General features: G+C 35.9%; 11 protein-coding genes, 1 long non-coding RNA gene and 2 pseudogenes across 20 annotated transcripts; 3 read left to right on the forward strand and 11 right to left on the reverse strand.

Moving 5' to 3' along the window:
• Window positions 1-3119: 3119 nt before the first annotated feature.
• On the forward strand, window positions 3120-4987 carry LOC147549991 (chlorophyll a-b binding protein CP29.2, chloroplastic-like). The gene is made up of 2 exons (XM_086668850.1): window positions 3120-3696; window positions 4461-4987. The coding sequence occupies exons 1-2, from the start codon at window positions 3190-3192 to the stop codon at window positions 4821-4823; spliced, it is 870 nt and encodes a 289-aa protein (XP_086524976.1). The 5' UTR covers window positions 3120-3189; the 3' UTR covers window positions 4824-4987.
• A 1334-nt stretch (window positions 4988-6321) lies between these two features.
• On the forward strand, window positions 6322-9289 carry LOC147549992 (Yippee family putative zinc-binding protein). The gene is made up of 5 exons (XM_086668851.1): window positions 6322-6600; window positions 7586-7629; window positions 8027-8135; window positions 8278-8333; window positions 8885-9289. Exons 1-5 carry the CDS (start codon window positions 6505-6507, stop codon window positions 8961-8963), a joined length of 384 nt encoding a protein of 127 aa, XP_086524977.1. The 5' UTR covers window positions 6322-6504; the 3' UTR covers window positions 8964-9289.
• A 2390-nt stretch (window positions 9290-11679) lies between these two features.
• On the forward strand, window positions 11680-16202 carry LOC147549993 (uncharacterized). The gene is made up of 5 exons (XM_086668849.1): window positions 11680-11915; window positions 12575-12686; window positions 13404-13518; window positions 13851-14963; window positions 15541-16202. The coding sequence occupies exons 1-5, from the start codon at window positions 11723-11725 to the stop codon at window positions 15805-15807; spliced, it is 1800 nt and encodes a 599-aa protein (XP_086524975.1). The 5' UTR covers window positions 11680-11722; the 3' UTR covers window positions 15808-16202.
• An 8000-nt stretch (window positions 16203-24202) lies between these two features.
• LOC147549994 (cold-responsive protein kinase 1-like) lies at window positions 24203-32880 on the reverse strand. 2 transcript variants are annotated; one of them, XM_086668853.1, is made up of 8 exons: window positions 30375-32880; window positions 28940-29062; window positions 28626-28732; window positions 28039-28148; window positions 27675-27885; window positions 26976-27213; window positions 26636-26786; window positions 24203-24683 (listed from the first exon to the last, which is right to left on the reverse strand). In XM_086668853.1, the coding sequence occupies exons 3-8, from the start codon at window positions 28696-28698 to the stop codon at window positions 24381-24383; spliced, it is 1086 nt and encodes a 361-aa protein (XP_086524979.1). In that variant the 5' UTR covers window positions 28699-28732; window positions 28940-29062; window positions 30375-32880; the 3' UTR covers window positions 24203-24380. The 2 variants fall into 2 exon arrangements, with proteins under 2 accessions (XP_086524979.1, XP_086524980.1); XM_086668854.1 differs by having other exon boundaries at window positions 28940-29032; window positions 30391-32825.
• Window positions 30193-32745, reverse strand: OTP81 (Tetratricopeptide repeat (TPR)-like superfamily protein). Its single transcript, XM_086668852.1, has one exon. It carries the CDS (start codon window positions 32743-32745, stop codon window positions 30496-30498), a length of 2250 nt encoding a protein of 749 aa, XP_086524978.1. The 3' UTR covers window positions 30193-30495.
• A 16410-nt stretch (window positions 32881-49290) lies between the features above and the next one.
• On the reverse strand, window positions 49291-50092 carry LOC147549996 (Pleckstrin homology (PH) domain superfamily protein). The gene has a single exon (XM_086670743.1). It carries the CDS (start codon window positions 49976-49978, stop codon window positions 49541-49543), a length of 438 nt encoding a protein of 145 aa, XP_086526869.1. The 5' UTR covers window positions 49979-50092; the 3' UTR covers window positions 49291-49540.
• Window positions 50093-51600: 1508 nt separating this feature from the next.
• Window positions 51601-57482, reverse strand: ASA1 (anthranilate synthase alpha subunit 1). The gene is made up of 11 exons (XM_086668855.1): window positions 56964-57482; window positions 56690-56874; window positions 56404-56593; window positions 55435-55586; window positions 54943-55058; window positions 54581-54827; window positions 54406-54462; window positions 53952-54104; window positions 53249-53329; window positions 52894-52980; window positions 51601-52194 (listed from the first exon to the last, which is right to left on the reverse strand). The coding sequence occupies exons 1-11, from the start codon at window positions 57136-57138 to the stop codon at window positions 51871-51873; spliced, it is 1767 nt and encodes a 588-aa protein (XP_086524981.1). The 5' UTR covers window positions 57139-57482; the 3' UTR covers window positions 51601-51870.
• Window positions 57483-58419: 937 nt separating this feature from the next.
• EGY2 (ethylene-dependent gravitropism-deficient and yellow-green-like 2) lies at window positions 58420-63915 on the reverse strand. The gene is made up of 13 exons (XM_086668856.1): window positions 63404-63915; window positions 63225-63306; window positions 62778-62876; window positions 62585-62677; window positions 62417-62467; window positions 62171-62275; window positions 61815-61889; window positions 61622-61727; window positions 61330-61423; window positions 60396-60549; window positions 59642-59849; window positions 59332-59492; window positions 58420-58831 (listed from the first exon to the last, which is right to left on the reverse strand). Exons 1-13 carry the CDS (start codon window positions 63556-63558, stop codon window positions 58583-58585), a joined length of 1632 nt encoding a protein of 543 aa, XP_086524982.1. The 5' UTR covers window positions 63559-63915; the 3' UTR covers window positions 58420-58582.
• Window positions 63916-88687: 24772 nt separating this feature from the next.
• Window positions 88688-91906, reverse strand: LOC147549999 (pentatricopeptide repeat-containing protein At2g46050, mitochondrial-like). Its single transcript, XM_086668408.1, has 2 exons — window positions 91333-91906; window positions 88688-88788 (listed from the first exon to the last, which is right to left on the reverse strand). The coding sequence occupies exons 1-2, from the start codon at window positions 91904-91906 to the stop codon at window positions 88688-88690; spliced, it is 675 nt and encodes a 224-aa protein (XP_086524534.1).
• Window positions 91907-93292: 1386 nt separating this feature from the next.
• Window positions 93293-95725, reverse strand: LOC147550000 (uncharacterized; annotated as a pseudogene).
• Window positions 95726-97486: 1761 nt separating this feature from the next.
• Window positions 97487-102628, reverse strand: LOC147550001 (tubulin-folding cofactor C pseudogene; annotated as a pseudogene). Of its 4 annotated transcripts, none has more exons than XR_015237522.1 (3): window positions 102031-102628; window positions 100713-101940; window positions 97487-99276 (listed from the first exon to the last, which is right to left on the reverse strand). The product of XR_015237522.1 is annotated as a tubulin-folding cofactor C pseudogene, transcript variant X1 (transcript). The 4 variants fall into 4 exon arrangements; XR_015237523.1 differs by having other exon boundaries at window positions 97487-98829; window positions 101856-101940; window positions 102031-102224; XR_015237525.1 differs by having other exon boundaries at window positions 97487-98829; window positions 101856-101940; window positions 102015-102138.
• A 1830-nt stretch (window positions 102629-104458) lies between these two features.
• On the reverse strand, window positions 104459-109534 carry LOC147550002 (auxin transporter-like protein 2). 3 transcript variants are annotated; one of them, XM_086668858.1, is made up of 9 exons: window positions 108752-109534; window positions 108301-108513; window positions 108026-108211; window positions 107815-107927; window positions 107503-107686; window positions 106767-106864; window positions 106058-106265; window positions 105710-105967; window positions 104459-105093 (listed from the first exon to the last, which is right to left on the reverse strand). In XM_086668858.1, the coding sequence occupies exons 2-9, from the start codon at window positions 108475-108477 to the stop codon at window positions 104866-104868; spliced, it is 1452 nt and encodes a 483-aa protein (XP_086524984.1). In that variant the 5' UTR covers window positions 108478-108513; window positions 108752-109534; the 3' UTR covers window positions 104459-104865. The 3 variants fall into 3 exon arrangements, with proteins under 3 accessions (XP_086524984.1, XP_086524985.1, XP_086524986.1); XM_086668859.1 differs by having other exon boundaries at window positions 108696-109188; XM_086668860.1 differs by lacking the exon at window positions 108752-109534 and adding an exon at window positions 108673-108749 and having other exon boundaries at window positions 108301-108619.
• A 12017-nt stretch (window positions 109535-121551) lies between these two features.
• Window positions 121552-127190, reverse strand: SYP31 (syntaxin of plants 31). Its single transcript, XM_086670338.1, has 6 exons — window positions 126673-127190; window positions 125235-125485; window positions 125005-125150; window positions 123603-123641; window positions 122577-122774; window positions 121552-121937 (listed from the first exon to the last, which is right to left on the reverse strand). Exons 1-6 carry the CDS (start codon window positions 126875-126877, stop codon window positions 121778-121780), a joined length of 999 nt encoding a protein of 332 aa, XP_086526464.1. The 5' UTR covers window positions 126878-127190; the 3' UTR covers window positions 121552-121777.
• Window positions 127191-135247: 8057 nt separating this feature from the next.
• LOC147550004 (uncharacterized) lies at window positions 135248-138965 on the reverse strand. Of its 2 annotated transcripts, XR_015237526.1 has the most exons (7): window positions 138777-138965; window positions 138656-138692; window positions 138473-138567; window positions 138097-138218; window positions 137414-137626; window positions 135373-137284; window positions 135248-135320 (listed from the first exon to the last, which is right to left on the reverse strand). It is a non-coding gene; the product is annotated as an uncharacterized LOC147550004 (long non-coding RNA). The 2 variants fall into 2 exon arrangements; XR_015237527.1 differs by lacking the exon at window positions 135248-135320 and having other exon boundaries at window positions 135359-137284; window positions 138336-138567; window positions 138777-138946.
• Window positions 138966-143664: the final 4699 nt, after the last annotated feature.

A 143664-nucleotide genomic window follows, 5' to 3' on the forward strand; every position in this document is an offset into this window, starting at 1 on the left:
TTATTCAGATTGAAGAGAAAACCAAATCAAAGTTTATAGTTTATTAAGTTTATTCAGTTATTTTACCGTTCTTCCTTTACTTTATTTATCGTTTTTATATTTCCGCTGCGTCTACATCAAGTGGTATTCAGAGCCATCAAAATTCTGGATTTTTTTTTCGTGAAGGTTAGTTTTTATACCAATGGATTCTTCGTCTTATAGTGATGAAAGTTTTTTTGAAGAAAGATCGAATTGCGAGGAAGATGATTTATCTTACCAAGAAATTTATTTCAATGATCGACAAGAAGATAACTTCTCCTACTATGAGGCAGAAAATTTCGATGAGTCGAATATGGATGATTTTGGATACGAATGGAAATATTCAACACATAACTATGAAGACAAAATTCCAATTGAAGAAAATCATCATAACCAAAAGAAGCATTCGACATGTTCGTATGATTGGGAACCCGAAGACGAATGGGGCTATTCAAAACATAACAATGAAAACAAAATTCAAATTGAAGAAAATCATCAAAAGAAGAATTCGACATATTCGTATGATTGGGAACCCGGAGACGAACCAAGTAAGTCATATTTTTTTTTCCTTCCCCTCCATCTTCCTATGGCTCCATAGAACAACCAAATCATAACAAGTCTTTTGGAAATCCCTTGCCGACGCCACCATCGTATTCCACTTATTATTTTACACCAAGCCAAAACCCTGAATCCTCGCTAAACCCTAGCACCATCCATCACCCATCTTTCCCCAACCAAAGCCTAAACGAAACTTCTCCAAACCGAAGCATATTCGGCCACCCTTTACCACCCTACCAAACCCTAGCCGAAGCAACACCAAGCCCTAGAGAAACCGTCCAACAGAACCTACCCACTCAAACCCTAGCATATCAACACTTCTTTGCCCATTACCCTCACCTGCCCGTCCACAACAGTAACTCAACGACCCCATACCCACACACCACCAACCACCTTGCATACCCTACCCATCCGGCTGCAAATACCCGTCCCTATCAACCTAACCAACATTCCCCTTGGCCCATTCCGGAACCAAGATACACCCCATCTTTTACCCACGTCCCTTATGAAGCCCGACATTACCCTACCACCACTACCTACTCGGCTGAACCCATCAACTACACAACAAACACACCTTGCACCTCTCTAAATCGCAACCCTACCCTATTACACGGAGACCTCGTCTACAATCAACACCCAAACCCATCCAACTCCTTCCTAGACCAAACCACGAAACAAAATTCTTACCGTGATCCTTATCAATCCCTTGACCATGAAACAACACCAAACCGAATCCACCTAAACCACTCACATGAACCGTTTACTCCAACCCTTGAATTGAACTTTCCATCACCACATTCATATCAACATAACCTATCAATAACCAACCCAACATCAAACCTAGAATCTTACCTTTCCACCACAACCGAAACCATCCACCAACCAACTACGCCACCACCTAAACTAGCCAATTTCAAGAGGAATAAGATGGAACTATCTTCCACGCAAGTGTTTGACAAAAACATAATAGAGGAAAGTCATAATCTGAATTTAACGAAGGAAGCTGAGGAAGAAATACTTGTTACACAATCACCATGGATACAAGATGTCTCTACAAGTTATGGGATTTCAAATGGAGTTCTCTCTTCTTATATCATTGGCGTATGTAACTTTGTTGATTATGCTACTCGACTATTTTCGTGTGCCAATTATCAAGGTAACTACATTTGGAAACCCGGAGAATTGAGTATTTGTTTTCTAGAAGTTTTACAATGTGTTTCAAAGGACATGCCTCTAAGTCACGAGAGATCTCGACAATTCATTGTTGCACTGAAGGATATTTGGAGACCAGGAGATTTATTCTTTTCTGTTGATTCTGTTATTCGATTACTTTCTTGTGATAATTATCAAAGCAACTACATCGGGGGAAAAGGACATATATTATTTCAAATTCTGAAAGTTTTAAGAGGAGTTGTCCTTCGATCATCTCCATTTGTTGATCCTTACCTCTTACGAAACAAAGTACGAAATCAAGTCCTACAATATTTACCCGACATGTCTTCAAGAAAAGAGAGATCCCAACGATTACATTTTGCATCTCTCAGGATTTTCACTTTATTCCAGGCACACCCTTATATGTTCTTTATTGTGGTTCCTATGCACAACTCAAGGGAGGCCTCTTTTGCTCAATCCAAGCTTGGGTCACTATTGCCGATTGAAGAAGGTTCTACAGAATTGAACACCATCCAAAAGTCGGTTCGGGACGAACCTTCTGGGGAACAGGGTGCTGATGCAGGCGCATAAACATGTGGGCCCACGTCCACGCGTGCCCACATCCTATTCGGCCATAATAGTAGTTTTTATTAGTATAGGATTAGGAAGTTACTTTAATTTGATATTTCTTTATTTTGAAGTTTCTATGTTTTGAGTATTTTATTATTTTAGGAATCCTAGTTTGAGTCTATCTAGGAATGTTTGTTATCCTATAAAAGGAGGTCTAGTCTATTTTATTATTCAGATTGAAGAGAAAACCAAATCAAAGTTTATAGTTTATTAAGTTTATTCAGTTATTTTACCGTTCTTCCTTTACTTTATTTATCGTTTTTATATTTCCGCTGCGTCTACATCAAATTTGGTTCGAGGTTTGGATTGACTCAGGTCAAATTTAATAGATTTTGTTTTTGTCTGATCGGAATGTTTATTTCGCTTCAACGATTAATTCAAGTTAATTTCAGACCTATTTCATTCAGATGACTCACTTCAGACATACCAACAAGAACTAACCATTGAAAGAAAACTCCAAACTCAAAAATATTCTCACAATTTCCCTTCATCTCCTTGGCGAGTCACAGTATCTTCACATGGCAATCGGGTACCAAAGAAAAAATCCAACAAACCAGAACCACAAAAACAAATGGTGCCACATATACAAACCACACAAAATTTCACCAGATAAGGCAAAGATAAGGCCTAGACTTTTACAACCATTAGATGGATATGCTTATCAAATCCAATGGTCATTAACAACCACAATGGATAAACCAATTAGCCTCACAAAATTCCTAGCAAAATATAACCCAACTTAATTCTCCACCTTTCTCTTCAACCATTCATTCATCAAAAACCACCACCACCACCATCATCTTCCTAGAGCACATTATACTTATAGTTACCATGGCCGCCACCACCACCGCCACTGCTGCCGCCACTTCATCTTTCTTAGGAACTCGTCTACACGACGTTCAGTCTAACTCAGGCAGATTTCAAGCTCGGTTTGGTTTTGGAACTAAGAAATCACCCCCAAAGAAAGTCAAGTCCCCACCCACTTCAGATCGTCCACTTTGGTTCCCAGGTGCGAAAGCACCAGAGTGGCTAGACGGTTCACTAGTTGGTGACTATGGGTTTGACCCATTCGGTTTGGGAAAACCAGCTGAGTATTTACAATACGATTTTGATGGTTTGGATCAGAATTTGGCTAAGAATTTAGCTGGTGATGTTATTGGAACCAGATTCGAGACTTCAGAAGTGAAATCAACTCCATTTCAACCCTATGGTGAGGTGTTTGGGTTGCAACGATTCCGTGAGTGTGAACTGATCCATGGTAGGTGGGCTATGCTCGCTACACTCGGTGCACTCGCTGTTGAGTCACTCACTGGTGTCACATGGCAAGATGCTGGAAAGGTATATTTTCGGTTTTATATATACTAAGTCTATAAGTCAACTCGTTAGCGGTTAGTCCATATAAGAAATCACCTAGTGGGTTTGCATTGTGATTTATGCTAAAACTTTTGGAAGTAAACCGATTCATAAATCTAACTCCTAAGTCCTAACATCAAACTTTCAAAAATTTACATGGACGAATGAGATGGTGTGTAATATAGTTTCACATGTAGTTTCGCCTCCTATATGACATTTCTTGGTACTTAAATGTATATTGAGACTCTAAAATTGTCCCGTCCAACTATGTTTGAGACCAGATGGGTCTACGTATGGGATCCGTTGGATTTCAAATTTACAGAAGAGTACTAAGGTAGTGTTTACTTTATTTCTGTAAGCCCGATATAGAATTTAATTCAAAGTCAGTCGGAGTTTAGAATATTTATTTTTGCTTACTCATTTGAATGAATGATAGGTTGATTTTATACGAGTTATATTCAAATGAAAGAAAAAACATCTAAGATACATAAAGTATGGGCCAAATCACAATCTCATAGACCCTTTGAAGGTTCCAACTCACACATGAGTGAACTCGAACTAGTCAAGCATGGGTCGAGTGACTCGTGAGTAACTCTGTCATGTGTTGTTCTGATGGGCCTCTTTTTGGATGGGCCCTACTCAAAGGCCCTGCTTGCCGGCCTGAAAATAATTGAATTCTTGTTTGTGTAATTTTTTTTTTTCTTGTTGAAAGTTTTGTAACTTGAATTAGTGATATTTTTCTCTTTTAGGTGGAACTAGTTGATGGATCTTCCTACTTGGGCCTTCCACTGCCCTTCTCCATCACTACATTAATATGGATCGAGGTGCTCATAATCGGGTACATCGAGTTCCAGAGGAACGCCGAGCTCGACCCAGAGTTAAGAATTTACCCAGGAGGAAAATTCTTCGATCCCCTCGGATTGGCTGCTGATCCTGAGAAGAAGGCCACCCTTCAACTTGCTGAGATCAAGCACGCAAGACTTGCCATGGTTGCTTTCTTGGGTTTTGCTGTTCAAGCTGCTGCTACTGGCAAAGGCCCATTAAACAACTGGGCTACCCACTTGAGTGACCCTCTTCACACAACAATCATTGACACCTTCTCCTCATCTTAAGTTTTACATTTCTCTCTCTTATTTCATCCATGTGTTGCACATTTTGATTTCTCTATCATGTAAAATACTACTACAATATTTGAAATGGTTAGACCTAATTTTATTTCCTAAGTATATATGTTATCTTTGGTGTTGAATTATAAAAGCTAAGGTTCACCAAGAAATTAGATTTATCTCCTCTATCATAGATTAAAATAATAAACATAACATCTGTTTTTGTTTGAGATGTATGTCCAAAAATTGCAATATTTGATTCAATAATGTCATCTATCCATAGTACACAACTTTTTTCATAAACGGGTGTACTGAAATGTAAAAGTAGACAAGTGAGGAATATAATGAAAGACATTTTTACAGACTCGAACTTCATTACAACCAGACTCACTTTGTATTTGCATGTCATAAATTCGCAAGTTAACTCGTAATAGTGAAGAAAGTGAAACAAAAACAACCTTGAGGGGTTATAGTGGGCAAAAAACAAAGAAACATTAACCATTTAATCATAGAAGGAGACAATGAAATTTTGACGCATCATCTTTAAGGTCAAAATGTTGAATTTAATAAAATTCAAGAGATTAAATTATAGTTTACGTCTATTTACTTTCATTTTATTCCTCGCAATTGTAATACTTTAGTAGACACCCTAGCTAAATGGGCAAGAAAAGAACATATAGATAAACTCAATTACTGTATCTTCTTTGACCACTAATCTTGTAATAATATGTTGTCTTAGTTTCAATGGAGTTTAATTTTAACAAAAAAAGTTATATTGTAAAAATCGTGTACAATCAACTCTGAGCGTTCATAAACAAGTAAGCTTTATTTATTTTTTTGGTGAGACCGGGGCATCTTGACGTCAAGTTCTTTTGATTTTATTTAAGAAAAAAAGTCATAAATTGCAATTTAGGTTTCTTGAAGGTGATTCATTGATGCCAACCGAGAGGTAAGGGATCAAAATTCTACAAAACTAATTTGTCATCAAGTTGAGTTGAAAACATCTTAACCCTCATACGTACGTATTATCTTGTAAAACGGTATAAGCAAGTATGTAACATGATATAGAGAATAAGGAACCGAACAATGGATTATAGGTGCCAATCTAGTCGAACTACCAGACCAGGTAGTGTATAACAGAATCCATTCTGATTTTTTGTCAAGTTGTACTGCATGGTTTATTAATTTTTAAAGGTTAATTAAATGTTATCAGTAAGATAAAATGAATATAGTTATAAGAGAAGAATAAAACGGGTATGCGACATGAAGTTTCACCGACAAAACATCGGTGGGAACCATGGCATAATGATACAAGAGGAAGGGGAGAGTGAAAGAACAATAATAAGATTAGGGTCATCTTAGTATTTTTAAGTGAAAAAAAAAAAGAGTATCCCATAATTTTCAACTAAAAGAGGACTTATCACCAATTGGACATTAATGGGGAGGTCTACCGCGAATTTCTTGTAAATAGTATATAAAAGCCATTAAAATCTCCTTATGTTTTGTAATAACGCTTTCTGCCCTTCTGGTAAGAAATCTTTAATCAATTTTCTCTCTCTTCTTTCTCTCTCTCTCTCTTTTTCCTTTGTTGTACTATCGTGTAAGTATAACCTATTGAGCTGATGGTAATTTTTGTGTTTTCAATTTTGGGGAAACGAAGGAAGGGGAGTGAAATTTCTTTGAGAAAATGGGTAGGATTTTTATGATCGATTTGGAAGGAAGTATCTATAGCTGCAAGCACTGTCATACCCATTTTTCTGTTTCAGACGATATTGTTTCTAAGGTTTGGTTTCTTCATATTGTGTTTAATTTTACTGGTTTATTTAGTTATTTGATACCTTAAAAATTGAAAGAATACCCAATTTGATACTTCAATCTTTCTGTCTTGGGTTGTTCTTGATTTAGGCATTTTACAGTCATTTCCCTTTTGAATTTAGTTGATGATCATATGATGTTCTTTATCTTGGTTGCCTATCTCAGGGTTTAATTTGTGATTCAACTCAATCATAGGGGCTTGACTTTGTAAGGATCCAAGTCTTATCAGATATTGATATTTTAGCATTTTTCATACCTAGACCCAAACCCACCAGACAGAGAGGGTTTCTTTCTTGGCGAAGACGGAGCCCATCCAAAAGGCTTCAGCACTTACTAAACTTCAGTTCGCACCTACAACCCAGGCTCCAGACGCTCTCCGTGGCGAAGTCGGACTATTTCCTCCCCCGCCCACGGAGATGAGTCGCCCTTGTCCTTGATAAAACCTTTGACGACCCAAGCGTTAGCAGTTATCGATGTTGTCCTCGTTTTAGACACCCAAGCCCAAGCCAATGGGTACAGTGTTTTGTTTTTTGTCGGAGGCAGTTTCACTTTCATATAACAAAGTAATGGCTAAATCTTGGTCAATTGAAGGCCGGTTGCACTTATAATCTTTTTGGGTGCTTATAATTTGACCTCTATAAAAACCGAGTGATGCCATTATTCCTGGGTAATGCTACTTGTACTAAAAAAAATATTTGCTACAGAGCTTCGCCTAATGTCGTGAGACTTTTTCCTTTATTAGAGATTCAAACTCATTGAGATTCGAGTCTAAAAAGTGAACATTAATACGAAAGAGTCCTATATTGTTGAATCAAACTCCAAGTAGTTTTCTCTTACAAGTATCATTACTCGTACTTACTTCTTCTATGTAACATGGACGTTGCACTTTAGAGAGCTTTTCTCGCGCCGACAAGCTAACATTGACTCCCTTCTTTTGCTTTTATGGTTTTCAGTCATTCCATTGCCGATATGGGAAAGCTTACCTGTTTTCTAAAGTGTAAGTATTTTTCTATTAAATTATACCTTTTAAATGGACAATAAAACCATTAAGTTGGTGCTTGGTCTAGTTCTACGGATGTTATATTACAGCTCCTGCTTTGTTTTGGACCTTTCAAACTATTGACAAAAGTTAGTGCAGGTTTTCCAATTTATTGTTTTCGGTTGAAAGACATATCATCACAATAGCACATAAAAATGTAAGAAGAAAATTCAAATATTCCTGGCACACCAATCACGATTAAGTTCTCCTCCTGAGACTGAGATTACATATTTGTCTTCACCCATCATCACCTAGAAAATTGTTTCATAGTTCATAACTTCATATCTTCCGAGCCTCATAACATATTTGCTAATTTTGTGTCTCAACTAATTAACTTACATTTTTTTTCTGACAGTGTGAATGTTACAGTGGGTGAGAAAGAAGACCGTATGATGACTACGGGTATGCACACTGTTCGTGACATATTTTGTGTTGGATGTGGCTCAGCTGTAGGATGGAAATATGTAAGTTCAGAAGTTCTTTTTTTTCTTAAAACTTTTATGGTTGCCAATTTTCCGGAAACGATTTGTTCTTAGAAATGATGGTTTAAAACTATTAACAATATCATTCCTTTGAGTTTTATTATGTTCTTTTTTGGTCCGTCAGGAAGCTGCTGAGGAGAAGATCCAGAGATACAAAGAAGGGAAGTTCATCCTCGAGAGGTTGGTATATAGCTACTTATCAATATCCAATTTTGGCTGTATTTAATACGATTAAATTGCCGGAACTTGATTACATAGAGGCTAGTGTTGCAAAACTTCACTTATTATTACATAAACTCAAACAACTCTTACGTTCAACAACAATGGCTAAAGCAAGCAGTTGGCAGCTCAAGACGAGGCTGTTTGGTTGCTTTCTCACACAACCCATGGTTCGAGTCCGCCACATGGAAACTGGAGACTTTACGAGACTATTAACTTAAGAGTGTTCAGATAAGCGAGGACAAACAACTGGGTCATCGGGAAAAAAATAAAAATAATTTCTTACTCCTTATCTGCAAAATTTGCACGGTTTCTACAAACGGGATTTCAGACTTATACACACAAGTGACAGGACACGAGATATCAGACTTTCTGAAATAACGTATCAGTACCCTATTAGTTTTGTTTAATATCAGAGATAATTGCAATGAAGTAAACAAATGGTGAACTCGTTGAAGTTGAAACTAACCCTTTTTGTACAATATCGGACTTCTTGTTCTCCTTGTGAACAGGTTTAAGGTGTTGGGTCCAAGCGGGAGCTATGATTATTGGAGCAACACCACTGACTCTCAAAGTGATGGAGACGATTAACTACTAACATTTTTCTGCTTGAAAAATGTTACATTTCTGATACCTGCTCAAATTGTATATTCTCTACCTTGATGGTAAAGTTTTTTCTTTAGCTTTATCTAGATATGATTCTATAGACATTTTACTTCATAGCAGCTCATGAACTGCAACTGTAATTTCCATTTTCCCTATGGGTAGTCATGTTTCTTGGGGAAATGTAGGAACAATACAGTTCCAACATGAGTTCCAAATTCAGATTTATGAAGAGATTTTACGATTAAGAACTTAACCGCAAATAGTTGATGTTGTAAGTGTAACCTGAGCCAATGCAGTATTCGTCATTTCAACTTGGAGTTATTTGGTTTATAATAGTAATTCTGATGACTATCGACTAGCCAACCACCTCAACTAATTCAAATAACCGAGTGAACAATGACAGAACTAGCATCTGATTGATTTAGACTCGTTCTAAATAAACATGTTAATCTAGTGCTCGAATCAAATTGCTCCTTTCTGACATGATTAGAGCGGAAATATTTGAAGCAAACTGGATTTCCGACGAATGTAGTAGTATACCAATAAGCTAATCTGTTTCTATTTAATCGAATTCACAAAATTCAAGAATATGTTTTACAGATCTAAAGAGCTTTTCTACATATCATGATATGACTAAGGAAATTTGGGACTGACACTTTAACTTAAATGGCTTGCTCATATCTGAACTAGGGCAAAGAGGGCATTTGTTCAAGACTCGATTTCACCTCTACTCTCACTTGGGAATTCCTTATTTTGTTTCGATTTATAACTATAGGTATTTTGTACAGATCGTCTCGTAACAACTCAACTTATCAAGAAAACTAAAGAACTATAGAAATTATCTCAACAGAAGAAGAAACATAAATTTGTCAGTCATATGAATTCTTATCAGTATTAAGACAACTTATGGTGTGTTTGGATGGCGGAATCATGAATCTGCGGATTCATGAGTCCTTGGGATTCATGATTCCACGGATTCATGAATCCAAGTAATATATTTTGGCTTGTTTGGCAACTAAGAATCCTATGATTTATTATTCTTTGAGTATTTTTAAACGTCTTTAGAAAAAATATGATTTTTGAAAAAAATAATGATTTTGAAAAAAATAATGATTTTGTAGAAGAAACATTTTTTTGTTGACTTTAAGTGTGAAATTTAAGTTCATTAATCCAAAATCATAGCAAATCCTAAGGGGTAGGGAGGATTTTGGTCCAATACAAATTTTGGAATTAAGAATCCTTAGGATTCAAGAGTCTTAGGATTCTTGGTAGCCAAACAGACCAAGGATTCATGATTCCTACCACATTCCACTTTTGATAGGAATCCTACTTAAGATTCCTGCAACCAAACACACCATTAATTTTAACTCGTACTTCTTCTTATCTTGAAATCAGTTGTCTTCAACCTCTACTTTTGAAGAACCAATAAGTCTAGACGACAGAGTAGTTACAATAATTGTTGCTTCACTAATAGATTTTAGAGATGAAATCACTTTTTTATTTTTTTCCATCATATTGTTTCATTCCCATTCTCTTCACTCCTATAGTCCTATGTCTTATATAAGATAACTATAGTCTACAAGATGACTATGGTCAACTCTTACTACTACCATTTTTGTTGAAACACTCCATGTTGGAATCAATTGAACTAGTACCCCTATATGACCCTAAAAGTTTGAAAGGTTCAAAAAGCAAATATGAACCGATCTTGTCCCCATTCTCCTCCTCCTCTTAAGAGCAAGTCCAATGGGGAGCGGTCCCGGGCCCTTAATTCAAATTAAGGGCTCGGGACACCCCATCCTCCCCATTAGAGTGGAACTGGTCCCGGGCGGAGGGCTGAGGGAAATAAGGGTCGGCCCCTTATTAGGGGCCGGCCCTTAGCTCCCCAAGGGACCGTTGGGGCTCTCCAACGGTCACATTGGGGAGCAAATCCCACCGTTTGATCACATGCAACGGTGGGATTATTTTTTTTTGTAAAAACAAAATAAAAATAACTCATTAATTTAAAAACTTAAAAATTCATTAAAAAACTTAAAAAAATTTAAACTTAAAAATAATCCAACACATTATTTAAAAACTTAAAAATTCATTAAAATTTAAGGGCCGGGACCGCTCCACCATGGAGCTGATTTTGAGGGTCTGAGCCCGGGCCCTTAAATTTGAATGAAAAGGTGAATTAAGGGCCCTGGGACCGCTCCCCATTGGACTTGCTCTAAGGCCCCGTTTGGTTCCTTCCACTCAAAATTATCTTTTTATTTCACCACTCTCTCTTCCCTAACTAATCATTTCCTCTCTCTAATTCTTCTTCATAACTAAATAACTCTCTCTCTCTCTCTCTCTAAGACAATGACGGTGGATTCAAGCTAAAGATTTCCATTTTGAAATCAAACGCCGTCATAACAGAAGTAGCAGATAAGAATTAGGTTTTCAGTTGAAGATCACTTGCCTTATTAACTTCTTCTTATTAGATTATTCCATTCTTGTAAATGAAGCAACAAATGTCACTCCCATTCTCTCAAAATCATTTTCACTGTACCTAAATCTTTTCACCTCTACCCTAGATCTGGAGATTTTTGTTTTTCAAGTTAGGTTTTAGTGTCCCTAGTGAGAGAGTGAAGATTTGAAGATTTGAAGATTTGACCTCAAAATCTTTTCACCTAAATGTTTTTCACCTCAAAATCATTTTCACTGTACCAAAATCTTTTTATTTTGGTGTAATTTAGTGAGAGAGTGAAGATTTGAAGATGAATCGTAGTTTTAGGGCACCGGATTCACAAATGCAGGCAGCAAGGAGACAACAAGGGAGAAACCAAATTGGAAATGTGACGAAAGAGAAGGAAGAAGAACTTGCTTTGTTTCTTGAGATGAGGAAACGTGAGAAAGAAAAGAGTAATCAGCTTCTTATTCATAACTCTGAAGAATTTGATGCTCCATTAGGTATTTTACTTTAGTCTTTTTGACATTTTTAGTATCTTGTTAGTTGTTTTTTAACACTCACTGAAAAAAAAAAAAATATTATTTTGAGGATTTTGGCTCTGGGTGTTCATCCAGAATCTATTCATTAGATTTGAAATAATTTGAGTTGATTATATTTTGATATAAAGTTCAACAAACCCTTATACCAATCAATTCTTGTAGTTGAAAACCTGACCAGTTAGATCTTTCTTGTACCCATAATCAAATGGAAAATTGATTTCTTCAAATATTAATGTGTCAATTTTTTGAAGTACCCTTTTTATGTATGTGTGGTCCAAAGTCCAGAGTGATCATCATAGTCAAGTTTCAACTTCACTTTTTGTATTTTGAAGAGTGTAGTCGAAGTAGGTTCTCTAAATTTCTAAATTTGTTGATTTTAAGTTCTTAATAATGTTAGCCTCTTGATGAACACTGACTGGATAGTTCAAGTGAAGTGTGAGTTTTGGGATAGATTCCTGTCATAAATCGAACCAAAATTTTCCTTATCAATCTCTTTAACTTATCTACAAATCGACGTTTTCTTAGAGCTCAATGTCGTGCTAGCTTTGGCGGGTATATTTATCTTTGTTGTCTGTATGGTTGTTTTCTCTTTTTAGCTCACTGATAGTTCGTTGTTGCAGTATCTAAACCAGGCACTTCTCCCATATTCAAGATTGTGCCTTCTGTTCCTGCACGGAAGACATCTACCGATGATTTCTTGAACTCTGAAAACGATAAAAATGATTATGACTGGTAATGCAAAATCATTTCTTTGAATTGTAATGTTATTTCAATGGTAGTTTGCTCATTTATACTGAAAGGGACTTTTTCAACATTGATTATGAGCAAAGTAGTCTACATGTTATATTCTGATATATAACCATCTTCCTTTTGTTATATGCTGACTTTGCTGCTAATTCAAATTTTGCAAACATCCCTTAGTACTGGTACATAATCATAGCCAAGTAGGGTTTCGATTTTAATGCTGAATACTACATTAGTGGACATTTGCTCAGTGTTCCTTCTCCTGACTCAGTTAATCATTTGATAAAAATCATGTTGAAGATTGGTCCATCGTGAGAACTTGTTGTAAAACTTGAGGGTACAAAATTTACTAAATACATTTTGCATCTAGTTCCCAGTAGAACAAGTAAATAAAGCTAACTCCTTGACTATCATACACACACCCAATTGGAATTTAAAAAATTATAGGACATTCTCTTAGATCTTATGCTACATCTTGATAGCGAGACAGATGATGTATATAAGAAAAATTAATGGTTATTTGATCTGAACTTTGCTGTTTAGAGGGCTTATGTTGTTCGAATGTTAGATAGTATTCTGTTATTACGGGGACATCAATGCATTTGAAATTGTATTTTGATTTCATGCATAAGTGTCATACTAGATATGAACCAGATGGGTACTCTTTTATCATTAATTTTTATTGATGTTCTCCTCTTTCTGCAGGCTTCTAACACCACCTGGCACTCCTCTGTTTCCTTCTCTAGAAATGGAATCACAAAAAAGTGTTATGAGCCAAATTGGAACTCCTGCAGGTCATCCTGCTGCTCCAAAGTCAAGGGTAGGGTATCCAAATCATTTGAGCTTTTGGTATTTATTATCATAAAAGATACTCTAAATGATGTTGATCTTCCAGGTGGTAGTAGTAGAATACTAGAATGGGCTCATATTCTCATAATACAAACACGAGAGAACTTGTGCAAATCTAACCTTACTGTAACAACCTAAAATACATTTTTCATGTCGCTGCACCTGTTACAATTCAATTGCTAGATTGCATCTTTACCACTTACTATTTGGAGAAGTTGTAGTGCCTTAAAATGTGATTTGATGAAGTGAGAAATAGCTTGAAATGCACTATAAACTGATTGGGAATACTCTGATGCTTTGCAGTTAGCCAATTCCCCTGCCGAGTTTGCTTCAAGGAGCAACTCAGTATCTAGCCCACCAACTTTGGCTCCTGGATTGAACTCTTCAAATGCAGAAGTACGGCGACCTTCATCATCAGGAGGACGAAGTACAACTAGTTCTAGGCCTGCAACTCCAACCGGACGTCCCACATTACCTTCCATGTCTAAGCAACCTTCAAGATCTTCTAGGCCTTCCACACCAACTTCACGGGCAACCTTACCTTCTTCTAAGCCCGTAGCTGCTGCTGCTGCAAGATCTTCAACTCCCACTGGACGATCTTCAATCACTTCTGCACGATCTTCAATCACTTCTGCACGATCTTCAACCCCTTCTGCACGATCTTCAACGCCTTCCGCACGATCTTCAACCCCTTCTGCCCGATCTTCAACCTCTTCAGCCCGATCTTCAACCCCTTCTGCACGATCTTCAACTACTTCTGCAAGATCTTCCACACCTACAGCCAGATCCACTGTACCAGCATCCAAATCCACGTCAAGGGCAGCAACACCGACTCGAAGATCATCAACCCCATCAACTGTATCAAGTCTGTCAGGCCCCACTCGGTCTTCTTCTGAGATTAAGTCAACTCCCACAACAATGAAAAACCCACCATCATGTGGTAGTTCACCCACAATAAAATCCAAACCATGGAAACCCTCAGATATGCCTGGGTTTTCACTAGATGCTCCCCCAAATTTACGGACATCAATGCCTGCAAGACCAGTTTCTGCCTCAAGGGGTAGGCCTGGAGCTCCTGATGCAAGATCCTCTGCCGAGAATGGTAATGGAAAACCGAGGCGGCAATCATGCTCTCCATCTAGAGGAAGGACTCCAAATGGCAATATTTATAACAGGAGTTCTGTTCCTGCATCTAGCAGAGCATATTCTCACGTCAGTGACGATGTGAACCCTGTTCTAATGGGAACTCAGATGGTTGAAAGAGTTGTAAACATGCGAAAGCTGGCACCTCCAAGACAAGATGACCAAAGATCTGCCATTAATAACTCCACAGGAAAATCATCTTCATCCCTGGATACATCCGGCTTTGGAAGAACACTATCTAAAAAATCCTTAGACATGGCGATGAGACATATGGTACGTATCACTTCTCTACTCTTGTACTTTATTTTTAATTTTATAATACTTCATAATAGCTAATTTGGTAGAACACAAGGATGGCTACTAGTATGGAGATCATCAATGTCATACAACATGACAGTCTGTAGTAGGATAGATGTTGAATAACAAAAGAAAACATAAGAGAACTAAAGAGTTGACTGAAAGAGAATGTGTTGTACTATTGCTAGGGTAATAATTACGTTGGAAACAATTACAACTGATGGGCCATTATATATATGACCTAGAAATAATTCTCATAGAACGTATGTCAAACATACCCGCATTTTTGGGATTAGGGTTTCCCAATATGATGATTTTAGATTAAAAAATAGCTGAAGCACTTGTTGCTTTCTATATGTTGGTTATCTGGTATGCTACAATTGTGTTTTGTAAGATGAATCAGAATTGGTTGTTAATCTTTCTACCTGCACGAGTTTCTGTTTTTGTTTCTTCTGCTCTAGTCAATTGTTCGATACGTTCCCTTCTCTTCCCTAGATATTTCAGCTGCTCCCAAATATGTCAAATATTTATCTACAGACTTATTCTTGAGCAGGATATAAGGCGAACAATTCCAGGGAGCTTACGTCCATTAATGACAAATATTCCAGCTTCCTCTATGTATAGTGTAAGATCAGGACCAACAAGAAGCAGGCCTGTGAGTGTTTCCGATTCTCCTATTGCCACGAGCAGTAATGCTAGTTCTGAGCAAAGCATCAATAACAACACCACCACATGTTTGGACGTGTACGAATTAGCAGACATTGATATTGGCAATGACAGGGAAGGTAGATCTTCTCCATTAAGCCAGAGTGGGAGGTGAAGAAAGACATGCTTCAAAGTCACTCTCATGTATAGTGAATACTACTCTTTGTACTATTAGCGAAAGCAGTCGGGTACACTTTCTCTGTGGTGCCTTTCTGCAGGTTTATCGATTATATTGAGGTACATGTACAACTGTCTCTCTCTTCTCTCTATACTATATAAGTATATATAACTTTTGTAAGGATTATGAGAGTTTGGTTTTCTACTGAAAACCTAAAATAGAAAATTTCAGGTGTTTCACCATTCCTGTATTTTGGTTCAGTGAGATATAGAAACAACTTTTACATTCTAATGATCCTGAATAGCAGATTTGGTGATTCTGGTGTATAACCTTTGAGATACTTCACTGATATTTTAATATACTGAAATGTGCTCGATCGTTGTTCTTAGTTATCCTGATTACCTATTAATCATTTGCTGTTGGTTTTATAGTCAATTTAATTTAGTTATACTTGTGTAATTAAAGCAAATTTAAATCCCTTTTAACAAAATTCCACTACTTAGTGGACCTGTCTGTCTTCTTCTTCCTGCCTATCCATCCCCATGTGATAGGACTCCAGGAGCCCTCTCACCAGTCTCATCATCACCATAATACTCTGGGGGATAAGTAGTTTCCTGGATTCTGGTGAAAATGGGTCCAATTTGTAGATTCTTTTCAATGTTTTCTGCAGAGATCAGAAAGGAAGGAATCAACTGTACTTTACAACTAACAAAGGTAGTGGGATGCCAGTAAAAGTTGAATAGGATTCCTCTTACAATGCTTGAGCAGTTAAGATGACCTCAAAAGACACTCCTTAGAACCCTTTTTTTTAATTGTCAGTGAAGTGTAGCATACATTTTGAAGCTTTGGTTTAACAAAAGTCATATAGAGATCCATGTGGCCTCATCTCAGCCGTTTGATTGCACATACTCATTTGTGGATTTGCATTTTTATTGTCTTCGAGATTACAAAATTGCCGACCTGCAGTTCGGCAATGGGACTGCGATTGGCTCGTTGTTTATGGATATTTGAGCATCTCCAATACAAAAATTGCCACAAAAGCCTGTATATGTATATACCATGTTGTCAACAGTTGGTAGCCCAAGTGGTTCAAAGGTGTTGACATAAACTCCAGGAACCCCTGGAGGTCCCAGGTTCAAATCCCAGAAAAGTGGAATCTTTGGTTATTTGAATTGGGATTTGATGAGCCAAGAAAGTCAAAAAGAGTGACAAAGAAGAACCCAAAGTATTTTAGTTATAACTGATTTCGTATTCAAAGTTCAAAGTAGAATAAGTCAAGAAGTGGGTAGTTATATTCAAGTAGTAGTCTTTTAGTGTATCCTGAAATCTTGGGATATGACCTAAGAAGTAGGGAGTAGTTACTAGTTGTTTTCTTTCTATTTAAACTTATGTACTGGCTACGTAGAAGGGGATTCGAAAAATTGAAATCAAATAGTGGTTGATTTTAGCCCTAAGTAGAATACTGTTTCTTTTATCCATCTTTATTTCTTCTGTTCTGATTGGGACCTAACATTGGTACCAGAGCTTTATTCAATGACAACTAACAAGGAAAGAATTGAAAGTTTGGAGGCTGGATTTGGAGGACTCCAAGACAACTTCAGCCGAATGGAACTTGGTATTGCTGACAAGCTAAACCAAATGGAAGCTGCTATTAGTAAACTTTCAGAAAATTTGTTATTTCATAAAGAGATGTCCAGCAGCAACAACAATAATCGAACTGCTCGTACTCACTCTAATAAAGAAGACACACGAGACAACTACGAAGGAGGGCGACCAACGTATTCCTCGAAAACAGCTAAGTTGGAGTTTCCACGATTCTCTGGAGATGACCCAACAGAATGGTTTTCGAAAGTGGAACAATTTTTTAAATATCAAGGCACTAATGAAACACAAAAGGTGGGATTAGCCTCCTTTCACCTTGAAGGTGAGGCTAACCAATGGTGGCAATGGTTAAGAAAGGTTTTTGAAGAAGAAGGTAAGCAAGTGACCTGGGCTAATTTCCAGGAAGAGCTATGGGCGAGGTTTGGTCCTACTGAATGTGAAAACTTTGATGAAGCCCTCTCAAGAGTTAGACAATGCGGCTCTTTACGGGACTATCAAAAAGAATTTGAACGATTGGGTAATCGGGTTCATGGATGGACGCCAAAGGCTCTTGTAGGGACTTTCATGGGAGGCCTAAAGCCTGAGATAGCAGATGGCATCAGGATGTTCAGACCCAATTCTTTAAAAGAAGCAATCAGCCTTGCACGAATGCGAGATGAACAGCTTACACGAAATCGGAAAGTTATGCGCACCCCTAATGTGGCTGAGTTCAACTCCTCTACAAAATCCAAAGCACCAACACCGATGAAGCGACTCACATGGGATGAGATGCAAAAGAGAAGGGCACAAGGGTTGTGCTTTAATTGTGATGAAAATTTTACACCTGGTCATAAATGTCGTGGGCCACATCTTCTATTATTAGAAGGTAACCTTCATGATTCGGTGGAAGGAGAAAATGAAGAAATTCAACCTGAAATATCCCTACATGCAATCTCAGGTTGGACATCTTACAAGACCATGCGGGTGATGGCGAAAATCAAACAACGTGAAATGGTTGTCTTAATCGATAGTGGATCCACTCACAACTTCATTAGTGCCAAGTTAGCTAATTTGTTGCAACTACCAGTCATCCCTACGAAACCTGTTGATGTTAAGGTGGCAAATGGGGGACGACTAAAGTGTCAAGGGAGGTTTGAAAATGTCCACGTCCTGCTACAAGGTATTCCTTTCAATCTTACTCTTTATGCCTTGCCATTAGTTGGATTGGATATGGTGTTAGGTATACATTGGTTGGAGCGATTGGGGACAGTGGCGTGTAACTGGAAGGAGTTGACCATGGAATTCCAGTGGAACAATCAAAAGCATATATTGCGAGGCATTGATTCAAAAGCAATACAACCAGCAACAGTGCAGGCCATTTCCAAGGAGTTTCGACAAGGTAACTCCATGTTTGCCATTTGTATCCAGAAAAATGTTGATCAAACACCATTAGAAGTTCATTCGGAAATGAAAGAACTACTACATAAGTTTGAGGATTTGTTTCAAGAACCGACACAACTCCCGCCCACCAGAGAGGTAGAACATCACATTAACTTGAAGGAGGGAACGGAGCCTGTCAATGTACGACCATACAGGTATGCCTACTTCCAAAAGGCTGAAATAGAAAAGCAGGTTCAGGACATGCTTAAATTGGGTTTCATTCGATCCAGCACTAGTCCTTATTCATCTCCTGTCTTGTTGGTGAAAAAGAAAGACGGTTCATGGCGTTTTTGCACAGACTATAGAGCCCTCAATGCTGTAACAATCAGAGATCGATTCCCGATTCCTACCATCGACGACATGTTAGATGACCTCCATGGAGCAACCTACTTCACCAAACTTGATTTACGGGCAGGATATCATCAAGTTAGAGTCCATCACACTGATATTCATAAAACAGCGTTTCGCACTCATAATGGCCATTATGAATATTTAGTAATGCCTTTTGGTCTTTCTAATGCTCCGTCTACTTTTCAAGCGATTATGAACTCCATATTTCGGCCTTATCTTCGAAAGTTTATACTAGTTTTCTTTGACGATATCCTAATTTATAGTCCTAATTGGACCATTCATCTTGAACATGTGAAGAAGGCTTTCGAAATATTAAGGCATCATAAATTTTATATCAAAGCCAGCAAATGTGCTTTTGGACAGCAAGAACTTGAATACTTGGGTCATATAATAACTCCAAATGGAGTTAAAGTGGATCAATCGAAAATTCAGACCATGTTATCATGGCCTCGACCCACTAATATATCTGGACTGCGTGGATTTTTAGGCTTGACAGGTTATTATCGGAAATTTGTTCGCAATTACGGCATCATAGCACGTCCTCTTACTAATCTTTTGAAGAAGGGGAAGTATGGATGGTCAGAGGAGGCTGAAAAGGCATTTTTGGAACTCAAAAATGCTATGACCAGTACCTCTACTTTAGCCATGCCAAATTTTAACGAACCTTTCACCATCGAATCAGATGCTTCGGGAGAAGGCATTGGAGCTGTTTTATCTCAACAAGGGAGACCCGTTGCCTTCATGAGTCGAGCCTTGGGAGTCACAAAACGATCTTGGTCCATATATGCTAAAGAAATGCTTGCAATTATCAAAGCCATCCAAACATGGAGACCATATTTGCTGGGTCGCAAATTCTACATTCAAACTGACCAACGCAGCCTCAAGTTCTTGTTGGAACAACGAATAATAACACCAGAGCAACAAGGTTGGGTGTCTAAATTGCTCGGCTATGATTATGAAATCACATACAAACCAGGTCGTGAAAATAATGCTGCTGATGCACTATCGCGATTGCCAGGTAGTCTGATCCTCGATTCTTTATTTGTCTCTCGACCTCAGATTTGGGAGGAAATTAAAGCGGAAGCTCATGATAATCCTTATATGAAGAAAATCAGTAAAATGGCTACTGAAAACCCTGGAGACCCTTATTCATGGCGTAATGGATTAGTTTTTTACAGAAATCGAGTGGTGGTACCCCCTAATTCTAGCATTATACAACAACTCTTGCGGGAATACCACGACTCACCAATGGGTGGCCATTCAGGCGTACTTCGAACGTATAAGAGACTTGCTCAGCAATTCTTTTGGCCTTCCATGCATCAAGAAGTGAAGAACTACGTTACTTCATGCGACGTATGTCAGAGATCTAAGGCTGAAACATTGTCACCAGCTGGACTGTTACAACCTTTGCCAATCCCTTGTCAAGTTTGGGATGACATAACTATGGATTTCATAGAAGGTCTGCCCCCTTCACAAGGCAAAAATACAATTCTTGTGGTTGTTGATCGATTAAGTAAATCAGCTCATTTCTTGGCATTATCTCATCCATACACTGCAAAGATAGTAGCGGAGAAATTTATCAAAGGAGTGGTCAAGCTTCACGGTCTGCCTCGTTCTATAATCAGTGACCGAGATCCGGTATTTATTAGTCATTTTTGGCGGGAATTCTTTAAATTGTCAGGCACTCAACTAAAAATGAGCTCTGCCTATCACCCGCAGACTGACGGACAATCAGAAGTGGTTAACCGTTGTATTGAGCAATATCTTCGCTGTTTTGTGTCCCAACAACCTCGGAAATGGCATTCTTTCTTGGCTTGGGCAGAGTTTTGGTACAATACAACGTTTCATGCTTCAACGGGAATGACTCCCTTCCAAGCTCTTTATGGAAGACCACCACCAACCATTCCTTACTACAATGAAGGATTCAGTCCCGTACATGAAGTAGATCAGAGTTTGACTGCTCGTGATGCCTTGCTTCGACAACTCAAGGATCATTTACACACAGCAAATAATCGAATGAAGCAACAGGCTGATTGCAAGAGAAGAGACATAGATTACCAGGTGGGTGATTGGGTATTCTTAAAACTCCATCCTTATCGACAACAATCAGTGTTCAAAAGAGCCTATCAGAAACTTGCAAGTTTTTTTTATGGGCCATACCAGATTACAGAAAAAATTGGAGTTGTAGCTTATAAACTTAGACTACCAGAAGGGTCTCGAATTCATCCAGTTTTTCATGTCTCACTTCTCAAACGAAAAATTGGGCAGCACGTCGCACCAAGTACATCATTACCACCCATTGCTGAAGATGGTGAGGTTACTTTAGAACCTGAGGCAATTCTAGATAGTCGTTGGATCAAACAAGGCTCCAAGTTTCACGAAGAAAGCTTGATCAAGTGGAAGGGCCTACCAAAAGAGGATGCAACTTGGGAAAGCTCACAAGACATCAGGGACAGATTCATAAATTTGAACCTTGAGGACAAGGTTCCAACTAATGGGGAAGGTATTGATGAGCCAAGAAAGTCAAAAAGAGTGACAAAGAAGAACCCAAAGTATTTTAGTTATTACTGATTTCGTATTCAAAGTTCAAAGTAGAATAAGTCAAGAAGTGGGTAGTTATATTCAAGTAGTAGTCTTTTAGTGTATCCTGAAATCTTGGGATATGACCTAAGAAGTAGGGAGTAGTTACTAGTTGTTTTCTTTCTATTTAAACTTATGTACTGGCTACGTAGAAGGGGATTCGAAAAATTAAAATCAAATAGTGGTTGATTCTAGCCCTAAGTAGAATACTGTTTCTTTTATCCATCTTTATTTCTTCTGTTCTGATTGGGACCTAACAGGATTATGTAGATATTAATAAAGTTGTTGGGTTTCAGGTCAATTGTCTTTTTGGGCTATAGGCTATATTGTCTTGTTAATGTTTGAGTGGGCAGTTATCGAGCTTATCACATCTATGATAATGCCAAATATCACGATGTACGTAGATCGTAGTCGTCTTCCAAAAAAAAAAAAATGTACATACCATGTTAGATGAAAACTAAAAATGTTGTTTAGGGATATTTGAGCATCTCCACTGCAAAACAGTAGGAGCCACCTAGAATTTTTTTTATTTCCCTTCTACAAAAAACTATTTTTAATACAAAATTCAATTTTGATTTTAAGATGATGTGGCTTATTAATTCGAAGATGTCTCAAGAAGAAATTCAATACTTGAGATTTTTTTTCAGTGTCTCAATTATCTATTTAAGTATTAAGAACAAAACTGCCCATCTAGAAAATGACACCTAAGTTATTTTGGAATTTTTTGAGTATTGCATTGTACATGTCTTTTTAATTGAGTTTCTCAATAGTGGTCATTTAGGAAAAAGAATTTCAATTGTGATTTTTTTTTTTGAGAAATCGACTACAATATACCTTAGTCATTACAAAACATTATTGATACATCATCAAGATGTGATAAGAAAAACCCAACAACATAGAGTCTAAAGCCCGACAAACTTATTATTTATACCTTTAATAACCCAAATTCAATAACTATGAATTCCACCCCTTTTGAGAATCGAACTTGTGACTTATCGGGTTTTAGAATTTATGTCAACACTATCAACCACTTAAACAACCAAGTGTTGACATTTCAACTAAGACTTGATATGTAAACTAATCGATTTTTTTTTTTTTTGAGTTTTGCATTAGAGATGCTCTAACTTGAAGAAAAAGTGTGCCAAAAATAAATAGGTTTTGAGGTTGCGACTTTTTGTGCTAAATAGTATTTACAACGTTTTTTTGTTGCAAGTACCATTATATTAATAAGTAACAGTACTATTACTATACAATTGCGACAACATACGAAGAACACTTTGAAAATTTTTGTACTTCTGTTATTACGCGCCCATTTGGCAAGATTGTCGGTGGAGCATTGCATTTTCTCAGAATGTGGGTGAATTTGATGTTGTGAAACTGATGCATCAGAGTGATTTTCCAAATGTGTGTTGTAGACTGTCACTGGATTGTCATTCTAGCATCTCGGAGATGGGGGGGGGGGGGGGGGGGGGGAGGTCCTCAAGGTTACTTTGTAGATTGTAAAAAAAAGTTCTCTAGGGAATCCTTGTTTCTTTGTAATCTAAGTCTTTTCTCCTTCTTTCTTCTCCCCCTCCTCGTTTTTCTTCGCTGGAGAACGCCAGGGTTTCGATGTAAATATCCTTTTGTGAAGATATCTCTGAAGCAAAGCTCGCACAAAGTAACAAAAAGTAATTCTATAAAGAATTGAGTAGAGATTCAGGTTACCGAATTGATGATTTTATTGGAGTCAACCCTCCTTCTAGCGCCAATTGTTGATGTCAAAAAACCTCAGTCGGTTATTAGTCTAGAGAAAACTCATCTATCTCATCTGTTCCATAACTTTTAGTCAAACTTTTTGTTCTTCCCTCTCCATCACTTCTCTTGCTTATCTTCCCCAAATCTCCAACCCCTACTACCCTTATTTCTCTAAAATCAGCAACAAAGTTAGAGAGATAAAGAGGGAAACAACATTCTGAACCCTAGAAATCATCAAACAAAATCTCTTGAAGCTCTTAATACATCTTCCATGTGACGTCCAAAATAAGTTTCTTCATCCATTCATCTTCCCCGAGAAAGGTAAACACATTCTAACCCTAGAAATCATTTAGTTTTAAGTCTTAAAACATTTTTTTCATAACTTCTAAACATATTAGATTTGTTCTACATGTTTTTATGGTTTAGTGATTAGAAGAATACAAAGCTTTAGAGAAGAAGATAAAGAAAAGAAGCAACATTTGAAAGGAGTTTAAGGTTTAGATCCTAGAAAGATTTTGTTTAAGTTTATAAAAGTTTATTTAAATTCTTTTGTGGGATCTTATAAAAGTTTAATTTTTTAATTCTAAGATTGGAAGGCCTATTGCAACAAACAGAAATAAAAAAGTCAATCTTAGTTGACCAATTTTGTAGAAAAATTTTTTTATTTCCCAAAACTGCGGCAAAAGGAGTAAAATGTGCAAAATAAAGCTGAAAATGTCAGTTTATTTTTATTGCTAGACACATTGAATTTACATTTATACTGACTCTTTCTTTCTCACACGAACATGTAGTAGTGAAAAATCGTACAATTAAGCACTTATTACAAGGAGAATGCTAGAAATTACCCAATGCTTCCATATACCGAATACCATGAACCTCAATTCTCACCTAGGTTGCAGCTCTCTCTTGCTAATATGGGGTGAGGAGCTCTGTAGAGAACTACCACTTACTGAGTCGTGGGTAATATTGCTCTTGTGAAATCCAGGCCGGATAAGCTGCATTTCAGGGAGGACCAAATCTTTTGTGAGCATCTCCACAACTTGCTTGAAGGATGGTCTCTGGCTCGGTGCTGCTTGCGTGCAAAAGATTGCTACGTTAATGAAACGTAGTACTTCGTTCTCAGGGTACTCTACTAGTTCTGGGTCGACAATGTCCAAGAGCCTATCTTCTTCACGAAGTTTCCATGTCTGTAATAACACCCGAGCAATATTCAATTAAACGATAAATTTTGGTCTTTTATGAGTGTAAAACAAAAATACCTAAGCAAACACAATGACTCAGTTGGGGAAGTAAACAATACCAACGATACCAGGTATTCTACTCTCCCTTGCGTACCGCCCGATTCCCCCTTTTTAGGTGTTCGCGATTCCGTACTCTAAATTGGGCATATTGGAGTTATTAGTCTTAATCAATCCAAATCTTTTGAAAAATCTTAAAGTTTCACTAGTTGACTACAAGATTCTTTTAAGCGTTAATTCCGTTTTGGTCTTCAATTTGTGACCAACTGGCAGCTTTGATCCCGTAAGTCTTCTATAGTTTGTTTTGGTCCAAACAGTCAATTTTGTCTAATTTTTTCAAAACATACCCTTCTCACATTATTGAATTTTGATATTCTTTTTAATTATTTATCCACCTCATCCTTTTTTCTCTCGTCCACATCACCCTCTCACCACATCATCAAACCCTACACCTCATCTCTTCTTCTTCAGAGTCGCCGCGCGACAACCTTCTCCGACGACCTACAACAACAAAAATTTCTTCTTCTCCCACCACCACCAACACCTTCCATTTCTCCTCGCTTTTATCTCTCTCTAGGTTCCCTTTCTCCAGCACCCAGCGAAAGGGAACCTTCATCTTCACAAAGGAGCTCAAGCGAAACTCCTTCGTGAAGGGTCTCCAAATCTGGAAACCCTTATCCTTCACAAAAGGTTTCCAAATTTGGACGTTCTGCATGAAGAAGGATTTCTGATCAAGAAACCTTCTAGAGAGTTTGAGAGAACTCCTTCGTGACAACGACAAAGGTTCCCCTTTGTAGGGTTTTTGCCGGCAAAGAGGAACCGAGAGAGGAAAAAAAAAAGAGAAGCGAGGAGAGAGAAAGAAGGTGTTGGTGGTGGTGAGAGTAAAGAAGAAAGTTTTTTTTAGGGTTGCCGGAGAAGGTTTCCAACCAGTGACCTCTTGCCGGCAATCGTGAAGATGAAGAAGAGGTAAGGGAAAGGGTTTGATGATGTGGAGTGAGACGCTGATGTGGAAGGAAAAAGGATGTCATAAATTAAAAAATCAAAATCACATGCCAGAAAGGTAGTTTTTGGGGAAAAAATTGGGTTTTGGAAGCCAAAACGAACTGCCAGACACTTCTGGGGGCCAATTGATCACAGATTAAGGGCCAACAGGGTATTAACCTTATTTGATTAAGTTGTTAAGATTTTAAGTTTCAAGAAGATGTCTGAGAGTAGATATATCTATTATATATGCATCATAAGGAGGTTACATTATTTAAGAAATTAGTCCAAAATGTCCCGCGATAAAAAAGAGTGTACCGAAGAGGTATACCCCAGTGTACCCGAAACTCACATAGTAGTGAATCGCGTACCGGTACTCATACCACGTACCGGAGTGATCCGCGTACCTGGTAACATTGAATAATAGTACACGAACATAACATGAAAATTGTAAGCATGAAAAGGTTTTCCAACTCTTAAATTAGTAAGTCCGAACCAATGGGCAGTTAATGCACAAACCTTAGATATTATATTCATACCCTTTTTCGAAGTTGAGATGTTCTTTCATGCTCCCTTACTTGTAGGATTCTTTGAGCTTAAAAGGTCAAGGCTTAAAAGGTCAAGGGTTCGAGACACACCTAACCATTCAAAAAAAAGACAGATGATGCGTGCTGCTAGACCCATCATGTGTCAGCCTAGCTCTGATACTATTTCCAATTAGTGGCCATCCTACTCAACCAATTGGCAATGAGTGGAAATGCTTAGATTATTCTAGGTCTTGAGAGTTCGTTTTGTTTACGTGGACTATTTTCTCAACAACCTCTTGCAGATATGAAATGGTATTTGAAATTTTGAACTGCCATGGTTTATTTAATCAAATCTTCATTTCACGATAATAAGAGAATGAGTCAGAAATATACCCAATCCACAAGAAGCATCATATTCATTCCCCACGCTGATGAACTACTGCTTCTGCCACTGATAATTTCAAGCAGAAGGACTCCAAAACTATAGATATCGACCTTTTTCGTCAACTGTCCTAGTAAGGCATACTCAGGTGCCAAATAACCACTGCATATAAATGACAACAAGAAAATATGAAATATAGTCCAAACAAAGATATGTAAGAAAACATAACAAAGATGTAAAGATCACTTTATTATGGAACAAGTTGCCTCACTCCATGCCAATATTTTATGAGCTTGATTTTGTTAAATAAAAGCAATTAGTTAAGAAACTCTACTTAGAAGTTCTACTCACATTGTTCCTGCAACGCGGGTGCTAATGTGAGTGACATTGTCTGGAAAAAGTTTTGCCAGCCCAAAGTCTCCGATTTTTGGATTTAGGTCTCCATCTAGGAGTATATTGCTAGCCTTAATATCTCGGTGTACAATATATGGTTCAGTTTCCTCGTGAAGAAATGTAAGTCCTCGAGCAATACCAATGGATATATCGACTCTTTTAGGCCAATCTAGAGGGATTCTTTTACTCTTTGGACCTGAAATAGTTTATCATTATAAACGATTATCTTGGATTCTTCATTGGTTAGGAGAGGAATTAATTCAAGAATGAAAAATGAGAAGTCTACTATGTAAAATTACCTAATTGTCTAAATTTTTATGCTTTTCCATCTCTTAAGTCCTCAGCAAGACTGTTATTCTAGTTGGTTAAAGGTATGGCTTCCCTACGAGGGGGTTGCAATACTCTGATCCCATCGTACTGTCCCAAGCCATGTCCTACAACAATGGAGATTATGTACAAGTCCTCGTGACAATGTGATAACTGAGTCAGAGGGTTGCACCTTGGGGATACTCAGTTCATGCCCGAAGGCCTGAATTAATCCCTCAAAGGGAGTGCACTACAGTTGGAACTCACTTGCCAAAACTTTTAGATAGTTGCTACCATGTTTTTATACTAGAGCGTAGTTTTCACATAAAAATCCACATAATCGAAACTTACCAAATAAAAAGCTTGCTAGGTTATTGTTCTCCAGATACTCGTACACCAGCATCCGTTGGCTTCCTCCTATACAACATCCAATAAGTTGAACAAGATTTGGATGTCTAACACTTGATATCGTGTCAATTTCAGCCAAAAACTCGCGTGTTCCCTGTGCAGATTCGGCAGATAGACACTTAACCGCAACATAGGTCTGATCTCTTAACATCCCCTGAGACAAAAAAATACAAAGCCAGAGAAATTTCAAAACAATAATTAACTGTCCCTCGTTCTCTTTACTTCAAGGGTCATGCTCGTAAGTGAACTCTATATATGACAATAATGAACTCATTATGTAACAACAAATAAGTGCTCACAGACTTACTCTGTATACGATTCCGAAGCCACCCACTCCCAGTTTGTTCGATGGGTGAAAGTTTCTGGTTGCAGACCTCAACATGTTATAAGAAAATAGCCTTATATCTGTCTTAATCACTAACCACACATTAACATATAAGCTCATCAGTACATAACCGAGTTAAATTGCATTCACGTAACCGAAAAACAAGAATGGGAAGGCAACGAAACAAAAATACATGAAAATTTATCTCCGAGGAAAAGAATGATGTTTAGAGGTAGTAGATTGTTATTTCTTAATACTACCAGCACTTGCACAAACACAATTTTTCGGTTTCTAGTTATGGGACCTACCCATGTTAGTCCATTATTTTGGTAATTAATATGCAGTATTTCAATCTATTTTCCCACATAAATAACCAAAACTTCATCCATGAAGAGATGTCTAATAAATAAGCATAGCATAGTTTCTCTGTTTTCTAAAGTAGGGCACGCTAAGTTGGAATTCCTACCAATATTGGCATCAGTTGAGTTACTTAAACCTTCTTTCTGTTACTTCGCAAGAAATTAGCTATCCATATATCTATAAACAAGCCAGCCATTTAAATTACTTACCTTCTGTAGGATCCAAAGAGTTGACATTTTCCCTTGTACTCCCTCTAGACACCGGGAAACAACAGAGCTTCATTGATAACTCTTAACAAAACCCAACAATGTCTTTCCTGTTTAACATTTAGCCACCAAAACTCACCATTAAAATGTATTGAAGTCAAGTGAATAAAATATAAACAAGAAATTGAACAATATAAGAAGCAAATCAATCCAAAACACGAAGAAAATCTTAAACATTATCTGAGGTACAAGTAGATTACTAAGTGAATAGGATGAAAAGCATCTAAAGAAAAAGTTATTTTAGGAAATGAACTTACTGGTAGTTGAATAGAATGAAAAACCCAATAATATCTTAGAATGGCAAGGAAATGGGTCCTGATCAGCCTTGAGGAACCTGAAAAGATGGTTCTCTGTTTCCCCACCAGTACAGAAATAAAACCCTGATGATAAGTTGAATAGAGAAGACTTAAGTTAGAGAAGTTGGGTTAAGGTAGTTATAGTGTCCCCTCTCATCTTCTTAAATCAGAAACTTGTAGGTCAGCTGCTGTGCTTTCTCTCTCCAAAAGTATCTTTTTTTGGGTAGTGAGGTCAATGGCTGGCGGCTAAAAAGCGCGGGTAATAGGAGATAGAAAGACTAACGACCATTGAAATGGCACACCACCTGAAATGCAGTTGACTTGATTCCTTCCACACAAAATCCAACTCATATTCCTTTCCTTTTCTTAAGGTTTTCTTTCAGTTTTATTTATTCCCTTCATTTTGTTTTTTCTGTTTTCTCATTTTATTTAACAAATACTAAGATTTATCTGAGGATTTTTTATTGTTATATAAAATAACTTTGGAATATTTCTGACGTAGTCAACTAGATCAGGAAAATATTTAATCAATTAGCAGCCAATGTTTCTAAATGACTAATTTCTAGGAAGGGGCATGTTCTATCAGGAACTTGACTAACTCACAGAATATTTTTGACGTTTTCAGCGAGCAATTACATAATTCTCGAATTTATCAGAATTAGTTTAATGGGAAAGTACTCATCGCAGACACGGTTTAAACACGAAAGTTGTCAATGACGATTAAGTGATGAATTCAAAGAGTTCGAAATTAGTGGAATGAGGTGGTTAGGGGAGGAGAAAAGGTGAGCGAGGTTGTGGGGAAATCCCCACTTCATACTTTTATAGATATACTAGGTATAACCCGTTTTTATGGCACGATTAATTTTGTCAATCGCATTCTGCTGGTGAGAATTGAATTGAAGGATTGAAATATTAGTGAACCATAAAAATATAAACTTACATAAATGAAATGTTGCTCTTCATTTTATTTTAACTGTCGTCTCCTATTAGATCCGATTTAACTTTAGATAGAGGGTGCGACTCTTGGGAGAGGAAGGACATGATGGAGGACTTCTCTACTCTGTCATTGAGATTTATCTCCAGAAATTTGAGTAAGATATTAATTGTGTACAGAAAATTATGGTTGAGAGATGCAACAATGTTTTTATTTCTAACTCTAAATTTATGACTGGGACAAAACAACTAATAACTGCGATTAGAGAAGTTACGACTAGAAAAAAAAAGTTGTGTTCTATTACATAGATATACTTGAAATGCTAAAAACAAGAATCATACAACAAAATTGCTTCTTATGTCATGTTTCATCTACATCTTGAAGAATAAATATGTCTCTGATATACATACAAAAAAGTTACCTAATTAAGGAAAACAGTACTTGAGGGAGAGAATAAGGAACCTGAGAAGGATGCAACCAATAAATGAAGTAGAAGACATCCCAGCAGCGCAAAGGACATAATTCCCAAGGAAAGGAGTAAATTCCTACCAAATCCCTTCAAGAATAAACAACCCATTCCTTATTACCAATAATCCAAACAAGAGCAGTGGCCACCTTTGAAATGGTGAAAACGATATCTATCTCTTAGCATTATATCTCGATTATAAAGCCTTGAGATAAGCTTAGCAACAGAGTGACAATCCCCGCAGACCCGGAGATTCTTCACAACCCGTATTGCTGTTGACGGGCTTGTACTAATAAGCCCGTAAGCTATCGCTAACTTCTCGCTGTGAAGATATAGTGCGTGTTCTTTCACATCCTCTTCTTCTATATCCTGGAGTAGATTAGACTTTTTTGTCACATACCCAGTTGATTTCAATCTTGAAGCTATCTCATCCAACTTTGAATAGATCTTTTTCGATAGAGGGTGAGAGTTATCACCGACAAGAAACTCATGAACGATGCCATCAACTTCAATCAAGCTACAACCAGGTTCTTTCTTGATGCCATTATCTCTCATAAGCTTCCTTAACTGTGAAACTTCATCCCATTTCCCAGACTTCGCGTATACATTAGATAAAAGCACATAAGCTCCATGATTCCTAGGTTCCAACTCCAGGAGACGACTACATGCTTGTTCCGCTAAACTAACATTCCCATGAGTCTTGCATGCACCAAGCAATGCGCCCCAGACAGAAGCCCCTGGAACGATTGGCATTTTCTCGATCAATTCCATGGCTTCTTCTAAGAAACCAGCACGACCGAGGATATCAACCATACACGCGTAATGCTTCACCTGTGGCGAAATTCCATATATTGGAAGCATTTGGTTGAAATAAAGTCTACCTTCCTCAACTAATCCGGCATGGCTGCAAGCACATAGGACATTAGTGAAAGTAACTTCATTGGGCTTAAGCTCCGCTTCTTGCATCTTCAAGAAAAGATCGATCGCATCTCTACCGCGTCCATGCATTGCCAACCCACCAATCATGGCACTCCATACGTAAACATCTTTCCTATCTGCAAATCGAAACACCTCAAACGCCTTATCTAGATCTCCGCACTTGGAATACATATCAATGAGTGAAGTAGTGAGATGACAGTTTAACTTGAGTCCTTGCTTTTTTATGTAAACATGGATCCATCCACCTAAATCTATTGCGCCTAGTTGAGCACAAGCTGAGAGAGTGCTTACAAGAGTAATTTGATCAGGTTTCGCTTTCTTGCTTAGTTGCAACTCATGAAAGATAGCTAATGCTGGTTTTGGTTGCCCACTCTGTTCATAAGCTGAGATGAGGGAATTCCAAGCTGCGATATCTTGGCTTGGCATCTCATTGAAAAGACACCGTGCAGCATCAAATTCCCCAAAACTCGCACACCCTACTAGCATAGTAGTCCATGAGACCGAGTCTTTTTCAGGCATCTTCTTAAAAATTCTCTTGGCTTCTTCAAGAGTACCACATTTCATATACATATCAAGTAAGGCATTGTCCAAAATCAAGCTATCTTCTATCTCATTTTTCTCAATATAAGAGTGAACCCATTTCCCGAATGCCAAGTTCGACTTCTTTGAACAAGCTGAAAGAACACTAATCATAGTCACATCATTTGGTTTCATGTTCTCCCTCACCATTTCTCTAAACAACTCTAATGCCTCATCAGGAAAGTTAGCCTGAGAAAAAGCAGTAATCATAGAATTCCAAGAAACAACATCTCTTTCAGGAATTTTCATGAACAATTTATAAGCCTGATTTATATCCCCACATGAAGCATAAAAATGGATCAGAGAATTCAAGATATAAACATCAGAATCAAGTGAAGCTTTAACTGCCATTCCATGGAACACTTGACCTTCTCGTAAACCAGAGATTTCGGAAGCTGCCTTAATCAAGAAAGGGAAAGTGAACTTATTAGGAGGATCAGGGCATTCATGAAGCATTTGGGTAAACATAAGAATGCTTTGGGTAGGATTATCACTTGAAGAATAAGCGCGAATAAGAGTGTTCCATGTATAAATATTTGGGTGGGGAATTTGATCGAACACTTTCTGGGTATAATCAAGATTAAGTGAAAACGAAGATAATGTACAAATTGTAATGAGTCTGCTTGCAGAATAAGAGTCGAAGAAGAGACCAATGCGAAGCATTTGAGCGTGGATTTGTTTCAATTGAATTGTGTTTGAACATTGATCGATTAGAGTAAGTATAGGGTGGTCGGAAGAGTATCGATTCTGATCGTTTAATCGGGAAATGGGTTTTCTGATAAACTTCTGATTCTTTCTTGTGAAATTAGGGTTTGGGAGAGAAACTATTTGGGGAACGAGGGTTGCCATGAATTTGTATTTTTTTCTCCAAGTGACCGTTTAGTAGCGGTTAAACAGGAAAATAGTCTTGACCCTTCACACTTCTCTTTAAAAACGCGGGAAAGCGGTTTGAGGTACAGTTAAAGTTACCCTCCCAGCCAAAATGTGATGACTTTTTTTTCAAAAGAAAACATATAGTATTACTAAACAAGAGTCTTTTTTTTTTTTGTTAAATATACTAAACAAGAGTCTTATTATTATTTTATTTTTTGATGAACAGAGTCTTACTCTTTTTTTTTTTTTTTGAATAAGAGTCTATTTTGCTAATTTGTCAATTTGATGCCTTGAAGACGGATGTACGAAAAGGTGATTTCTAGAAATTGCAGAATGAATCTAATGATTTTTTTTATATGGTCTTTTGACTGCCACCGAATCGACGTTTTTGCATTGTGCATGTGACAAATAAGGCTTTGATTGTCACTTTCTATATGGATATATTTTAGGTCCTTTTTCAACTGCCCATTTGATACCACATAAAATTGCATTGATTTCACTTTCTTGTGCGTTTCAAACTCTTAGCGTCGTCATTGTTTTTGATTCAATGAACTGCGCTTGGTAATCACGAAAAATACAACTGACCTTGTCAGATTGTCGATATCTTTAAAATATGCATCAACATTCAATTTAATATATGAGTTACCAAGGGATTCCATTTGCATATATTTGATGATGTTTGGAGTAAATATTGATCGCCTTAGGATGGGTAAACCAAAATTTGATTTACAACCTGCACAGGAGAAGTAATGGATTGTTGGAAACATTGGTCACAGTGGGCTTTCTAAATAAACCAAAAGTATGATGGCATAAACATTTGCTTAGTTAAGATTATTCTTATTCTGTGTATCATTCCAAGAGGCCATCCAATCTTTTATAGATATATTATCATCAGATCAGATGTTAAAATAAAGCCAGATAGTTCAAGCAAATGAGCAGTGTAAAAGAGGATGATTTATCATTTCTATGTTGTCACAGTAAGTACATTTAACTTCAACAAAAAAAAAAAGTAAGTGCATTTAAAGACATTACCAATATATATGTCAATTTGGTTTCTTATTGGAAGACAGCCAGAACAACATTTTCATATAATTAATTTTGTTCTCGAGATAGTTTTAATTTTCCAAATAAAATACCAATTTACTTCAGCGCAATGATTATTGCCACGCTCTGCTAGTGATTGCGTGTACATAGAGGATAGAGCCAATAGAGTAATTACCTGAATTGGTGAGGGACTAACGAATGGTAATAGACCGGATGGTATAATGGACATTTCCATCCAAGATATTAGTAATAATAGTCATTCTATTGGTTATTACTTATAAGCTGAGAAACTTAAGTGAGACTAAAATTATTGGGGTTATTTGTTGGAGGTGGATAATTAGGATCCAATTGTCATTCAAGATATTAATCTAGGATCTCGAATGTATCCCCCATATAGACATGGTTTTTATTCTATCACTAGCTTTTGACATTAGATGTCAAGTTATCCGCATAAAACCCTAGTAGAAGAGGTCATAAGCCAACACTTAGACCTTCACTGTAAATGATCTTTGATGTTTTTTTAAACATTAAAGCACTGGACTTGTGATCTTTGTGGGATTTTAATCTTTGTCTTCTATGATGAAAAAATTGCGTTTTTTCTCAGTTTGGGAAGGAACGGTTCTTCATTTTGTTATTTTTTTTTTCTTTTCTTTAGTGCAGAGACACACTGAAGATGGTGAAGAAGACCAAGATTCAGGCTCACCAATCAGAGCTAAATCCTGAACCCCGTCAAGGTTTGTGGCTTCTTTATCTCTCTACACTACTGTTTCCTTCATGCTAGACCAAATTTTTTGGTAACTTATTGATCTAAGATTTTGTTTGCAGCAAATTGAAGTTCATCCTCTCCAATTAAGACACGGGGTCCTGCAATAAGTCAATCCACCTCGTAGTTGTGGGAAAATTGTTGTAAGGGTTTCTTTTGTTGGTCAAAAACCGCCTCAAATCAGTACCATTTGATATATGATGTTCTTGATTGACCATTTCAACAGTGATCTTGCCTTTTTATACAGTGATCTTGCCTTTTTATAGATTTAAAAAAATACTGTAGTTCACATTGAACTCATTCTTTATGCCATATAATTGGTATGACAACCATTTCTTACCTGCCCTTAATGATTATTATTCCTTGTCCTATAGTTTCTCTTTGTAGGATTATCATTCTTTCTCCAAAGGGGTGAGAATTAGACGTTTCTATTTGAGTTCGAATAATTTTTTTTTGTGATCTTTTAGGTGTTTGAACTCACTCTCAAAGATTTACAGGATGAGCATCCTGAGAGCAGTTGTAGTATTGTTATTGAAGAGTTTTTTAATCCAATGTGATTGATGTTTAATATAGTGTATATTGAGAAACAGAGGTGATGGTATGCCCGTCCAAGTATCTCGCTCGGGATTCCGCCGGGATATTTGTCGGGCATACCATCATTTTTTATTGCAGAAACAGAGGTGATGGTCTGCCCAACAAGTATTCCGGACGAAACCCTAAACCCGTCCGGGGTGCTTGGACGGGCACGATCTAGTTAGTCATATGGTTAATGTGGGTTAGTGATAGGCCTAAAATAGGTCTATTCCCGCAAGTATACGGGGTCAAGTTATAGTAAGTTAGTAAATTCGTGAATCGTCCCAAGGAATAGGTAGGTAACTTCGGATATTGAAGGCGAGTTTGACCCAATAATAGAGATGTCAATAACTACTTAGACTAAAACACACACACACACCACTTCATAAATTTGATGATTGATTTGTAAGAAATAAGAAAACAAATAAAACTAATAAAACTATCTAAGAGAGAGGTGAGAAGATATCTAAGGTTATAAAATCCTCCGCATAATTTCACTTTATAAAACAAGCACTTAATCACTTAAATCTCTTTTGTATTTACTCGGGATCCAATATAATGAACTATTTGGATTCCGGGTGATGTTATAGATAAAATAATTTTATAATTACTAATTCTAATTGTCTTCCTTATAGAGATTCGGATTGCTTAACTATTATTCATCATCTAAAAAGCATACTCCATCTAACAACTTAACGAAAGTATGAAATATCTAATTATGAGGCATGAGTAATGGAAAGAAAATCCAATCCATATAGATAAACAATCAATAGACATTAAAGCACATCAAAGGATTTAATTAATCAAGAACAAGTATTACAAAGATCCAAAATGGGTTTCATTCACACCCTTAGATTGCTAAGTTAACTATACATGAAATCTAGAGTAACATTCATTGACATTGTAAAATAAATGAAAATACTAAGAAATTAATGGAAAGAAATCACCAAGAATGTTCAAATTCCATATTCCCATGTATCTCCATTTTATCCAAGATTTGCTCCATTTGTGCTCAAGAATTTTACTCCAAGAAATCCAAGTAATAGCTATTTTATTGCACCCAAATAAGAAAAAGAAAGAGAAGGAAGAAATTAGATGTAGAAAGAAGTTAGAAAGAAGAGATGAAAGGGGATAAAGATGATAGAAGAATATGGAAGAAAGAAGGAGATGACTATTAATGGAAGAATAATAGTGTGGTAGAGAGGAAGTAGTAGTAGTAGAGAAAGATGGAAAAAGAATGGAAAAAATGAATTTGGTAGAGAAAATAGGTTGGAGAAAGAAATAGGTAAGAGGGGATGTAAGAGGAGGTTGAGAGGACTTTCAAGTCTAAATTTTAATGGAGGAGCAAGTGCATTTAAATAGAGTTAGGATTTTTGTTGAGGTTAAAATGGTAGAAGGTTGGAAATGGAGGGCTACTTTGAGAATTTTAGGGGCTTAAAATATAAAAAACCCTAAATTACACAAGTATGGTCGGCTGGTTTATTAAAGGAGGGATGAAGGAGACACATGTCAGCGTGTTAAAGCTCCTAGGGTTTGTGCTGGGAAACGGACGCTAGAGTGCTTCTCGGCCGAGCAATTATTAGTACGGCAGCAAACATGGACCGTGAGATGAAGGAGCTGGCGGGACATCGGCGGTTGGATGCTAGACACGTGCTCAGTTGTTGGAATTCCTTGGGCGGAATCAACGAAATCCGTTAGATCAAAGAAACACGGAAGGAAGTGGCTGAGATTAAAACGCGGGATTGGGACCACCAAACTTAGCTGCAACGAGTTCTACCGGATCATTCCTATAGAGTTCACTTCGATGCTAAGCGAAAATACGGGGATTGGATGATCCGGCCTCCTAAGCGCGCCAAGTGTCTTCCTTTATACCGCGCGCCAGAACCATGCCCGAAGGTGTCCCACCATTCAACATCTTTTGACTCAACTTTGACCTTGATTTATTCCTTCGTCCGGACTCCGATTTGACTTCCGTTTTCTCCTACGGACTCGTCTCGACCTCTACTTTTCAACCACGCACTGACCTTGGCCAAATTACCAGAATGTCCTTGACTCCAAATGACCAAAATACCCTTCATGCATCTTTTCCTCATTTTTAACCGATTTTCACATCTAACTCTGCAAAAGATACCTAATCAAGAAAACCAACGTCTTTATTATAATAAAGACTCGAAACCGACTAACTTGGCTAAATTAAACGACTTAGATGGGACATTTTCATGACCCATCAGTTAGACTTAATTTTGTTTAGTTGATCATTACTTTGCTACATTGGCCTTCCATATTTGAGATATCTTTAGTACTTATAAAACCATGTGAGTGTTACTTGTAATAAGAAAGTAGAAGGTTACTCTGTAGTTCTTTTTCTTTTTTGAAAAGGTCACTCTATAGTTGAGCCATCTTTTGTATTCAAATGGGTCAAAAAAATAATTGTTGAATTTCTTCTCTAGAATATTAGTTGAAGGAAGAGAATTTTATGTTCTAATAAGAATTTGCGCTAAGATCCTTGGTCTAATGGAATATTAAATTGATCATTTTTTTTTATATCTGCTTAAATAAATATTGTAAAACCTTGATTTCAGTAGTCCTTTGCTTGACCTATTCCCAAAAAAAGTCATTTGCTTGACCTATTTCATTCATACTGAAGCGAGGCAGGGACCCTTCTCTAATTAACCCAACCTATTTAATGAAATTTTTTTCATCAGTATAAATACGTAACCTGCCTTTGTATTTCTCTTTCTCGCTCTCGATCACAATTCTTCTATTGGTTTGGCCTCGCTCTTGGATTTTTGTGAGTCTTCTCTTTGCTTAGGGTTTTGTAAAATTGCATGATCTTGCTCATTTTGTTGTTAATAATTTCATTAGGATTCATTATATAGTTTTCATTGATGTTCTTGCTCATTTTATTATAAATTTTTTCATAGGGCTTCGAATTCTTGCACTCATTGACCTTCTCTCCAAACGATCCAGTAAGTACTATTAATGATTTCTTGTATTTTTCCCTCTCTGTCTCTCTCTTTGTCTCTCTTTTTCTCGCTTCGTCATATAGCTTTTACTAACCTTCTTGCCCGTTTTTTTATTAATATATACATAGGGCTCATCTTATTTCCCTCATTCATTTTCTTCTTCATAAAGAAGAGAATCATAAACGATCCAGAAAGTTTTGTTAATGAATTCTTAGAACTCCAGTAAGTTTATATTAAGTTTCAGAATACTTCTTTTAAATCTTTATTCCAACTTTTTAATATTTTTTCATTTGTCTTGTTAGAACACTATATTTAATATTTTATCAACTAAATTTTATTAACTACATTTTATTAACTGTATTTTATTAAATATATTTATTAAATATATTTAATATTTTTAGATTTATTATTTAAAATTTTTAAGTTTGCATTATATTTAATATTTTTCATTTCATTTAACTTTTAGGTTTAATTTATCTCTCAAGAACACTTTATACAACAAGTTCTCCTTAATTTATTGATTTCTTAGTTTTTAATAGTTAAAATCTTAGTTCCTCATAATTAACTATCATACATCTTAATTGCAAACACTACGAGATTCTTTTTTTTTTCAGGAATGTTGTTAGCTCATTACCCATCATTGGTGAGGGGAATGGCATGAGCCCAAATTAAAGCATTTTTTAGTACGGAATATTTGACAAGCATGAACGAACTGTTAGATGGCAGACAATGAATTTGACCATTCTTGTTTCGACCAGTGTGTATAGCAGGTGAACTTCTTTTTCAACGCATCATTTTGTCCATTGAATTATTATACAAATAAAAGTCGACATGTAATAAAAGTTAATAAAAAAAGACAATAAGCTTGATGGTTAAAAGTTAATAAATAAGACAAGAAATTAATAAATAGGACTGAGTCTTTGATATTGAAATAAAATCTTTGAAAGGTGAGGATGAAGATAAGAAGCTTCATGGTTAAAAAAAGTTATAAATAAAAGTCGACATGTAATAAAAGTTAATAAATAAAAGGTAATCAAGTGTTAAATAATACAAAATTAAAAAACAATATCTTATATATAAATAGCTTAAAAAATTATATCTAACTAAAATAATCAATGTCTAACCAAAATTTTAAGAATAAAATAATATTTACTTTTGTTACCAAACAATAAAAGTAAATATTAAACTAATCTTACTGGATCGAAAAAAAAAGATTTAAAAGACAATATCTTACTGAAGTAAGTTAATCTTAGTTTGAGATCTAAACTAATCTTTAAATTATATTATTTATTTTTTAATATAGGCAACTTCTAGAAAAATCGAAAAAAAAACTTAGACCTAAAAAAACTAACAAAGAAAAGGTAATTAGATTTATAAATTATAAAAATAACTATAAAACACAGTTAAGTCCTAAGAAACCAAAAATTAAAAATAATAATACATAAAATTAAAAATAATTTAAAAAGATTGGTACCTAGACATTTGTTCTTGTTCTCAATTTTGATTTTATCTTTCTTACCATCTTGAACCTTAATCAATTAATGTATCAATCAAGAATTTAGGATTACAATATTATGGTTTTTATTAATGTTATCAAGAATTGAGGGTTTTTTGTATGTTATTGTTGTAAGTATTATATTGACCTAGTTTTGATGATTATTGTTGTAAATATTATATTGAGCTAGTGCAAAACATAACCCAACATATCAATTGAAAGGTGTTGAGGTGAAAGGTGGGCTCTCCATTGCTATGGTAGACGCCATGTGCGTCCAGTTCTTCCTTCGATTTTGGTATTCCAGCCTTCGCCTGCTCGCGGTTCTGACTGCATTGCGTTGCTTGTTAAGTTTCATGTCTTTATCCTCACCTTTCAAGGATTTTGCTTCAGTATGACTCATACTTGAAACAAAGTAAAACCACTTTAGTGAACGGTTATCATTACATCTATATAACAAATGACATAGGTTTTTGTGTCATGTCGTAACTTTCATTTATAAATCTGGGTCGTCCAATTCTTTTCTGTAAATCACAACCCTTCTTTTTAACGAGTTTTTAAAGGATAAATGTGAAAAAGTGAGAATAACTACCCACTCCCTATAAACTCTCTAACTATTTTTCTCTCTTTCCTCTTTTCTCCCTTCAAACAACTAAATATAATCTTTGTTATTATTTTTAATAAATTTTGTTACTTCAATATTTGTATAAGACCAAAATATTCGATAATTTTGAATAACATAATATAGAAATTTCCGTGCCCTACGGGCACGGGCTATACCCTAGTTATATAATAATACTGTTAACAAAATGATGCCTTAGAAAGAAGTTTTACCTGCTACACAGTGGTAGTAGACAAAAATTGAAAGGTGTTGAAGTAGTAGTATTGTGACCAGAACTTTAATTCGATGTTTGTCATGATGAGTTACATGTTTCCTTGCTTAGTTGCCCTTTTATATTACATACTTGTTAGAAGATTTAATTTTTAGTATGGATTCTATATTGTAACAAGAACTTTAATTCGGTATTTGTCATGATCAATTACATGCAGGGGCGGCCCAAGGTTGGATTGGGCCTAAAGCAAACGCACAATTGGAGACCCCTTTTATTAACTTAAAACCCATGTCATCCAAATTTGCGAGAGCACATTTATTAATTAGTTACACATTTTTATTGTTAAACCGTTTTTTTAATGTTAAATTGTTAAACAGTACGTAAAAGTGAAAGCGAGCAACTTTCCAATCCACCTAACTTTTAGGCATTCCTACAAACACTTAAAATTTAAGTTATTCCACATGAAATATTCACCATAATGGTAGTATAAAGATTTGTTAGTTCTTACCTCGAATGTCCACCTTGATTGGTAATTCTTACCTCGAATCCACCTTGGCCTTGTCCATATTTAGTTAGAGGAATCTAAAGATAAGTTATTATTTCAAGAGAATGAAGAAAAGAAACGTTTGCATGTGAAAGAGTGATTAGGGAGAGAGATAGGTAGGATTGTAGGAAGAAGGAAGGTGAATTTATTATGAATTAAGAGGAAGAGAGAACATATGAGAATGAGGGGAGGTTTATATTTTTTAGTGGTGATCAAGTGGGATAGAAAACGGTAGGGAGAATAAGAAAATACATGCATGTGCTTTTAGTTGGACCTTTGTCTTAAGAGTCTTAACATCCCTCTTTATTCTTTGAACAAAAAAAACAACCCTCTTTATTATTTAATGGTATTCAATTTTATTTCATGAGGTGCACTGATATTAGTAACCGAGGGCTAAAGGAGAGAGTTGAATCATTGTCTTAATAGCCCTCTTTATTCTTTGAACAAAAAAAACTGTTGTTTTCTATGAGGTGCATTGATATTAGTATTTCACGAGGGTGAATAAAGTTATGTTGCATTGAGAGGGTGAACTAAATATATTTTTTATAGGTGGGTAATAGATCTAGTGGCCTAGATTTAACAAAAAAAACCAACGAACTATCGGATTTGTCTTTCGACTTGTCCCAGTCAGCACAAAACATTGTGTTTTGTTATATAGATTATGCATTTATGCTTATAAATGAATTTCCAAATCCACGAGTGAGCTTGTTTGGCCGGCCCTAGATTTTGATTTTTGAGGAAGTATTTGGCTTTTAGGAGTTCAGTCCGTATTAGGTTTCGTTCAGTTTTGAGACGTCACGCCAATTTTCCCAGGAAAACTTTGTCGAAGTATGAATTTCTAATGTGTAGTCCACCCTGTTTTCTGGAAAGGCAGATGAAGGACCAAGCGTTACCTTTGGTTTTTCCCCACCAAAAAGAATTAAAATGACTTGGTAAAAAAAAGTCGATGTTTTAGGAGACAAAATAGACAGCTCGCCATTCAAAGAAAACGGGGGAACATTCTTTTTGTTCCCCTAACCCAAAAATAAAACAAAGAGCACCGACATTCAGAAAAAAAAAGGGTTAATTCCGTTTTGGCCCCCGATTTGTGACCAACTCGTCGTTTTGGCCCCAATAAGTGTCCGGCAGTTCGTTTTGGCCCCAAAATCAATTTTTCGGGCAGTGCTGACATCATCAAGACATAAGCAATACTTTCCTATACCCGAAATACCCCTCTGACCAAATTAAAATTAAATCTCAAGTTGTCAAATCAATTAACCCTTTTTTAACTTTTTTTTATTTCACTCTAACTTTATTTGTATATTCTCTCTCATCTCTCTTTCTTCTCTCTTTCCTCTCCCTTCTCTCTCTCTTCAATTTCCAGATTGGGCATCACTAAAGCATTCAAAAGATCTCTACAGAAATCGATTCCATTAACTCAAATCAGAAGCAGTTCATCAAACAGATTATAGTTAATAACTCAAATCAACTCTAAAAAGAACTAAACCTTGAAATTTTTCCCTAATCTTCTTCCACTATCCATCCAACCAAGAAACATAACTCAGATCTAACAAACTAACAATAAGTACACAACAAAATCACAAAATTAGTTCATAATATTAAACCAAGCAAATCAACTAATATACCTAAACAAAGGATAATTAGGTGTTCTTACCTAATTCTTCTTAGTCACTTATTTTGACTCGATTGAAGTTTCAATTTGAAGTAAAATTGGGTTCTTTAGGTTTCCTTCAAGTTCTTCGATTAATGGCTGACCTTCAACCAGTTTTAGTTTGTTTCCATCAACAAGAACATTCAACAAGAAATTATATGTATAAGTATCAGGTTCTAACCCAAATTCTTTTCCCATTAGGTTAAGCACATTCGCATGCTGCTTCATCAAATAAATTATTCTTCACATAGCTTTCGATGAAGATAAGAAAATTAGCTTGGTTAATCTCAGAACCAGATAACTTCATCCTGTGAAAGAAATGCTTCATCGAATATAAAGATCCAAAAGCTCCAAGTTGTTGAAAAATCTCTTCATATACAGTGGAACTAGGGACAAAATTAGGCTGCTCTGATGCCCATTCGAAGAGACTAAGTACAGATTCAAGGTCCTTCTGGCGACGAAGAACGATTAGGAAATCTTGAGATGTGAAATTTGATGGGTTTTGATGAGTTTGAAAGGAAGATAATGGAGCCAAATTAGAGACAGTAGATGTTGTGATTTCTTCCTGGTGGAGAGATGAAGCTAGAAGGCTTATGAGGGAGTACATAAAGTGGGTTTTGATGAAGAACCCATGTGGAAGATTTTAAAGAAAAGGAAAAAGCCATTTCAGCAATTCAGCAAACACTAGTTGCCCATTTTAGTCAATTTCCATTAAAGATTGAGTTATAGAGAATGAAACTGATTTAGTAGAGATATATAAAGAGATTAATAATTGATTTCAGAAAAGGGTTGGATTAAAAGTTCAAATAAAAGAAGAGTTAAGCAAAACTCACAGAGGCTCTTCCTCTCTCTCTCAGAAAAAAGCTTCTTGTGGATGAGATAGAGAGAAATGTAGAGAGAGAGAAATATAAATTAATGGCAGAAAGAAGGAACCAAAAATTAATGGGGAGAGAGAAAGAGCCTCGGGAATAAAAGAGGGAGTTGATTTGACGGAGATTAGATTTTAATTTGGTGGGAGGGGTAGATTGGGAATACAAAATATCTGGTCAGAACTTGATGATGTCAGCGCTGTCCGAAAAGTTGTTTTTGGGGCCAAAACGAACTGCCGGACACAATTGGGGGCCAAAACGGCGAGTTGGTCACAAATCGGGGGCCAAAACGGAATTAACCCAAAAAAAAAATTAGATCATTTTTTTCCTGCTCGACTACCACCACCTCTGACCATTACTACAGTCTATATATCCTCCCTCTCTGTCTTTGTCTCATTCTCCCTCTCTGTTCTGGAAAAAGAGAAGACCCCCTTCGTCGGAACACCAATTTGGTTTTGGCGAAAACACCAAACCATGGTGTGATTCCCCCAAACTAGGTTGTGAACTGTTTGAGGGTTTGCCCCAAATCAGATTGCGTTTATGGCTCGAGGGAAATCCACCAAACAAAACATGAGTTTCAACTAATGGGCCCTCTCTTTCCCCAGAACAGAGAAGAAAAGAAGGAAAAAAGAAAACGAAGAGAAAACGAGAATGGTGATGGTCCTAGGTGGCCTTGATAGGAGAAAGAAGAAGAAGATTAGAAATTTCTCTTTTTTTTTTTTTTTTTTTTTTTTTTTTTTGTTGAGGGAGAAATTTCTCTTAGTAGTCGCCAATAAAGGTAGTCTAATGGCGACGCTCGCTAGCAAAGGTAGTCTGCCAGCAAATTTCGCCAAAGTGAAGAAAAGAAATGGCGAAAGATTGGGAAATAAGAATAAAACAAAATTTTCACATCCTTAAAACTCATTACTATTTTTGAACCTTTTTGCCCTATCACCCCTCCCTCTTATTTTAGCCTTAGCAACTTTCAACAACAAAAAAAAAGCTTTTAGTCAGGTTGTAATTTTTCGGTCGACATGTTACCACTTAAATAAAGTTTGTTATGGATGGTTCAAGTAATACTTGATGAAAAAGAACCTTTAACTTCCACTCACAACATATATTGAGACGAGGGTATAACCCGTGCTCGGCGAGCACGGACAGTTCTATCAAATGTGTCAGGTGAGGTGATCTATACGTGCCCCACATTGTAACTATAAGCGTCCCTCAAAGGCTAAAGTTTTACAGGCGCCTACAACAATAATATGTGTGCCTTTAGTCTTCCCAAAGAAAATTAGAATCTTTAAAAAGATACTCTTTCTTATAATCTCAACTCTTGGTTGATTTTTGATTAAATCTGAGCCATCCATTTTTGAATAGTTAGATCCCCAACCATCAAAGACAAATTTCTGGGGATAAATCCTAGCCTTTGGGAAGAGGGGGAAAGATACCCTCCTCCCTGATTATATAGATCTCAACTCTTGGTTGATTTTTAATTAAATCTGAGCCATCCATTTTTGAATAGTTAGATCTCCAACCGACAAATTTGTGGGGATAAATCCTAGCCTTTGGGAAGAGGGGGAAAGATACCCTTCTCCCTTATTATATAGATTGTTACAAGGGAGAAAATAAGTCTAGATTTGGAGGAAAATAAGCTATCCAATATTGTCAACGAGTTAATAGTAAGAGTTGAGTGACTGGAGAAGTTAACCTATTTTGGAAGTTGAAGTTAACCTATTAACACATGATTTCTTAATTATTTAAACAGGTGTTTAGTTTAAAGAAATAGATACTGGAGTAGTAGGTTTTACTTGCAATATTTTCTTTTCCTCTTGTATATCTCTGCTTTCGGTCGTCTATTAACTATTATAAGATGACGTTTTCAGATATCTTTTTCTTTGTCAGAGCCCCTAGACACTCCTTTACACATAAGTTCACACCATTATAACATGCAGAGTTTCTCACTCTAAACAGTTCATCCGAGAACTCTAACCACTGATGAATATAATTTTAAAGCAAAAAATTAATGAACTATAGTTTACAGAAACACTGATTTCCAACAGTAATACCAAGAAAACAGAAAACCAGGCTAAAGACCAATTATGATAACAGAACAAAGTCCGTTGCATCTCATCAAAGAAAGAACGAATGGAGCGGTAAGCTCTAGGTACCAGGGAAAGAGAGAGAGCTTCCTTCATACTCAGACTCCATATAAGGCAAGAGAAGCAAATCACATCAGCAAGTATATCAGTTGACACAGTTCCCTGACGTTTCTCACTAGGTCATTTGAGTTTCCATCTCAGTAGATGGGCTCATGAAGGCAAAAGTCACTCGCCTAGAAGCTCGACCAAATAATGAAATAATTTTTAAGAAAAAAGAGCTAATACACACATAATATAATGTTTCTTGCACTAAAATCACATTTTCCATATAAAACAGGATAAAATGAAGGAAGGAGAAGCGAAGGAAGAAAGACAGAGGGGCCGGGGACTTCGCCAAGTTCCCCCAACTCGGGGAGCTCAACAGGAACCTAGGTGTATTGTTCAATATGGATTCCAAGACGAGCTAGGTGTCCTTGTGTAAACAACATAAACTCTCACTCCTTGTTCTAGCTTGTCTCGAATAAAAGCAAGACTATCTAGTTTTTGCTGATTTACTGTCGCTTTGATCACCACCCATTGAGTGAGATGGTCTTATAGGTTTCCAGGAATACACCGAGAACACTTCAAGCTCGCTAAAAAATAGCACCAAACCTTATGGCTCTTCTTACAAAGAATAAATAGGTGACTTGCCAATTCTAGGTCAGACTTACACACAACGCAGAGATTGACAAACGTACAACATCTTGTGCTCAGGAAACCTAAGATATGCATCCTTAAAATGGAAGCTAACCAGACCATAAAGCTCGTTCTCGATGGAGTGTTCTTACTCCAAATTCACTTGAACTGAACTGTTTTCTTGATTATCTACTACCATGTAGGGCGACTTAACCGATAAAGAACCATGTGCAGTCATTGTCCATATGCACCTATCTTTGACCACTTCCATACGATACCCTATCTAGAACCTCCAAGAAGAATCCATCTCGAGTCACCAATCATTGAGATTTTGGCTAAAGTCCAACCAAGTTCCATGATATCCTTCCTTCAGTCAAGAGCAGCATTCCGAGACTGATTTTCCTTTAAGAAAGACATGTTATACAAAATCGAGACGTCCACCGCCGAAGGCCTATTGCTATTAGTACACCACACATTTTCCCATAATAAAATGTTGTTCCCATCTCCCAACCAAAGACAGAAGAGTCTTCTAACAATGTTAATCTTGTTGTAGATTAGTAACTTTAATCAAGCAAAAATGCTAATTGGCCCGAAAATGGGGACTGACCACAGCCTGGAAACTGATGTGTCTGGCCCCCATTGAGTCGGGCATGTGGAGAGAGAAATGCCTGGACCAAAGGGAGCCGGCAAGATTCGTTTTCGGGTTGTGGTTGGCCCCCATTTTCGGACCAATTAGCATTTTTGCTAATCGAGGTCAACTTAACTTTCCTAGAGGTCAATTTTCCTTTCCAAGCCACGGCCCAGGAGCTTTTTGACAAATTTCTCTATAACCAGATCCCAAAGAGCTGTAGACCTATATGCATCCCCAAGGTAATCCAAATATTTTGAACTCATCTAATTTGCAACCAAACGCCGCTGGCAGCCTATCGATATGGGGTACATTCCCAATGGCTATCAACGAGCTCTAGCCATACTTCCCCTCGAATTCCTTAGCCGCATCAAACCAAACTAGAAGATCTCTAGTTTTCCCCTAACAAGGAAACTTGGAAATTCAACAATCAACAAGATTAGTAGAGGAGATAACAGTCTCCTTGACGAACACCTTTGGACCTGTTGAACTTAATGGTAACAGTAACGTTGACTAAGACAGAGAAAGAAACCGAAGATATCATATTATGCACCTAAAATCACCATTTTTATAAGTTTATAACCAACACCTATTTTGGCCATCACCTCGTGGGGGAAGTCCCAAGAAACTGTTATAGGCTTTTTCCAAATCAACTTTCATCATTTGAAGTTCGAATCCTGGAGTAGACAACCTCATTGGCAACCAATACTCCGTCTAAAATCATTTTACCTGCCACAAAGCCTAGAAAAGGGGAGATAAGCTTATCCAAGACCCTAGTCAGTCTGATATTTAGGACCTTAGCCAATATTTAGTAAGAGCCACCTACCAGACTAATGGGTCTACAGTCGTTCAAGTGCCCCGGTTTCTTTCTTGGGAATCAGAACCAAGAAAGTTTCACGCTGCGCAATGAAGAAATACCATATTTCTATCCCCTGCTTAAACCACCTAATACTTGAGTTTTGTCTCGCACGAATCTCCTGGAGCTGAAGCCTTAACGAATTCCTCACGTTCAGCCTTAAAAAACCTTTTTGTATTGCCTTTCATTGCCAAACGAAGTTGTGGTCTCCTCGATTCGACCTTAATCGTGAATTTTCTCAAGAGTGAAACTCACACGAACCTTGCAATCTATATGTCTATCTTATGACCAAGTTTTGAGCTTTCTTTTGACTTATAATAACGTTTGCCAAAGAATTGTCCCTTTCGACCCATTAGGAGAAACTTCATTCCACCAAGTCTTCAAGAAAATTCAAGTTTCAACATCCAAATTTTATCCATCCTGAATGGTGGGGTTCCTCCTGACTTGGTTTTTTGGACTGCAGAAATTGACGAGTGATCAGACACTGGTCACGGAAGAATGATGTCTTACGTCTGAAAATTTGTCCACTCAATCTCACGAAACAAGGACATGACCAAAAAACACGAACTAGGGAGGCAAAACCACGAGCGAATTACCATCCACCTATTTTCCAAGATCCTGCATACACAGTCGTGTACCGTTCCTCTTCTCATGTGAGAAACAGATAACATTGAAATCACCACCTATGCACCACGGCAGATCCCACAGAGTTGGACCTCATTTTAGTTCACAGCAGAAAGTTCTTCTAACGAAAGCAATATTGAGTCCACAAAATTCAGTAAACAACCAAGAAAAGTTATTTTAATGATCTTAATAACCAGGGAGAGAGAGGTAGCGATAAAGTCATCAAGTAAGAGACACCGGAAGGGTCCCATATAAAAAATATCCTGTTGAGGCTCCTACCAAGGGTAGGTATCTTCATTCCACTAAAACCGGCCCCTGACATTCCAAGATAGGATGTTGTAACTCATTTCTTACTATCCAAACCCAAGGAAGAACAAGACCATGCCCTTGTAACCCCTGTAATAGCTGTTTCCACCATGTTCCATTTAAGTCTTCTAGCCTCCCTCATGAGCTTATTAGAAAGCGGAAGGCCAAAGGATCTTGAAATTCCTCCTCCACTCTATTTGACTGAGCATCAGCTCTTCTCTCAGCCTTATCTTAACCTCCTCCCATGATGAATTATTGATGAGTAAGAATTGAATGTAAAAGTGCTATCCACTTAATAAGCCTTTATCCTAATAGACTATTAGTGTTTCTAATTCTAACTAGAGTTCTTCTTACGGAAAAGGGATTCATAAAGCCAAAAAACAGTTCGACTCGAATTTGAAATTCCATAAAGTTCATCAGAAACATATTACGCTTAAAAATAAACAGATGATTTTAGGGCATTCAACTCTACTGAAGAAGTAAATTTGATGACAAAATTAAAAGCACACATGCAATCAGAACATATACATAAGAGATAATTATCCATTGAAACCCTAAACCTAATAAAGGATAAAAATCAAAAGCTTTATAAAACATTCATCAAATTGAAAAGGAGAAATATCAAATAAAAAGTTCTATAAGTTGATTTAAGAAGTGGTCAAATAAGAACAAGTTCAATTCACAAAGAACAAACATAACTGATATACACACACATACATAATTCATGAAAAAGTAGAGAGAGAGAAAGTAAAACACAAGGAAGAAACTCACCACCACCATCACCACCACCACCACCACGATCACCACGAACACCACCAGCAAGATAAGGATAACCTAATCTGATCTGATGATGATGATCAACATCAAGATCAAGGCTTACTATCATAATCAACAACTTCAGAATCAGTAACAGATCTAGAATGTTGAACAATAGATCTTCCAATAGAATTAATCCATTCTTCTTTCTCCTTATCAGAATCAGCAATAAAATACATAGTATCATTACTAGTTGATAGTTCAAAAGAAAATTGTTTATTAATAACATCTTCAGCTCCTTTAACAGTAAGACAAGTACCAACAGGGATAACACCACGAGGTTTTGAATCACGAGTTACGTATGAATCTTTAAACCAGAATAGTTTTCCTTGTTTCAATATAAACCATCTACGTCTCCATGTTTTTATATATTCACCTTGTTTTGTTAACCAACCACTTCTTTCTGAATTACACCAGAATTCTATTCCTCCATAATCTTCTGTCTTTTGATTTAAAAATGCACCAGTTGCTGCTCGCCACAGGCTTCCCATCTCCTACTTAATTTTTGCCCTAACAATCACCCTCACCTCAAACTGAGAGAGAAATCAAATTTGGGGGTTTTTCTTCTTTCTTTTTTTAGCTTCAATAGAATGAACAACCTAGCAAAGCAATTAATGTCCTCACGAAGCCAAGGTATAGAAGAACTAGGATTGACTAGGGGTTGGTGGCTCCAGCCGGGTCGGGTTCGTGGTCTGACTCCCCTTATTTGCTGCCCTAGGTTGGTCCGCTATGAAATTTCGGGCTGTTTATTTTATTTTTTGGAAATTGAATGCGATCTACGATAGTCGAATTGATACATCAAAGACGTAATAAGCACGAAACTGCCCAATACAAACTCTTACAAAGAATGGGCTTATAGCCCAACTAAACTATGGCCTAAAGCCAAACAACATGAGAGATTTTATAGGGCCCCCCTCATTTTTGTTAAAAGGTCCTCCCTCTAATTTATCAAGTAAAATGGTTTATGGGGAGGCCTTATAAAACTTCCCAAACAACATTATTTATACCTTAATAACTCAAGTTCAATAAACCATGGTAATCTGGGAATCGAACCTGAGACCTCCAGGATTTTTGTAGTTTATGTCAACACATTGGACCACTGGGGCAACCAATTGTTGACCGGTTGTTAGTTGTTGAAATGCTACTATTAAAAATTCGTCAACGCCCGCAAGTCTTTCAAATTTTTCAGGTATTGGAGAGTCCCTAGTCGAATTTGCATTATCTAAAAGGAGGAAAATGCCTCATGGGCCACCCAAGAGAGATGCACCTTTGTGCACCATCGGCATGAACAGTAATGCCAAAACCCCAATTTATGACAATGATGCCAACACTTGGTTGTCAAAGTAGTTGATAGTGTTGACATAAACTCCAAAACCCTGGAAGTCTCACTTTCGATTCTCGTAAAAGGTGGAATCCATAGTTATTGAACTTCGATGATTAAAGGTAAAAATTATGTAATAAGTTTGTCAGACTTTAGACACCTTCGTGTTGTTGGACTTTAAGCCTCTTTCATGTCGTTCAACTGTAGACCTCTTTCATTATTGGTTTAACTTAGGCAATTATCGTATTTATCATGATCTCTTTCATTATTTGTTTAACTTAGGCGGTTATCGTGTTTATCACATCTTCATGATGTATCAATACCTTGTAACAACTAACATAGACATTAGTCAATTTCTCAAAAAATAAAATAAATTATGGTGCTCTACAATTTTGCTTGACTATGTATTTAGTGTCTGGGTTGTTGATTTTAAGGTTATTTTCATCTGCTTCTTAGGCTATTCTGTATTCTTCACATCTTAAAAAATTCTGATTACGATATTCTGAATTTGAACAAAAACCTATTCATACAACTGTGTTACAGCAATTATACAACAAAATTCTTTTTTGAGTTTTTTGATGTTTCAACTACACATTTGCAGAGATCAGAGATTTACACGAGTTCTCATATCGTATGTAAGAATTACATGGAGCCTGCGCAGATCTGTATAGGGAAGAAAGAACGAGAGAGAGAGAATTGAATCTGGGCCATTAACTTTTTAACATGTCAGATTTGATCAAATATTCAAAAGAAGTGCCACGTCATTCCGACAATATTGATGATAACAAGAAATTTGAGTCTTCGACCTAATATTATTGATAACAACAAAAGCAATGTCAAGGTTAATCTATCAAATGTATAACATTATTCAGCTATATCATCGTATAATAAAAACCAAGAGTTGGATTCAGCAACAGTAGGTATTAACTCTTAACTCCGAAAATTGATTTTCATTTATCTTTTTCAAGTAACTCCAAGCAACTTTAAATGGCGGAAGTGATGAACTTACCTATGCGGTTTCAAAAGAGGGAAGAACTAACCGAAGAGATGAAAGGAAGGCAGTTATTTCTCAACAAATGCAGATTCTGCAAGATCAATAGCACGGGCAAGACCAGCAGCTTTATTCTCACATTCTCTTTGTTCATCATCGGGATCACTGTCTGCTACAATCCCTGCCCCTGCTTGGAGATGTGATACCCATTCTTGTCGATTGCTTGCATCCTTGTACGAATACATTGTGTCATAACGGTTTCCAGTTGGGAATATAATTGTTCTTAGAGCAAGGGCAATGTCCATATCTCCAGTAAAGGAAATGTACCCAAATCCACCGCTATATGGTCCTCTTCTCGTCACTTCAAGTTCATCAATCAACTCCATGGCTTTCACCTGGTTGGCATCAGAGTTAGTGATGGTCACAGGAAAATCTCAAGAAAATCATGTAGATGCATGAATATCCAACATTTGTTGCAAAATCAAGGAACAGTGGGTACTTCATGTTATAAGAAGAAGATGGATGCATAAGATTTCAATTTCAATAGCATTTACTGTGTGTACAAAACCCTGTTGAAAGTAATGGATCGGTGAACAAGTAACAAAAACTAAATACTTGTCAATGCCTTGGATTCCACCCATTTAATGCAATCTACCAAATTTATCTTTAGTCAGTTATTTAAAAGTAAAACTATATGATAGACAACCAGCACAACCTAAACCTCACTGCTTACCTCAACCAATCTCTCCATACTGTGAAATAGATTGACATTTTCAAAATGAATTAACTTGGAAATGAAAGGGATCAGCATCAGCTATAGCCTAGTAACATCGGCCTTCGGCCACTTTACAGCAAATGTTTTGTTAATTCAATTGTCATTCACCCATTCTGAAAGAGTTTTTACTTCAACCCGTGTTATGGTCAAAACTGACATATATAAACAATAAGTATCTTCCCTTATCAGCGTAATTTCTCTTCCATAGCATTGATTATTAGATGAGCAAAAAGAGAAAATCAAACAAGGTGATCAATTTGTTGAAGTTTTCTAATCTTTTGGAAAGGAAAACCATGAACACATAATTGAAGGAAAGAACCTTAGGTGCGCCACTAACTGTTCCAACAGGCAATGCAGAACGCAAAACGTCCCAACAAGTTAGATCATCATCTAACTCCCCTGTAACCTACAATAAGTATCACGTCTTTGTCAATACAGACAGGAACCAATATTAAGGTAATCCAAAGTAAATAGCTATGACGTAATTATCTCAATAAGGGACTAAAAAGAAATTTATATATACCCCATTAGTAATTTAATAGACAAGACAAGAAAATGTCAAAAGGTAATTATCTGAATCAACACTTTTAGTTGTCTGATGCTGGATGTACAAATATTGTTTACAACTTTAAGTTAAAATTTAGACAATTGAAATTTGCAGAAAGATTTCATACCGTGGAGCTGATGTGCATTACATGGGAGTATCGTTCAACATTCATAAGCTTCTCCACCTTGACAGAACCAGACTTTGAGACCTGCAGCAACAGTTTGTGACTTCTTATTATATATGGGCTCCCAATTGTGGAATATCAAATCAACAAGATATTAAGTATCCCAATTATGACAAGCCAAGGGATGTGTTCCAGTTATGAGAAATCAAGATACAGACAATTTATCATCAAATACAAATAAGTGGTCAATTTACCATAGAATCACACATGAATTGTTGACATGCGAGTAGCATTATATCTCATAGTAACGATTAACGAACTCAATAGTAGTGTCAGAAAAACTCTTGGCGCATAACAGTTTCCATTCTGAGAATGTATAGTGAAATGGTTCACAACAATGACCTTAGAAATGATATACTCATGAGAAAAAAAATAACCCGTTTTATACCGGAATACCAGGAGAAAATTAGGAAGTTTGACAATTATAAGCATATAGATCCAAATCCGCCAAACAACAATAGCAATATTCACATATTCAATACATACCAACATAGCATGGAGAAATGAAAAGATTGGACTGTTTTGCATCATCAGTATGCTTCATTCACTCGCATTATGAGAAGCAACTATTCCATTATAACAAATGGAAAAACTCATGGAAGAGAGAGAGAGAGAGAGAGAGAGAGAGAGAGAGAGAGAGAGAGACCTTTCCTACGTCATTTCGTCCCAAATCAACAAGCATAATGTGCTCCGCACATTGTTTTTCATCATTTAGTAACAGCCTTTCCAACATCTCATCTTCCTTCTCTGTTTCTCCTCTTCTAATAGTGCCAGCAAGTGGCCGGTTGACAACCTTTCCCTGTAAATGAACCAGGACTGCTTGAGTCATCTAATAAACAATGAAACCATTTCTAATGAAAGTGCATGAAGACGTTGAAATATCGTAAAGCATCTTCAATGTGTCCTTCATTGTAATATTGTATCGTAAATCAAATCCTAAAAAATATTAGTACATGTGTCATTTGATTTCAATAAGACAACTAATCCCTCATATAAACTCATAAATAGTTTAACTAGATGATATATAGCTCTCAAATTTAAGCCAACCAAGGTGCAAATCAACAATCATCTCAACATGTTAGTTACATCGGTAGTTTTACCTTCTTTACTCGAGTAAGTATTTCGGGGCTTGAAGCAACCAGAATGCATCCTCTAGCCTGATTTGGAGAAACATTCAATTCAGCTTAGCAGTTGCAACCGGAACTAAAATCTCACAGAAGCCAAGGTACAAGTAAATAAAATTTCTGAAAACGCTTCACCACGTTGTAAACTCACTTGTAAATAAGTCATGTACGGACTTGGATTCACAACTCTTAATGCTCTATATATTTCAAATGGGTCGGCAAATGTTCGACGCTCAAAACGTTGACTTAATACGATTTGGAAGATGTCTCCTGCTAGGATATGTTCTTTTGCTTGTAGTACAGCCTTCTTATATGCTGCACTTGTCATGCTTGACATCTTTAGTGATGAACCAAATTGCCGAGTCTCTAATTTAACAGAACCTGGGGACAGCCTTGGGCTAATGACGGGATCAAATTCATTGGTTGCTATTACTCAAAGAAAAAGAATATAAAAACTGGAAATTGGATGATAAAATATGTAATGGACTAATGAGTATAAAACAATTCACTTACCGGTCAGTAGTCTGTATTCTAGACAGTAGTAGTTCCAATCTACTGATTCCATCACTGTACGCCTCCTCAACTGAAGAGAACCGATCTAAGCGCACCCAATGAATCACGTATGCTTTCTAAGGGCAATCGGAACACCCAACAAGCCCTGAATCAGATAAATCAAAAACCTCCTCCCTCTTCAAAATGAAATCCACATTTAAAACAATGACACATCAAACAGGCACATTTGCAGGATTTCATGCCAAGGAAATATCAGATGTTGACATCTCACTCGCTGAGGCCTCTAAGAACACCTTTAGGGGCATTTACTGCATTTCTGACATGCATATTTTAACAGAAGTTTCTAGCTATTAAAGCGCAGTAATCATTACAAAGAACCACATTGTCTCATTAATAACATACATCCCAGATAGTAGCATTACAGAAACACAGCTAAACTTGAACTCAGCCTTGTTAAAGGTTCCCAAGGTGGTTTGAATCAAAATAGTTTACCTTTTCCACATGATCAAAAACTATAACATCGTCATAAAGACCAAGATGAACATCTGGGAGGTTCCTGTCATCCACGGGTGCACTAGAAAATGGCAGTTTTTTAGTCTCCACATAGCGCACAGTATCGTATGAGAAAAAGCCCACCCATCCACCTGTTCATGAAATTAAATTACAAGCTAATTTTTTAGGGGCTTTTTATCAGTGTCACTTTCATTGATTTTCAGATTTTAGGGACAAAAATTACATGTGCAATCCTTTTGGTGAATGTAAAAGTACATTAGACGCATGAAGCATCGATGTCGGGGGCATCTGGGTGGGGAGCAAATGTGAATGATTGTTTCACGCCATAAATGAATAACCTTGTAAGGGGTCTGGGCTCCAAAACAATCGACAGATATACTAACAAAAATTTTCTAATATCTCCGGATGTAGAGTTCAAGAAGCAAGAGGAACGTATAAAACCCATTGACTATTCCCAAAATACCAACACTTTCAGATTTCAGCAACAACTTCTACCTCGCTATACTGGAAGGCAAATTCAAATGACTTCTCGTAGCTAACTAATTCAGACTCCCTAGCTAGCTATCACTAACAAGTTTACCAATTCATATTAAGAACAACCAAACTATCTTACAAAGAAACAAGATCAAAGTCATCAAACTACCCTTTGACTTTGAGGCACATTACAGCACATTACAGGATGGGCACGTTAAACTTGGTGAAACTCATTCAAAACTCGATATAAGAGTCAACTTAACACCAAACTGTTCATATTGGTCCTAAAATAATTTGTTGGCAAGGATGAATCACGGTTGCGATGATGAACGATATATGCTCCCAGACAAAAATTCCATACTTCATATTGCTCAAACAAGTTAAAAATTGAACATTTTTTACTCCTTTCAATTTCAACATAAGAACCCTATTTATAGAGACTTTCAACAAATTAATCATAATAGGCAGACTTACCACAAAATGCATCAGGAAGCTCATCAATAAGTTGGGGATTCCATCCCTCCATGATTCTACGAGGAATAACCATTGGATCCTCAACAACTTCTTCAGTCTTACGCCTTTCTACATGATCCATAATTGTAACAGAGTTTTCCTTGGCAACAATTTCCAATGTAGGTTGAGCTCCAACCACACTATATCGCCCCTAAACAAAAATTAAACTTAAACCCTAGTTACCAAACAAAATTTTCAGAGGAACAACCTAAGAAAAGATGGGAATTTATGAGAAAACTAGGCTTACAACATTAGAATTGCCTGAACCCTGTTCGACTGATTCGAATAGAAAACTTGGAGCATCACGATCATCTTCTTTAACCAGACACCGGTAAGCAAGCACCGGAGTCAACTGATCGGAAAATATGCATCGATAGAGTGGAACTAAGTTACCATTTTTCGAAGCTTCGGCAAATTTCGATTCGTCGGTAACTAGAAAATGAAAAAATGGAAACAAAAAAAAAGGTGAGAAATGAGAAACATTTACGTTTTAGAGAGAGAAAGTACAGAGAGAGAGAGACCTGAAAAGGGAGAAGACAGAGCAGAGCATTTCAAACTAGGGAGGATAAATGGGCGGGGGGCGGTAAAGAAACCGAGAGAAGTTGTGGTTCTGGTTTGAACGGAGTTAGCTGGAAATGTTGAGGATAAACGGAGACCTGATGAAGCTAAACGGGGTGAAACGGCTAGGGTTTCCATCTTCTTCAGGGCATAGGAAAGAGAGAATTTCAGAGAGAGGGTTTGGAGAGAGAAGGGATGAGCCGGAAAGGGAGTTTCTGGTACTGTTTGGTTCAATTCGGGTTATTCGTCATCTGCTGCTTCTGAAGACAGTGCCATTTTTTGTGATTTTGACTGTTTTCGTGGTCAACTACAAGAGCGCAGTCACACAAGAATTTGTCTAAGTTGAGCATTGTTCATTCATTTTTTGAACTACAAGACCGCAGTCACGCAAGAATTTGTGTAAGTTGAGCATTGTTCATTCATTTTTTGAACGACCAAGTCACTCCTCGGTGTGGTAATCTGAAATAATTAATGTGTAATTTATTTTTATAGCTTGAGTACTTGCATGTGTTTATATATCTGATCAATCCTATATATTAAAACATGTCAGTCGTTTATATGAGATATAAGTCGGTTATGTGAGATATAAGTCTGGTCGTTTATTTTTGTTGGGAGTTTGATAGATATCACATCCGACAGCCGATATAAAATCTTCTTTTTTATAATTCGAATGAAACAAAAGGGTATTAGTGGGGAGAAAATCGGTTACAATATGTCAATATCCCAAACCACATAAACCACTTCCACTCGCCCGCACACATATTTTTCTCCACTAAATATGGTTTTGTTTATCTATCTCTCTCTCCTTTTCTCTCCAACTCGCTCGATTAATTTTGGAATAATTTTTTAATCTATTGTATGAAGATTACTAACATAATTGAAGTTGATAATTTGCAGAAAAGTATTCTCGAATGTTACGGCGTTAGCAAAAAAGAATCTGCCGGACGCGGCGTAAACCTAGTTCAGATCTTAAAACAAATCTTCTTTTAAAATTCAGCTTTGTTTTGAAAGTTGAAAACATAAACATTGGATACAAAAAACTTATTTCAAGATCATCAGAGAAAAACACATGTAAAACAGCTGTGTGAGACATGCCAATGAAATATTTGTCATGGCAAGGGCAGGTTAGGAGGCAAGATCTTAGATGAATCCTACGATGACGTACCACATGAGTGAATATATAAGAACCCAAATCTATCGAACCACTTTGACATTTACCTACGGGTTTGAGGATTTTTGTAAGCCCCGATACCTGTTGTTTCAGCGATGTGAGAAAATCAGTTATTGGCACGACATGTGTTGTACACTTGTACTAACCTGTTAACTGGTTTTGTCAAATCGTATGCTGAAGCCCCAAATGAGAAATTTGATCAGACGAGACACGAGTAAATATTTCACCAATAAATAACTCCGAACACATAAAAACGGTGATCAACTTTATTATACTATAAGAGTCCTCATTGAATCTGGCATTCTATAAAGGTTTACTTCACGTTATTGATTTGTAATGTATGTCTCAGTTTATTTATTATCCCCAAGGGACATCTTCAACGAAAAATCCGCTATGCAATATACATATACATCAGAAATTCTGCATGACTTCATTTGTGAAGGGAAAGGGATAAGGTAGACATACTAGTAACCCCAAGAGCAAAACTGTAACACCAAGAGCGACATACTTGTTGTCAGGTTCAGTGATCTCTTCAGACAGTGGAGCTATCGGCCCTCTTTGCAGGAAGAATATTAAAACGACCCAATAGAATGCAACATCGTTAAGTAACGAGGATAACCCTAGCAGAGCGATGGATGCAGCAGTGAGGCGAGACGAAGTCTGTAAATAGGAAAATATAGATGCCTTGATATAAATGAATAAGATATAGTAACAAATCTAAGTTATCTGGGACCCAAACTTGCATACTCATGGTGAAAGAGTCTGATACTACTAATTCAATGGTTAGTCGGGTCAGAATTGTTAGACAATTGCAGTTCGTAGATATTTGGAGTTCTCTTGTTTCCATCGTTTTTAGCTAGATTGGCTAAATCAAATGAGCATATAATTTTCACTCAGTCACCATGCATCCTTTACGTAATTCATAGATGGGAATCTCCCATCCCGAGTTCCTTCTACTCGGACCCATGTGGGCTCCAAGCGAAGTGATCACCCACTTTGAGGGACGGAGCTCAGACTCCGTTAAATCAACAAATCATAGTGCCGATGCTTCAAAGTCAAAAGCACTCAGGGATGTCTATAGAATTTTTCTTCGTAGATTATAGTTGATATTGTGAGCTCAACTAGGATTAACTATTTGTTGTTTAAGTTTTTTACCATACCTTTCTTCCCCACAGCGCGAAAGAGATACGGCCTCCGTCAAGCTCCCCAGCAGGAATACTGTTGATTGCGTTAATAAGAAGTCCAGCCCATGCCCATATTACTAGTGGATTGACAGAAATGGGAGTTCCTTCCTTCAGGACATCCCCAAGAAGAAGCTTCGCTGTAAAATCAAAAGATCATTGTCAATCTTTTGTTAGGTCTTGGTTCTCGAACATACCGAAAAGATCTGATGTAAGCCAGAGTTAGAACAAGTACTGAAGTACCAGTAAAATAATTTTATAAGAAAAAAGAGTAGGAATAAGTGCTTACCAATACCACCTGCAAGCAAGGATTCATGGAAGACTGATGCGTCAACTACAACACCGATGCCGTCACTAGGTGGTAAGATGAACCCTAGGAGAAGAAGAACAAGACCCAAACCAAATCCAGCAATCGGTCCAGCAGCTGCAAGTTTTAGAAGGTCCTCACGGTTGGGAACAATATTTATGATTCTTGTAATGGCGCCAAATGAACCTATCTGTCACCAAAATATCTCATCAGACAATTTCCATGGATTTAGTAGCACAAACAGGGGGAAAACAAGCAATGTTTCAGAAATTTTCTTTGCATTTCCGAACTGCCAGGGCATCAGGACAAGAGAATAAAGACAAACACAGTATTTGGGATAATGTCAGGTACCCTACGTAGTTGGGATCACCCGATCCACCCTAGCAGACCCATGCTGAACCAACAATTTAGTTGTTGTATACAAAACTAACACGAATTATTAGAGTAGAGTTTATTGTATTTGCACTAAGAAAAATCATGTGTGTGTGTACGAGAGAGTTGATGAAAACTCAGACTGAAACTCGGCTAAGTATAAAAAGATGGGTTCAAATGAAAGTTCACGAGGAAAAACCTATGTACCTACTGAATAAACTGAGCAAGAAACCTATTAATATACTGATTTAGATCTATTATTGGTGATTGCCGAAATAGATGGTAATGGGAGGTTTAATTGGCGAAGCAGATGACAGTAAGAACTAGAAGAATGAGGATATCCTTTATACTGCAGTAGTCTCACCTGCCAACTAGGAATGAAGTATGGCACCCCAAGTTTAATTCCAGTGCTTCTTGCTATCAATATGTGTCCAAGTTCATGCACCCCCAATATGCATGCAGTCACAAGGGCTCCTGAGAGTCCACCCTTCAATAAGCCAACATTGTCAAAGGTCGAGCTGAGACATCAAATATTTGTGTTAAAATGTTTTACTTGACTTCTACAATCATTTTGATGAAGTTAACGGAAAAAGTGAAGGCATAATTTGATAATAAAAAACAGAGATCTATAATAACGACATTAAAGTCAACGAGAAGGTAAGTGGACAAAAACTAGAAATAAAATTGGAGTTAAATAACAAACTCTGTCAATTCGTAGGAATATAAGTTAACATACATAAGACAATAACTCTCAAGAGTCACACCCATGTTAAGATCAGCTAACTTATTTTCTTGTTCCCGAAAGAACAGCAAGGAGTCTACGATTACTTTCTCTTCTCCAGAAATGAAAGACTTTAGTTTAGAATCTAGATGGTATAGTAGATAAAGTAAAAAATGAATTATGTAAGAAACAAGTGGTGACGTAGCATAATAGCAAGCGGTGCAGAATTATTGTATCAAACTTCCAAAGAAACAGAAGTTGAAGTGGACAGAGACTATAAACTTGCAATCTTAACTTTGGATAATAGCGTAATAACTAATAAGGTATGCTGCTTCCTAAGCCAAATGGTAACGATCTAAGGGCTGGTTTCAGTATTGATGTTCTCTACAATGAAGATAACGGATAACCTACACATTTATCAGGGTATCCTCACAAACAATCGGCCATTAGACTATTTCCGTTTGGGCGACGATGCACTATTTTCTCGAGTGAAAAGAAAACGAATGACAATCACTTTTCAACCAAAATTAATATTTTCTTAAGTGAAACAAAAAGGATGACAGAGAAGTTTTCATACAGCAAGTTCGACTGAAGCTCGGGGACATTTCGGAGTAGTAATGTGAAAACAGTAACGAGACCAAAAGAACCAGCTGCAAACCATTCTGGAACAGCTATAAACAGAAAGTAAACAAGTTATAACCATGGCACTAAACCAATAAGCTTGTCAAGTAATAAACTATACATATTATCCTCATTTTACCCGATTAAATAGTTCACTTTTTCTCTGTTTAGCAACAATTAAACCCATGAGAAGGTAATGCATTAAAAGGCCAATCTGGATAGATATGAGGAAATTGAAAACCGATTACCAGTGTTCTCTGGTTGCAGGGTCATCTTAGGAACCACAACTGCGACCGGCTTCTCATCCTCTGGATTGATAAGAAGAAAAAGCTTATATTGATCACCAAACTTATCCTGCAAATACAACATATAAATTAACAAATAATAGATAAGCGAAACAATGAGTCTACTAGAGGACTCAAATTGGGAACTCAGACTTGCCTCCAACCTCCTTTTTATCTTTTCAAAACTTTTAGCCGCCTTACCACGCAGGTTGCCTTTGAACAACAAACCACCCTGGTCAAGAAACATAGTCAAAAGAACATCCATAAAGATGATAACATAAGACATTGAAACAATTAGTTAAATAAACAGTTTCTGAAAAAAACCAGTAACAAACTTCCTACGTTCTTCTACATTGCATTACCGAGAAGTTGGTTTAACAAAATAGGGCCTTGTAGTATTTCTGGTCCCTGACAAACTTCTAATTTTAACTCCTACTTTCTATTTTTTAGTCATAGTGCTAGTCTTACAATATAAAGAGGAAATAAATAAACAAATTCTTGCTATGTAGTTACCTCATATGGTTCCTGACTTGTTACGAAGAAAGTATCAAAACCAAATACTTGGTCCTTTAGAATGTCAATTGTTTCCTTTGGGATTCGGATGGGTTCACCCAGTTGCTGTGATTGTTTCAGAATATGAGAGAAAACAAATTACAAAGTTCAGTACGGAAACAGAAGTGCACTTTTTATAAAGACATGAGAAAAAGAATAATCCTGCAAGTTCCAAATATATCAACATAAAGTTCAAATGTTAGTCACCTTCAGACCTGGTAGAGGAGATCCACTCGTAACCTCTAAATTCTCGCTCTCCTGTGTCAAGAATAACATTAGTACTATAAGGATCGGGAAAATCATGGATAATACGGTCTCCACTAAAATGAAAGTATTCTGTGAAAGGGTCTATCGTTTAACTATGCAAGACATTACCTGTATGCCACCTTCAGGCTTAATCCCGCCGTTACTGCTCTCAGCAGAATTTTTCGAATCAAGCATGTTAATTGCAACCGAGTCATCTTTGTTCTAGTCATGAATGAAGTCCATGCAAAATCCATAAAAGAACAAACTTAGTCTTCTACCAGAATGCAGTTGAAGATCGATATATATATACTCCGAAGTTTACTTGATCAATGTCGGCAGGCTGAGAATTGAGCTGTTCATTAGACTGCATGATAGAATCGGGGGACGCTGTTACATTTCCATCTTCAACTATCTTCTTTTCCTGGATAAAGATAAAAGCAACATTATTTCCTCAACATTAAATTGACGCCACTAATCTCTGGACCCTTTGGAAGGCATGGGATCATAAAACCGAATTTGTTTAGCACATTAAACACCGAAAAAAATGTACTGATATATACATTCACCAATTGAATAACCGCTTATCAAGAGAACAGAAAACTTTAGTCCTTTTCTCTGATGATTTCTAGCATTTCCTTAATGTTTCATGTTTAGTCAAATAACAGCTACAAAAATGTTATCAAATCGAATACATTCGACCCAATTTCTCTAGTACTAGCTCAAAAACATGTAAAATTGATACTACATCAATAAATGACTAAGAATTAACCTCATCGTTATTGCTTTCAGATTCAGCCTCCGTTTCTGTCACTCGGCAAACAACAATTCTTTGCTTTCCTTCAAAAACCAACCTAAAAATATCAAATCAAAAGAAACATTCAATCAAATCCTAACTCAAATTAACCTAAAATAAGAAAACAAAACTTACAAATCAACAATAAAACAAACCTTGTAACTTGATTTTCCTGCAAATTACTCCTTGGAAAGCATTTTCGCCTCACAACAATTGAAGAAGTAGTAAAAGGATGTAAACGAATATTATAACAAGAATTACACTGAAGAAGTGGAGAAAACTTTTCCCCCAAAATCGCCGGAAACTTCATTTCTGATGTGTGTTATACGAGCTTTAGTATCCTAACGAACTGGATTTCATGGCGATTCGTTAAACCATGAAATTTAATCTTCTATGATTAGGTTTTTAGACAGACGAGTTTCGTAGTGGATTAGGGTTTTAGAGGAACCAAATCAGATTTTTAGAGGTTCAAAATCTTATCCTTATGACCGGACGATAAAAGAGGAAATTTTATCTTCACTTTTGTTCGTTGCTAGAAGCTAAAATCCCCGCCTAAATGTTACTGTGTCACTCACCGCAAATCAGTACAATAGTCCATAAATTCTATTAATACACGTTTCATTAGCATGAAGAGAGGGGCTAAAAGCTCCCGGTCAAAGTTTTGTTCTCACGGGTAAGAGGAGACGAAGAATAAGGTGAACAAAAAATACGACAAAGTAAAAAGGGGGGCAAGTAAAGGGGACGTTGGGTGCCACCTGAAATAGGCCCCGAGTATGTAATGGGTGTTAATAGACACCCGACGCGAATAACAATTATGTCGAGTGTATAGGCCGAACGAGTAACCAGCAACCTTCAAAGTGTGTCATTACCACCCGACTGGTATAAAAAAAAATGATGAAGTACAATAATAGGATAAAAAATACCAAATGACGAGATTGTCTTTGAAACAATGATTTGTTTTTTGTTCTTCCCAATGTAATTTACTCATACTACCATAATAACCATAACCTAAGTGTGTTTTCAATATGAGTATGATCATACTCAATAGCTAAAACATAAACATATAGACATAATTTCTGTTTGATTCAAAGAGATTAAAGAAAACAAAAATATACATTTTGATCCATAGCCTTTGTAATTGACTTGATTATGATTACATGACTTTTAATTTGGTTTTTGAGTTTTTCTTTTCTTTGCAATATTTTTTGTGACGAAGGAATGTCACACTCAAACAAAAAATTAGATAGGTTGCGAAGAAGCTCTAATAGAGACTATGAACTATTTTTTGTTTTTATTTTGTCCCTTGTCAAATTAGAAGTCAGTAAATGATCTCTACACATTTAGACTATAAAAAGTTGATACATTTGGGCTAAAAGTTACTGTATTAGACACGTTGACTATAAGATATTCATAAATATAACTTCACATGTGTTAGACTTTTGCAACAATCTTCCGCTGAACCCACCTATATTATCCTAAAATGTGCATTTTTTTATGAGCTCAAAAATTACTACCGTATATAAGAGCATCTCCAATGCAACACTCAACTTGAAAAACTCAATTGGACACATAGGATTACTTGAGTTTTCTTTTGAGTATCTCAACATTTATTGTTGTATCTCTCTCAATTGGTCCACATCATCATTTTATATATTAAAATAAGAAACAAAAGCAAATCTAAAGTAAATGTTGAGTTTTTTTTTAGTGTTGCATTGGAGAAGTATTTTGAATTGAGGATCTCAATAATGCCAACTATGAAAGAGAATCTCATTTCGTACTTGACACATTGGATTAATTGAGTTTTTGTTGAGTGTTGCATTGGAGATGCTCTAAGGCTTAAATGTAACTAGATTCATCAATAATCACTCATATCAATTCAACCAAATGACATAGATCAATCATGAATGTGTAGCATGAAAATCGGATGTAATCTCATCATGGCTATTTCTAACTTGATTCATTTAAACTGTATTGAGATTAACCTTTAACATAATTGGACAAAGTATCAAGTAACAAAATACTTTATTTGTGCAAATATCTATATACTCAAAATGGAGCAACTTGTAAATAATATTAGACCATATATGTACAAACTCTCACTATGTGACACTACCATGTAATGATATAATCATTAATGAGAACAGTGTTCTCACGAAACACCTCTGGTGGTAATCTCCAGTGCTCCACTGTAATGGAGTTTGCTCTAATGTGCGATCTAATAAACAATCAACTCGCATTGTTGCTAGTATGCTAGCAAAGTTGTTGTCGCAATATAATATCAGTGGTGTTCCAATATCCTCAGAATGACTTTTCAGTGACCAAAGTTTGCAAACTTAATTCATAGTTGGATATTTGATTAGTTGTTATAAAGTTTATTGCACGGGAAAATAAGTTATGAGTGTTTCGTTAATACTCTTCCTTACATAGCCTTTTCAACAAATAGACAAATGTATGTAGTCCCATATTGATTGCCTAATTATTTGTATTCAACATAGTCGGAATCAAATGCCTTATGGTCTCCGAAAGGATCCGACTTTTTGACGTGAGAATGAGATCCTTAATTCTCACGTTTAACTGTAAGATATGCCAAAGAATTTTACAAGGTCTTTTTTTTAAAGGAAATTGGGCTGGAGACCCAATTTCATATTTTTTTTTTGCAAAAAGACAAGTTATCTTTTTGTCCTTTTAGGCCCCATATATAGTTTGGAAATAGTCTTGAAGGATAATTCTAAAAGCACTCCCATTTCTAATGTCGAAATTGCCCTTAGAATCTTAACTTGCGAAGCTTTGCAAACTGGTTTGCATTGCTTTGCGATCTGGTTTACAGAGCTTTGCAAACTGGTGTGCACTGCTTTGCAATCTGGTTTACAGAGCTTTGCAAACTGGTTTGCACTGCTTTGCAATCTGGTTTGCAGAGCTTTACAATCCTGTTTGCATTACTTTGCAATCTGATTTGCCTTGCAATGATTTTGCACACACTTTGCAATCTGGTTTGCAGAGCATTGCAAACTAGTTTGCACTACTTTGCAATTTGATTTGTCTTGCAAAGCTTTGCAAACTGGTTTGCAATCTCGTTTGCAAACTGGTTTGCACTCTCGTTTGCAATAAGGTCAGTTTCGTCCTTTCCTTATATTAGATTATTTACAAAAATGCCATAGGGGGTTGAAGTCTATAAAAAGTTGATAAATCCTTTTTAACCAAAACTCAAATTTTTTAGGGAGTTTTGGCCAAATTTCCCTTTTTAAAATCAAGATCTTAGGAAATGCATCTCTTTCAGCCATGAAGAGTCTCTCGATTTAAAGTCTTATATACAAAAGTTTTCAGTGTAAGCTCTCATGTGATACTCCAATAGTGCCTCGCAAGTGACTCCGCTGTATTTACGTAGCTAATACAGATTAAGTCACACAAAGATCATTTCAACTTTCTTTGATAAAGATCATTTAGCTTCATGAAATATTTTTATATTTGGCAACAAAAGTATGTCATCTCTATGCAAAACCAGAACATACTCCTGCGGAGAACGACATGTACAATTTCAACATCTATCTCGAGCTTGAATGAAAGAATTGACCGATGAAAGTTATAATATCTTTGACTAAATGCCCAATTAAGTCCATAATGAATTTATTTTATTTGTAAAATAAATTCCATGGACTTTCATCAATGGAGCTCAATTAAAGAGAAGGGAATTAAGAAGTAAATGCCGACTAAGAGAATTGTAAATAAATATAGAATTTGGGAAGAATGTGAGGGCAAGAATTCACGGGTCAAGAAGTCAAGTGGACCGGGTCGTTGACCGGAAGTCGGACCTTCACCTGATAATATTTTTGCGGGCACCGACGACGTCTTTGGGCATAACCTGTGACAAAAGAGACAAGAATGCACGTGACCGTAAGATCCCTGGGACACCGGGATGGTGCCGGCCTAAGGGGGCTCCGACGGTCAAGTCAGTAAGCTTGCAAGAGAAGTAATAAGTACGCGAGTGATATCCTTCGAATGTTACCATTGGTTGGATAATTGTCGGAACTTAGTCACGGCTCGTAGAGTGGCCGGAGCTCGCTCTCTACGAATTGACTGACTTGGATGGAGAGAGATTATGACAAGCTATGAGGTTTGTCCATGAGTAAGGCAACCCTGGTGAGGTATGCCTTGGTCGAGGATATGAACCGTAAATAAAATGGTACGCTTTAAGGTCTGACCTTGTAAATATTCACGTGGGTGAAATGTGGAAGGTCTGACCTCCAAGAGAGATAAAGTAGCTTGCCTACTTTGATCGTCAAAAGAGATAAAGGCGGGTCACCCTTCTTTGATAATACGGTCGTCTGGTCGTCCAGGAAAGAGAAAAGAACGGTCGTCTGGTCGTTCAAGAGAGAGAAAGGAACGGTCGTCTCGTCGTCCAAGAGAGAGAAAGGAACGATCGTCTGGTCCTTCAGGATAGAGAAAGTAATGGTCATCTGGCAGTCCTTCCTTGCTTGTCAGGTCGCCCAGGAGAGAGAAAGTGTAGACAGACCCTTGATCAAGTCTTGTACTTGGAAGAGTCCTGCACCTGGGTGTAAGACCGTAATTGTATTTAGGTGAGAGGAAGGAATATCTATGATCACTCAGATGCTCGCTCTGTATGAGAGAGAATATGGTGGGGTGTATTTGTTGATTGCTCGATGATCGAGTGTATTAGTCGGGAATTGGATGTCAGACGAATATGGGATGTGTTCGGCGATAATCAGATGATCTGTGTCATTTTTGGTTCCGTCATTTTATAGTGTCTTGGGTCGACCATTGCCTAGTGATGAGTTGTCATCTTTAATGGTGGTAACGCATGGGATGTCACCACTAATACGGACTTCGTAACCCTTTGACGGACATATCCGTGATATTGTCGTCATGAATGACTGTAACGCCTCCCCAACGGATATACGGTGGGAGGTTTGTTTGAGAGTTCAGGGCGGACCTCTTTATCCAGGGTTGGATGAGCTTCCGTATTTTGGTATGTCGAAGAGGTGAGGGCGAACCTCTTTATCCAGGGCTGGATGTGTTTCCGTATAAGGAGGTGAGGATGAACCTCTTCATCCAGGGCTGGAGTGTTTGGCATAATTTGATATTGCTTCGGGTGCCCGAAGATAAATGGGTCGGACACGTTAACCACTAATTCATGGGTTTGGTCTCCGTATTAGCTCGTTAACCATGGATTTCTTGGGGCGCTCCTGGTGACGTATTTTAGCCCATACAATATATATGTATATATATATTAAATAAGGATATTGTTGGAATACAAAAAAATCTCCGACGACAAATAGTCAATTGATGAAAACTGCAAAATGAGGTCATTTGTGTATTTTGTATAAATTAGGGAACTAATCAGGTAACATGTCGTTGACAAGGGTGCTAAATGGGAAATATCCCTTCAACTTAAATTACAATACTCAGTTTGACTAATCTTGCAAATAATCATAGGAAGAATATAACACAAAGAAAAAATAATTCATTGATCCAAGTAATTTTACAACTCATCAAAGAAAAATAATCCTTCTCTGGAATTCCTCTTGTTTGTACATATTTTTCTTTTAATCTATAGTAATCTTTTTGGATGGAGAGAGGACTTCGTTTTTCCGTTCTTGATTTGAGAGATTTTCAAGAAAACAGGAAAGAAGGAGAGGAAACTAGAAGGTATTGTCCATATTCAAATTTCTTTCTCTTCCTCATCGATCTGGGTTTCGGTGTGTTGATGATAAGAAGAAAATATCAATGGAGGAGGAAAGATTATAATAAACAACAAGAAGATAAAGTTATGAAATCACTCATCCTTCATCTTCGAAATCAAGTACATTCGTCTCCGAGAAACTTGGTGGTGTTCTTGATGAAACAGTAATTCGTCTCTACTTAGTCCATCATGATTACATATAATTAAGTATAATAATGGGTTAATTCCGTTTTGGCCCCCGATTTGTGACCAACTGGCCGTTTTAGCCCCCATAAGTCTCCGGCAGTTCGTTTTGGCCCCAAGGGCTAAATTTTTGACGAAATTATCCTCGGGGGCCAAAACAGAATTATTTGTGAAAAAGGTTAAAAACAAAAAAAAACCACATCACACCTTTCTTTATCATCCACCTCATCTTATCACTCCTCCACCACACCACCTCCTCTCCACCTCACCCTTCTTCTCCGGCGGAGTGTTGCCGGCCGGAATAAAAAATTCCGGCCGGCCACTTTAGTAAAAAAAAAAAATTTTCTCTCTCTTCTTCTTCCTTTCTCTCTCTTCTTCCTCCTTTCTCTCTCTCTCTCTTCTTCCTCCTTTCTCTCTCTCCTCTTCTCTCTCCCTCCTCTTCTCTCTCCCTCCTCTTCTCTCTCCCTCCTCTCTTTATCTCTCCCAATTTCCGGCGAAGGTAAACCTTCGCCGGAAATTTCTGGATCTGGGGTTTCAAACCCCAGATCCAGATCTCTTCGTCTGGAATCTCCCAGACGAAGAGAGGGTTCTCTTCGTCTGGAATCTCCCAGACGAAGAGAGGGTTCTCTTCGTCTGGGATTCCAGACGAAGAGAAGGTTCTCTTCGTCTGGAATCCCAGACGAAGAGGAGTCTCTTCGTCTGGGAAATCCAGACGAAGAGAAGGTTCTCTTCGTCTGGGATTTCCCAGACGAAGGGGATCTGGATCTGGGGAAATCCCAGATCCAGAATTTTCCGGCGAAGGATTACCTTCGCCGGAATAGAGAGAGATAAAGAGAGGAGAGAGAGAAAGGAGGAAGAAGAGAGAGAAAGGAGGAAGAAGAGAGAGAAAGGAGGAAGAAGAGAGAGGAAGAAGAGAGAGAAAGGAAGAAGAAGAGAGAGAATTTTTTTTTTTTTAAAAAGTGGCCGGCCGGAATTTTTTATTCCGGCCGGCAACATCCTGCCGGAGAAGAAGGGTGAGGTGGAGAGGAGGTGGTGTGGCGGAGGAGAGAGATTAGATGAGGTGGACAAAACAAAAAGAAAAAATAAAAATTACAGAAATGCCACCGGGGTAGAATTGGGAGGTTGGATAAAATTTGGGGCCAAATAGGAAATTTTTGGGGCCAAAACGAACTGCCGGACACTTATGGGGGCTAAAACGGCCAGTTGGTCACAAATCGGGGGCCAAAACGGAATTAACCCTATAATAATTGATGAGTCATGAAAATGCCTCATTTGAATCTCTTAACTTGGGTTAGTTAGTCTATTTCGAGCGATTACTCTGATGATTTGTAAGTTTCTCTTGTTCAGGTGTTTTCTATGGAATTGCGCACAGAAGGTGGTTAAAAATGGGAGAAAGAGACACAAAAGGGTAGTTTGGTCATTTGCTGGTCCTGAAAATCTTTGCCAATATTGATATTCCAATGAGAAGTAGAGTCGAAGAGGAACTCGTGGGCGAAAACGGAAGTAAAATCGGAGTCCGGACGAGTTAATTGGAGCAAGTCAAAGCTTGGGTTAAAATCTAGTCAACTTCAGAGCTATTAAAGACACGTGGGTCCATCTAAGGCTATGGTGTAACACCTGCTACGCTGTCAGTGAAGCACCATATCAAATGCTTTTATCCCCAACAATCACGTGGTGAGTGATCCCCACGTTCTCTGGTTTACAATTTGAAAATAAGAATGAAAGGAAAGAAAGATAATGGAGAATATTTGAAATTATCAAAACAAGGAAAGAAGAAGAAAGGCAATAATCTTGGCACCAGATTGCTTGGACGTCCCTATCTATCTTATTACCATTCTTATTAGAAGAAGAAAAGGAAGGAATGTTACAGAATCTTTTTCTCTCTCACTTCTTTCCTTCTTTACTAGTTACTACAAAGAGAGTAAAGAGAAAGAGATAATCATCTCTTGAGAAACCCAAGATAATGGAGAATAAGAAGATTACAGTGAGTGAGAATTCTATCAAAGATAGAAAGATATAAATTAAAGAGAGGTTTGTGAGATTGGTTTAGAGAGAGAAAGAAACCGTGGACAGCAAGGTGGAATTCGAAACTAAAGGATTTAATTCCTTTTGAGTCTTCAACTTCAACAGTGGAGATTTTTGCAAGATCAACTCGGTTTTTTTTGGACTATTTCGAATCAGAGAAGGATTAATGAAATCAGGAAAGGAAGAGATCTTTTATAGATGGGAGATTGATAGCTGGAGACTGTATTTTGGAAGGAGAAGATTTTATAAAAAGGGACTCGATTCAATAAGAGTTTGAGAGATACGATTTAGTGATTGCTGGAACAGATTTCCCAAAGAGAGAAATTAGAGAGAACCGAATTATTCTTCTTTGATTTTAGAAAATCTTCTTGGTTAAACAGGGAGTTCTAATTGTTCTTATTCTATATATATACCCAGATGAGGCAGGGGATGATATAATTGATATATTCTAGATAGATAAAGGAAGATTGTAAGCATTTTTGGGATAGATATTTGAAGAAGAGATCAGAGAAGATTTAAGTGAAAGAAGGAAAGAAGATAATGGAAAGAATTAAGAAGATAATCGGATGTTCTCTCTACATATAGAAGACAAAGGACAGAGGAGGAGGCATCTCGGCTTGGAGGGGACAACCTTCTCTTCACTAAAATAAAGTCTCAATCTGTTCTTCTTCTTCTCCTGGGCTGCCATGATAATCTAAAGAGAGAGAGAGAAGAAGAACAACAAGCACTTGAATAGAGATTCAGAGAGAAGAGAGACTTTTGTAGAGGGACTGAGTGAGATTTTTATGCTAGTGTTTTCTTCTTCTTCTTCTTGGATATTTTATTAAAACAGAACTTAAAAGATCAGAGAGAGAATTGTAGAGAGAGATGAGTGGTGATTAATTGAATTTCAGAGATCAATAATAGAGATTCATATTTTATCTTCTTTTCATCTTTTGTTCTTCATCTCCTTTTCTTTGTGAGAGAGAAAAGAGAATGAAGAAAGTGAGCAGAGAGAAGAGGGAGGATATTTGTACAATTGAGTTTTCTTTGTGAGAGAGAACCTCATCATCAACTATCCATCTCATTCATCACCAAGGAGTTATCCGATCAACAAGCCTCTCATTCAGTGATTTCTCTACTCTTACTTTTAATTTTTAATGAGAAAATCTTTTATGACTATGCAAAGTATGAGTAGTTAAACCTTCACCTAGAGTGAAGATGAAACTTCAAGCATAACTAAATAATTTGTTCTCTTTCTTTTCATGATTCTTATGAGGTGCAACATTGTTTAACTATGTCTAATTGATTCCATAGAATAATGGTAGTAACTTCATCGTTTATACTTATAACTTGATAAGTCATGCTTAGAAGTTAATTTCTTTGATGATTTATACTTGTCGTTTGATAGGCGATAGTTGGGATATGATTATTAGGATTTCAATTTAGCATAACTCATCCTGAATATATTTGTTTAAAATGTTCAATTTTCCGATGTTTAGATGACACTACTTCACTAAATGTTGAGTTATAAAGCTAGAGAATCATGCTAGGAGAGGAATGAAATTATTTATGTGAGTTCGAGGCGGAATCTGAACTCTAGAATTTTCTCTCATTTTGAAATCTTCAACAACTAGCTATTAGTCTCTCTTTGTTCAAGTATTTTATTTATTTTTATTGTTTAATCATCAAAAACCAATTTCAAAAACAAAAACCGTCTTACTTCCAAGTCTTAGAATAGGTTTCACTTAGTCTCTGAGGAACGAACCGGTCTTACCGGAATTATTACTTGACGCCCGTATACTTGCGGGTGGTGACCTATTTAGGAAACTTTCTAGGCCCATCAAGTTTTTGGCGCCGCTGCCGGGGACTAATTTTAAATTTGTTCTAATCTTGGAAAGTTTTATTTTTGGTAAGTTTTGAATTTTGGATACTTTGACTTGCTTCTCTGTTTTTGGTGTGCAGAACACTAAGGAGCTGAAGAGGAGGCGCAACAAGGAGGAGGACCTCAAAAGAAGAAATTTACAGTTTTTATTTTTTTTTTTTTTGTATTTATTTTGGTGAGAAAGAGAGACTTTAGACTTTCTAGTTTTTATTTTTGGATTAAAGTTTTGACCCTAAATTAGAGGGCTTTTAAATTGTAACCGAAAATCAAACGAAGCCTCGGGTTCGGACACTTGAGGGAAGAGTGGCCCGGGTCGTCTACAAAGGTCGTCGCCCGTCTTGAACGGGAGGTAATTTTTCTAATCACCCACGAATCCCCTGTTAGTGGGTACTTTTCATAAGATCTTCGTAGTGCTTCCTCGGTTTTCGTGTTTAAAAAAAAAATAATAAAAATTGAAAGAGAGATGGATAGATCGTGGTCCCAACATGGAGAGGTTGTTGATTTGAAGTCGCCTGACTCGCTTAAGGACGATGAATCATGGTTGACCAATTTGTTAAATGAGTGTAATGACCCGTCTGACTTAGACGATGATCTAGAATTTTTAGAGGACCCCGATTACATCGTGATAAAAGAGATTACAGAATGTCTATCCGACCCGACTTCTAGGGACTTTGAGTCTGATAGTAGGGTTTCTCCATTGAAGGAACCCGAAGTACCTGTTTTAGAGAACCCTAGTTTAAATCCGAGTATCATTGATAGTCCTCTAGATAATTGTGCATTTTGTCTTTTAGATACATGTGTAGATTTTGAAACACTCTCTCCCGATGTCTATCATCAATATAATGACCCCTTCTATCCGGTTTTTGATCTCTCTAGTGCGGTGCCAAACTTAACGACCTTATTGTCGTCTAAGTTTGGGGATCGCCCTTCTTTCTTGATAGTCTCACTTACACTATCACCAAGTTACAAAAATGTGAGACTATCGTTCACTGAAAACTTTGTGTTTTGGGTGGACCCACAGATGTATCGATTATTGGTTTACAGTTAGTTACACTTTTGTAATCCAGTAGGTATAATTCTTTCTATTTTTTCGAGTCATCTGTTTCGTCTGGCTGAAGACGTTAAACTTAGCGCTTTCTGGGAGGCAACCCACGCTTAGGACTTCCGAATCAGGTAATATCTTTCCCTTCACCCTGTTATTTTTTGCATAGTCTTCAGAACATTGAGGACAATGTTCGGTTTAAGTTTGGGGATAGGGGAATGAATTTTTTGCTAAGTCCTTATTTCAAAAATTCAAAAGGGTTCAAAATTTTTCAAAATTTTAAAATTTTTTGGATTGAAAAAGTGAGTCTAGTTGTTTTTGCTTGTTAATAGTTATAGAGTCTAGTTTGTCAGACTATCCGTTTGCTAAAGGTTTTTCCACGAATTTCGAGTCTTGAGGTTATCTGTGCACTAGCCATGTGAGTGTTAGATAGGTGAAGAGTTGACTTTTCTGAGAGAACTTAATCGATCATTAGTGGAGACTTAACCTATGTGAGATTCTGAGCCTTTCTTGTTGTTTTGAGTGATCTCTTCTGAGCTAACTCCGAGTAGAGTGAAGAGCTACTCAACCTCGCAATATTGAAACGAACTCATTTGATCTCCTGAGTTCAAATTTTACAACCACTAGGGATGTCATCAGGAAGTAAACCTTTCTCTTGTAGTCTGAGAAACTTGAAAACAGTGTCAACTAGAGGAAGATAGGAACCTCATCATTTAGAACCCTGAGAATAAGGCATGAAGCAAAGTGGAGAGAATTTTACCCAAGGAAAGTGTTAAGAAAGTATGTTGTGTTATTACCAGAAGCGTAAAGAAAAGAAAAAAAAAAAAAAAGAAAAAAAAAAAAAAAAGAAAAAAAAAAAGAAGAAAAAAATAGAAATAGAAAAAGAAAAAATATTTGTTTAGTTTAAGTGTTTATCCTTTGAAGAAATTCTTGAAGATTTGAAGACGTCAAGTTCTCAGGAGTTCTGGTTCACATTATCATTAGTTTCTATTGACCTCTAGGAAACACTGTTAGATAGTAGATCAGGTGAGAAGAGTAGGTTAGCTTCCCCATTCCATATTAGTGGTTGTTTCCTTTCTATGAGATCAGTCGTTTACCAAAAATTTAGTCCGTCATTTGTAATGTGTTGAGTTTTCCTTCACACTCATACTCGCACATTGAGCGAACCATTTCTGAGTGACTTTAATTTTTGAGTGTATGACCGTGAGGCAGCAGTCGAGGCGAAATGTATTGAGAAAGTAATCGAGGTCTTGTCTGTTCGGAACCGAAATGATACTCATATTGGCTGGTCACGTGCACTTCGAGTCTAGATTACTAGTGAAGGGATTTTTAGCATTTGTCTGGTTTGATCGACTTGGATTTCGTTTTTATTAACTTTCGAAAATCTACAGGATAAACATTTTTAGTCCATGTCATATTTAGACCCTTATGGATTTTTGAAATTTCTGAATTTTGTGGGTAAATTCACTGCAAACCCTCACGAGACAAAACTCGTCCTCTAGGGCAACCTAGAGGTTTAACGGCTTGTTGCACGTGCTAAGTGCAATCGTGGGTCCCTACGAAAGTGGTGAAACTGGTTTAGTTTTATTTTTCTGTTTTGCTCGAGGACTAGCAAAATCTAAGTTTGGGGATGTTTGATGAGTCATGAAAATGCCTCATCTGAATCTCTTAATTTAGGTCAGTTAGTCCAGTTCGAGCCGTTACTCTGATAAATTGCTTGTTTTTCTTTCCCAGATATCTTTTACGGAGTCCAGTTTGAAAAATGGATAAAATCGACATGTTGAGGGTATTTTGGTCATTTGGTACTCTGAGAATTTTGGCAAATATTGATACTCGGATGAAACTAGAGTTCATGACGAACCCAACGACGAAAACGGGAGTCAAATTGGAGTCCAGATGAATGAGTTATTGCAGGACCAAGTTCTTGTCAAAGTCAACCAATCAAAGACCAAGACGGACACGTGTACAGGGCTAATTGTGTGTGGGCTATTTTCTGTCATAAGGAGGGTGCGCATTGGGATTTTTGGAGTCCGTGATTCCATGTAACCTGGCGCAATATATCACCGTGTACCCGGGAGCATCTAATGGCTGAAATGATATTCACGTGATCTTGGCTTGCGTTGCACCTTAATATATAGCTCCGCGAAGTACTGAAACAAACCATTTAGTTTCCTCTCATATAGCTGTTGACCAGGGACGTTTTCTCCATTCTAAAGAAGAGAATCTTCATGGCTATTTTGGTGAGTAACTGATGCCTATTGTCTCCATTCAAAAATTACACGTGAATGGAAGGTTTTGAATTGATGCCTATTTTGGTGAGCAATTGACTTAAGGTTAAAGAAGGGAATCTTGGGACAACTCTTTTTTTTTAGGAAGAAGATATTAGAGAGGTTTGCCATATTTTCTTTCTGGTTAACACAGTAGAGAGAGAAATGGAAATAAAATAGGAACAGAGAAGGAAGGAGAGAAAATGAGCTGGATATCTTCTTGAAATAGAAATTAAGAGGATGAAGATAGAGAATTTTTCTAAAAGATAGAAAGTTTTTGAAATGGGTAGAGAGAGAGGAGGTCGGCTAGGGTAATCGGCTATAAGAAACAGAGATGAAGAATGGATTCATCATCTCATCTTTGGGGAGTCGGATTGGCAGAGAATTTTTATCTCCTCCCTCTTTTCTGGAGCTTCAATTTCATAACTTTTAGAGAGGGAGAGAAGAGAAGAAAGCAAAAGAAAGAGAGAGATCAGGGAGAACAGAGAGTGTTTGTAAAAGGAGATATATATATAGAGAGAGAGGGAATGTTATGCTACTGTTTTCTTCTTCTTCTTCTTTTCATTAAAACAGAATTTTAAAGATAATTATAGAGATCATTATAGAGAAAGAAGATTCTATTTTTCCTTTTGTTACTTTCTGTTAGAAATCATATTGTAGAAAGAAAAGGAGTGAAAAGAAAAACAGAGAAAGAATGTTATATTGTCTCTGATTATTTCTTCATCCTCCTTTGTTTTATCAAAAGAATTTCAGAGATTAATTTATAGAGAGAGAGAGACATAGACATATTAGTCTTCTTGTGAGAGGGAGATTAAAGAGAATGCCAATGTATTGAATCTTCTTTGTCTTTGTGAGAGGGGCTTGGAAACCAATTCTTCACATTTATCGTCTATCATCACCGTCAACAAGAAATCTATCAATTTGGTGACGTCTTTCTTACACTCCTCTTGATATTAATTTTTGTAATGAAACCATTCTTTATGATTTCTTGGATGAAAAATGTCTAATTAACTTTCTTTGACTAGGGTTTTCGATGAAGTTTTGACATATGATTTCAATAATCTTTTCATGTCTAATATCTTGATGTGGTTTAAATGTAGAAATATTGAATTCTTAGTTTAGATAGATGACGATTTCTTCATTGACTATGCTTTCGATTTGATACACTATACTTAGGTTTAGTTCTTTGATAGTGTATGCTTATAGATTGATAGTCAATAGTTGAAACTTTAATATATCAAGACTTTAGAATTTAGACTTTAATTATTTTCAGCGTTAATTAGACTATTTTCCGGGGATTGGTACATTCGGTTACCAAAACTCGAGTGATAAAAAGATATGCATGATTAGGTTTTCATGAGAATGTGTTAAAATGGATTCTAAAATCCTAGGCTCTCTTCCCATTTGACTTCTCCCCATTTGAGTTCATTTTTATTTCCGTTATTTTATTTAAATATTTTATCACCAAAACAAATTTTCAAAAACCAAAAACCGAGTTACTTCCAAGTCTTAGAATAGGTTTCACTTAGTCTCTGAGGAACGAACCGGTCTTACCGGAAAAATTACAACTTGACACCCGTGCACTTGCGGGTGTAGACCTATTTAGGGTAACCTTCTAGGCCCATCAAGTTGATGGGCCTAGAAAGTTTCCTAAATAGGTCACCACCCGCAAGTATACGGGCGTCAAGTAATAATTCCGGTAAGACCGGTTCGTTCCTCAGAGACTAAGTGAAACCTATTCTAAGACTTGGAAGTAAGACGGTTTTTGTTTTTGAAATTGGTTTTTGATGATTAAACAATAAAAATAAATAAAATACTTGAACAAAGAGAGACTAATAGCTAGTTGTTGAAGATTTCAAAATGAGAGAAAATTCTAGAGTTCAGATTCCGCCTCGAACTCACATAAATAATTTCATTCCTCTCCTAGCATGATTCTCTAGCTTTATAACTCAACATTTAGTGAAGTAGTGTCATCTAAACATCGGAAAATTGAACATTTTAAACAAATATATTCAGGATGAGTTATGCTAAATTGAAATCCTAATAATCATATCCCAACTATCGCCTATCAAACGACAAGTATAAATCATCAAAGAAATTAACTTCTAAGCATGACTTATCAAGTTATAAGTATAAACGATGAAGTTACTACCATTATTCTATGGAATCAATTAGACATAGTTAAACAATGTTGCACCTCATAAGAATCATGAAAAGAAAGAGAACAAATTATTTAGTTATGCTTGAAGTTTCATCTTCACTCTAGGTGAAGGTTTAACTACTCATACTTTGCATAGTCATAAAAGATTTTCTCATTAAAAATTAAAAGTAAGAGTAGAGAAATCACTGAATGAGAGGCTTGTTGATCGGATAACTCCTTGGTGATGAATGAGATGGATAGTTGATGATGAGGTTCTCTCTCACAAAGAAAACTCAATTGTACAAATATCCTCCCTCTTCTCTCTGCTCACTTTCTTCATTCTCTTTTCTCTCTCACAAAGAAAAGGAGATGAAGAACAAAAGATGAAAAGAAGATAAAATATGAATCTCTATTATTGATCTCTGAAATTCAATTAATCACCACTCATCTCTCTCTACAATTCTCTCTCTGATCTTTTAAGTTCTGTTTTAATAAAATATCCAAGAAGAAGAAGAAGAAAACACTAGCATAAAAATCTCACTCAGTCCCTCTACAAAAGTCTCTCTTCTCTCTGAATCTCTATTCAAGTGCTTGTTGTTCTTCTTCTCTCTCTCTCTTTAGATTATCATGGCAGCCCAGGAGAAGAAGAAGAACAGATTGAGACTTTATTTTAGTGAAGAGAAGGTTGTCCCCTCCAAGCCGAGATGCCTCCTCCTCTGTCCTTTGTCTTCTATATGTAGAGAGAACATCCGATTATCTTCTTAATTCTTTCCATTATCTTCTTTCCTTCTTTCACTTAAATCTTCTCTGATCTCTTCTTCAAATATCTATCCCAAAAATGCTTACAATCTTCCTTTATCTATCTAGAATATATCAATTATATCATCCCCTGCCTCATCTGGGTATATATATAGAATAAGAACAATTAGAACTCCCTGTTTAACCAAGAAGATTTTCTAAAATCAAAGAAGAATAATTCGGTTCTCTCTAATTTCTCTCTTTGGGAAATCTGTTCCAGCAATCACTAAATCGTATCTCTCAAACTCTTATTGAATCGAGTCCCTTTTTATAAAATCTTCTCCTTCCAAAATACAGTCTCCAGCTATCAATCTCCCATCTATAAAAGATCTCTTCCTTTCCTGATTTCATTAATCCTTCTCTGATTCGAAATAGTCCAAAAAAAACCGAGTTGATCTTGCAAAAATCTCCACTGTTGAAGTTGAAGACTCAAAAGGAATTAAATCCTTTAGTTTCGAATTCCACCTTGCTGTCCACGGTTTCTTTCTCTCTCTAAACCAATCTCACAAACCTCTCTTTAATTTATATCTTTCTATCTTTGATAGAATTCTCACTCACTGTAATCTTCTTATTCTCCATTATCTTGGGTTTCTCAAGAGATGATTATCTCTTTCTCTTTACTCTCTTTGTAGTAACTAGTAAAGAAGGAAAGAAGTGAGAGAGAAAAAGATTCTGTAACATTCCTTCCTTTTCTTCTTCTAATAAGAATGGTAATAAGATAGATAGGGACGTCCAAGCAATCTGGTGCCAAGATTATTGCCTTTCTTCTTCTTTCCTTGTTTTGATAATTTCAAATATTCTCCATTATCTTTCTTTCCTTTCATTCTTATTTTCAAATTGTAAACCAGAGAACGTGGGGATCACTCACCACGTGATTGTTGGGGATAAAAGCATTTGATATGGTGCTTCACTGACAGCGTAGCAGGTGTTACACCATAGCCTTAGATGGACCCACGTGTCTTTAATAGCTCTGAAGTTGACTAGATTTTAACCCAAGCTTTGACTTGCTCCAATTAACTCGTCCGGACTCCGATTTTACTTCCGTTTTCGCCCACGAGTTCCTCTTCGACTCTACTTCTCATTGGAATATCAATATTGGCAAAGATTTTCAGGACCAGCAAATGACCAAACTACCCTTTTGTGTCTCTTTCTCCCATTTTTAACCACCTTCTGTGCGCAATTCCATAGAAAACACCTGAACAAGAGAAACTTACAAATCATCAGAGTAATCGCTCGAAATAGACTAACTAACCCAAGTTAAGAGATTCAAATGAGGCATTTTCATGACTCATCAAACATCCCCAAACTTAGATTTTGCTAGTCCTCGAGCAAAACAGAAAAATAAAACTAAACCACTTTCACCACTTTCGTAGGGAATCACGATTGCACTTAGCACGTGCAACAAGCCGTTAAACCTCTAGGTTGCCCCTAGAGGACGAGTTTTGTCTCGTGAGGGTTTCCAGTGAATATACCCACAAAATTCAAAAATTTCAAAAATGCAGAAGGGTCTAAATATGGTATGGACTAAAAATGTTTATCCGGTAAGTTTTCGAAAGTAAATAGAAATGAAATCAAAGTCGACCAAACCATACAAATGCCAAAAATCCTTTCACTAGTAATCAAGACCTGAAGTGCACGTGACCAGCCAATATAAGTATCATTTCGGTTCTGAAAAGACAAGACCTTGATTACCGTCTCGATACATTTCGCCTCGACTACTGCCTCACGGTCATACACTCAAAAATTAAAGTCACTCAAGAATGGTTCACTCTATGTGTTAGTATGAATATGAAGGAAAACTCAACACATGAAAAAGACGGACTAAAATTTTGTGGACGACTGATCTCAAAGAAGGAAACAACCACTAATACGGGACGGGGAAGTTAACCAACTCTTCTCACCTGATCAACTATCTAACAATGCTTCCTAGAGGTCAATAGACACTAATGATGATGTGACTAGAACTCCTGAGAACTCGACGTCTTCAAATCTTCAACAACTACTTCAAAGGATAAGCACTTAAACAAAACTACACAAACATTTTTTTTTTTTTTTTTTTTTTTTTTTTTTTTTTTTTTTTTTTTTTTGATTTTTCTATTTTTTTTTTTTCTTTTTATTTTTATTTTTTTTTTTTTTCACAGACTCTGGTAATAACAATCATAACACAAATAATGCTTTCTTCACACTTTCCTTGGGTATAATTCTCTCCATTTTGCTTCATGCCTTATTCTCAGGGTTCTAAATGATGGATGAGATCTATTTTCCTCTAGTTGACATTGCTCTCAAGTTTCTCAGACTACAAGAGAAAGGTTTACTTCCTGATGACATCCTTAGTGGTTGTAAAATTTGAACTCAAGAGATCAAACGAGTTCTTCTTTCAATATTGCGAGGTTGAGTAGCTCTTCACTCTACTCGGAATTAGCTCAGAAGAGATCACTCAAAACAACAAGAAAGGCTCAGAATTTCACATAGGTTAAGTCTCCACTAATGATCGATTAAGTTCTCTCAGAAAAGTCAACTCTTCACCTATCTAACACTCACATGGCTAGTGCACAGACAACCTCAAGACTCGAAATTCGTGGAAAAACCTTTAGCAAACGGATAGTCTGACAAACTAGACTCTATAACTATTAACAAGCAAAAACAACTAGACTCACATTTTCAATCCAAAAATTTTAAAATTTTGAAAAATTTTAAACCCTTTTGAATTTTTGAAATAAGGACTTAGCAAAAATTTCAATCCCCTATCCCCAAACTTAAACCGAACATTGTCCTCAATGTTCTGAAGACTATGCAAAAATAACAGGATGAGGGAAAGATATTACCTGATTCGGAAGTCCTAAGCGTGGGTTGCCTCCCAGAAAGCGCTAAGTTTAACGTCTTCAGCCAGACGAAACAGATGACTTGAAAAATAGGAAGAATTATACCTACTGGATTACAAAAGTGGAACTAACTGTAAACCAATATTCGATACATCTGTGGGTCTACCCAGAACACAAATTTTTCAGTAAACGATAGTCTTACATTTTTGTGAATTGGTGATAGTGTAAGTGAGACTATCAAGAAAGAAGGGCAATCCCCAAACTTAGACGACAATAAGGTCGTTAAGTTTGGCACTGCACTAGAGAGATCAAAAACCGGATAGAAGGGGTCATTATATTGATGATAGACATCGGGAGAGAGTGTTTCAAAATCTACACATGTATCTGAAAGACAAAGTGCACAATTATCTAGAGGACTATCAATGATACCCGGATTTAAACTAGGGTTCTCTAAAACAGGTACTTCGGGTTCCTTCAATGGAGAAACCCTACTATCAGACTCAAAGTCCATAGAAGTCGGGCCGGATAGATATTCTGTAATCTCTTTTATCACGATGTAATCGGGGTCCTCTAAAAACTCTAGATCATCGTCTAAGTCAGACGGGTCATTACATTCATTTAACAAATTGGTCAACCATGATTCATCGTCCTTAAGCGAGTCAGGCGACTTCAAATCAATAACCTCTCCATGTTGGGACCACGATCTATCCATCTCTCTTTCAATTTTTTTTTTTTTTTTTTTTTTTTTTTTTTTTTTAAACACGAAAACCGAGGAAGCACTACGAAGATCTTATGAAAAGTACCCACTAACAGGGGATTCGTGGGTGATTAGAGAAAGTTACCTCCCGTTCGAGACGGGCGACGACCTTTGCAGACGACCCGGGCCACTCTCCCCGCGAGTGTTCGAACCCGAGGCTTCGTTTGATTTTCGGTTACAATTTAAAAGCCCTCCAATTTAGGGTCAAAACAAAAGAAAGTACTAAAAAGTCTAAGTCTCTCTCGCACCAAAATAAAAACAAAAAATTAAAAAAAAAAATGTAAATTTCTTCTTTTGAGGTCCTCCTCCTTGTTGCGCCTCCTCTTTAGCTCCTTAGTGCTCTACACACCAAAAATAGAAAAGCAAGTCAAAGTATTCAAAAAGTCAAAACTTACCAAAAATAAAAACTTTCCAAGTTTAGAAAAAATTTAAAACTAGTCCCCGGCAGCGGCGCCAAAAACTTGATGGGCCTAGAAGGTTACCCTAAATAGGTCTACACCCGCAAGTGCACGGGTGTCAAGTTGTAATTTTTCCGGTAAGACCGGTTCGTTCCTCAGAGACTAAGTGAAACCTATTCTAAGACTTGGAAGTAACTCGGTTTTTGGTTTTTGAAAATTTGTTTTGGTGATAAAATATTTAAATAAAATAACGGAAATAAAAATGAACTCAAATGGGGAGAAGTCAAATGGGAAGAGAGCCTAGGATTTTAGAATCCATTTTAACACATTCTCATGAAAACCTAATCATGCATATCTTTTTATCACTCGAGTTTTGGTAACCGAATGTACCAATCCCCGGAAAATAGTCTAATTAACGCTGAAAATAATTAAAGTCTAAATTCTAAAGTCTTGATATATTAAAGTTTCAACTATTGACTATCAATCTATAAGCATACACTATCAAAGAACTAAACCTAAGTATAGTGTATCAAATCGAAAGCATAGTCAATGAAGAAATCGTCATCTATCTAAACTAAGAATTCAATATTTCTACATTTAAACCACATCAAGATATTAGACATGAAAAGATTATTGAAATCATATGTCAAAACTTCATCGAAAACCCTAGTCAAAGAAAGTTAATTAGACATTTTTCATCCAAGAAATCATAAAGAATGGTTTCATTACAAAAATTAATATCAAGAGGAGTGTAAGAAAGACGTCACCAAATTGATAGATTTCTTGTTGACGGTGATGATAGACGATAAATGTGAAGAATTGGTTTCCAAGCCCCTCTCACAAAGACAAAGAAGATTCAATACATTGGCATTCTCTTTAATCTCCCTCTCACAAGAAGACTAATATGTCTATGTCTCTCTCTCTCTCTATAAATTAATCTCTGAAATTCTTTTGATAAAACAAAGGAGGATGAAGAAATAATCAGAGACAATATAACATTCTTTCTCTGTTTTTCTTTTCACTCCTTTTCTTTCTACAATATGATTTCTAACAGAAAGTAACAAAAGGAAAAATAGAATCTTCTTTCTCTATAATGATCTCTATAATTATCTTTAAAATTCTGTTTTAATGAAAAGAAGAAGAAGAAGAAAACAGTAGCATAACATTCCCTCTCTCTCTATATATATATCTCCTTTTACAAACACTCTCTGTTCTCCCTGATCTCTCTCTTTCTTTTGCTTTCTTCTCTTCTCTCCCTCTCTAAAAGTTATGAAATTGAAGCTCCAGAAAAGAGGGAGGAGATAAAAATTCTCTGCCAATCCGACTCCCCAAAGATGAGATGATGAATCCATTCTTCATCTCTGTTTCTTATAGCCGATTACCCTAGCCGACCTCCTCTCTCTCTACCCATTTCAAAAACTTTCTATCTTTTAGAAAAATTCTCTATCTTCATCCTCTTAATTTCTATTTCAAGAAGATATCCAGCTCATTTTCTCTCCTTCCTTCTCTGTTCCTATTTTATTTCCATTTCTCTCTCTACTGTGTTAACCAGAAAGAAAATATGGCAAACCTCTCTAATATCTTCTTCCTAAAAAAAAAGAGTTGTCCCAAGATTCCCTTCTTTAACCTTAAGTCAATTGCTCACCAAAATAGGCATCAATTCAAAACCTTCCATTCACGTGTAATTTTTGAATGGAGACAATAGGCATCAGTTACTCACCAAAATAGCCATGAAGATTCTCTTCTTTAGAATGGAGAAAACGTCCCTGGTCAACAGCTATATGAGAGGAAACTAAATGGTTTGTTTCAGTACTTCGCGGAGCTATATATTAAGGTGCAACGCAAGCCAAGATCACGTGAATATCATTTCAGCCATTAGATGCTCCCGGGTACACGGTGATATATTGCGCCAGGTTACATGGAATCACGGACTCCAAAAATCCCAATGCGCACCCTCCTTATGACAGAAAATAGCCCACACACAATTAGCCCTGTACACGTGTCCGTCTTGGTCTTTGATTGGTTGACTTTGACAAGAACTTGGTCCTGCAATAACTCATTCATCTGGACTCCAATTTGACTCCCGTTTTCGTCGTTGGGTTCGTCATGAACTCTAGTTTCATCCGAGTATCAATATTTGCCAAAATTCTCAGAGTACCAAATGACCAAAATACCCTCAACATGTCGATTTTATCCATTTTTCAAACTGGACTCCGTAAAAGATATCTGGGAAAGAAAAACAAGCAATTTATCAGAGTAACGGCTCGAACTGGACTAACTGACCTAAATTAAGAGATTCAGATGAGGCATTTTCATGACTCATCAATAATTCACGACCTTTAGGGTCTCCTTCGTTATCTTTAGGATCGTTAATTAGTGACTTTAGGGTCTTTTTATTTTATTTTTGCAATCTTGTACTTCCTTTCTCTTTATGTTGTCTTTACTTTTGTAAGTTTCATGTTGTTATTTACTTGAGTAAATCCATGTTGTACTCAAAGGAGTCAAAATCATCAAAACCATGTAATTTCTTGGAATGTATTCCTTCTATGAATGAAATTCTGGTTTATCTAAAAAAAAAAAAACTAAAATCCCCGCCTAAATGCTACTACGGCACTCAGCGCAAATCCGTACAATTGTCCATGAATTATATTTGGTTGATTCTCTTGTGGAAGTTAATGATCGAGTAAGTGATTCTGAGTTATCTCGAATATCACTTCAGGGCCTTGGAAAAAAATACTCTCAATTTGTGATAACTGTTCAAAATAGAGAAGGTGTTTTGAACTTTGCTGAACTGAGGAGTCGAGTCATTCATCATGAACACTGGCTAAAAGAGCAAGAAACCAACGATCGATGATACTGAGGCCTATTTTGTGAAGAGATTTCCAACTAAAGGTTTGGGTAGGTCATCTTTTTCAGGACAGAGACAAATGAATTAAAAGCAGGCTCTTGATTCTGGTTCAAGATTTCCATCCAAACAATTCTCTCCTCGAAATAGGAACAATTTCTTTAACTACACTACTATCCCTTGTGCCATTTGCTACAAATGGGTTCACACAACCAGACAATGTCGTATGAGATTTAAAGACTTCTCAGACTCATCCTCCTCTTCTCCAAGAACTGGAAGAAGAAGAAGAAGAGGATGGGGATGAATTTGCGGAATCCCAAGACATAGAAGATGAGCAGGCTTATTTTGGAGCAGAGATAGGAAACCGCAAGACTCCATCATTTCCAACTGAAGAAACTCATTTGACCTATTCTAGTGTCAAAGATGACAAATGGATAGCAGACATAGGAGCTACAAGTCATACGACACACTCCAAAACAAATTTTCAGGCCAGTACACCCTATAATGGTGAAAGTGGAGTTATGATAGGTAATCGAAATTGCTTAGATATTAGCAATACTGGCAAAGCTATTGTGCTAGCTGGGGAATATTCCTTTAAGCTCAAAAAGATGCTCCATGTTCCCACAATTCAAAAGAATCTACTATCTATTTCAAAATTCACCAAGGAAAATTTCTGCCGTGTTGAATTTCTACCTTGGGTTTTCTTATCAAAGACCTATGGTCCAAAGAGGTTCTTGCAGATGGACCCGTGGTCAACAATATGTATAGCATGGATTTCACTATGAGCTTGTACCCTGGTACAAAAAAGGAAATTTTGTAAGAAGTATATGCCTCTGGTGCTTTAGCCAAAGTCTAGCATAACAGACTTGGAGATCCTTCAAATGATATTATCCTAGCTTTAGGAAAAGATCACGAGATTCAACTCTCTTGAAAAGAACTAGATAGTATTTGTACTTCTTGTCAATTAGGGAAAAGTCAGAAGCTCTCTTTTCCTCTATCAGCTAGCACCTCCTCTGAACCACTCCAACTGGTCCATTGTGACATATGGGGACCAACTCCTGTCACTACTAAGTCAGGTATTAGGTATTACATCCTATTTATGGATGACTTTAGTAGATTCTTTTGCATTTATCCTATGAAACATAGATCAGACAGCCTGCAATGCTCTCAACACTTTCAAAGGCACTATGAAAAGTTGTTTTCTCTCTCTATCAAGACTTTTCAAAGTGATGGAGAAGTTCTTCTTATTGGATTGTTCTTCTTATTCTTCTCTCTCTAGCATGGATCACATATACATTTTTTAAAGTTACAAAAATTAAATTTGATAGAGGATTTAATCCACTTGCTGGTGATTTTATGTTTAATAAGGAATGGAGGTATGGATAAAGATGTCAGTGAGAAAAGAAGATTCAATATCGCCGAATTCTACGATGAACAATTCAAGAAGATTGAAGATGTAATTACAAGTCAAGAGAAAAGAACGATCAAAATTTCACTTTTACTAGTATAATATTATTGTTGTAATTTTCTTTTTGTCGACCTTTAGGGTCTTTAATTCTCGATCTATAGGATCTTTTTGTCGACCTTTAGGGTCTTTAATTCTCGATCTATAGAATCTTTGTGTCTGTGTCTAGTCCATTTCTTTCCCTTCATGAGGCACTTTACATTTGAAGGTATGTAACTCTCATGTTGTTCTTAAAGAAATAAGAATTAACATCCATGTAACATGTAATTGAATCACTTATGAATGAAATATGGTTTCGATTGATTTCAAAAAATAAATATATAACTCATCTAGTTATTTAATGTGTCATATGGTGTATAACTCTAAGTGTTGGTCTGATGTTAAAAAGAAGGGTTATTTCCCTAATGGCCCCCAACTTTGTGACCAGCTTCCCTCCTGTCCCCCTACTTTACGAGAAATACCCATATGGCCCCCTTTTTCCGTTATCTTTAACGGTCCGTTACTCTCTCTCCTCCATCTAATTTTCTCTCTCTGCCAAGTCACCTATCACGCCACATTATCATCTTCTCCGACCTAAGTCGCCGGCCGGCCAAATTTCCGGCCGGCGACATTCAATTTTTTTTTTTTTTTTATTCTCTCTCTCTAAAAAAAAAATTTAATATTCTCTCACATCTCTCTCTCTCTCTAAACTCCGACGAAGGGGATTTCCCTTCGCCGGAGTTTAGAGAGAGAGATGTGAGAGGAGAGAGAATTAAAAAAAAAAAATTTAGAGAGAAAAAAAAAAGTTTGAAGGTCGCCGGCCGGCGACTCTGCCGGTGAAGACGATGATGTGGCTGGTTTTATCGAGGTGGCAGAGAGAGAAAACATGCTGGAGGAGAGAGAAAAGAAATGGAAGAGAGAGAGTAACGGTGTTATAACGGAAGGGGACCATATAGGTATTTCTCGTAAAGTAGGGGGCCAGGCGGGAAGCTGGTCACAAAGTTGGGGGCCATTAGGGAAATAACCCTAAAAAGAATAAACTAGACACTAAACTCCTCTTCACCATTTATGGCCTGGACAGTTTCTAAATAATTTTGGTCCATAAAATTCTTTGTTCAGGCGACACTGTTTTCAATTATGTGTCAAACACATCCAATTATCCAACTAATATCAGTATTGGTGCAAGCACAAACTCAGAAAGGGCGAGAAACAGTGAAGAAGGAGAAGCTTTAGCAATTCTAAATGGCATGTACTGGGCTAAAGAAAACAACTATAGGCAGATCATTATTGAAAGCGATAACATAAACTTAATCAAGCATTTAAATAATCCTAAACATCAGGTTCAGTGGCAATCTCTAGTGCACTTGAGACAGATCAAAAATATAAAGAAGGAAATGCAGCAGGTTAAATTCCAGTACATCAAGAGGGAGTTGAATATCCAAGCAGATAAGCTAGCCAAGTGGGCTCGGAGAAAGAATAGATATAAAAAATGGAACTGTATTCCGTACTTTCTTATTAATATGTATTGTAATGGATCTCTGACTTAGTTATTAATATATTATCCTTTAACAAAAAAAAAAAAAACTAATATCGGTGAAACCAGATTAATTTTCACATTGGGGTGCCAATAGATACCAACATGGAGTTGGAGAACCAATCAAATTTATACCTTCAATAACACCAATTCAATAATCCCAATTCCACCCCCTCTTGTTTTATGGATTTTTTAGGGAGAGGCCCAAAAAATGGAGGGTAAATAAGCATTACCCCCAGCCCAAAAAAAAAATTAGAACCCAGTCCAAATTGTCAGGACAGCTCACAGTTTCCTGGTTTTTATTTTATTTATCCCTCTTTTACCCCTCCACGGGAAATTTCTGTGTTTTCTGACAATCTGACGGACGACAGCGAATCAATTAATTCCTCGTACATGACGTCATGTCAGAGAAACATTCAGATTTTCTGAAAATTCAAAAATGGCGCCATTTTTTGACGAAATTTCAGCCAATTTTTTTGGATCCCTCCCATTATATTTTGTTTCAACTCCTTCTTTCTTCTTATTTATACATCCAAAAATCTTCTTTTCATCATTCTTATTTTGTTTTTCACATTTTATCTTCTTCATCTCTTTCAATCTCTAAAAACATAAATTTTCTTTTCTTTCTCTCTCTAAAAGTTTTATTTTCTTATTTTTGGATGTCCATCATTCTTTTTTGTTTCACATTTTATTTTCTTCATCTCTTTCAATCTCTAAAAACATCAATTTTCTGTTCTTACTCTCTCTAAAAGTTTTATGTTCTCATTTTTGGGTGTTCATCATTCTTATTTTGTTTCACATTTTATCTTCTTCATCTCTTTCAATCTCTATAAACATCAAAGTTTTTTGTCTCTCTCTCTAAAAGTTTTATGTTCTTATTTTTCTTCTTCATCACTCTTATTTGTTTCACATTTTATCTTCTTCATCTCTAAAAACATCAAAGTACATAACCAAATGTCCAGTGCACAGAACCATTTCCGGTACAGGAGAAAATTCCCAGTTCAAAAGTGTCCAGTACTAAGCCAAATGACCAGTACATAGAACAATTCCCGGTGCACAAGAAAATTCCCCAGTACAAAAATGTCTAGTGCATAACCAAATGACGAGTACACAGAACAATTCCCGGTACACAAGAAAATTCCCACTACAAAAATTTCTAGTACATAACCAAATGGCTTGTACACAGAACAATTCCCGGTACACAAGAAAATTCCCAGTACAAAAATGTGTAGTACATATCTAAAAAATGATCAGTACACTAAATAGTTCCCGGTACACAAGAAAATTTCTTTATACAAATCAATGAAATACTACCAAAAATGAAGAAATTTGTTGAGATTGGAAAGAGATCAGAAATAAATCTGGAAAAAAAGAACGAAATTTGTTGAGATTGGAGAGAGAAATATGTGTGGGAGAAAATAAAAAAGAAATAAGAAATAAATCTGGAAAAAAGAACGAAAATGGCAAGTTGGTAAATTTTGTAATGGCAATTCTGTAAATTCATGGAAAGTACAAGGTTTAATGTCAGGTGCGTCAGACTATTTTCCAAAAAAATTCGAATTTCCCGGGAATTTTTCGATGGCAATTTTGTGAATTTATGGAAAGTACACAGTCTGATGGGAGGCGTGTCAGATTACTTGTCAGAAATTTTCGAGTTTCCCGGGAATTTTTCGATGGTCGTTTCGTAAATTTCAAAAAGAAGAAGGGTGTTTCAGAAATTCCACCCCTAGCCTGACTTTTTTGGACCTGCCCCTCATTCTTTATCTGCAGTGGGCCTGATACATATTGTTGGGCTGATTTTGGGCCTTTTGCCCAACCCTGGTAAAAGAAAAAGAGTTAATTGCTATATGGCCCCCTACTTTGTGACCAGCTTCCTTTATGGCCCCCTTTTTTTCGTAAATTCAAATATGGCCCCCTATTTTCATGGAAATGTCCTAACTACCCTTCCTTTAAATCTTTTTCCAAAATAAAATAAAAAAAACAAACATAATTCCACCTCACTTCCCTCTCCACCACTTATCTCTCTCCACCTCACCTCTCTTTCCAAATCATCTTTCTCTCTCTCCAACTCACCTTTTTCTCTCTCCACCTCACCTCTCTCTCTCTCCACCTCACTCTATCTTCTCCGATGAAGGTCGCCGGCCGGAAATTTTCCGGCCGGCGACCTTCAACCTAAAAAAAAAAAAAAACATTTTTTTTTTACTCTCTCATCTCCCTCTCTCTAAAAAAAATTTTCCTCTCTCTCTCATAAGCTTTCTTCAAGTAACCAGCTCTGCCAAGAAGATCAATCAGAGAAGAATAATGTTCACAGTAGGGCATAATTTTGTGTTCTTCTATCATTGAAGTAAAATACTTTAGTCCTTCATTTACTAATCCACCATGACTACAAGCAGAGAGAACTCCAAGAAATGCAACCCCATCTGGTTTTACACCTTTAGATAACATTTCATCAAATATTTCTAAAGCTTGTTTAGAAAAACCATGAAATGCAAAAGCACAAATCATTGATGTCCATGTAAAAATATTTGGGTTTCTTATCAAATTGAAAGATTGAGATGCTGAAGAAACACTTCCACATTTGTAATATGCATTTATCAGAGCATTTCCAATCGATAAAAAGGTTACTGACCCATTTTTTGTTGCAAGATTATGAACTTGAGTAACTTCATTAATGGCAGCCAAATTTGCAGAAGAGCTTAAAATGCTAGATAATGTTAGTTCATCAGGGTTAAAACCTCTTTGAATCATTTGCCTTAGAAGTTTCATGGCTTCCTTACCATCTCCATTTTGTCCATAACCCACAATCAAAGTAGTCCAAGATACAATATTTACAGTGACCATCCCATCAAAAACGTCCCGAGCTTCCCGAAGATTCCCATTGTTCGTGAACAGAGAGCTGTTCGTGAACAGATCTGTTCACGAACAGAGAGCTGTCCGTGAACAGATCTGTTCACGAACAGAGATCTGTCCGTGAACAGCTCTGTTCACGAACAGAGATCTGTCCGTGAACAGATCTGTTCACGAACAGAGATCTGTTCGTGAACAGCTCTGTTCACGAACAGATCCTCCGGCGAAGGGAAACCCCCTTCGCCGGAGTTTTTAGAGAGAGAGGGAGATGAGAGAGTAAAAAAAAAAAAAAGTTTTTTTTTTTTTTTAGGTTGAAGGTTGCCGGCCGGAAAATTTTCCGGCCGGCGACCTTCATCGGAGAAGATAGAGTGAGGTGGAGAGAGAGAGAGGTGAGGTGGAGTGAGAAAAAGGTGAGTTGGAGAGAGAGAAAGATGATTTGGAAAGAAAGGTGAGGTGGAGAGAGATAAGTGGTGGAGAGGGAAGTGAGGTGGAATTATGTTTGTTTTTTTTATTTTATTTTGAAAAAAGATTTAAAGGAAGGGTAGTTAGGACATTTCCATGAAAATAGGGGGTCATATTTGAATTTACGAAAAAAAGGGGGCCATAAAGGAAGCTGGTCACAAAGTAGGGGGCCATATAGGAATTAACTCAAAGAAAAATGACGCAGTGCCCTGTTTGTCTTCTAGTGAATTTCGGATGTCCGTCGGGGGAGATTTGGTGGAGCGCTAGTTAATATTTCTTTAAGAGTAGGTTAGCTAATAAAACCAAATTAAAGAGAAAATGACATTAACAAATCAAAAGAGTCAAAACAATCAAAATCATGTAACTTGTTGGATCGTATTCCTTCTATGAATGAAATTCTGGTTTATCTCAAAGAAAAAATAGCTGCCAAATGGGCCAAAAGAGTTAGGCCCAATTAAAATCAGACTTCGGGTTTGTTTGGTACACGGTATCACTCGCTGCTATATGTGGCTAAATTATGTGAGAATTGAATTTAGTTGTTCCGTAGAGCCAATTTCCGCGGCCTATTGGAACACCGTGGGATCTTTATTCTAGTGTCATTGTGTCAGAATAGGATCTCACCTCCACCTTTGGGCCATGAATTTTGCCTTTTACAGTTGAGCCAACAGGAATAATCGCCTGTAGATGCAACCTAAAAAGTAAAACCTGTCTCCATATCTCCTTCTACCTCCATCTTTCTCTATCTACATAAATGTTGTCTACCCCATTTTCATATCATGTCTTTCTATTTCTCCATCTCCACCCTCCTTGTTTGCAGTGAAGGGGGGAGAGAGCGATGGCAGACCTGTGTAATTTGTAAAATGTAATGTATTGGCCTACTGAATTATCCTTTCCAAGGCCAGATGTTAATTAATATTAAATAATATCAATCAAAGGGAGCAGCTAGATCGAAGCATCACTGCGGGAACACGAGTTGTCCCATCCATCACATATACAAGCCCAGGCTGCAAACTCATCCTCCTACTACTACTACTACTACTACTACTACTACTACTACCCCCACCCACCATCACACTCAACCTCAAGAAAACTTCTACTTTCAAATGAGGATTATCTCAACCCGACGACCAACTAGATTGGTGGTGGCCTTCAACTTCTCCTCCGCTAACAAGGTACTTATTACCCCCGCTTAAACTCAATCCCCATCCTACTGCCTCATCATCTGGGATATCTGACACACTAACACCCCATCCCAAACATCTCTGACTTGAAGAATTCTGCATCTCTACCCAACCTCCGATTCTCGTACTCTCATCAAGCTCTGACTCAACCTTTGCAACAACTGATCCACCTACTGCTGCATTACTCCTCGTAATAACATCTAACGGAGACGTGCCCCCTGATGATGATGATGATGCATCTGGGGAAACACCGTCTGGTGTCTGAAGCTTCCTATTGGAACCGTGAGCGTTGCCAAACGGATCTGTTGTTGACATGGTCTACTAAGTTTTTGGTGGATGCCCATCAGAGTTAATTTTGTTCCCTTAGATATCTGACATATAACCTGCCCAAAAGTACTGAAACTTCGCCTTATCAACGGAATCAAGATCCTGCTGCTGCAGTCCTACCTCAGACACAATCTCAGCTAAAGCAGCAGTGACATTTGACCTCTCAACTATCAACCCAGCTGCCGCAGCATTATGACACTGACCCAAATTCGGTGACCCAAATGAAGAACCGTCGGCAACTCGGCATGCTCAGTTCCTGCCCAAAAGGATCTATCCATTATAAGTCAAGGCATGAAATTTATAACAGGAAATCGCTCTTATTAGTAAATGAAGAGTAAAAATAAAGCAGAAAAATGTATCACTGTTGTAGTGCGAAAAAAATTCTCTAGCATCAACAAGGTGCTTATGGTCATCATTTCAGACTGCCGTCTAACTTGGCAAGCCAGCACGAAGATATTCTAGTCCCAAATGACAACTTGAACCTCAACCAAGCAAAATTCTCTAAATTGTCAAAAGGAACTTAAGCATGTAAAAAGAAAATTGTCTAACCAAGGTCAATATAGGACTAAGAGCTCTCCTAAGTAGTATTGGTGCAATTAACCAATGCACCAAATGAACAGTACTGCATATAAATAGGGAAACACATCCACACCCCTGGTTTCTCAAGATAAAGGATAAGTAACACGAGTTATCAATTTCAATGACTAAGAAGGTCCATATACCTGATGTAAAGTATTTGTATCAGCTGCAACATCTTTGCACTGAGCTCCCATCGGAATTACAACTGCTGAACACCAGTCACTAAAATTGGTTGAATATTTCACTTTTGTAAGTGAGAGCGGGCGGGCGGCCGATAACATCACAACCCTGGTCATTCTGCTTTGTCAAAAACTCTACTGCAAGATTATCTTTTTCTCGGATAGTTGTTTCAAAAGTGAACCTTGAAGTAATTCCTGTCCTTATTCCCGTTCTATTGAGTGCATCAGCGCTCTGTTGGTCAGTGGTGTCCAGAAAAAATAAAGCTCCCGCCACATCCACCTCTCCCTTAGTACGACTGCTGGTTTCCTGGAATGGACTTCCCTTGGTGGATTTATAGAAAGAAAGCATCCGCTCAACTTTGTCCTGTCTATCCCTTAGTTTCATAATATCTGAAAATGCGTCTCTTTGCAAACATTTCAACACTTCAATCTGAAAGTATAATATGAAGAAAGGTTGTAAATCTCCTCCTAGTGCTCTCTTTGAACTATTTGAGCAACAACCATGGCTAATAAACTAGCAAACTCATAGACATACTTACCTACTGCTAAATAAGACCACAGTATGTATGTTGAAGACCAATACTTTGTACATTACATATTAACCACTTACAAGTTAGCGACAATGTAACATTACGAATATTGTTTTGGCTGCTCTACTTTTTAGTCAGCCAAGACGAGATGGAGTGCATCAGTGAAATACGTCATCTTTCTTGTTCAGAAGGAATGCACAATAGAGCCACGAGGATTAAAAAGAATTAAGATTAGCATAGATTAGAGACTCTAGCCACGATAAAAGAATGCAAGTACCTTTAAGATAAAAAAAAAAAGATGCATATAACACAAATTCCTTTCAGGACTAGTAATTTATAATTGAAAGAAATCAGTAAAATCCTTAAGGAGAGAGAAAATTACTGGATTCTAACGAGTCGAACTTTTATGCTCGTGCCAATAGGGCATACCCATCATAATATCTTCTTTCCATTTTGCAAGTCCCTTAAGTTTATTTGTCAAAAAAGCTACAGGGTCCATACCAAGTAACAGAGTCGGGGTAAGAGAAAAACAAAGAAACGGCTTCAAACCACGGACCTGTTGACAAATACAATTAATTGTTCCACATTAAGATACAGATTAGTTTATATTTACTGGATTTGTCTAAGCAAAACAAAAACAAAGACTGATAATGGGAAGGCTTTTGCCAGGGGCGCAACTAGGAATTCACGCTAGGAGGCTGATTAGCATCTTAATAGAAGTAATAAACAACTGCTAGATGAGATCGCAGAATGGTCTTTGTTTCGGTTGGAAATAACGCAAGGAGAGCATGTAAGTAGGATTTAATTTCGGTTGGCTCGGAATTAGAAAATATTTCAGTAATTTCAGTGAAAATTTCGGAAGATTTCTATCCTTGGTCTGTCTTATTAATAACTAAAATCAAATAGAAAACATATGTGAAGACTCAAAAGATAGATTTGGATTGCTTACAAGCATAAAACTGCAACTTTTGGTGTTCTTTACAGCCTCATTGATTTGATTTTGTCACTTAACTCGTATCACCAGTATTTCTCTTTCCTTCAAAGCGTCAACTTGCGAAAGAGCTGAACCTCCAAAATCTCTTCAATCATCAAGATTCGAGATTGAAAACCCAATTTCTGCAGAAAATATAGAAATGCCTCAAACTAAAACTGCATTTGAAGAATAGAGTTGCAGAGACTGTACCCAAAAAAAATGAGAAAAACAATACATGACTAAAGCCAAACTTCTTTCTGGGTTTAGATGACAGCATCTAAACACATTGATAGTGGGGAGATTCAAATAGTTGCTAGTGCCTACTCAACCCAAAGTGTTGAATCCCAGTAAACCAACACAATTTGGGTGTTTTGCAAAAAAAATGAGGTAAGTATAAAAGGAGAAAATACATTGAAGCAAAAGTAGAAACTCTTCAGAGTTCATTCGAGTGGGGAAAGTGAGGCCATAGCCATTTTATCCAGCATCCGGTGGACGATTACTCATAACTAGAAACACATCATTATTGAAAGCGAAAACCAAAATTTAATACAGGATCTCCACAATTCTACGAAAATAATACATTGGCATTTTGTTGCTCACATTCAACAAGTTAAAAACTCTCATTCCAAAGTTCAACAATATTCAGTTCTCTTACATCGCCAGAAATCACAACATCCCTACTGATAAGCTAGTCAAAAGGGCGAGGGAAACTCAAGGCAATAGAGTCAAGAAATACATTCCGAAACTCATTTCTAATACGTATCGTAATCGCACTCTTACTTTTTAGTAATATAAGCTATCTTTCAACAACAAAAAAAGTAAAATTTTAGGGTCCGTTTCATAGGCGGGAAAATAGGGTTGAGAAACTTGTTATTGCGGGAAAATTAGATCGCCGTTCCAATGGGATTTCCTCCACCAATCTAGTAATTGCATCACTTTTGATTTTCCCATCCCCTTCAATAATACTTGGTTCTAGTTGAGATACCATTGATCCGGTTAGAACACCCACCCAAGATTACACCTCTCCAATCTCCTACTACCACAGCACTCGCCCCTCGGTCCCTATGGTGAAACCATCTACATTGATCTTATAATGATTACCGGGTGGCGAAAACCAGGTTGTGTGATTTGTAGCAGTTGTTTATTGGATCGTGAATCTGAGTAGAATAGTCCTTCATGGATCAAAGAAATGACTTAAAAGGGGAGCGCAAGACCTACCCGACACGTGTTATCACGGATCACTTTCATTGCCAATTTGTTTTGGTCGGAGACCCACAAACCTAGTATCGTATCAGGCCTGCATCAACAATTGATGACTGATGGTATATGGAGTACAACATCACTGAACTTAAGGATTTAAAACGGCATTTAATATCTGAATTACATAAATAGAAACAAAAGAGAGAGCTCACTCACATACAAATATCATGAAAATTGGATCATACTTCAATTGAAAAAAGTCTAGATCTCATCACCCATCAAACTAATGTTCTACAATCGAAATGGATAGGATCATTACTCGATTTTTAGCTCTATTAGTTTCATGAATCCACTTCTGCAACTCGCTACATAATCAGAAAGACTAACACACAATCATCATAACAAATCTTAACTTGGGATGTCAAGCTTTGAAATTTTTACGGGACTAACATGTTCTTCCTCCGGTAAAACACACCAATTAGGAGACTGCACAGCTCGTAACCATCGAAAATCATCGACATTTGCCCAATTTCCATTCTCTTCATCCAGACTGCAATCTTTAAGTTCTTCCTCAATTCCTTCATAACACAAAAGATATGGAGCAAATCTTACATTATTACAATCTTCAATTATTGGCCTACTTCGAACCCGAAGATAGAAATCCGTTTTCTTAGCGTGATGAATTCTTATCTGATGAGAAGCCATCATAAACAGACAATCCTCAACTTCTTCAATAAGTATCGAACCTAGGACAGGTCCTGCATAAATTTGACAGTTTCGTAGTCTATGGATGAAAAGAGCTCTAAGTTTACCCGTTAGCCGAATCTCGCATGAACTGAGATCAGAAAGAGTGAAATCTCCCTCTTTTGATGAACTAAAATGCTTGACTAAAACAACCCCTTCCTTGTTTCGAAAACCAGGAGAATCCCGCAGTTGGAAACTACATTTTTCAGCTGGTACTACATTTGAATCGTGAGCTTCAGCTTCTTTAACCACAGTAGTTGGATCTTTCTTGGCAGGCTTATTCTTAAATGAAAATTTATTTTTCGGCAATAACTCATTATTGACACTTTCAAAGGTTTCTTTCAGATCAGCTATAGTTTTAAGAGATGAGCGTACTTCATAAGGTGGCAAGAAGTAGGAATTTTCAGCGACAAGTTTCTCAAGATCTGAAATGGAAATCGACACTTTGTCAAGATCAGATTTCAAACTAGATCTTGATTCTGAATTAGAAACATGTCGGCAACGATCGAGCTCCAATTCAATTGATCTTCTGCATTCAGAGAATCTATCTAGGAAAGACTGTGTGGACTCAAATGATGGAGAAACATTCGAGTCAGACTTGCGTGAGATAGCTTGTTGAACACGAGATTGATGGAGATCTGAAAGACGTTCGAGCATTGCGGCATGCTTCTTCTGAGCAACCAGATCTAGGGCCTTGCTCGATATTTCTTTAGTGTTCGAATAATCTTCTTCCATGGTTTATCTGTTAAAACATAAAGTAGAACCCTCAATACATTTCATACACGTAAATTTCATCACAGATAAAAAAAGGTAAGAAACTCTAGAACATCAAAGAGAGGGAGAGACGACGGAAAGACGAAGAGAGACATCTCCGTCAAACTTTGTTGCGTTGATTATCGGTTTGCCGCAATGTTTGTTAGTTCATTGCCACCTCTACGGGAGACCCGCAGGTTCTTCCAGAAATGCAATTCAGTGAATAAAATAGCTATGACCTAAAGTTTCCAAAAAATACCTATAACCTATGACTGAAATCATTACTATATGTTAATTCTTCTCATTGTCCATGTAAATAAGACAATGCCCATATGAAATTCAATCAGAAAAGCAAAAAAGAAGGGGACTAGATAATATAACCGTGTGTTTGAATGAAGTATCATTTGGAGTCATGAATCTATAGATCTTCCTTGGTCTTTTTTGTAAGGGTTAATTCCGTTTTGGCCCCCGATTTGTGACCAACTGGCCGTTTTAGCCCCCATAAGTGTCCGGCAGTTCGTTTTGGCCCCAAAAATTTCCTATTTGGCCCCAAATTTTATCCAACCTCCCAATTCTACCCCGGTGGCATTTCTGTAATTTTTATTTTTTATTTTTGTTTTGTCCACCTCATCTAATCTCTCCTCCACCACACCACCTCCTCTCCACCTCACCCTTCTTCTCCGGCAGGATGTTGCCGGCCGGAATAAAAAATTCCGGCCGGCCACTTTTTAAAAAAAAAAAAAAAAAAATTCTCTCTTCTTCTTCCTTTCTCTCTTCTTCCTCCTTTCTCTCTCTTCTTCCTCCTTTCTCTCTCTTCTTCCTCCTTTCTCTCTCTTCTTCCTCCTTTCTCTCTCTCCTCTCTTTATCTCTCTCTATTCCGGCGAAGGTAATCCTTCGCCGGAAAATTCTGGATCTGGGATTTCCCCAGATCCAGATCCCCTTCGTCTGGGAAATCCCAGACGAAGAGAACCTTTTCTTCGTCTGGATTTCCCAGACGAAGAGACTCCTCTTCGTCTGGGAGATTCCAGACGAAGAGATCTGGATCTGGGGTTTGAAACCCCAGATCCAGAAATTTCCGGCGAAGGTTTACCTTCGCCGGAAATTGGGAGATATAAAGAGAGGAGGGAGAGAGAAGAGGAGAGAGAGAAAGGAGGAAGAAGAGAGAGAGAGAAAGGAGGAAGAAGAGAGAGAAAGGAAGAAGAAGAGAGAGATTTTTTTTTTTTTTTTAATAAAGTGGCCGGCCGGAATTTTTTATTCCGGCCGGCAACACTCCGCCGGAGAAGAAGGGTGAGGTGGAGAGGAGGTGGTGTGGTGGAGGAGTGATAAGATGAGGTGGATGATAAAGAAAGGTGTGATGTGGTTTTTTTTTGTTTTTAACCTTTTTCACAAATAATTCTGTTTTGGCCCCCGAGGATAATTTCGTCAAAAATTTAGCCCAAACCTTCGCCGGAAATTGGGAGATATAAAGAGAGGAGGGAGAGAGAAGAGGAGAGAGAGAAAGGAGGAAGAAGAGAGAGAGAGAAAGGAGGAAGAAGAGAGAGAAAGGAAGAAGAAGAGAGAGATTTTTTTTTTTTTTTTTAATAAAGTGGCCGGCCGGAATTTTTTATTCCGGCCGGCAACACTCCGCCGGAGAAGAAGGGTGAGGTGGAGAGGAGGTGGTGTGGTGGAGGAGTGATAAGATGAGGTGGATGATAAAGAAAGGTGTGATGTGGTTTTTTTTTGTTTTTAACCTTTTTCACAAATAATTCTGTTTTGGCCCCCGAGGATAATTTCGTCAAAAATTTAGCCCTTGGGGCTAAAACGAACTGCCGGACACTTATAGGGGCCAAAACGGCCAGTTGGTCACAAATCGGGGGCCAAAACGGAATTAACCCTTTTTGTAACCAATAAGAATCATTAGATTCCTAATTCTCTCATCCAAAATCCCTTGGCCTATTTGACCACTACTCAAAATTACTAAAAGTCATTTTTCAATTACAATATATCCTTTACACTTATCAACAACAAGATATTTCAAAAATTCTAATACTATAACAAATGTAAATTTTCATCCCTCGCGCTCGTTAGAATACTATTGCTACACGTCGTTCCTTCACTTAGCTTAATATGTTCTGTTTTCATTTAGGGGTTGGTTATCAACATTTTTACTGCAACTCTCCGAGAAAGTTGTTTCCACATGAAAGTTGATAGGTTCATTACAAATCTAAGCCGTTCAAAGTATTCCATTTAAGATCAAAAGTTTAAAATGTTTGTTGTATATCCATCATCTTCATCTTCACCACCACCACTTCTGACTAATAAACAACAATGCTTTGTTCGTCAACAATTTTGGTTGGAGTGGTTACCAAGATGGTTTCCAGCCTATAGATCAAGGGTTTGAGACACAAAGTCATACCCCTTAAAATATGTTGACATTTAGAAACAAAAACACAACCCTAGAATTACTGAAATCCCCACCTTTTAAAAACGTCTTTACATAAAACCCCCACCATTTTTTAATAATTACATTTTCCACCACCTTCTGTTAGATTTAACATTAAACTTTTCAATATTACTTTATTGCCCATTTACATATTACACCATGTTTTACTAATTCATTTACAGATTACACCAGCCACCATGTTTTCAAAATCAAGGGACATGACCAATCCAAAATGTTTTCAAAATCAAGGGACATGATCAATCCAAAATGTAGCCTTTTTTTTTTACCGTTTCCCCCCTTAAATTCCCTTATTTCAACACATCAACTAATGAGAAGTTTGTGTTGCTTCCTTAATGGTGGTAACCTTCAGTGACAATTCCCAACTATATTTCATAACAAAAGAGATCATTTGATAACAAAGTTAACTTGGTGTTTGTCCCTAAACTATCTTCATCAACCCATAGTAAGATTATGCAATTTTTTGAAGAAGTTGGCACAATGGAGGTAAATAATGGAGGTTTTTTTTCTGCTGTTAGAAACCCTAGTTGGATTTCGCGCAAAGATTAGGTAAATAATGAGAGATAAGAGAGTACCTGGAGACGAGAGAGAGAGACTCCCTGCTGTAGTCGTTAGTTTAGATTTGTGGAAGGAACCCTAGTTCGATTTGGGATTTCTGATCTGGGATTTGTGAAAAGCAAATTCGATTAGAGTCTGTTGCTACCCTAGTTCAATTATCAAAACTATAGAAAGACGAAGGAGAGAGAGTACCTGGCGAGAGAGAGAAACCCTAGTGCAGTTCGAACGACATGAACACAATCAAAAGTATAGAACGATGAGGAAGAGGAACAATAGGGGATTTCTGTTCGTTCTTTTGATAATCCGATTTTGATTTTTGAGGAACGACAAGGTTACCCATATGTGTTATAAACGCCCCTCCTTTCTGATCAAGGCACCCTTTCTATGTTGTGGGAGTGGGGACACTTCTAATTTAAAGTGTTAGCCGAATCTCGCATGAAATTAGATCAGAAAGAATGAAATCTCCCTCTTTTGATCAACTAAAATGCTTGACTAAAAGAATCCCTTCCTTATTTCAAAAACCAGGAGAATCCCGGAGTTGGAAACTACATTTTTTAGCTGGTACTACATTTGAATCGTGAGCTTCAACTTCTTTAACCACAGTAGTTGGATCTTTCTTGGCAGGCTTATTCTTAAACGAAAATTTCTTTTTCGGCAATAACTCATTATTGACACTTTCAAAGGTTTCTTTCATATCAGCTATAGTTTTGAGAGATGAGCGTACTTCATAAGGTGCCAAGAAGTAGGAATTTTCAGTGACAAGTTTCTCAGATTTGAAATTGAAATCGACACTTTGTCAAGATCAGATTTCAAACTAAATCTTAATTCTGAATTAGAAACATGTCGGCAACGATCGATCTCCAATTCAGTTGATCTTCTGCATTTAGAAAATCTTTCTAGGAAACACTATTATTCTAAAATTTCTAGAAGTTATTTGTCAATTATCCTTTTTCTTTTACAGTTTATCAACAATATGCCAAAACCCCAGTCCACACTAAACAAAATACTGACTTAAACATAAACAACAAGATATTTCAAAAATTCTAATACTACAATAGAAGTAAATTTTCATCCCTCGCCGTCGTTAGAATATCATAGCAACACTGTAAGCACAAACAAGTAACATTAACAACAAGCGATAAACAGGTCGACATAATATCCTTCTAAATCACCTTTGGCTTAAGACTCAAATTCCCTTTCATTCTCCTCTCAAACTTCCCTTTCGTAAATCACATTCATTACATTCTTATTTATTTAAACAAATACAAGGTTTGGTGTATGTTTAGTCTGTGGTCATCCAACTTAAAGCCAATTGGCAATGAGCGAAGAGGACCTAGACATTATATTCTCGGTTGCTAGATAGTCATTCTCCCATGTGGGACTATTCTCACAGTTTAGAGAATTTAACGAACAATGTGTGTGCTTCTGAATTACAAACTTCAAACATCAAATGATATCATTAAATCTACACAAAACTAACAAATACATGGTACTTAAAGTTGAATAGGGTTTTTCGAAATTGAACAATTAGATCTGAATAGGGAGAGATCGATCTGGATAGAGATGGGTCGATCTCTTCTAAAGAGAAAAGGGGGATTCCTTCTACATAAATCTAAAATAAATCACGAAATTAAAACAAAATCATCTGATTTTTATGAAGATAAAGAGAAATAGCAGAGAGAGATATCTCAGTAATGTTTTCAATGACAAATACGAGTGAGATTTTGACCGAGAGGAAGACACCGCTCGCCAAAAAAGAAGAATCGACTTGATAGACCCAATAATGAGGCTATTTATGTATTTTGTATAAATTAGGGGGTTAAGTAGGAAACAAGTCATATACAAGGGGGCTAAATAAGAAATAGGCCTTAAACTTAAATTACAATGCTCAATTTGACTAATCTTTCAACTAATCATAAGAAGAATATAATCCAAAAGAAAAATAATTCATTGATCCAAGTAATTTTACAACTCATCAAGGTTCTCTTTTTGCTATTTGGATTCGTTCAAGATACAACTAGTCAACTCTAATAAACCATCAAAATACAACTAAAAGACACCCAGTTTTGGGTTCCATGAAGAACCCTAAAAAAGAGATGGTCAAGTTGGATGTATTAGATGATTAAATTAAAATGCTTAAATAAGCACTTGAATGATTAACATTACATAATTTGATGATCCATGTGAATGTGATTGGATAATGAGAGAATGGTATCACGAGACGTAAATGTATAAGCACGTGATGCCCATGTGGAGAAAGACACCACACATCACTCCCCTAGTTGTGTGAGAATCTTAAGCCAATGGGACATTTTTTTAGATGCATATTGTATATAAATCAATCAATCTATTTTTTTTTTCGTTCTAACTTTCACTTAATATTATAAATTGTAATTATTTGTTGAGTTAGTTGGTCATTATAAAATTGGCATATCTTTGTGTCAGTAATCATAAATTGTAGAGCTAATTTGCATTATTTGATTAAGAATCTATGAAATTTTTCTTGCAACAAATTTTTTTTTTAAATTATTTTAAGTAATTAGGAAAAAAAAAAGTTACATGTAACTTGAGACCGAATCTAAAAGATCGGGAAGATGTATAGAAAACGGAATCTTAACACTTTTGTTTGATGTATCCTAACATTTGTGTAGTAATAATATTCATACCATGCCGATATAGTGATCATGTGTCTTTTTTAAACAAAAATACCAAAATCAGACTAATACATTTCAACACACTCTCCACTCGAAACAAGATTTCCTACACCTAAACTTCACTTTTTTTCTCCCAAAATAAACTACACAAACACTATATTGATTTGATTCCCTTTTGATTTGATTTAAAAGGAATCTAATAAAACACACCGATCTACTAGAGAAATATTAAAAAAAAAAAAAACAGCACACATTATGCGTATAATACAAAAGAGACAAAATATAGAGAGAATTCCTTGTTGCATTTTGGCATTTCTTCTTTCCTTTTGTGGCCGGGGTTCGATGTGATTTGACCCACATCCAAGTAGGTGGTTTAGTGATGTTTTGGTGGTGGAGCAGCCAATACTGGAGCGACGGGCTTGGGACATTGATAACACTTCGCAAAGAGTCCAAACGTGTCGACTTGTCTGACAAAGTTGGTCACACTAGCCCACCCACCAAACCCAAACCCGACTATCAAAACCCAAACGACGATGAATGTGTTGATCACAAACATGGCTGTCCAACTTGGGAGGAAGAACGGAGGTTTCTCAGCTGCATTCTGCAATCCAACAACAACAACAAATTTTATCAAGAAATGCTACAAAAGAGTGAAGTCCACTTTGGTTCCGTGTAATAAACAACGATGGATGTGTTCTAAAAAAATTACTGCAGAAAAATAGAATTAAGTAGACTCAATGGAGTCGACAAAATAAGTAGACATAATTCATTGAGTGTGAATAGTTCGCAAAATGATGCTTGAAGACTAGGAACGACAGTAAAAGTTCTCCGGTAAACCTAAACTCAAGTGGTGGGTGACTTTCGATCCCCTTTCTTAGGGATCCTCGTAATAGAATCTACTTACAAAAATGCTATTACAATGAAAATCACATTGAATATGATTTTTATTTCAAGCATTTGTGAATGCAAAATATGGCCCATGAAATAAATGAGTACGGACATATAATGGGAGTGATTGGAAAGGGTCAAAGGGACACAACACCATTCACACTGTTTATTAATGGCTCTGTCTCTCTCATCATGTGCTCCGCGCGTGATTAGAGCCAATGACAGCAGTTTAGTCGACCCACATTAGACGAGTGGGTCATCAATACAAGACAATTAGCATTCAAAGAGTAAAGGGGGGGCACTGCGAAAGAGAGGTGGGTAAGAATTACCTGACGGGCAGAAGCCGTACGGTAGGTGAGCATATGAGCGAGGGCAGGAATGATATAAACAGTAAAACTAACCAATAAAGCTCCGACAGCTGAATTAATAGGTCCAAAGAAGGGGAAAATTATGGCTAAAAACCAAATTGGAATTACTACGGGCAGCCTCGTAATTGCTCTTAGACATATACTCTTTGTATCATGCACCCCAATCACCTTCTCCCATACAAAATACAATGGGGTGCAAGCAAACCCAAATGTGATAAACTGCAACATAAAAAAAAAATCTACATCTCTATTAGATTATGTAAATTAAAACAATATAAAAAAAAGGTAGTATGGTCGATTTACACGGACCTGGTGGATAAGCATTAAGATAACAGCAGCGTCACGCCAACCGTTTTTGGGGAGGAGAGAGAAAGCGTTGGAGTGGTTAAGGAGTTGATCACCAAAAGCCCAGTAGACGGCGGCAGATGACGGTAATGTTAATGTAAAGACGTATAGTGTTGCTAGTAGATATATGTATTTGAACTTTTGTGGTTTCCACATAGCGTGCATGATTTCTCTGTATACACAAAAAAAAAAACTAACCAAACATCAGAACTTCTCATCTAAATGAAAAGCAAATTCACATTATTTGAAATTCCAATTCAAGAACTCTTAATTATAAATAATTAGGGGATAACAATGGTTAACCACATAGAAATAAGGGCAATGAAATATGCATCAAAATATGGGATTTGTTGTCTTGAAACCACATTAAATTGTTAGATAGTTTACTAATCCTCCCCACATCATAAACTAATTCGTCTAACTGCCTAACAAAGAATAAAAGTCATGATTAAGTAGAACTAATAATTGGGGAGACATTTTCAATTAGAAAAGCAAGAACAACCCTAAGATCAGTTGGTCTACTATTGTGAATCCACAGTCACTTAAAAACAGAGTAATAAAAACAAGAAAATAGAATTTTCCATTTTAAAAGAAAGGGCATTTGACATTTTCACATATATATATAGTAATATTGAGAAGTGAAAGAGAGAGAGAGAGAGAGAGAGAGAGTTACACAGTAACGGCGTGGCCACCGAAAGTATAGAGGATATTAGTAGCTCCAGTGAAATAGAGAACTAGCTTTGAGGGAGCCGAATGAGTTACGCCTTCCACCTGTGCCCAATTCAAATATTTTTTATTAATTTTTAAACTGTGAGAGAATACTCCCGTAGAAGAAAAGTGATATAGTAACTAAAAATACAATGTTTAGGCCCTCTCTGTGAATTGTTAATGATTTTGAGTTAGACGACCACGACACTATTATTTTGTTATTCAATTTGTAGATTTAAACCTGGCCCCCCTGTGAAAGTACACAAATATATTAAAATTATATGGATTCGCATATTATATATATATATATATATATATATATAAATTGTTCTATATGCAAACGTATACGAAGAACCCTAACCATATGATACCTATTAAAAATGAAGTTTTGAGGTTATATTGATATTTAGGGTCTTTTCAAACTTTATCATTTTCGAGACATCTTTCATTAGACTTAAAACTATAACAACAAAAGAAGGAAACTAAATTTCTGAGTTTCGTTCACCCACGTCAAATGTGGGTAAAAAGATTAGATTCCTCTAAACGAACCAAGAGTGATGTGAGACAAGGCAACAAGTGTCTACTCCAGCCTTAGACGAAATTAACAGTCTCTCTTGATGAATTTTTTCACTCACGATATATACTAATTTTTATTTAAGTACAAAGTCTATCATTTCGCATAAAAAGAGTGAGAGATTTACCTGGCCATGAACAAGAGCAGCAATGGCCATATACCAAGCAGTATAGGTAGTCATTCCAAGCCCTAAGAATGACCAAAGTCTATAGTTGTGAAATGAAGGAACAAACACAGTGGTGGCACAACAAGCTCCAAATATATATGTCCATGTCCTCTTGTCCAAATGATCATTTATGTAATATATATTACTGTAATTTAACACAAAAACAAAAATTCCATCAATTTCAATTCAAACCCAAGATTCAAATCAACCCTAAAACAAAAACCCATACTTTGATTTTGTTTTCTAATCTAAAGTTTGATTGAACTTTATTACCTTGCACAAGCTATGAGTTGTATAACAGAACCAAAGAGAAGAAAAGTACAGTTAAAACCAAGTCCAATTGCTTTCCAGTAAGGACCAAGTAATCCATCCAACACTTCAAACCACTATAAAATTGCAAAAACAAAATCAAGAATTAGGGTTTTGTTTCTCTCCATCTCTCTCTAAAAGATGAGTTTGTTTTGAGGGTAGTAGTAGTACTAACCTGAATAACATGATTTTTGAAGTTAACATTTTCCTTTTCTTTTCTGCTTCTATACTCAACGTATAGAACACTGATAAGATAAGCAGTCCAACTACCAACTAATCCATAAAATATTTGAAGTACAATTCCTGATAGCATACCCAACTGAGAAAATGAATATGGAAGAGTTAACAGAACTTGGGCAACCTGTAAAAATGGCGGAAAATTGATTAAAAAAATCTGATATTTTTCTTGGTTTTGGGGTTAATTTTGTATGAGTTTTTATGGGTAATTACTTGATTTGAAGCACAACTAAACCAAGCATCATAAACAGAACCACCATGCCAGAGAAAACTCTTAACACTGAAACTAGATTGATCTTTTGATGATTTATCTTCTCCATGAACATCATTTTCAGTATCATTATAACTTGTTGGAACTATAGCTTCTTCAGCTTGCTTCTGAGATGACATCTTCTTCTTTTTTTTAAGATTAAATTTTGTTTAGATCTGAAACAGAGGAAACTGAGTTAGACCCAAAATTGTTTTAGCAAAATCAGAATCTGAAAGGAAATAAAAAACAATTAGATCTAACAAAAAAATCACTTTTGTTGTTCTGATCATAAGAGAACAAAAGCAAAACAAGAAAGTAGAGAGAGAGAATGAAACTGATTTTGTGTTTGGGTACAAACCAGTGGTAAAAAAACAGAGTAAGAGATCCGTTTCAAATGAAAATGAATGTGTGTACCTATTTTCAGGAAAACCGTCAAGAGAGAGAGAGAGAGAGAGAGAAGAATTAAAGCTTGGGTAGGCGGCAATGGAGGAGAGCTTTTAATGTTGATGATAATTGCAAATCCCGGTTTTGATTCTCTCTCACTAGAAAATATCCTAAGCCGAGAGACTATAACTCACACTCAATGTGTCCCCTTTCTGTTGTTGTTTCTGCAAAAACGGCAGTGCAGTGAACACAAACAAACTAGAGAGAGAAAGTAGAGAGAGAGAGAGAGAGAGAAAGCCACCCTAGCTAGTTTATTCTAGTGTAATAAGTTAATAAATTCCACTTCTTTTGCAGAGAAGAACAGAAAAGAAGAAGGGATGATTCTTATTTCTTGTAGTGATTTGATTTGTGAGAAAGAAATGGGTTGGGATTAGAGGAAAGAAAGGGTAGTAGTAGTGATAAAAAACAAGAAGAAAGAAACAGAGAGAAGCTTTTATAGGCCTAAAAATCCACTCTTACCTCTTCCAAACGGCTAAAAGAAACCAAAAATTAAGGAATAAAATAAAAAAAAACAGTTTTCAGTGAATAGTACGCATTACTATAATAAACTTCCTCTTTCTCTATCTGTCTCCTTTCTTTTACACTACTTTTCTTACTGCTAAAGCTGTCTTTACTCTCTCTCTCTCTCTCTTTCTATCCAGTATCACTTTATATCTCTTGCTTCTTTTTTATTTATAAATAAAAATAATGGTTATATGGTAGACAGTAGATACAGACAGTTTTATAATCTCAATTTTCGGAAATAACTATCACAGTGGTAACCTTACCAATTAAGAATAAATACGAGAGTGTATTACATATTCTTCCCTTGATATATTTGATGTGTATATAAGTCCACATATTCTCAATTCTTTGTCTATCAAAATTGATAATCTTTGAGATTTGATCAATACCACGGTATATTTTCTATTACTAAATCTGTTGTTGTCACACTAATTCTCATCGGCCCTTTCAATCAAGTTTCCTATCATGAATTATTTGGCATGATAAGACATAATTCTTTTCTTTTTATTATAAATTGGAGGAAGTTAGGATCGCTACAAACAGTAAAGGAGTTCGACTATGGAAATGACTTGTGAATCAATATGTCATACACATGTTATAAAAAAATTCTTTTACCACTAATATGTTCGGTTGAGCATATTGTATAGTTTACTATCAGTACGTATAACCTTGTATATTTTAACGAGTAGGATGGTTAGAGACTAGGAACATATTGGAGCATACATAAAAAAAGAAAGAGTTATTTCCTTTTTGGCCCCATACTTTGTGATCAGCTTTCTTATTGGCTTCCTATTTTTCATAAATTCAAATGTGATTCTCTTTTTGTAAGTAAATGTCACAACTACCCTTCCACTAAACATATTTTCAAAATTAAAAAAAAACATCTCTCCACCTCACCTCTCTCTCTCTCCATCTCACCTCTCTCTTCTCCGAAGAGGTCACCGGTCGGAAAATTTTCTAGCCGACGACCTTTAAACAAACAAACAAAAAAATTTCTCTCCTCTCTCTCTCTCTTTCTAAACACTCCGGCGAACGGGTGTTTAGAGTCCAAAAGTTGGACAAATATAATATAATATAATGAAAATTTTTCATTTTATTATATTAATAAAATGAAAAAAATGCCAATTTGGACAAATAACACTAAAATTTATGACACTAATACTCTATAGTTATGAGTCAAAAAGTTTGGATTCCTTACATAAGCATCGCACATCCCTCATTCTACCTTCTCTTATAGCCTGCCTACTAGAACACTATTCTCATCAAATTTTAAATACATTACGTATTACAAAGTTAAGCTCACAGTTCCTATCAAAATTTAGTTGTTTCAAAATTTAGTTGTTCAGATAGAAAAGAATGAGAGAAAGAAGGAAGTCCTCCACAAACAACAATTTTGTAGTCAAATAATGATTGTCTATGGACAAGTGCTTTCAAAGAAAGATAAGTTTTCATATGCTATTTTGTTTGTAAGTGCGGCTAACAACTATAGTTAACCCATAAATGTGGGTCTATGGTGTCTGGTCTAACCCCTAAATGTGGATGTACAAAATAAGTTCTTTTTTTTAAACAACACATGTTATTTATTTACTTATTTTGATATGAATATCCGAAACAAATGAGTCTCAACATAATATAATCACACATTAGCTCAGGGGATGTATGGTAGAACCTAAAGGTGCAACCTAGTAAATTGCACAAAATCTACACAATTAACCAATATTAAGGGATATAAAGAAAACATAAGTCCTTTATCAATTATATGTTAAGAGAAATTATATTCATCCCTCTATTTTGGTCCCTCCCCTAGCCATCTGTTGATGTGACGACATATCATTTGAGTGTGGAGCAATTGGAGAGAGAATGGTGAGAAATTATACTCCAATGGTATGTCGCCACAACAACGGAGGGATGGGGGAGGGACCAAAATGGAGGGATGAATATAATTTTTGATATATTAATTGTGTATTACTAAATATTATAAAAGTCCTGTTACGAAATGGACAGTTAATCCTAGCAATAGGCGATTAGTCAAACTTTATAGGTAAAATTATCGTGGAAACAAAATCATAATTAGTCGAAGGTCTAAAACTGATTTTTTTTTCAGACCAAAATACTGACACACTGACGAAATACTGTAAATTTTCGCAAATTTACCAATGCACCGTGATGGTTTATAGTGAATTATAATTATTCAACTCCTACTTTATATCTAAATTTGATTGAGTCTGCTTTCAAAATGATTTTTTTCGAGTTTTCTGACTGAACTAAATTACTAACTCGCATTCTTTTTATTCAATTCAAATCAAATGTAAATTAAGTTCCAAAAATATAAAATCATTATCCAAAATTAAAAAAATGACCATCTCTAACAAAAATATACCCAAAAATTCTAAAAATAAATAAGAAAAAGCAAAACAATCACAACCATTGTCTTGGACTAAAATTATTTTATTTTAATATATAATTGGTCTTCACACTTAGAGATTCTTTTGGTGTGAATATATATGATTCTTGACATTTTAACCAAAGTCAACCTTCTTTTTTATCTAAAGTAAATAGAATCTAATGGCAGAGGTGGATCACAAAGCAAAAACCTGCCCATTTTAGATTTGCATATCTTCTTACTCCCCTTATTAGATAAAAAAAATTCTTGAAACATTACAAGAATGCTACTGATCCGGCACTGCTCAAGCTAAATAGCATCTTCCAACTCTATTTAGTACCTTTTTTTTCTCACTCAAAATCTCTAGAGATAGTGAAAAGATAAATTAAATGTTAAGGGGATTATAATCTAGAAACTGTCATTCAAAAGACAATTTTTTTGACTTTTTTCGTACAAAACGGTAAAGTCAATACATAAAATGATGGACGGATTCAGTATTAATGTCGATATCTAATTTTTAGGTTCACATGTAAAATTTGAAATAAGAAGAGATTTGAGATGTCAAATAAAGTCAACCTATATTTTTTATGATTAACTAATACTCCTATCTTGTTACGTAACCAAATTTGGAACATCTTAATCCTAAATTCTTACATGTATATGAAGTCTACAAATTACGTGTTTAACGCCGTGGGGCAACTAACTAACAAGTGATGGAAATGATATCGGTATAACCAAAGTGGGTGTAAAAAATAATAGAAGAAATGCTAAGTGTACAAAAAGTTGGGTTTGATGTTTCGTCACATACGGACTCAATCAAGTAAAAGAAAGGCCTAAATCTTAGTTAAGCTTATATTCCCTTTTCTTTCAGTAATGCTGCGTTATGAAGTGACAATATAAGTCGAATTTTTTTCGTGCACGTAACACTTCGCAAATAGGAAAATGACAATATGCCTGCACATCTCCCGGTTAAATCCCGACCGGCTGATGTGTCGGGCATAGATTTAGAGATAGAGAGTTAAAAAAAATTATCTCTAGATCTATGCCCGACACATCAACCGGTCGGGTTTCAACCGGGAGATGTGCCGGCACAGCATCACCGCTGACAGTTCCTAACTAGACCTAGCTTAGTAGGAACTAGGAAGTTTGGTAAGTCTGTCAATGGATATCCGAATATTCGACATCCGATCCGCGTCCGTATTCGAATTTAAAAAAATATTCGAAATTTCGGATTCGGATATTCCTTATCGGATATCGAATGCGGATACACTCATATTCGATCCGATAAATATCTGTATCTGATAAGAAATATAAAAAATTAATAAAAAATTAAATTTATTCATAATAATATATAAAATATATGGTTGAGATTTATTATTTAGATCTAATGGTTAAAAATTTAAAGAAAAAAATTGGAAATTTTGTTAAAATTTCGGATATCGAATATTATTCGATATTCGTTAATATTATCGGATATTGATTTCTAATATACGTCGGATAATTATCGGATTCGGATAGCTTTTCGGATACGGATATGCCTATATCCGATCCGATAAGCTACCGTTTACAGGCCTAAAGTTTGGTTCATGTTGACCCGGGTCAGACGCGGGTAGGGTTTTAACGGAACCCTAGAATATGACAAGTGCTGACTTCATGTGATGATGTGGGGATAGAATGGAAGGAACAAGAAAGAATCAGGTTCTGGTAAGTGGGTTCATGACTTGGAGTGGACCAACACACCAAGTTGGATTAAGACTCTGCCTGAATTATAATGCGAAAACTCTTCACTTTGGTTGGTCCATAACCCACATATTTTCCCATTAAAACGGGAGTTGCCGGGTCGATGCGGGTCACTACCCACTTGTTCCACACATTTTTTATCCCTAAAGACGCACTTCTTATATATCACTTCCATTTGTCTCCCAATTTTAAAGTCATTTTCTTTTTTTCGTTTCTTTTAGTTTAGGAAATATATTTTTTCTACACCTATGTCCTAATTATTTATCGAATGTGCTCGGTTTCAATAGATAACTATCAAATGTCATTCACTTAATTGCTTTACGACTATTCCCTGTCAAATCATTTCTACAGATTAGATATAGTCTACAAAAAATCTAAGCATTTAAAGATTCTATCGACATAGTTTCAAGTTTAATTATTGTTTACCTCTTCTGTGAAACCACTAGACCTATAGTACAGTGATTTTGAGACAAAGACACAATACTTGAAATATTTGGTATGCATATTGGTAGTACATAATATTTGTTTTTAAAATAGTTATAAATACGTATAATAAAAGATGATGGGTTCAGACTTGAGACTGCCAAACATCTCTTTTTGTACATGAATAGGATAATTTTTCTTATTTAATAAATGGTGATTATCTATTTTTAGGTTATTATGTTTTTAGATTGCTAATTACTTTTTCTTTTACTTTCTAAATATTGGTATTGTTATTCACAATATATGTATGGTACTTTTCTTTGTATATTAAGCAATAGTTTCATTCGACCAAGAAAAGCAAAGGGACTCATCCTCAATATTAATCTAATTCTTGCTTTGTTCTCACTTTTTAAACTATGTTTATCCAACTTTAGTTGAGTGGAAAAGTTAATGATTGAAATGGCCGGATTTTGACATCCACCATTAAAACCACATGTAAATTGTAGAATAAATTCTCTCCTCCTTCATCTAATAAATAAAAATTATGATATAATCTTGATATGATAAGAGCCAAACATCAAACCAAAGCATCTTACTTAACATCAATTCAAACCTTTTTTTCTACATTGAACGCATCCACTCTAAAAGCATCTTCTAACAAAGTTGATGGGTTTACCGTTACATTTTTTAAAATTAAACTAAAAAATATTATTTAATTATTATTTACAAAGTATACAGGTTTAGACTGTCACTAGATAAGAATGTGTAATTATTTACGCAGGACAACTTATTTTTCTCTCGGCCAAAAATTAATACATGTGAAGTAAATATAAGTATCATACACTCAACATATAGAAGAAACTTCACTCCCCAAAACCCACTTATATATTGTGTGGCAATGATTCTTTATATTTTTAGATTGCTAATTTAATACTAATACAATTATTGAGTTGATCTTCATTTTTCTTCTAAGAATCCAATGGGGGAGTTGGTGAAATCCAATGTGATGTCAAGTCTAGTATGTCCCCAATTATTATGTTAGGACGGGAAATGCCTTTTCTAATTTTTTTGGGTTAGTATTGTATTTATGTGGCCCATATGGGATTATTCACTAATTTCCCTTAGATTATTCAACACATTTTGAAGTGCCCCAAGTAATTTTTTCTCTTCTCTTTGAGGACTAACTCCCCCCCTAAAGAATACCGTAGCGGTATGGCTTTGGGGAATCTCAATAGTTTCTACAGTATCCAAAATTGAGTGCTAACAACTCAGATGCCTCCACTACACCACCACTCTCGCTATTTTTTCACGTCAGCAAGAGTCGCTGGCAAATGCTATCGGGGACGGCCTAACCAAAAACCTTGGATGCCCCGGGATATTATGGTGGATGTGCCAAAGGGTCGGCCTAAAAACACCCATCTCTCTATTCTGCAATGGGTCGAAGGTAGATGAGAATTGAGTTAGATTGACCCACAAATACCTAAAGGTGTTATAAACCGGCATTAAATGATAGGATCTTCCATTGATACCTTCACGTGGTACTACTACATTATTTGAAGAAGGAGTTGGATTTGAAAGTTGAAACCAACACATTGTCTGGATTCGGATTCTTCTTTAGAGAACAAAGTTTTCAATGTGAATATTATTTCACTACTTATATATCTTTGGAAATATTTGTGAACCCCTATTTTTGTATCCATAGCATTTCCTTGTATGGACAAGATATACTTACTATTGATTAGAGTTTTTAATGCGAATAACATTCACCATTGTTTGCTTAGATTACGAATCATTCAGTAGCGCTTGACTATTTGTGTCAAAGTCTTTCGACAAGCCACTATGATGATTGATCATCACTTATAAGTAACACAAATAAATAGAAATATTTGACTTCTAAATATACGTTAGTTAGTCTCAGATAGAGCGAAGGAGTGAGAATCAGATCAGACACAATTAGGTTTATAGCAAAACCAAGGATATATGCAAAATTCTATGTCACAAACCTGCCCAAGTCCGAAATTCGTTTCGGACTAGACGGACTTGAGGACTCTCTTAAAAAAATCACATTTGTTCGGATTTAGTTTTTAACTCCCGAAGGATATGGTTTGAATTCCCAAAAATACTCATCATCATCTCTAATTGAAGTTAGATTAAAGCAAACTCCTCCTCTAAGCTTATTTGTTTCCGGTAATAACACTCAAATTAAGGAGTTACAAAAATTACGTTTCAACAATTGACAAGAACCACAATAATCAAACGCAGTCGCCGGTCAAACAAGTACTTATAATATCAATATCATTAGGTAATTCAATAATTAATTTTTTTTGGTTGAAAGATTCAATTATTAATTTAACTAGTTGTTTTTTTACTTGTCTTCTACCCCTTTGTAAATTTTAAATTAATTTTTAGGTTGATGAATTACTTAATTTGGGAACAACAATGTCGGCCTCTTTTTCAGACGACCCAGACCTGTCGTCAAGACAAAAAAAAAGTTATCTAAGAGTCACTCAACTTGTAAACGAGGTGATTCCATGAAGATTAAGAGAAACCGGAAGAACTAGATATATATATTGTCAAATAAGAAACATAGAAAACTAAATATTAACTTGTAAATCAATTTTATGTGATTTCTAAGTGAACTTTTAACCTTTTATGTCAATATGTACTTTAACCAACTAATATTTAAATAAACTTGTTGGATTGAGATAATATTGAGATGGTTGGAGTTTGTAGATCCAAGGGCATGTGAGTTGTGTCTAAATGTTATATGTTTTAGGAGCAAGAGGTATATGACATATTGACATGGAAGTGATCATAAGATTAAACATAATCTAGAGAGAAAGTAGAGATATTGAGGAGGGGGGGCGGGGGAGGGGCACGCTGAAAAAGGGGTAGGCACAAAGAAAACACATCATCTTTGTTTCTAAATACGGAACTCTTCAAATTTGCTTCTATGTCCCCCCGCGTGTGTTCTAAATCACTCCCTCAGTGATAATTAATTGTCTTTAACCTTCCATTCTTTTCTTTTTCTTTCATTATTATTAGGTCAACCGGAAATTTGGTTGAAGAATGATTTTCTCATAGTTTTCAAAGACATGTTAATTATTGTTAAATTCGTCTCCTTGTGTAAATATGAGAAAATTCATAAAATATTATATGCAAAATTTGTAAAATAGTTTGCAAACTCGAGTAAATCTTACATAGGGATTGAAATCAAAAAATTGATCCATCATTTCTTACAAAAAGACATTAATAGCAAAGTATTGACAAGACGGATTCAAATATTTATTAGGATCCAAGTGAAATTAAAAATGGAAGCTCTATATAATGTAAGCACAAAATCAAAATCATAAGACCTTTTGGTTACGTTAGAGTTTTAAACGACCGCATTGGCTGCTTTAAGCTCAGATTGCCCCTGTTCCCTAGTAACTGATAATATTTGGATCAATACACTCACAAATTTTCTAATATAAAAAATAAAGCGTACCCAAATTTCATGTTACCCTAAAATATCGTATCTTCAACTTTTGACATTGGTGGAAAAATGTTTGTAATGTTGAGAAAAAGAAACACATTGTTAATTTAATATTAATGAGGTCTTATGACAAGTCATTAATGTGTCAATACAAGGTTCAAACCTGTTTAAGTAGGTTATATTATATTTGTTCTTTTCAAAACCATAGTGATTAGAAGAAAATTACAAAAGGAAAAGGAGGAAGAATAAATACATAAAGAAAAACAAATGTTTTAAGTTATGTACTTAGTGTTAATTAATCTTTGTTAGTGGTACTGTTAAACTAATCATACCCCTTGATCTATTTGATTGATTACCATATATTGCAAGCTTTGCCTTTGAAAATACCAAAAGGAATCAAATATTAATATTTTTTTCCTTACCAAATAGTCCAATAGAATTATATAAGGAATATCATCATATTTAGTGGCAATGTAATGATTTTTTGAAATAAAGTAATTTGCCAAAAAATGAGGTTTTTTTTGTCAGTTGAAGATCATTCATAATTAGTGAATTACATAAAACGATTTGTTATTGACCAAGGGTTGGTGTAGGTGTTCATCTATTGTTGCTAAGCAGAGCGTAAACTTAAATTAATTTATTAATTAAAGTAATTTTTTTATAATGAATCATCATTAGATTGAAATGAGAAATTTGAATAAAAATGCAAATTAATTATGAAAATTAAATAGGTATTAAGATTAGAAATTATGGGTATGGTCCATTGCATTATTATAATTTCAAATTTCATCATGAGTTACACACCATGCTGTCCATGCACATCTCTCTCTCTCTCTCCACACTTCCTCTTCTACTCTTTTTTTTTTTTGAGTTGGAATCAACCTTTGGAAATGTGATGATGAATTGATGATGCTAATACAAATGGTGTGCTCACAATATATTATATATAATGTTTTCTTTAGCTTTTAAGATTAAACCAAATACAAAAAGTGATTAGTTGGATTGAGCCATGATTAGTTTCTTCTTTCCAATTCACACTAATTATGTGTAGATATTTATTTTATACTCTATACAACCACTAATTTTATTTTCTTAACCCATTTATTCTTAAATTTTGTTTCACATACTTATCAAATGTACATAAAGATAATTCCAACTGACTACTAGATAGTTTTTATAAGGTTATATATGCAAAAATCATTCCCACACTTAACCCTATCTAATGGTATTTATAAGATAACTAATAAAACAAAAATAGGGATAGAATTTGTAAGCATCCTTTTTTTTTTTTTTGAACAATTTCTAGGCATCCTTAGGATAGTCTTCAAGCTCTCTTTTTGGCTTTTAAGGATTGGTGCGTCTTGCTTGTAGTAGGTAATGTAATTTAATCTATATCATGTCATGAAAGTAATAACTTTCTGACTTTTTTAATCAAATAAAGAGTGGTCTCTCGCATTTAATCAATTCGTCTATTTTGCAACAAAAAAAAATCAATTCGTCTGTTGGGTGACCAAAGCCAATTTAGCTAACAATTGAGTTAAAATTGGAAAATGTAGGCTTTTAAACTTCCGACTGCATTCCAACTCCGATTTCAAGACAAGTGATATCGCATTTGGGACTACCTAATGGTTGTTTAATCGGTTCTTAAAAAAATGTATAGAGTCAAAAAATTTGTGGAGATTTATGATAATTAGAGTAAATGTATAGAGCCTAGCAAAAGTAAGATCTTATCATTTATTCATCATCAATGTAATTTACCACAAAAGATAGATCTAATCGAGAAATAAATCAAACATATCTTCATGATAACAAGTTTTTCTGTCTAAAATAACAATTGTTACATGTATCAAAATCAATAACGTTTTCCATTTGAAGTATTTATTTGTACATTTATTATGAACTGTCATACGACCCAAATATTTGTTTCATATCTGATTGAAACGATCATATTCTTTTTGGGGGGATTTTCTTTCTCTATAGAAATCTCATATTTTCATAACACATTATGAATTGTCATACGACTCACATATTTGTTTATAATACGTCATTTTTTAGTACGACATTTTTCTCGTGTTTCACGTAGACAAGGGGGATAGGCCAAAATGTCATGTCCAGTCTGTGGACTTTTTCGTCTAATTTTGTTGAGAGAAGATCTTATGCGCATTTCTGGGCCTAAGAAGGATTTTCGGCACTTTAACAAAAAAAAGAAGGATTTTCGGCCTAACACCTGAAAATAGAAATTTGTGGATAAAATTAAATCGACAAACAAAAGTGGTGGCAATTCAAATTCTACTCAAAATTGGTCAATAAAAATTCCACAAACAATAATACACCCAAATAGCCCTAAAAGTATTGAACAGTCTTCATCACCTGAGCCCAACCCCATTATCTCCACTCCCTTCATTCTTTGCTGCAATAGATTCCGAATCTGACACTCACTCTTCCTTGTCTGCTTGAAGGGAATTTAATGGGAATTTTTGTCCACTGATGTCACAACCAGTGGAGATATCCATGATTTTCAAACCTTAATGGCAAATATTATGATGATATTCTCAGTCTCACCCTTTCAATATGTTCAATTTTGATATGTTCTAGCATGTTTATTATTGAAATTATGACTATGGCTTTTGAATAATGTTGTCATTTTCAACCCCATTTTGCCTCTCAATAAACTGTGGTATGCTTAACTTTCTCTCAAGAGTGCAAGCATTCATGAGTTCTCTTTGAAAGTCAAAAACTTGCTACACTCTTCTTTAGAGAGAGAGAGAGAGAGAGAGAGAGAGAGAGAGAGAGAAATGCTCCATATCTCTACAAGGTGGAAAGTAAAACAACACTTTAATATCTCTAAGTCTCTATTAGGCTAAAGTATCTGTCACCTTTATATTCTCCACTACAACTACTAGGTAAACATGAAATAGATATACGAATATGAAGCCATATTCATAGTTGATCATTCCATATCCACAACAACGCCGATTTATTTTACGGGTATTTGGAGTGTCATACAATTGTACAACCAAGACACTTGTGTTAAAAGTACCTTGAAAATAGGTCGATATCTAAGGGATCCCCCAGGCGAAAGTTTGGTCCAATCTTGTTCATGTTATGCTTGTAAAGGGTATCTTGTTTTGTCGATTGTTATGTTTGTAAAAGGGTATCTTGTTTTTTCGGTTTTGTGGGGGACGAAACGCTAGTGTTTTAGCAAATTACATATACAATAATAAATATAATAGCGACATTATTTACCGTAAAATAAGTTTTACAACCAAACAATCTCTAGTGTTCTGTGTGAATAATATTAATGTTTTTTTTTGTTATCTATGTTTTTGTCATAACAACTTATCCCAAAGGTTTACACTCAGTTCAAACATGTTACCTCCACTATTTGAGGAAGAAGTGCTGTCATCTAACACAGGTCCCTTCAAAACAAAGGAGGAACATGAGATTGTTAGTAGCCACTTGCTTATTTTTCCATTTTTACTAGTCCATGTGTTAAAAGAAAGGCTATCAGAGACCCCCTAGGAAAAGCTCAGGAGTTCATGCAGACAACACATCAGCCCTAATATTTTAATGTAGACAAGCACTACAAATGCCAGCTTCTATGTTCTCCAATACTTTAGGAGACCATTGATTTGAGCTAGATTCCTAGTAGGTCTTCTGTCCAAAAGAACCTACTTACTATTGTCCTAGCAGGAACAAGGATAAAATGAAGAAAAACAAGAAGAATAGTGTCTGGATGCTCCACGCCAGAATCAGAGTGAACGGCCAGATTTCGACCCTTATCTCTCTCTTGATGGTTTAGGCGGAATCCAACAGTCACGCCGGATTTTGGACCAAATCCAGACGTCTCGTCGGTTTCAGGTGGCTTTCAGCCTGAATTTTCACGTTGAAAGAAATGGATAATTCATCACCTTGTTTCACTTCTTTATGCTAGACCTTAGTAACTTTTTCTCATCCTGTTAGGGAGTATTTTGTCTTGATCACCATTTACTGGTGACATAGCATTGAATAAGTGTAAAATATGGTACGTGTGTGAACATTTTAGGCTTCAGCTCTAGAGGTTCGTGCGACCTATATATATAGGTAAACATAGCAACATATGTATTACTAGGAAGGGAAAAACTTCAACTCTTACAAACCGAGATCGACATCGACAAAATAACGACAGATTTATTTACAATGACTTGAGACACTATATAACTCTTACAAACCAATTGAAAAAATAAAAAAATAAGCGTTCAACAATTTTGACAGAATCTATAACTTATATTAATCGGGCATCGGTCAACCCGTGCAACAATTTCATATGACAAATGGATTTACAAAACAAGGGCATCCAATCTGTGTTCAGAAAGTACAAAAAAAGACATAATTTCTGACGCATTCAACAGCATAAAAGGGAACAAACATGGATAAGAAGATAACATGGAATTTGTGTGCAGAGATTCATGCTTTCTCCAACAAGGATGAGTTAAACCACAAAGAACAAGAATACGATCAAGAAAAAGATCAGAATGGCAAATATCTTGATTAGAAGCCACCTGTTTGAAGATATCTTACTCAAATGCTTTAGAAGAGCGCTTCGTGCACCTTCTACATTCGCCAATGACTCGTCCATGTTATCATCAATCCTGCACACGTTTTAAACATTCTTTTTACTTAATAACAAGACAGACGAAAGTTGACTATTCCTTGATGTAGAATACTGATCCAGTAGATCCAGAAAATGACCAACGTGATCGGGGTTTAGAAGTACAGACTACCAATGGATTCAGGATATGGGAAATATGTCGGTTATGAAAAGCTCTACTATCGTTCATAACTTCATACTGACATAAACCTATTATTGATTTCCTTCTATGATTAAATATGTTTGAAACTATGTATAACTTGAGTAAAATTACTTGTAAATTTCACTGCAATATGAGAAATATACATGTTTAATACAAATCACAATAGGAACTACGAAATCGAGTGTTAAACAAGTTAGACCATCAAATGAGCCACAGGCTCCCACATTTTTCCCATTGGGGAGGTATAATGCAGCATGTACTCACAGGAAAACCTAACTTTTAGTCAAGGATGATGAAAATGTTCTAATTATGGAGAAGCTAAAGGAAAGGTAAGAGAGTATTTTAAGGAAAACATCAAAAGAATATAGCTTCATGCCTTAATCATAACATGAATCACTTATAGATAGGTAAACCAAAAGTATTTGGGTTTAAGATGCATAACTAGAACATTCAAAGATTTTAGTAGTAGAAAGAAACCTGATGGCTAATTCCCCTTGATGCGCAACCATAGTCGCCAATTGTGTAAATATGCCACTTAGTTCGGTAATAGTAGATTCCACATTCTGAAGAGCAACTGCACGACTTTGACTGTAGTTGTCATGCCTTGGAACAACCTGCTGTAACATGGCAACTTCCATTTGGTGCGGTGGTGTACTATCCACAGCTAATCTTCGTCTGTATTGTCAAATTACCATAATGTTAGGAGTATATCTACGTGAAGATAAGTTGGGTAAATTATGTTTTGTAGATCCAAACCAGATTACAAACTAAAGGCTCTGGTATATCAATTAGTATGTACTCAAAATATTGATTTAATTTAATCTTTTTAGGATGTCTTCATTTCGATTTTTCACCTTTTGTAGCTAACTGCAAATTCCCAATAACATGACTTCTAAAACCAAATTCATCTCTACTATTTTTCTTTGTTGACTAATCAGTAATCACTATGGGGTAATATGAGTTTTAACAGAAACCTTGATCAACTGGCTACGCTCATTTTAGAGGGTAATACTGCACGTCTTCATTTCATAATTTAACCATGGAAAGATGCAAACGATCCAACTTGGAAAATACTGATCTATACTATGTCATTAAATCACGAGGGCCATAGACTATGTACCTAGTAGAAAGTTTCTAAAGAAAATTGCATGTCTCATGTAGATAAGGGATGCTATATCAATAGTCGGAAAGAATCTATGTTCATTATAACATTATTGATACACAATACAATACATTGGATAATTGCCTAGTACTAGATCCAGATTTGTCTCCTTCACACTCAGACTATATCTATTGAATATCGATAATAAGGCATCAAATCCGTTTTATTCGGATCGGAAAGGCGTTTCGTTTCTGAACCGGCCATTGCCAACCCTAATAACTTTAAGGGCTATAACTGACTATCAAGCTCTCCACCCAGCAAGTCAAAAAGGCTCAAAATTTAAGCTTAAATTATTCAGTTAAAGAAATCTGCATGGTGCAAGAAGAATAAGAAAAACACACCTTAGTTGATTGCCGCTTTGAGCTCCACCAGTCGGGATTCTGGGAGCCAAAAAAGTTCATTAATCAAACTGAAAGCTTCACATACAAAACACACTATAATTCAGTCAGATTATGGAACTAATAGCCCATCTACTATCAAAGGAAAAATTCTGCTTTGAGCACAAACCAGCAATGTCTTAAAATACGTTTTTATGTCTGAAGGCGGTTTACTCTCACAATGTGAGGGCAGTGAGGCGGTGCCTCGATACTTAAAAAGCGTGATCTTTTTTTTTGTAAGGAAAACGACATAAATTGTATAAAAACTATAACAGAGTTTTTCTACTTTACTTCCATAATATAAAGTCTGAAGTGTTCAGTATTAAAAAAAAAAAAAAGACAACTCGAAAATAACATGTGACTTAAGAATTCAGATGTCACGTTTAATTCACGGGTTCAAATACGTACACCTTGAGGCATCAAGTGACTGCCTCGACTCCAGGCGTACCTCTTGAAAGTTTTTCTACTTTACTTCCATAATATAAAGTCTGAAGTGTTCAGTATTAAAAAAAAAAAAAGACAACTCGAAAATAACATGTGACTTAAGAATTCAGATGTCACGTTTAATTCACGGGTTCAAATACGTACACCTTGAGGCATCAAGTGACTGCCTCGACTCCAGGCGTACCTCTTGAACGTTTTTTTACAACATTGCAAACCAGGAAGGCATGATGGAGGACTAAGGATGTACAAATAAATGCAAGTAAATATAACAAAAAAATATGAACGACAAGACACAAATAATAGCAAAAACACGCTACACAAGATACAATGAAGGGGACTGTTTAAATATTGCCAACAAAGAAATATTAAATGATTACCTAATACAGTTTGACATGCATGTAAGACTTCATTATCTTAAATTCTTATGTATATACGAAATTCTAAGCACAACCACAAAGCGGGAAATATTTATACCTATGATGCATTATATGCACCACTAGCGCGAATTCCTCCAAAAACTGTGAATGAAAGTAGTGGTGTCGATACGGTTCTGAATGTTGTGATTATTCAAAAAGGCCACTCAGATTATTTTTCTCCCACTAAGTCTGAAATCCACTAACAGGGAAGGCTACAGAAGGGCATGTGCAAAACTTGAAATGAGATAGTTTTGTTTAATAAAACCATCATGTCACAAGTAACGCAAGACAGTTAAAATGTTAGACACATTTCGCACATATAACTGCTAAATCACAACATCACGCACCAACATGACATCAATTAACAAATGCAGTCTAGAGGGTTCAACAAGTTAATTACTATACAACCACTCTCGAATTGAGATGTAACTACAAGGTAACAATTAGAGCAGACAAGTAAATTCAATAGAAATATGGTGTGGGCATAATAATCAACAAGTACTTACCCTGGTGGAGGCAATACGCCTGATGTGTCAGGATTATTTGACCAAGGAGCTGGTTCAGTGACAGGCTTTGCTTGGTTTAGAAAGGGGTTCTCTTTTGATGGGTTTGTGGAGAAAATTTGTTTCCTATTTTCATGAGCCTTGAGATTCTACAGACATACAAAACGAACTATGTTACCGAACATAGAGCAAATCTCCTATTATGAAAAGAACACAAGTTACATGAATCTAACCTCAGTCCTCGTAGTTAATACATCCTGGAACTGTTTTGTAGTTCCCATAAGTCTGCTCTTCAGGTCATCACATATAGTAGTTGCATGAACAACTCTATCCTTTGAACAGTTTCCATCAGATAGTTCCAAATTTTGAAGGGTTTGTAAATCAGAAACTGCCATATTCAGCACTGTAATATCGTTCTTTATTAACGCAGTAAGTTCTTGAATTTCCATAAGCGGATCATTGAACATTGAGGATCTCTTTGCCACTGTAGATTTATGAAAATGTTAACAGGTGGCAGAAAAGCTGTCTAAGAAAATTTACTGCACTATGAACTATGAAGTATGAATTGGTGTAACAATCACTGCAGCTCTTTTCAAAGTTAGAATAAGAGGAATAAGGCTTACATACAAGTATATGAAATATTCCCGAACTTTTTATGGTCAAAATTGACGTGTTCTTTCCTTAAACCTACCTTGTCAGCAAAATGCAATACGCGATAACACATACGAAGCTACTATATTTTTTGGTTCCATGTCCGGATACATGAAAAATACCATTTCCAAACGTATCCACGAAACAGTGATAACATTGAATCAATGCTTAATGGACACATAATACTAAGCTGCAGCATCAAGTACACAAAAAAAATTGATGTGCTATCTCCTTGTGATCCCATTCCATCCTGTACATTTCTCCAGCTCTTTTCAAATTTTGTGATCAGATTCCCAGAAACAACACTAAATAATCGCTAATAGCTACATGGGAAATGTACTAGCACTGATCAATTAACAACATGAATGCCGAAGCAACACAATGACGTAGGTTCAACAAAATCTCCCTCCATGTAATAACCAGCTTTTCAATGTTGAGAAAATCTCCATCCATCACGGTAACTAGCATTTTAAAGTTGATACCTTTGAATGCCCCAAAATTTCCACCCAAAAACACTGTTACTCTTTTAGTTTGATCAAGCATTATGTTCGAACAACATAGGTCGCATGCATTTCATTACACTATCACTTTTACCGAATCATATAGGTTTCTAGGGACTCAGATCCTAATCAGTTAGCCCTAAACTTTGTGGGTACAGTATTTGGATGAGTAGGTTCTAGGTAACAACAACCCTTACAAAGCCAGTTTTTAACCAAAACAAGTTCAGTTCTCCTTTATTACAGTAAGCAAACAAATTCAATAGCTTCTCGCTACACAGGGAAACAACCCACAAGCTCAACTAATAATCAATCAAAATCAGAAAATATCCCATCATACATGAGTCAGTTTCTTGGTTCTAGGGCATCTTCTAATCTACCAAACCAACTTCAACACTGACATTCGACAAGCATAAGACGAATTACTATAAATAAAGAAAAACAAGTGTATACGTGTTCAACTTATAAATGAAATGAAACCCTAAGTTCATAAATAATGAAAATTACAAGAAAAAAAACTTACACCTAGCAAGTCTAGAGATCTTCATAGATGCCTCATGGATCCCCAATCCAATTTGCGATGCCTTCTTTTTGAAATCAGACTGAGAAAAAGTATCAATTAATGCTTTCGATGTCTCAGAATCATTGATCGCAGTTACTCCAACGATCTTCTTCAATCGTTCCGATAATGAATGAAATTCTGACGTCCGATCTCTATACGACGCCATAGAAAAACGATATGTAGATCGAAACCCTAACTAAGATCCCTATTATGTCTAGTTTGTGTTGTTCGGTCGAAGTTAAAGTAAAAAAACCCTAAAACGATAAATAAGAGAGATTGTGGATGTGTAAGCGAAGAACAATGAGAAGTGATTTGATTTCTGTTAGCCTTTCAATTTGCAGAGCGGCGTGGTAAATGACTATAATGCCATTGAATTCGCGAGGGAAAAGATGATACTCTAAGAGATGCTCGCGCGGTGGCGCCTCATCGCCTCTTTTCTGTTTACCCGCGGCCGCGGAAGGGTACGACCAATCGGGGGTATAACCTGTTGTTCCCGCGGGGCACGAACAGTTCTATCACATGCTTCACGGGAGGTGATCTATACGCGCTCCACATTGCAGTTATAGGCGTCCCTCAAAGGTTAAAGTTTTAAGGGATCTATATGTAAATGGGGCGCCTACAACAATAATATGGGTGTCTTTGTCTTCCCAAAGAAAAATGGGATCTTTGAAAAGATGTTCTTTCTTATAGTCTCAATCCTTGGTTGATTTTTAATTAAATCTGAACTCTAACTTTGATAGAGTAAAATCCTAACCATTAGAGACAAACATGGGAGAACAAATCTTAGTCATTGGGAGGAGGGGGAAAGGTATCCTCCTCCCTTATTGTATATATGTACAAAAATTTATGACTTAATATTTGCAAAAAAACAAATTATGGCTTAATCTATGTCATCTCCAATATCATAAAAGTTGAAAATTCGACTAAGATCTACACTATCTATTTTCGGCTAATCCAAATTAAAAACTAAGTCAGAAATCCTACTTTTTGAGTTTCGACCGAAGTTTCTTCAACCCCTATTTTTTAGCGCGCCAAATCGAGAGTATGCAAATACTTGTTTTAAATGAAATTTCCATCCTCGAAGAGTTAACAACTTCATTGAAGGTAATGATTTCTATATTTGAATCAAGTACATTCTTTCTTTCTCCATCTAGTTTATTGTTTACATTCTTTTTCACATTTATTTTAGGCCAGCGCTTTGGGGAAAGTTAAATAGTTTCCGGGGTGTGAAATTTTAAAGGGAATATGTAGAATTTTAGAAATTTTCCGGGGAAATAAAAAAAACACTCCACCTCACCTCACTCTCTCTCCACCTCACCTCTTTGTCTTCTCCGATTAGGTCGTCTGCCAGAAAATTTTCCGGCCAGCGACCATGAAAAAAAAATTTCACACACTCTCTCTCTATAAACTCCGGCGAAGGGGTTTCCCTTCGCCGGAGTTCCGGTCTGTTGAAGAACAAACCAACCCCTTCGCCGGAGTTCTGGTCTGTTGAAGAACAAACCAGATCGGTCTGTTCTTCAACAGACCGGAACTCCGGCGAAGGAAAACCCCTTCGCCGGAGTTTCTAGAGAGAGAGAGAGAGAGTGAGTGTATTTTTTTTCTTGGTCGCCGGTCAGAAAATTTTCCGACCGTCGACCTAATCGGAGAAGAGAGAGAGAATGGTAGGGAGAGACAAGATGAGGTGGAGAGAGAGAAGTGAGGTGGAGAGAGAGAGAAAGCTGAGGTGGAGAAGCTATTTTGCTTTCCCCCTAAATAAAATTGTCAAACAAAATTGACCAATTTTTGACCAAATCTTCACACCCCGGAAACTATTTAGCTTTCCCAAAGCGCTGACCTTATTTTAAATGACTCAAAATTCAAATGTTTCCCCCAATTTACAGAGGAAGGAGAAGTAAAAAATTTGGTAATTCTTGGAATGAACTCCATTGAAGGTAATGATGTTCTCGAGTTTCTGATCTTTGAATTTTATCTCTTCTTGTGTGTTATTTTGATTTATTGCAAATATTCTTAATTTTCTTGTTATTCGTACTTAGAAATTTGAAGAATTTTTTGTTAAAGTCCTTTCGACGTTTTTACTATGGAATCTGAAGATTTTTATGATAGTGGAGGTGAAACCAAAGAGGATTTAGCTCTAGTTGAAGGTATGGACTATTTTATGCATATAATGTCTAATATAAAACATTATATATTATTACAACATAGATTATAAGCCATTATATAATTGTTATTATTGCAATATTTTATGGTCTCGATAATGATTTTAATGTAGTAGAAGAAGAGATAATCAGTGATGAAAATGTTCAACTACCTATTATGGAGCAAAAACAGTTGATTATGCTTAAAGTAGACATAAAACTTAAGCACTGTGAAGATATATTCGAGTTTTGTTTAGAAAATATAGTTATAAAAAGAGACTTTTTTTATTCGAAAAAGATCAAGCGGGAAGAATATAGATGGGATTGCTAGGTATATGACGTTTTGTGTGTTCCCGAGAAGACAAGGACCCCTTACGATTACCAACTCACTTAAACCAAGGGTAAACTCACTAACTAGTTGTAAGGATAGGGTTGATGCAAGATTTGAATTAAATGGATACACAAAGATTATATGAGCTTTTCTTGACCACAACCATGAGGTTAGTCCTACAAAATCTCGTTATTTTCAATGTAGTACATTCATAATTACACCAGTTAGGAGGCAACTCGAGTTAGTTGATTAAGCTGGTAGTCCTCCAAGTAAGACTATAACAAACTAGTTATTGAAGTTGGATGTTAGGGGAATGTACAAAAATTGCTTAGATGGGTCAAGAAGATTGTGTCTAGGTGGAGAGTGTTTTTAACAATTTTTATTTAAAATGAATGAAAAAACTAAGGCTTTTTCTTTAAAATGAGTTAGATGATGAAGATAGGTTAAAACATGTGTTTTGGACATTGGGGCGGTATTGAAGAGTCTCCAAGGAATTTTGCGAGGTTGTCACATTTGACATAACCTACTTGACAAATAAGTACGCGATAACATTTGCACAATTTGTAGGTGTTAATTACCACATTTAATCGACAATCTTTGGGTTTGGTTTGATCTTTGGCAAGGATACTGAGTAATTTGTCCGGGTATTTCAAGCTTTTCTTAAAAACATGGGTTATAAAATATCTTAATTTATAATTATAAATAAAGATAAAACATTGAGAAATGTAACTTCACAGGTATTCCCTAAAACCAGGCATCATTTGTGGCATATAATGAAAAAGTTACCTTAAACGTTTGGAATTAACTTTATCCCATTATAAGTCAACAATTAAGCTTTTACAAAAGTTGGTTTATGTAGCGTCCCAAATCCCAAATCTCAAGCCAACCGCCTTGAAATCGAAGATTTGAGACCTTCAAACTGGATCCACGAGCGACGCCTACCATGAGTGCACAATCAATACCTGAAAAAATAAAATAGCTGGGTTAAAACCCAACTGCAGTAGATTTCCTCAAACCTAAGTCTCGGGTAGGCAAGCTCAATCCCCAATCAAGGAAGTATTTCATTCATATTCATTATTGGCGTTATTTGAAATTTAACGTGACAACTAACATAATACAAAGAGATTTACCACACACATGTAGAAATTAGTAATTTATGTTCTTGGTTATTAGGCTTTCAACGTCCTCGTATTCTAATCCAATATTAACTCTCGTGATAATAATCTTTCTCTTTTTCAATAGATATAAAAAGATCACACTATTCACCAAGATAGACCTTTATAGAACCCTAACTTGACAATTAAGTCGACAAAATATTATGCCAAAAGACACAATCATCCAACTCTCGTCGAATGATATGACAAGTTGGTGTCCACGTTGTATGAGAGTGTGGTCCACAAGGTCATCCATTGTGTTAGCGCCGACCCCTTACGCTCCATACCTAGATCACATCCGGTAGAGAGGGTCGAACCAACCACATAAACTCATACAACCCTCCATCAACTCCATCACCACACACATAATAGCATCATAGAACAAACATAAGTTGAATGAGAGTGTGGTCCACAAGGTCATCCATTGTGTTAGCGCCGACCCCATACGCTCCATACCTACATCGCCTCTGGTAGAGAGGGTCGAACCAACCACATAAACTCATACAACCCTCCATCACATCACACACATAATAGCATCATACAACAAACATAAGTCGAACGAGAGTGTGGTCCACAAGGTCATCTATTGTGTTAGCGCCGACCCCATACGCTCCATACCTACATCACCTCCGGTAGAAAGGGTCGAACCAACCACATAAACTCATTCAGTCCTCCTTCACATCCATCGCATCACACACATAATAGCATCATACAATCATAATAGCATCATAGCACAAACATTGGCTCTAATAAAGAATTACAAACAAGTTCACCAAACCATTCAAGCCAACAACACATGGCAAGTCAAAATGGATGATGCTCATAATAGATCCTCACGGGGATCACAACCTCAAACAAACAAATAACAATAATAATTAAAAAATATAGAATCACCAATATAAGGTATCATATACCTAGGAAATACATTGCTTACAGAATAGAAACCATGTGAATTATCTCAATCAATTCGCTCATTGGAGTTTGTATCGACACCTAGTACAAAAACTATTATAACTCCTCACTCGGAACTTCAATTAACTCACCGTTTGAACCACTAGAAAGTAGACAAACATAGATTTCTAACCATATAAGATACACACCGAGATTCATTACCAATCAATACCTGATCTAATTTTAATCTAGATCGAAATACAGTAGGGACTGCTGTGACACCTCGTGCGAAAACTATTATAACTCCTCGCTCGGAACTCCAATTAACTAACCATTTGAACCACTAGAAAGTAGACAAACAATCCTTTTCAACCATATAAGATAAACCCGAGATTCATTATCAATCAATACCAGATTTACTTTTAATCTAGACAGAAATACAGTAGGGACTGCTCTGACACCTCGTACGAAAACTATTGTAACTCCTCGCTCGAAACTCCAATTAACTCACTGTTTGAACCACTAGAAAGTAGACAAACAGACCTTTCGAACCATATAAGATAGACACCTAGATTCGTTACCAATCAATCTAGATCTAATTTTGAAGTTAGATCAAAACATTGTCCTATATAGATATTTTTTTGGAATTCAAGATAGAACTAATATCTAAATCATTCAATCATTCTTTATAGAACTTATGTGATTAACAATACTAAACCTATCATGGAATAAATTGAAAAAGCCTACAAAAGAATTAGGAGATAAGAAATCTACCTCTTTTGCCTTAGATGACATCAAGAACACAATCATGCCTCTTTATCTCTCTAGAGAACTCCATCTCTACCTCTTTTCTTCTTTATCCATTCTTCATTCACTAAGAGTGGCTTGTTAAGAAGATATACTAACCATAACATAAACAATACATAGATTTCTTCAACTTATTCATCAAAATCTTCTTCAACTTAGTTTTGTTCTAGATCCACAAAAAGAGCTCTAGACCCCTTTTTATATAATTAACTCAAGCAACCCTAGTTTTCCTTCTAACTCACTTACATTTTATGATGCTCAAGCCCACACTAACTTACTCTACATATTAGGCCCAACCCCAAATTGACCTAGACTTTTGTTACTTCCACCTAATTTGATATATATAGAAAATATGGGTGTTACAGTTTATGACACACCAACTGAGTTGGAATTTTCTTCATAAAAAAAAAAACTGAGTTGAAATTTGAGAATCGATAGAATGTTATACTTGAAACTTTTGACTTGCATGAAAACAAATGGTTGAGCGGGTTATACAATGATAGAGTTGATGGCTATTATGCTATGTGAAGCCATATTTTTAGGTTGGTATGTTTAGTACTTTACGGGTGAGGGTGTCAATGTCTTTTTTGATGGATATGTAAATCATACGTCGACAATGAAACAATTTGTGGAACAATGTGAGAATGCTTCAAATAAAAAGATTGAAATTGAAAACTTGGCTAATTTTAAGTCTTTCTCACAGGTAGTCCCATGCACGGCTACCTATTCTGTTAGAGAAACAAATCCGAAGTATATACATCGTGTTAAAGTTATGTTGTCATTTGGTTTCAACCAGAGAAACATACGTCGTGATAGAACATGACATAGAAAAAGCAATTAATCTTAGAGAGTGTGTTAAAACCACTAAGTTTACAGTTATATTCATGAAGTTCACTACAGAAGTCCGGTGAACTTGTTATTCGTTCGAATTCAAAGGGATAGTATGTAGGCGAATGGAAGTGATTTTATATTCATTTATATTCACAGTTTCATTCATGAAGTTACCACAACCCCAACGGTTTAAAGTATGTTTATTTCATATTCATTTATGTTTTTAATGATTTCATGTGTCTTGATTTTCTCTATATTATTTGAAATTCAAACTAAATTTGATTACTAATATATCTTATTTAGGTATTTATTGAGAAGTTTTGTGGAGATAATGTTGAATTTGAAGTTGAATGAAAACGATTTTTTGTGACATTCTTTAAGGAGTTGTGATTTTTTTGTGTTAAAATGAGATTGCACTAGTTACTTTGAATACTTGTTCAATAGGAAGTAACAAAGCTTGAAAAATCGGAAACGGGGACTAGTTGATCGACACGACCCTAGCTCCAAGGCTAGATGGGGACCAGTTGAACTTCATCGTTAATATATAACTATATATACTAGTAGACCAGTAAATCAAGAGAACTAATCGTGTAATATATAAGAATGAAAGAGAGAAACTCGCAAAATCTTGGTACATTTGACTTCCTAGAGCACAATCACTTTTCTTCCCTTTCACCTGATCATGAGACATGAGATTTGAGCCAATTATTTTTTACTTATAAACCTTTCTTTTCAATTTTACTGTATTGTTATTTTTTTAGTCATTTCGGATAAAGAGGTTAGACAAAAAATCAATGAACACATTGTTATACAGTAACCGATGCTTAAGCAACGACTATACCTACATATAATAACAAGAATAGCAGTTGTCACTACTCCATCTCTTTTTAAGGTTTTAATATTTTTTTAGCACTATATTTATAGTAATAATGTTTTACTTATATTAAGGAAGTGTACTAAATTTTAAGATACATCTAATTTATTGATAGATCATTTTATTATGCATATAAGGTAGAATATAAGGACAGCTATTAATAAAACATGTACTAAAATATAAAGATATCACTATTTAATAAAACTTTCAATTTATATTAATAGAATAAATAAATACGATAACAAAGTTATTACGACATACAATATTTATTAATACGAAACATAATGAAGCAAAATTATTCCCGCTAAAAACTTTTTCATAACATATAAAATTTATTAATGCAATATAAAATATTTATTAACACATGTTTAATGTTTATTAAGAGATATTAAAATTCTAATACATTAGGTCGTCCTATTATTGTTGATATATCTTCTTCAACTTCACTCCAGTATATATTATCGTTTTCTTCGCCTGACTCGAATACGATTGTTAAACAGGATACGACTATTCGCATTAAAACTTTTGTTCAACCAATAAAATAGTTAGGAAAAAACTTACAATCCTATGTCTAATAAGGAGTCTAATACCTAATCTTGTGTTGCTTTGGTTAGAGGTGAATCACATGTGAGATAATGTTTGTGTGACAACCGCACTTGGGTCAATTGACAAACCGCTTTTAAAAATCATCTCAATGAATTTATTTCGTTTGAGTTCCCACAATTTTCAAAATAAATATTAATAATTAAATCACAAAGAACTTAAGATAAACGACAGAGAAAAAGACAGATGGCCAGGAAAAGAGAAAAAGATAGGGATACTAACTATTTCTTAATTTATTTTACTTATTCTTCGAACACGACCAATGCAGTATATAGAAAAAACTCTAACACCCCCGATTAATCTAATGGGTAAATTAATCTAATTAAAATAGACACGCCCAAAGAGCAGTTACTAAACTAAAGCTATTAATAAAATCTCAAGTAAGAAACTTGCTACTACAGAGTCAGATCCAAAGTGCGAGGGTATGCGGTCGTACCCTTGTATCAATATATAGTAATTATATATATATATATATATATATATTAATAATGTATTTATATGTAATAAGTTTATATATAATAATGTTTTAATCTAAGTATTTATAATTATTTATATGAATAAATATATAGTAGTAGTAATTTATATATAGTAAAAAAAAAAAAAATATATATATATATATATATATATATATATATATATATATATATATATATATACTAGGTATAGCCCGTGCCTACGGCACGGTTAAAACAATGTTTCAAAACATAAAATATAATTCTTTTTTTTTTTTTTAATTGTTCAGCGTGTGCCTCGAACCCTTGACCTCTAGGTGGAAGATTATACCTCTTACCACTCCAACTAAGGGTTGTTGGCATAAAATAAAATATAATTCTTAGGACACTTGAAAACAACATTTTTTATGATCTTTACCATCCATTGAATAATATTAATATTAATAAAACACAAAAAATGATTATGAGATCTTTGTACCTAACATTGCAGATAAGGGTATCAAACTACCATTAATACCCAAACAGATTGAACTGACCATACATTAGTTGATAAGATTACTCGTACATTATTCCATGGCCAAACAGATTGAACTGGTCGTACATTTGTTGATAAGATTACCCGTACATTATTCCATGGCCAAACATATTGAACTTACCATACATTAGTCGCTCTTAAGACAAACATTGGAAGATTACATGGTCAAATGTCAGGTCTATAGCCACATCCAAACCACTATTTCCCGTCACATGACTCTGTTCTTGAGTGAGAGTGAAGAAACTCGTTAACTTTTTGATCCAGAGTCTTAAGTCCCAGCTTTTTTAAGTATTTTTCTTCAATTGTTTCCTTGAGTCTTGAAAACATCTGCATAGCAGCTAGTAGGTTCAGTTATCTCACTTCACTAATAAAAGACTTTTCCTTATTCAATGGTAAGTGTCAAGCGTGATCATGATCCAGTTGTACAATTCTTTCGTAGTTTTGCATCACCACCACCCAAACCAGAAGAAAAAACATCATATGAACACATTTAAAGTTGATATGAATATATCCTCCAAATCGATAACGAAATTGTTGGTGATAGTATTTTTACGTGTATACAACATTGGGATCTTTAATTGCAGTTTCATTACTGAGAGAAGGCAGTAGCTTTGTCTTCCTCGCAAAATGCTCACAAGGTCTTCGTAACTGGTTTCAAACCCATTAATCAAAATATTATGTCTTTGACGTGCAGGACAAAGTATAAACATTAGAGACGCTTAAGCATAATTTTGTATTTGAGATAATTTCAAAAGTTGCAATTCTACACATTTCTTAGTTGTTAGTTTAGATCTCACTTGTTCTTTACAGTTTTGGGCAAAGAGTCCTGAATGTATGTCTGAAGAGACGATCACTGCTGACAAAAGAATTGGGTTGATGAAACTCAAAGCAGAATAATACACAAAATAAAATTTATTGCATTCTTTCAAATAAATGTACCAAGACCTTGAATTAGACATGTCAAACTAACATTTTAAGGTTGAAAAAAATTTTTTTATCTTCGCCAAATCGAAGGAACATGAAAATGCATCATCATAAGATTAAACACCCCACAACAAACTAACCAAGGCAATATAATAAGAGGAATAATCCAATGAAGTTGAGAAAGAAGTAGTGGCAGGTGTTGGTGTTAGATCTTAGCAATTACCACGAGTTGTTGATCAATGAAGCTCAATGAAAGATATAGTGGTAATGAAATTGGTTGGTTGTTAGGCCTATGATACATAATTGTGATCATCTTCTGACCTTTCTCGAAGTTACCTCCATAACCACTTACGGAAAAGAATGGGCATGATCTATGAAGCCTAACTTTGATTCTCCACGCCCATCTTCTCCATTGGTATACTTGTGTTGCAGTAACTGTAGTTTTCTTTGCTTACTATCAAGATTCAAAATAACGTTTTGTTCTTCTAATTACCTAATAAAACAAATGTTCGTCCGTGCATATATACCTTCAAAACTCATTAGATATAAACACAAGGTAATTCATTAACATTTTGAAACTAATAATTAAATATGGGACTTTTTCGATTTCTTTCTCATTTATTCATCATTAGAAAAATAACTTAAACCGTGACAATATTACTATATGTTGCTTGTATTGATTGTTTGATAACTCTCATCTCTATTGGGAAAGAATGGAAGAGAACAAAAATACAACTATAATTTGAGCATTATCTTTAAGTGCCCAATCTGTATTACGAGAGCTACTTCAAATATTGACTTATGATTCCATCCCAACAAAATCGTGGTTCAACCACTACCTCTACTTTGTCTTATTTTATCTATATTGGTATCTCTAAGAAGTGTTGTCTAAACTTGAGATTAGGTTTACTGGGAAGACAATCTGCAAAAATTTGTTGAAATCTATCTTCCAGCATACATAACTATAAATAACAAAAGAATTCAGGCTTCAAATTTTGGCATTAACTTAAAACTCTAAAGGAAATCTTAAATATTACTAAGAAAATAGAGAAGAAAATAATAGGTCAATAAATTTTAGAGAAGCTTCTGGAACAAAATGCCATGAAGTAAGTTAAGTATAACAACTTTTGGCAAGCGACTAAAAGGGGAAAAAGACTTCGATTACCATGTTGCAATTCATCAAAGGAAAACGCCACCTATAAGATCAGTTATAATATCCTCTTCATTGACGTTGTTGTTGCTCATAGTACTTCTCTCCATTTAATCAAATTTCTTGAACCAAATTAGGAAATGAAACTTTGTTACCATGTTTTCAGTGATGTCACGCACATTGAGGCTCTCACTTGCTCATATTCTCAAGCAAATCCTCGTAAAAATCCTATATAATGAATAAGACACAAAAATGAATTTTTTAACAAAAAAACCCAATAAAACTATCAAATTCTTACTTGAATACAACCCATTACAAGTTCAAATTTCTCTCATTGACTTAAATGGATAGAAGTAAATAATTTGAAAGAAACAAAGAAAATAAAATAAAATGATAGAGAAATCAAATTTTGATGATAATTTCACTAAAAAAATACAAAATCTAATCTAATGTGTGCTTAAGAAAAATGCATATCCCTAGTTTCGGAAAACACATCGACTACTATTTAGTAGTTAGATCATGATACAATAGAGAGTGACACCTCATGTTTGTTCGAGCAAGATTAATCCAATTTACAATTGATCAAATATAAATAAACCATGAAGAATGAACTAAAAATCCATCAAACATAAACAACTCATGAAGAAAAAGCAAAATTTCTGAAGAAAGAATAGGAATTTAGGGTTTTTCTAGCTTACCCAACTGTGAGCAGCCATAACACAAAGCTTTTCCGTGATGATTCCTAGATGACAACTGCTTCTAACCAAAATTTTGTTGATTCTCAACGCTATTCGGATGGATTATACGAACACCCGTGAACCTAAAACAAACCAAAAAAGTAGATCTCTCACCTTCAAATTCATGTAAATAGAATAAACGTAGAAAAATAATTAAATCATCTACATGGAGAATATAATTACTTCATCAAACCTCTCACCTATAATCACATCAAAGAATGAGGTCAATCTATTAGAAGAAACTCTACTTTCTAAAATTCCAGAAATATTGAAACTAAGATCAAGGGTTTAAGAAAGCATATAAATAGAAAAAAATTGGAAAACACAGTATCCGCACCCGGATAATGGAAGAAAGTGAGGTTAAAAAACTTCTTTCTAGGTTGTTTCAAACTGAAGAAGAAGGATTTGTACCACTTTCTCATGGGTCTTCTTCTGCAAAAACCAATTAACCATACATGAAGAGTGAGATATGTATTGATGAAACCCCCAAAACCCAAAATTATGAAGGACAGGAGTTTACCGTTTTCTTCACTGCTACCATTTTGAAGCCTCTAGACCTGTAAAAATCCATTTCTATAAGAGAAATGACAAGAAAATAAATTGGAAGGAGATTAAGAGGTCTGTAGATCTATAGAACTCACAAGCGAGATCAGATAAAGATAGTAACGGTTGCTTAAGCAATGAAGGAGGAAGAGAGAGGAGCGAAAGTAACGTCTAACATTGACCGACAGGAGAAACGGGTTTGCACTTAATAGCGTTGGTAACTAAAACCTAAAGCATGGAATATTATGCAGTGATTAATTTTGGTCGTGATTTTGGTTTTTGGAGATGGACGACCATTTAGAGCACAAAAACATTTAAAGCACTGGGCATTTAGAGATAACGACATGTCATTATAACGTTAATCGGAAAAATCCAACGGTTTAAAACAATCACGACGTGTCATGTGTTACGTTAACGAAAACAATCCAACAATTGATATTACTGCTGACATCCATGGACGGCCAGACTTATCTCTTGATTTGTCCTAGTCAGCACTATTTAACCTGTTTTATTATATAGATATGTATAAATCTATAGTAGTAATTTATATATATGCTAGGTATAACCCGTGGCCTCAGCACACGGGTAATTATTTAAAGCACGTTAGGCAAGGTTATGAACAAACAATTAATTGAGAAAATGAACTGTAGAATGTGTTAGAAATAACATATTTCAAAAACTTCCTTCACGGGAAAATGATGAGGACACATCTTGAAATGAAGTCACTAAAACTAAAACCAACTGAAGCCCAATGTGTAAGGATAAGCGAAATAACATGTAGAAGATCTTCATACCCTAATTAACTAAAAGAACAAAATAGAGACTACAATGTTAGACCCGCACCAAATAGTTAAATAAGAAGATAAATGAATGAACTAACCTGAAAACAAAGAGACTAAGAATAGAAAATACAACCCTTGAGCGATTATTTTGTTCCTCGGTACAACCAAATATAGTTTTAGTCTCATCTTATTTTCCCGACGAAACTTATATGTCCCGAAAGATGAATAGAAAAGTTTAATTCCATAAATGTGAAAAGTCTGAGGAGTAGAATGACACTTTTTATGTCCCGAAAGATGAATAGAAAAGTTTAATTCCATATGACCAAAATAAAAATTGAACTCCCAATAATCCTTCCTTATTGAAATCATAAATGTGAAAATTGTCTCTCATCAAACTAATCGAGCTATATCAGATTAATACTATTAAGACAACAACATATAGCCAATGGATGTAAATAACATAATTTATCAATATTGGCAATTTAGAACAATGACATATCATTGTACATGTTTAATGTCGGATTTATGTAGGGCCTGTGGGGGGGGGGGGGGGGGGGGAGGGGTCTATAGACCCCTCTCAAATTCTACGATTTACTTTACCATATTTGATTAAAAAAACAAAAAAAGTATCTTAATGGTATAAGTAGTTGTAGGTTGCTATTGATTATAGTAACCGTTGTTAGCTTAATGGTTGAAGGACATTGTAACCACGCTTGTGGTCGCGGGTTCGACTTTGCCTCTCCACTTTTTTTCTTTATTCTGTTAGAACTCTGAACCAATAACATATCGTGTTCCATGTATTACCTTATCGTAACTTTAAACTAGGTAGATTGGTTGGAACTCAAGGAAATTTTAGAAGGGACTAAGAATGTCGCAGGTTCAAACCCCACGACCACTTTTTATGGTGTTAGTTTAGGTTTTTAGAGTTCCTAAAAGAATTTTTGGGCTTATAACCCAAAAAACGGGTCCTAATAGCAGATATAGTCCTCTCTAATCCTATAAAGGGTTTCAAAACCAAAAAACTAATATAAATGGATATCTAGTCCATTTAGTGTCATCTAGAGAGAAAACACATATCCCTAGATTACATATTAATTTATAATACCTATACTAACCTTCTTTATATATAAAATCTGATTTACATTCTAAAATCCAAAATATCTTTTTTCCATTTTTATCTCCACATTCTCTCTCCAATCACGTTTAAATTCAAAATAAATTCCATCTTCAACATATTCCGTAACTGAAATCTGGAAACTTTCTCTCTCTCTAACAACGAAAGCTCCAATAAACCTCCATTAAACTCACCAGCAGCAGTACAAACCTTCATTGTTTCATCTTCATTACAACAGCAGTAAAAACCTCCATTAAAATCTTCATTAGAGCTGCTAAAATCATCTTCTTCATCGTTAAAGAGGTAAAACACTTTCTGTTTTATACGATTTTATATTATGTTTCAGTTTATTATAACAGATTCTCTCTCTAAAGTTGATCATATATGATTTTGAGTATAAGTTTCAAAGATCTTTTGTACTAATTCATAGAAACAATCAAATGTTTGAGGTTTATTTTCTTTCTCTCTCTTAAAATTTCGTTTATGTTTTTGATCTTGATGTTTAATCCTTCAACTCGAATTTGTCATTATTGCAATCAATCATCATAGCAGATATCTTTAGATTTGTAGTTTAAGCTTAATGATATTCTCATTTTTTTCTTCAGATCTGGTTTTCAATCCGTACGGATTTATGAAACATTTGTTCTTTCGTACGGTTACTCATAACAGAATTTACAGTACATGTACTTTATAGTAAATTATGGATAATTTATAGAACATTACCCGTGCTTTAACACCAAAACAATACTCATTTTATTAGTAGAAATACTTCTCTTTACTATCAAATCTCGTGTACTTTGCAATAAAGTACATATAATTTACGTATATCTTCATGTGCTTACTGTTATGTATACAATTTACGTATAAGTGCACATAAATTATGTATTATTTATTTACCATTACAACTTTTCACCCAAAACAGTAGCCTTGTTAAGTTTACCAAACTACACAAAACCTTCAAATGTTGTCAAAAGTTGACAAACATTATACATAATTTACGAAACTGTACATGTAGTTTATAATACAATATATGATTTTTTTTTCTTTAATGTATGTTTATTTATGTGTGTAGATTTGATATACCAGATGAAATTTCAAAGAGAATCATCAAATCAAAGTGAGTCAACGAAACTAATGGAGAGTACATGGATGGGCACCATTTTTGAACCAGAGAACATTTTGTACTTTTTTTTGTAACAGAATGTAAAGGATGTGTAATGTAAAAGAAATTATGTGTAATGTAAAAGAAATTATGTGTAATTTATTGAACAAGACCCACATACATTTGATAAATTATGTTGTATACTTGACAAATGATGGTTTCCTCGTCATAAATAATACATAATTTACGTATTTGTTTCATAATTTGTATTCGATGTGTATTTATGTATGAGTAAAAACGAAAACAAATGTTGCTTTAATGTTCCCAGAAAAATATACTATTTCCAAATCTGAAAGTTAAGTGAGAGAAAGTGATACATATGTTTTGTATATTAACCCCCAAATCACGCTAAATTGATCCCAAAAAATATACTATTTCCAAATTTGAAAGTCAAGTGAGAGAAAATTGATTTGAATCGAAAAAAATTTACATAGTAAGAGAGAGAAAATTGATTTGGTTTCCAAATCTATAAAGAGAGAGAAAATTGATTTGGTTACGATTTTTGTTTTGAATCGATTTGGAAATAGATTTGCTTTCCAAAACGGTTAGAAGATAGAGAAAAATCAATTTTGGATTTATACGTTAGCTGCTTTAAATCCCCTAAATCACGCCCACATTAGAAACATTCTAAATTCACCCTTGAAAATTAAAAATCCCGTAATTTTTGTAGGAGGGACATGGACGGTAGTTATCTCATAAAGAATGGGTTATTATGTCCATAATGTAAAAGGACTAAATATCCATGTTTTGGGAAGATTGGATCATAAACCTTTTTTGAATATTATTTTGGTCTATATACCCACGGACCCTTTCTAAAATTGGCCGAATTTCCTGACCAATTTTAAAATTTTCTAATGGGCCTTTTCTAATATACTTTGAACCGAAGTTTTATGTTTAGAAAGATTAGTTCATAAACATATCCTAATTGATCTTCAATCTTCCTTTTTCAATAATCTTTTTTCTATAAATCTAAAACTACTTATTAAGAATTTCTAAAATTCTAGAAAGACCAGATCTTTAATCTCTCAATACAAAAGTACCCACCAAAACTAAGAGATTTCAATAACTAAGTCACCAACAATTCAATCTTATAATCTGCTTCATTCTTTGAAATTGGTATAGACGCACAAAGTTAGTACATATTTTTGTCTCTAATATTTGTACTTACTTTATTTATTTTACATTCACTTAAATATAAATTGCAATTTTTGGAAGGAACGTAGTAATTTTTTCGACCCCCCTCAAAGTAAATCCTGGATACGTCACTGTACATATTTATTCATAAACAAGATAAAGAAAAACGTTAAGAAGTTATCTGTTAATTCATAAAATCTATTAACAAATCAAACTAATGAAGTAACAACGATTGTTCTTTGTTGACCTTTTGTTACAACAAGAACAGATTGAGCAACATAGTTTTCAAATTGATATGTAATAAGCACATTAGAATTGAGAAGTTTCCTTATAACTTGTAAAGATTCTTGTTATTTCGTTTGAATTAAGAGTTTCTGAACCACATTGATGCTGAACTTTTGCCCAGAGAGACTCGGAATTCCTTTAAGTTGACTCATTAGACCGTGATCTGGAATAAGCACATTAGAATATAGTAGTTGACTCTATTAACAAATCAAATTAATGAAGTAACAAAGATTGCTCTTTGTTGACCTTTTGTTACAACAAGAACATATTGAGCAACATAGTTTTCAAATTGTACGGAATAAGCACATTAGAATTGAGAAGTTTCCTTATAACTTGTAAAGATTCTTGTTATTTCGTTTCAATTAAGAGCTTCTGAACCACATTGATGCTGAACTTTTGCCCAGAGAGACTCGGAATTCCTTTAAGTTGACTCATTAGACCGTGATCTGGAATAAGCACATTAGAATATAGAAGTTCCCTTATAACTTGTAAAGATTCTTGTTATTTCG

This window comes from Eschscholzia californica, unplaced genomic scaffold (assembly GCF_041429995.1).
Source record: "Eschscholzia californica isolate CP2 unplaced genomic scaffold, dmEscCali1.0.p SCAF_3, whole genome shotgun sequence".
Classification (NCBI taxonomy): Eukaryota; Viridiplantae; Streptophyta; class Magnoliopsida; order Ranunculales; family Papaveraceae; genus Eschscholzia; species Eschscholzia californica.

Coding starts and splice junctions, on each gene's coding strand:
- LOC147549991 (XM_086668850.1), top strand. CDS start 3,190: ATGGCCGCCACCACCACCGCCACTGCTGCCGCCACTTCATCTTTCTTA. Junction 3,697..4,460: donor CATGGCAAGATGCTGGAAAG/GTATATTTTCGG, acceptor TTTCTCTTTTAG/GTGGAACTAGTTGATGGATC.
- LOC147549992 (XM_086668851.1), top strand. CDS start 6,505: ATGGGTAGGATTTTTATGATCGATTTGGAAGGAAGTATCTATAGCTGC. Junction 7,630..8,026: donor GCTTACCTGTTTTCTAAAGT/GTAAGTATTTTT, acceptor TTTTTCTGACAG/TGTGAATGTTACAGTGGGTG. Junction 8,334..8,884: donor GGGAAGTTCATCCTCGAGAG/GTTGGTATATAG, acceptor CCTTGTGAACAG/GTTTAAGGTGTTGGGTCCAA.
- LOC147549993 (XM_086668849.1), top strand. CDS start 11,723: ATGAATCGTAGTTTTAGGGCACCGGATTCACAAATGCAGGCAGCAAGG. Junction 12,687..13,403: donor GATAAAAATGATTATGACTG/GTAATGCAAAAT, acceptor CTCTTTCTGCAG/GCTTCTAACACCACCTGGCA. Junction 14,964..15,540: donor ACATGGCGATGAGACATATG/GTACGTATCACT, acceptor ATTCTTGAGCAG/GATATAAGGCGAACAATTCC.
- LOC147549994 (XM_086668853.1), bottom strand. CDS start 28,698: ATGAAGCTCTGTTGTTTCCCGGTGTCTAGAGGGAGTACAAGGGAAAAT. Junction 28,149..28,625: donor CTCTTTGGATCCTACAGAAG/GTAAGTAATTTA, acceptor ATGTGTGGTTAG/TGATTAAGACAGATATAAGG. Junction 24,684..26,635: donor TGATGCTTCTTGTGGATTGG/GTATATTTCTGA, acceptor GTGTTATTACAG/ACATGGAAACTTCGTGAAGA.
- OTP81 (XM_086668852.1), bottom strand. CDS start 32,745: ATGGCAACCCTCGTTCCCCAAATAGTTTCTCTCCCAAACCCTAATTTC.
- LOC147549996 (XM_086670743.1), bottom strand. CDS start 49,978: ATGGGAAGCCTGTGGCGAGCAGCAACTGGTGCATTTTTAAATCAAAAG.
- ASA1 (XM_086668855.1), bottom strand. CDS start 57,138: ATGGAAACCCTAGCCGTTTCACCCCGTTTAGCTTCATCAGGTCTCCGT. Junction 54,105..54,405: donor TACTTACTCGAGTAAAGAAG/GTAAAACTACCG, acceptor GTTCATTTACAG/GGAAAGGTTGTCAACCGGCC. Junction 52,981..53,248: donor TAATGCACATCAGCTCCACG/GTATGAAATCTT, acceptor TACTTATTGTAG/GTTACAGGGGAGTTAGATGA.
- EGY2 (XM_086668856.1), bottom strand. CDS start 63,558: ATGAAGTTTCCGGCGATTTTGGGGGAAAAGTTTTCTCCACTTCTTCAG. Junction 61,728..61,814: donor AGATAAAAAGGAGGTTGGAG/GCAAGTCTGAGT, acceptor TTGTATTTGCAG/GATAAGTTTGGTGATCAATA. Junction 59,493..59,641: donor CTTGCTTGCAGGTGGTATTG/GTAAGCACTTAT, acceptor TTGATTTTACAG/CGAAGCTTCTTCTTGGGGAT.
- LOC147549999 (XM_086668408.1), bottom strand. CDS start 91,906: ATGGTCACTGTAAATATTGTATCTTGGACTACTTTGATTGTGGGTTAT. Junction 88,789..91,332: donor TGATCTTCTTGGCAGAGCTG/GTTACTTGAAGA, acceptor TGTTTTCTTTAG/CCCAGTACATGCCATTTAGA.
- LOC147550002 (XM_086668858.1), bottom strand. CDS start 108,477: ATGTCATCTCAGAAGCAAGCTGAAGAAGCTATAGTTCCAACAAGTTAT. Junction 108,212..108,300: donor TTAGTTGTGCTTCAAATCAA/GTAATTACCCAT, acceptor CCATTTTTACAG/GTTGCCCAAGTTCTGTTAAC. Junction 107,687..107,814: donor CAACTCATAGCTTGTGCAAG/GTAATAAAGTTC, acceptor GTTAAATTACAG/TAATATATATTACATAAATG.
- SYP31 (XM_086670338.1), bottom strand. CDS start 126,877: ATGGCGTCGTATAGAGATCGGACGTCAGAATTTCATTCATTATCGGAA. Junction 125,486..126,672: donor GATCTCTAGACTTGCTAGGT/GTAAGTTTTTTT, acceptor ATAAATCTACAG/TGGCAAAGAGATCCTCAATG. Junction 121,938..122,576: donor CAAGGGGAATTAGCCATCAG/GTTTCTTTCTAC, acceptor AAACGTGTGCAG/GATTGATGATAACATGGACG.